Source organism: Typopeltis vanoorti, chromosome 17 (assembly GCF_054136105.1).
Source record: "Typopeltis vanoorti isolate ZY-2024b chromosome 17, IOZ_Tvanoo_1.0, whole genome shotgun sequence".
Lineage (NCBI taxonomy): Eukaryota > Metazoa > Arthropoda > Arachnida > Uropygi > Thelyphonidae > Typopeltis > Typopeltis vanoorti.
Window position 1 is genome coordinate 60,678,407 of NC_143565.1, and position 144,179 is coordinate 60,822,585.

At 35.5% G+C, this 144,179-nt stretch overlaps 1 protein-coding gene across 1 annotated transcript; it reads right to left on the minus strand.

Annotated features, from left to right (window-relative positions):
* Nucleotides 1–3,491: 3,491 nt before the first annotated feature.
* LOC150097437 (glucose-induced degradation protein 8 homolog) lies at nt 3,492–100,249 on the minus strand. Its single transcript, XM_090406795.1, has 5 exons — nt 100,088–100,249; nt 83,193–83,312; nt 52,423–52,619; nt 18,071–18,268; nt 3,492–4,936 (listed from the first exon to the last, which is right to left on the minus strand). The coding sequence occupies exons 1-5, from the start codon at nt 100,107–100,109 to the stop codon at nt 4,760–4,762; spliced, it is 714 nt and encodes a 237-aa protein (XP_090262921.1). The 5' UTR covers nt 100,110–100,249; the 3' UTR covers nt 3,492–4,759.
* Between the last annotated feature and the right edge of the window lie 43,930 nt (nt 100,250–144,179).

Sequence of the window (144,179 nt, forward strand, 5' to 3'; positions counted from 1 at the left end):
GTCTGCAGCAGAAGCAAGGGTCATCATCTAATCTGCAACTGGGTGATACCATTGTAAGAGCTTGGATAAACATCCCAGAGGAATGTTTTAGATGAATCAATGTCAGAGAACAGACCAATTTAAGGGAAAAGGGAGGTCCCACTCAGTGTAAGTTGTTTTTCAGGGACAGAGGATCTGTGAAAAAAAAAATAAAAAAATTAATAAATCCACTGATTTATCCCACCTAACTTTAGGAGACTATGAAGAAGTTCAATCTTCGCTGGTAGCAAATTGGAGATAGCTGGCTCATGACTCACTAATTACAAACGGCATCTCATGAAGTGAGTTGGCAGACAAGAGCTAACATCTCATGGTCCCTAACTGTGGCACAGTCTATTCCACAGTCGATTTTCTTGAGATTATGGGACAAAAAATCTGCTTGCTGTTCCCGAGATCGACTAACTCGTGAACCAGTCAAAGAAAGGGTTAGAAAAAGTCCCTCTAGTCAGTGACTACATTCAAACTGAGTTCTTCGGGTGGCCTAGCACTATGGATGCAAATGCCACTTCCACACGGCTTCATGGGTTGTCAAACAATAAGACAACGCATGAATGAGAGCTCTAAAGTGAGGAATAAATAGTACTGATTTCTTCTTTAAAAATACTGTTTTCATCTGAATTAGGACACAAAAGGCATTTACACTGTACATAGAAAGAATGGTCAGTAGTTGTTGGATACTAAATTTTTTGAAAACTGATTAGGGTTCGTTTGTCATCCAGTAGATATGTAACTTGTTTGAGATGTTTGGTCTCAGCACTCTTCTGATCAGTACAGCTGGAAAAAAGAAAGACAAAAGTTATGAATATGAAAATATTCAAGCAAATAACCTCAGTGTCAGAATTTTTTTTGAGAATTGGAGAAAGCAACATAATCGATGGCTTTAGGAGAGCAATATAGATAAAACTGAATTTGCTGGAATGGAATAGAGATTTTTATTCATTGAAGATGAAGAGATTCTAAGGGGAGGGGATGGGGGTTTGCTGGTTTGAAATCCATCACTGGCATGAATGTGTTGGTCTTAGGTGAGAGATGAGTTTCATCATTCAGTATGAGGTGGCTTTTTTCTTCTAAAAAGTTTTATCCCTCAAAACTAGGAAACCAACCCACTGAACAAGCTATCTACACAAAATATGTACCTGTAGAGGGATGAAGAAGAGGAATGGCAAGCCAGCTGCATTAAATTGCCTAAAACGACTAATTAGGGGACAGTCCATTTAAGGATGGATAATAATTGGAAGTGGAATGCAAAACTTATTGGCATTACAGGAGGTCTGAAGTCAGTGTAGGATTAATGCCTTGAGATAGAAATATGAGGGCCTACTTTTCAAAGAGATGTGCTGTGGTCAGTGTGTAGCATAGACAGTCTGCCTCACAGTGCAACTTAATAAGGGCACTCGTTCAGCCATATTGCGGTAGCCACCATCGCTACGCTTAGTGTAGCAAGTGAGGAAAGAAATTTTTCCAAGCTTAAACTGATTAAAAATTATTTGCGAACAGCAAAGAACCAAGAAAGATTGTTTGGTCTAGCAACTATATCGATAGAGGCGGACGTAGCTTATACACCATTTTATTGTGCACTATCCCTGTAGAGCAAACATTTAATTAATATTATGTAATTGTTTTGTATTAATGTTTCTGTTGTAATAAAAACAAAATAGCAACTGGAGATTTTTCTTATATTTTTGTCTTATAATCCATCAGGAGTGATATTTAATTGTTTGCCTCAGGGCACAATCTAATCTGGCGACAGCCCTGGCTGTGGTATTATGAACTGTTTTATAATAAGAAAATTATTATTTTTTTTTAAGTACCACTACACAAAAAAAAAAAAAAAGAAAAAAGAAAAGAACGGTAACATCAATATGTAAGAGTGACTGGGCATGCTTAATTCGCCGCTAATAAAACTACCAGAAGGTAGCCTGCATAATGTGTTGATATGGCAGGAGAGAAAGTTTTCAAATTTATGATAAAAATAAATCAGCGAAAAACATGCACATCAGAGATTGCAATGTTTCTCTGGAACTGAAACTGACATGGTGTAAAATTATAATTTGGGCCTCACAATTTTATGTAATGCTTAAAAATTATGAAGAAAAAATTATCAAGCACAAGTAGTATAAGACAAAAGTTCAGCCCCTAAAATCTTGATGCCTTAGTCAGCAAATCCAGCACTGAAGTGGCTTGAAAAATTTTTGGGTTTGGTCACTAAAATGACTATGAGCCTGGTATGATTGTTAGTTTCTGGATTACAATAAAATACAAAAAAAATATTAACTTCTTTGCCAGCTCATGTTCTAATGTACTCTGTATTTTACAACCTTCGTGAGTGGGAATTACACAATAATAATCCTTATGTGCATGTATTTATATATCCTCTGTATGTTGATATTCTTTTACAATATGGTTATACACCATAGCCAGCCTGTGTAGCTCAGTGGATAGCGTCTGCACATCACAGCACTTGGCCGCTTGAAGGAATACTTGATTTTGAGTCTAGTCGGTGAATTTTTCTAAGCATTTTTTTCAACCGGTTCCCGAGTTAGTCTATCTTTGGCATGAGCAAGCGGGTTTTTTCTCCCAGAAACTTTTCATCTCGTAAACTCAAAAAAATCGACAGTAGAACCCACACATTTCAGACATTAAATATATTGTGTTAGGGACCACGAGATGCCAGCACTTGTTGAGCCATCTCGTACTCCCTATACGGGAATAAAAAGGTGTTAGCAGATTTTTTTTATACACCATTATAGTGTAGTTGTGCAACCTTTATACATTTTTTGGATTCTACATTCCTTGTCGGTTATAATTTTTAAAAGTGTTAGAAAGTAATTTAAACTGAATTTTAAAAAAATATATATCTATCACCAAAAATTAAAACTATTTTACAGATTGAAAATGAGCATTAAGGTCAAAAATACATTGCATTCCAAAAGTAATGCTTGTCCATTCCCAGAGTGCAAGAGGCACTGAACCTCGTTAACTTCCATAAAGCAGTTTAGCATACAAAAAAAGCTTGTGCTGATGAAATTCACCATTGGTTACAAGGATACGACCAATCATAAGTGTTGATTCCCATGGGCAGAAATCTCATCTGATAATTAAGCAAAATCACCGAGTAAGTCAGACTGTTAGCACCAATCAATGGGATAGTGATTGCTGTCTAGTAAAATTGGATCTGAAGTTGTGGAACAGCATCTATGCATTGTTGATTTGGCTCCAGTAGAGATCTGTTTATTTCTTAAATTGAAGACATCTGAAGAGTATCCATTTCAAAAATGACAAGCAGTTCAAAGTGGAGGTGAAAAGTTAACTCCTTAAACAGCTGAAGTTTTACTACAATGGTTTTGACCTGAAAAACTTTTTTGGTGTAGAGAAAATGTATTGAAGAGAGGTAGGAACACTACATTTAATAATTATGTGGAAATAAAGTGGAGACTTCAAACAATTTTTTTTATAATTTTTTATTTCACTGATGTTTCTCTTTCAGGAGAAGAGCTACAACAATGGAGGAATTATCATGCATAAATACACTGCATCAATCACATCTACTTCTCATCTAAATAACTACATATTCTCTTCCTGAAGATACTAATTTTAATCCCATCCTGCTCACAAATGTAGGATGGTGCACTTGAAACCACCCTAAAAATTTTCACTTCAACTTCTCTCACAGATGCAATGTTTCTGCTGTTTCACAAGTACTTCCTGGTCACTAACCTTGCAACCATCATTCCTCCACTTTGTGTTGGACCTGTTAAAACAAACAGCTGCCCAGCATCCCTTTTCAGTAAGCTTAACCTGCTTCTCCTCTTCCTCTCTTATACCTTCTACCTCTGTTCTCAGGAACTGCTTCCTCATGAAGTATTCCAAAACAGTCACAACATGCAGTTCTTCAAGAAAAATATAAACTTCTTTACCAACCCTCACCTATACTGCATGCACAGCACTGATGTGTGCTTATAGGTTATTCTTCCTCTCGTGTGGGTTCAATAAAATAAACTAGTTTTCTCCCTCAGACAGTGTCTTAATAATGAACTAGAATTCAAGTATAAATAATATAAAACAAATTCTTCACAGTTCTCTTGTTAATAGTAACATTCTGGTGGGGACATGGGGCCAATAGTGTTGGAAGGGAAATTGTAATGACAATTTTTCTCATTTAATATGACAAAATCTGTTTGATATGAATACAAATACAATTCCCAGATGAATTCTGGATTAAATATTCTTATTACATTACTTAATTTCTGATTCAGCCATATACAACAAATATTTGAAATATTATTTAATCACAATTATTAAAATGTACACCTAATTTGTATGCCTACATTAAAATTCTCAAATGTAAGCTTTATTTTTAAGATCGCACAGCTATTTTGTTTTGTGTTGCATAGTTCACCAAGAAACAAAATAGCAAGATTTTAAAGTACTGTTTTGAAACAAATATACTGAAATCAAATATTGAATAACATTTACACATTTTTTTACATATATGAAAAACAATAAATTATGCCATTTTCTTTAAAAAATGAAGTGATTAATTGTCATTTCTGCACCATAAATGCCAACAAAAAATGTACTCCATGTGCAGTGAAAATGGCAACAAGAAGTTATAATCCTTATGAACTACACTACATAGAGGCACAAATGATGGTGGCACCAATGTTATGTTTTGAATTGTTTTCATGCATATCAGAAATAACTCATTTCACACAGATATTTATTTGGGATCTTCAAGAATACCATGGGCAAGATCTGTCATTTTAGGATATTTTACTTTTTTCTTATCAAGCTCATCCTGAGCCCAGAGCAACAGTTTTAATAAAATAGCCAGTTTAGGAGTTGTAGATTCCCTGTTTTCCATCTCTAAGATGGCAGCATTAACTTCACTAGCAATCTGTTATTTAAAAAAATGAAATAAATAAAAATTAATATAATTTGAAAGCTTATTTCTTAATAAATCTAAGCTAAAATTTGTTTTTCTGGTGTGATGACAATGTACATCAACACTTAAGAAAAATCACATTACCATTGTTTGCCATTTTTGTACTTTTGAAAAATGCAATGCACATAAATATAAAATGAACTCTGAAAATCACCAAAGAATAATGACGAAAAGGTACACGCAGGTGTTACTTCAGTTAGTACTACTGTTTTCAAGAGCTGATCAATCCTTGAAAATTAAGTCAGACCCATATCATGGAACAAAGCCAACATAAAACTTGTGCACTGACAAATACTATGTTTATGTTTCAGAAAGTACTTATGATGCACTGAATATGATCATGATATACATTTTTCAAGTCAAAAATAAAGTCTGACTTCAGAAATTTTGTGAATAAAGAAATGCCAAAGTTGCTGTCATTAATGATATCTGAGGTTGTAAAATACTCAACTCCTTTAAGATCTTTTCATGTAGTAGAAACGTTTGACTTCTGAAAGGAAGTACTTTCAAGGATATACAGCAATTTTTGGTACTATCCAAATATTAATTAACCGAGTATCTTACGTCATAAATTACAAATTTTAAAGCAGCCTATTTAATGTTTTGGCATCAGACATGCTATCACAGCTAATGTTATGAACATCATCAGTTGTGTTAGCATGTCTTTTTGTTTATTTTGTGTAAGTAGTTGTTTAAGAACACATACCTGCAACTCTTCACTTTTTTAATTTCCATCCCTGTAATAGAAGTGGTTCAGATTAACTATATTGCAATAAGTTCAAAGGTATGAAGGCTGAGGTGAAATATCTTCCATTTTGTTTACAATTTTGATATTAAATATAACAGCCATATTGTTGGTATGGTAACATTTTGTTTTGAAAATAAATTATGCAATATTGTGTCTTAAAAGTTACTACAAATCATGTTTATGTGCAAAAATCACTCACTACCTTAAAAAACAGAATGATGATGACACCTATTTACATCTTCTGAAAAATGTGTTTATGCCTATACTGCCAATCATAAAAGGCTTGTTTATTTAGTGTGCTGAAAAATAAAAGTTTCCATTAAGTGTTACTTTTATACACACACATATATATTATTATTATTATTTGTCACCTCCAAGGAGTCCAAAGACTCATCGAGGTAGGGCATCTACTCTACAACTCTGTCTCCACCACTCAAAACTCCAAAAACTGATTGCAACTACACCAACGCCATCTATCGCCGACTACCACCACTGGTATTTCCACGGACATATAAACATAAATCCATGGCCATGGCGGGATTCGAACCCCGCAGCCTTTTGGCTGGGGAGCAGATATGCTAACCACTCAGCCAGCCAGGCTGGCTGTGTGTGTTGTCTTCCCTTCACTTTTATTTATTAGTATAAGATTTCAATGTGAAATTAAACCTAACATAGCATTAAAAAAAAAAACTTAACAATGTATGTGCATACACAAAAGGAATAGCACACATCTATTAATAAACTTCTAGAACATCAGTCAAGATTTGATGCTCTATTGCACTTTTCTCTTAGTTGACAAATGCATGCAAGGAATGTAAGTTTTCTGTCAAAGATAAGTCCCAAAAACTTTGTTTCTGTTGCTACTAGAACAATAGTTTGTCCCATTCTTAATTCAGGATCTGAGTGAAGAGTGTGTTTTCCACAAAAGTGTACACAAAATTTTATCTGCTGAAAATCTGAATCAGTACAAAGGGTCCATAGAGAAAGACTATCACTTACTTACCAAAGTAACCCTCATGTTACAAAGGTGACACTATATTGTGAAGCCATCAACATATAGAGTATTCCCTACAGTGGGAGGAAGCTGTTCAGTGATGGACCCTATCATGCTTGAAAGCTATTAAGTTTATTATAAGACTATTACACTTTTTTTATAATCTTTGTCAAGTAGCTTTATTTTATCCTCCTACATGTTTTGCCAATCTTTTTCTATTGGCATTCAGGGAATACAAACTAGTAAGCTAAAATGAAGGTTACAGGCTAGGTTATAACTGATAATTCTAATTCATACAAAAATTGGTATTGTGCGTGACAATGTGCGTGTCTCGTTAACGTGATTTATTCGTTATGGCTCATTACGTAATTGTTATGAAAGTTCATTTCTTTGATGTTTAATGATCTGATAAAAGTTTTCCAAATTTCTGGTAAAATTAGACCTTGATTCTTGTTTAGGTTTTCAGTTTTACGGGCGACTGTAGCTGCTTCTTTAAAGGTTCTTGAATGGTAGTTATCTTCTATGTATGGCATAAGGCTCTTATCCCACTCAATATGATGGTTAGTAGAGGCAAAGTGGCATGAAAGGCCTGAAATGCCTTGTCTGTTATTTCTGACATATCCTATGTGTTCTTTCTTTCTTGTTTCAAAGCTTCTAGAGATCTGACCTACGTAACTAATACCACATGAGCAAGGTATATTATATACTCCAGAGTACTTGTAGAATGGGTGAGGATCTTTCGGTGATCTTAAAAATTTCCGAATAGTGTTGATTGGTTTGAATGCCACTCTGATCTTATGTGGTTTTAAAAGATTAGCTAATACAAAAGGAATTGTAATTGTACTGATGTATTGGACGTCATCACGTTGTTGATGTGGTATATCAGTAAAGAGAATCTTGTTATAGAGTCTTTTTGGGTAACCATTTAAAGAAAGTTCTCTGGATATTGTGGTTAATTCCGTTAGTAGGTCATCCTTGTCTGTCGTATACTGTATAGCTCTTTTCTTGAGACTATGGATAATGAAAAGTTTCTGAGCTATGTGATGAGCTGAGTTGAAATGGAGGTAATGTCCAGTATTTGTAGGTTTTCGGTATACAGATAGGTTGATACTATTATTGGATTGTTTCTTTATTAAAATGTCAAGGAATGGCAGTTTATCTTTTTCCATTTCTAATGTGAATTTGATGGTATTGTGGAAACTACTGATTTGGTTGAGGTAATTCATTAGTTCTTCTTTCGTATGATCCCATATGATAAAGATGTCATCTACATATCTGTACCAAGTTTTCGGTTTTGGAATGATCTGGGTTAATATTTTTTTCTCTGGATCTTCCATGAATAAGTCAGCACAAGCAAGTGATAGGGGGCTGCCCATAGCCAATCCAGTGAGTTGTTTGTAGATCGTTTTTTGCCAAATAAAATAGTTAGAAGTTAAACAGTGATTGAACAAAGTAGTGATGTTTTTTGGGAATAAGTTGTCTAAGATGTTGATGACGTCAAACACTGGAATGTTAGTAAACAGAGATGTGATGTCCAGGCTTGCTAGTATATCCTCTTCAAAAGTAGGGATGTTTTTTATTTTATCTATAAAATGTTTTGAGATTTTAATATAAGTATCAGAGACGTGAATGTGTTGTTGTAAAATCTTCGCAAGATACTTTGACAGTTGGAAAGTGGGAGAATAGATTCCATCAACTATTGGGCGTAATGGTATACCTTCTTTATGAATTTTTGGAAGGCCATACAATCTAGAAGTAAGTGGGTGCATAGATTTTAGTTTTTTTATAATTTCTATAGGCCAGTTATTCATTCCACGTAATAATTCATTGGTGTCATTATGGTTTTTAGTGGTAGGATCTCTACTGAGAACTTCATATACAGACCTGTCAGATAATAGATTTTTAATTTTTTCTTCATAATCTGAAGTATTTAAAATAACTGTATTATTACCTTTGTCGGCTTTGAGTATGATGATATCTTTATTATTCCTTAATTAGAGAAGCATTCTTCTTTCCATTTGGTTAGAGTTGGTGTTAGGAGATCTTGACTGAGCTGAAAGTAGCATTATGCCACTTTTTAATCGTAAGTCATTAGCTATTGGAACTGGTAGTAATGAGAAGGCTTTTTCTAAGTTGCAGATGAACTCTATTTTAGGAATAACAATCGGTTTTAAAGCAAAATTGAATCCTTTTTTGAGGATAGAGATCTCAGGTTTACTTAAAACGTGTTTAGATAGGTTATTTATCACTTGGTTATCTGGTAGAGACGGTTTGCAGTTGCTATGATTATCATACAGTATATTGAATTTATCAATTTGTGTCTTTTTGCTGTGATTAAATGTTTTGGTAAAACTGTTGCTAATCATATTGTCTAATAGTTGCCATGTCTCAGCGTTTATTTATATTTAATATGATATTGCCATTGATGCCATCTGTTCACGCCTATAATCTTTCTCAGGACTCTCATATCTGCGGTCTCTAGTCTTTGGTCAAGTGTTTTACTTCTGACCCAGCTCTCAGATCCATAAGTTAAAACTGGTTTGAACACTGTCTTGTATACAGCTAATTTAGTGTTTCGACTAATTTCTCTCTTATTCCATATGAATTTATTCAATTGACTTCCCACCATACCAGCTTTGCTGATTCTGTTGTCTATTTCTATATTTAATTTACCATCTTCAGTAAAAATCGTGCCTAAATAGCCGAAATGTTTTACTTGTCCCACAGGTTCTCCATTCACAACACAGTTGACATTTTCAATGATTCTGCCTATTTTCATTGTCTTTGTCTTTTTATTCCTGACCTTCATACCATATCTATTACAACAGCAATTCAATTTAGTCAGAGAATCTTGCAGACTTGTAGCGGATTTATTTAGAAGTATAACATCATCTGCATAAAGCAAAGAGCTGACATTAACATCTCCAATTTTGATATCATGTTTAATACCACTTTCCTTCATAATGTGATCCATATAGATTATGAATAACAGAGGGGATAATGTACATCCTTGTCTCACACCAGATTTAACATTAAACCATCTTCCTGTACTTCCTTCAATTCTAACTGCTGACTTACAACTCAAATAAAGACTAAGTATTGCTTGATATAATGCCCCATTGACACCATATAACTGCAGCGTATTGAATAGCTTCTCTCTTGGCACCTTGTCATATGCCTTTTCCAGATCGACAAAACTTAAATACAGATCTTTGTTATATTCCCATGCTTTCTCGACTATTTGTCGTAAAGTGAAGATCTGATCCTGACAGCCTCTATTGGCCTGAATCCAGCTTGTTCTTCACCAAGCTTTTCTTCCACAATTCTTCTCAACCGTTTCTCAAGTATACTTGCATAGATCTTGGCAGGAACACTCAGTAGGGAAATACCTCTGTAATTCTCACATGCAGTTTTATTTCCCTTTTTATATATGGGTACTATGAGAGCTCTACTCCAATCATCGGGAATTCGTCCCTCTGTCCAGGCTTTCTGAACTATGCAGTGCAGCCACTGTAAGACTCTCATACCACCATACTTCAGCATTTCTGGTCGAATATCATCTACTCCTGCTGCCTTTCCACATTTTAAGCTTTTGATGGCTTTTTCTACTTCAAGTATGGATATGTATTCCTGACTGCATGCCTGGTCAGTGTTTTTTACCACTGCTGTCATCACTGCTTGTTTCATTTAGCAGTTTTTCAAAGTAATTACTCCATACTTCAAGCATATATCTTTTTCTCCCATTTTCATGTCATCTCTAATTCCTTTTATAGCACTCTTTCCTCCATTCTTAAGCTTCTTCAACAACCTCCAGAATATTTTGCCACCTTCTTGATATTTATTTTCTATATTCTTGCCAAAGTCCTCCCATGACTTTTGTTTAGCTAGTTTTACACAGTGATTAGCATTCTTGCATTTGTCTCTATATTCTCTAAGAGCACAAGCTGACTTATTTGACAGGAACTTTTGGTATGCTTTCTTCTTTTCCTTCACTGCCTCTTTAACTTCCTGTGTCCACCAGGGAGTTCCGATTTTTTTATCCTTACAGACAACCTCACGACATGCCTCTCTGGCAGAATCAATCAATGTTTTCTTCAGAGTTTGCCACTGAATCTCCAAGGTTTGATTCATGTTCTCAAACTCTTTCATTTTTTCTTCAATAATCTTTGTGTATTTTAGTATACAGCTCACATCTGAGAGTTGCTCAACTTTTATTCGCTTTAAAACTTTCTTACATGTTATTCTTTTCAATATGAAATTCAATTTTATACTGCTCAAGACTAAATAGTGATCACTTCCAATTTCAAATCCTATGTACATCTGGTGTCCTGCACCAGGGAGAAAACATCACTATCAACAATAACATAGTCAATGAGACTTTTCTTATTCCTAGCCTCTTCTCTCCATGTGAATTTGTGCACATTTTTATGTTGGAACATGGTGTTAGTAATAACCAGTCCATGTCCTGAGCAGAAATCCAACAGATATTTGCCATTATTATTAGCTTTGCTCTTTTCTCCAAATTTTCCCAAAATATTTTTGTATGTCTTACAATCATTTCCTACTCTGCTATTTAGATCCCCAACAAGGACCAACTTTTCATTTTTCATTGTGTCAGTTGCTTTTTCTAAACCCTCAAAAAATTCCTCCACTTCTATCTTAGTAAAACCTTCTGTGGGACCATAGGCACAAATAAGTCTCATTGTCCAGTTCCCCATTCTCATATTTGCCCACATTACTCTACTTGAGACTGACTGCCATTCAAGAAGATTAGCCTCGTATTTTGTGTTGAATACTATGGCTACTCCTTTTCCTTGATTGTCATTGCCTGAATATAACATTTTGTATTTATTGCTCAGAAAGATCTCACCAGTTTTGGTCTTTTTTGTTTCAGTCACCCCTATTATGTCGATCTGGTACTTATCTAATTCCTCAGCTAGCTCCATTTCTTTGCCATTCAGGCTTCTTACGTTGATAGTACCGATCTTTAACTCTGGTGATGTTGAGTTGGGGTTTATTTTCAGATTTGTTCCAGTAGCTGACTTTTCGCTGTTTGCCCTGGTTCCCTGGCGAAAACAACGGGGGCCTTGTTTAACCGGGCGACGCCCCAGCCGGCATGAAATTTTGTCATGTTGTACCATCATTCAATGTTTTGGTTTAACCAATAAGAATACAATTTGGTCGGCTAAATCCCAAATTGCCAGCCCATCCTCGTCCGTTCAGTATCCAAGTAGATACCCAACAGGGTGCACCACGAGAAGGTGAGGATTGGACATTAGGTCAGAAGCCCTGGTCAGTTCTCCGCATTCCTTTAAAGGCTATGTGGAGGTCTCCTCTCAGTTATACAGCTTTGACCCTTAAGCACCCCATTGAAATACTCTGCTGTTATAAATGCTGAAGGCTTAGGTGTATCAAAAGTAAGGACGATATTCCTGGGGTAACATCCCAATGTATCAGGATGCACCTTCACACCTGTCATTCCCTGATCATTAAGCTCTAAACAATTATCCTTATCAAGAACATCAAATAGATCCCATTCTATATCACTACTCTACAAGAATTGATTTTATGAGGTATTACTGTGATTGGCATTCCAGTCCACACAGTTAGCCTAATGGCTATGCGCTTCGCAACCATATGCCTGTGGAAGGAGTATCCTAGGTTTTCGATTCCAGTCTACGACGCGAGGAGATTAAGGATCTTCCTCAGCCATAGCCAAGTTAGCCGGTCTTGGGCGTGGACAGCAGGGTCCTCCCCCCCAGTTTATCTGGGGGTTTCATCCCGCAAGCAAGCAAACCGGCCAACTTAGCTATGTCAAACAAAAAGTCGCATCAAAAATGTAACATGCGGACCCTGCATTGGAAGCGGGATAAATGCGTAGAGGAAGAAGACTGTGATTGGCATTCCACCCATTTTGAGGAACTGCTCTCAGCAGTTCCTCAAAATGACGCAGTATGATATTTCAATGCAGATATGATGTTTCCACAAAGACACAACATCACCATAACGTAGGTTTCTTAAAGTTCTAAACCCTTCTGATAAAGGGTGACATTTTCCCTATTGACTTTTCACCAGTTGCTTGGATGACCAGAAGTACTTTATACTGGTATCTTATATCTTTTGTTTCTTACTTTGTTAGTAAATGCTGTATCTATGGTATCAGTACTTGATTAGAATCTTGTTAGTGTCCCTGAAACATTTCAGGATAAAGAATTGATGCTCCAGAAGTTTTTGGTTTGGCATCAGAATTCCCCACAGAGCCAAACATAAGTGCCCACTGACTGGTAAGCAATGACTGTGTTCAAAAGTGGAATGCCAGAGCTACTCTGGACTATACCACCACCACAGCAAGCAATGGCTCCTGATCCCCAGACAATGGAGTAAGAGACTTACTATAACACTATTGACACTTGCAGGCAAGGCAGGACCATTTAGGACTTGTCAAAGCAGAGGACACAGTAGTGCAAGACTACTAGGAATACCCTGCCTGGATGTCCACAGTCATACCACACAGCAAACAGGGCTGTAGGACATTGGATCCCAGTGACAGTGGAGTGGAAGAAAGCACTTGTACTAGCTATTCTGCTGAGTTCAATGTTACTGTTGAGTCATCTTTCAGTGCTGCAATGTTTTTATCTTTTTTCATGTTTTTAAAACTTTCATTATATTTTTTAAGATTATTAGTAGGTTGTTGCTTGTAAAAGTATGGAGGCTGTTTGGATTTGAAGAAAACCTGCAGAAGTCTCAGAATCCTTTGAAGGGTTCTTTCTACACTTGCCATAATATCAAATTTTGGAATCTTATTAGGTAAGATTGCAAAATTGAAACTTCAGAAAAGACACACACACACTGGTTCCAAGAATATATGAAGTCCCTAAGTTACATAAACAGGACTTGCCATTGAGACATACTGTTGATGCAAGATGCTCTCTCAAATTCTTTGTTATCGAAATATCTAGCAAACCTACTTAGTCTTTACACCAGCCAAACATCCTGTTACGTAAAAATACAATATACTCATGAAAAACATCAAAGACATCACAATGGTTCCTACTTATATACTTGCAAGCTTGGCTTGGACACAGTAAATCTGTTCGCCAATGTACCAAGAGTAATATACCAAGAGTATATTACCAAGTATGTACCAAGAGTAATGTTCGCCAATGTACCAGAAGTAATATATATTAAGGATACCAAGAACAGACCATATAAATATTGCAAGACCTCTATCTACCAGACAGTGGATCTATTTAGCCACTGCATCAATAGCACATTTCTCAAATTCCAAGATGAATATTTTGAACAAAAGGACAGATTAGCAGTGGGCTTTCCTCTCTCCCTCATCAGGAAACTGGTCTTTACTGTTTTTGGATGCACTAGTTGAGCTATCTGAACAAAACACACTCAATTTCTCAGTCTATAAGAAACCAACACACACAACGTCATGTACGTGGCACCTCCATTCACCACCCAGCGCAAAAAAATAGGCATCATCTGTTTCTGACATGACAGGGTTTACAGGATTTCCACTAATATAGAAAAAAAGAACCAAAAGTTACAATATCTGAGTTCAATCGTACCATTTTTTGGTAGGAATGAACTCGGGTATTGTAACTTTCAGTACAGGAAAACCAAAACTAGAGGAGCAGTGATTCTCCTGTGTGTGTGTGTGTGAGAGAGAGAGAGAGAGAAGTTTTTTACCTTGGGGATAATATATATTAAGGATACCAAGTAATTTTAAATAAAAGGTTTAAATTTTAATAAAAGGTAGTACTTGGGAGAAGGAGTAAAAAAACCAAGTTTATAAAATGACTTGGTATTCTTAATATATATTATCCCCAAGGTAAAAAAACTTTTCACATCTTTATCTCATCCAGAGTTTCTTATTCAAAGTAAAAGCACCTTGTATAGGTAAAGTTGATAAGGTTCTGTATTACTAAAAACCTTGGTATTTCAGGGTCTAGCTACTCACTGAGGAGACCTCAAAAAAGGTTGAAACCGGTCTGGGTAGTGACCCCCCCCCACACCCATAATGTATAACAGTATACATCTCTTAGTGAGAATAGTGATCAGAGCTTTGCACTACCTTTAGACTTGAACTACATTCAGGCACAAACTTAACTGTTTTGCTTACCTAGGAGAAGGAGTAAAAAAAAAACCAAACCAAAACGAAATGATTCTGCCAAGTTCTTATAATTTTTTCAGTTGGGGGTGGCCCGAAATGCCTCTCTGCAGCCCTGTTTCCATGTTCTTTAGCACACCAATAACACGTAGCTTGTATGCAACATTGTAGCAATGCAGACGTTTTTCAGCCATAATTTGCCAAGAAATTTAGAGAAAATTTAACGGCAGAAATTTATCACCGTTCACAACAACCGCGACAACAAGTGGAAAGTTTAAACGAACAGGAACACAGCTGTGATCGTCGATGACAGCGCATGTGCATCCACTGAACTATACGTAACTAAAATGCTCTCACACACCGCAAGGAAGTAAGAAAGAAATCGCATAACTTGGAACAGAGAAAATTTCCAGAAATGAAAGTAATAAAAAACTGAGTATCGGCATATAGGATGCACCCTGTTTTTCAGACCTATTTTCAAAGATAAAAAGTGTGTCTTATATGCTGGCAAATACAGTATATCCCATGAAGGTAATGAGCTTTTATAAAAGCAGTGGTAAAAATATCTGTGGAGTACTAAGAAGAAAACATTGATTCAGCCAGAGAGGTATGTGGTGAGATAATCTGCAAGGATAGAAAAATCAGACTCAGGAAGTTAATGAGGCAGTCGAGGAAAAGAAGAAAACATATCAAAAGTTAGTGGCAAGTAAGTCAGGTTGTGTTCTTAGAGAATATGGAGAAAAATGTAAAAAAAGAGAAGCGATCTGTGAAGCTAGCTAAATAAGTCATGGGAAGGCTATATTTATAAACCCAGTACAAACCTACAAGATTACCTGACTAAATTGAATAACTTGTAATAAATTTTGTATGAACATTAACAATAAAAAAAACAGACACTGAAAATAGGCAGAAACATTAAAAACATCAGCCGTATTTATGGATGGAGAACATATATAACAAGTAAAACATTTCAGCTATTTAGACAATTTTTAGCGAAGATGGCAAATTAAATATCGAAATAGATGACAGAATTAGTAAAGCTGGCCTGGTGAGAAACCAGCTGAAATTTTTATATACAGTAAGAGAAAAATTAGTCAGAACAGTGAATTAGATGTATACAAGACTTTCTAACTTATGTATTTTAACTTACAGATCTGAGAGCTGGATTAGAAATAAAACACATGATCAAAGACTGGAGACCACAAATATGAGAGTTCCGAGAAAGATTAGAGGAATGAACAGATGGCATAAATGACAGTATAATATTAAAAATTAGGATATTGGGAAAGAATTTGCCATTGTTAACATTCAGGAATGTGTTAGCAAAGCTAATCTCAGGTGGTATGATCATGTATGCAAAATAGGAGAGGAAAGAATAGCAAAACAAGCATTCTTTGCCAGGCAGGCAGGAAAAATAAAAAAGATGTAGGCAGACTGATACAGAAAAAAAAGTATCTTGGAAGACAGAAATATAAGATCTGATAATGTTGGAGCCTTGACATATAACAGATTAATTTGGAGCAAAATTGTTGATCAGGAGTCGATTGGACTTCAGCAACACTATGGAGCATCCTTTCCACAAATGTACAACAACAATCAATCGGAATTTTGGACCATTCTTCTTGTAGACATGTAGTAAACTCCTGGACTGTTGTGGGGGGCAAATGTCCCTTGACCTCATCCAATGCTCCAGTTCATCTTACAGATGTTCAAATAAGGCAGAGATCAGGGTTCTGTGGAGCCCAGTCAAGTGTGATGTTCATGTCTACAAACCACAGTTACAGCAGCAGCCTTATGACATGGTGTCTTGCTGAAAGAGACAATGGCCAGTTCTGTTGAAACGCCACAAAGTAGGAAGCATTGCACTGTCCAGAGTGTTCAATATTCATGGCACCACAAACAGAGCTCAGAGGCCAAACCAATAAAATTAAGCACACCATCACATTGCTACCTCCAAATTTCATATTTGGGTTACACGCTCTGGTGAGAGATGTTCACCTGGCATCTGCCACATCCACATTCATCTATAGAGGGTATAGCATGATTTGTTGCACCATAACACAGCTTTTCAAAAGCTTCCACATCCCACTGTACACACTTTTTTGCACCACTGAAGACAATGCTGCATGGTGGTTCAGGTAACGTGCAGCTTGCATATTGCAGTCCTATCATGGAAACTCATGTTGTCAGATTCGGTTCTGAATGTTTTTGTGCATATTCATGTTCCAATCAATGGAACATGAATTCAGTGAACTCCAAATTCAGTGTGTTAGCAGATGAATGGCGGATTTTATATATACTATCCTTTGTAGCACCCTACAATTATGTTCGGTGAGTGTGGCAGATCATTCATTGCAGGTAGCACTTGGAGTTTGGCTCCCTGTGCTTCCATCTCAGTATGGTACTACTGATTGTTGATCAGGGATGGCCCAATTTGTCAACAATGTGCCAAACAGATAAGCCTGCAACATGGCATCTTATCACAATGCCTCTTTCAAACTCTGTCAGTTCCCTTCTTGTAGCCCTTTCACCTAGTTGCACTGATTTGGGAGCATCATATTCCTCCAATTTATAACTGCTACAAACAGCAAACATGTGACCCGTTACATGGCACAATGCACCCTGCCTATAGGAATGTCCATGACCATAGTGTATATATATATTTTATGTTAACCAACCTTTGGTATATACCTTTTGTTGCTTACTTGAATAGCTATATGATACTGGGAATGTGATATGTTACTCTGACAAGATAAAATAACCTATGATAAAGTTAATTTTTTGTGAGTAATTATATAACATGAATCATATATTTAATAACACTTGCATAATAAATGATTTTAATGATTTTATGTAGCTACCCTTTTCACTACCTATTGCCAGTCCCTTCTGGACATGGGACTGCAGTCCCCCCCCCCTTAATTCTCTGTGTTTCAATGAATTGAGATATATCCTTCCAACATTAATATTCTGTTTTTTATTAATAAAAAAAGAAAAGGTTTCAAAGAAAAATAAAAACAAGTGATTACTATTATTTTAATAATTTTTTTTTTTCTCTACGAAAGGGGGTCAAACAAAGACAAATTTAGCTTAACTATTTCTTATAAATTGAAATGAAGAAATCCATCAACTAGTACTCAAAAAGATTATAAAATTTGTTTACACACAGGGGTATGTAAACATATTAATGTCACTAAATGTTCTTAAAATCTATCTATTTACCTTTTGCCTATGCGAAAGATGCATTAAGTCACCAAACGGAGACTTCTCAGGTTCATCAAATGCCAGGAGAGCTAATGTCCTTTCCAGTTCAGATAAAACTTCTTGATTCTCTTCACCTCTTTCAGCTAGTTGCTCTTGGGCATATTTCAAGGCTTCTTCTGTATTTCTCTCTCTAATTAATTCTATTAAATGTTGTTGCTAGAAAGTAGAACAAACATTTCTCGATAATGCAAAGACATTATTCAATGTCCTGTAAAACTGAAATCGAATAAAAGTTTAGCTTAAAATAAAACATTGTATCTATAATTAATTCGAAGATGATCATCAATATCTCAGTTCAGCATATAAATAGTCTGAGTATAGTAATGGTCCACCTGTAAATTTACTTTCCAGAACCTTCTCAGAAATATGAACTTCAGATGTGAGAGAAGCTTACATTTTTGAGTCAAACAGAGAAAAATTTTTCAGAATATTTATGATAAAGTAATTCCTGTCCATGAAGTGCTTCATTAGCATGTTGAAACTCTCAGTAACTTAAAACTTCAAATACAAAAGATTGCATTTTGAATACTGCTATTTGATGCATATTGCATTTAAGTTGAACTGTTCATTTCACCTTTCAACTACGCATTTCTGTTATTTTCAACATATTTTAATCTAGATAGCAAACTTATAGTGGTAACAACACAGTATGTATGCGGAAATGGAAGCTTTCAAATATTGTTGAAACTTGCGTTTGCAAATCTTCAATACCAACAAAAGTTTCCTTTTGTTGGTATTTCCAAGTTGCACGGGAGATAGCATGATATACAGGTATAAAATTACTTTAAATATATTATTCATATTATAAAATGTGTTATTTAAATAATTCACTTAAGTTTTCTCAATAAATATTATGCAAAAGAAATAAATCCCTATCCCATCCATGATACTAATTTTAATATAGGTTTACAACTTTTCACGGTGGGAATCGCATTAAAAGGTCATTAATTTGCACTTAGAAGATGCAATAAATTTAGTTAATTTTAAATAAAAAAATTTGATGATCAAGTGATAAGAAATTTCAAATAAAATTATAAGCAAAATAATAATACAAATGACAGGATATCTGAATAAACAAAATTTTTTTATGATTTCAGATTTTCTTATGTCTGAGCTAAGATTTCTGTAGTTATGTTGAAATGCTTCCAAGTTCTGATATAAAGACCACAAAATTCTAAGAGAAAACTATTGGTTTCACACTTCTCTACTAGTTTCATACGTCTGTCTGTATACTACTTTGGGAGTGTTAGATATCAGTTAAACAATAAGAGACCTTTACTGTATAAAAGCTGGACTCGGTAGTTGAAAATTGGTTAAACAATGGATGCCTGATGGCATTTGTAGTAGCTGGAATTATAACATTTCAAAACAATGTGCATCATATCAAATGTCTATGTGCTTGATAATAATACCAGACTTGATAATGCCTTGGAGGATTTATTGCATTGAGTAGGTGTGCATAGAAATTGTAAAGCTTCCTTGAATTTTCTGACAAAGCAGTTATAGTCTATTATAGTTTTCTGCCATAGTAAGATAAGCTAACCCTAATTTGTATTTTCTCTTCTACATGTCTTTGGCACATCCTGACATGAATCTCTATCTCTGGATCATCCTATATATAAAACATGTACCACATGAATAGTAGATTTTACAACCTCTGGTTTTTTAAGGGGGTGCATGAAAATGATTTAGGAGGCAAAACTCTTGAATCATAGGAATTAAGCTACTTTTATGTCATGTTTTCAAAGTACTTCAGAAATTCTGAATTAAAACAACAAGGTCTCGTTATTTTAATGATCTCTAATAAATTGTGCCAGCTTGGTTAGCTGAGTAGTCAGTGTAGCTGCTCTTCATCCAAGAGGGTGTGGGTTCAAATCCAACTGTGGGCACAGATGTTTGTGAGTGAACTCCCACTAACTGTATGGAAAAGGCATCTGTAACCTTACCAAGTCTAGTGGAAGGCTTCATTTCCTCAAAACCCTATGAGGCATGGCAGTGACCATATGCCATCCAGTGATGTCAAATGAGAATAACTAATGAACTCTCCTAAAGAAGTGTATAAAAAAGTATATGAAACTAGAAGAGTAAAATTAACTAAGTTTTTTTCATAGAATTACGTGGTCTTAATAAGAGAATGTAAAAGAATTTCAATATAACCACAAATCTCAGAAGTTCATTACAAATCATGGAGTTTACATATAAAACAAAACATAAAAATATATATATATATATATATTAACAGACTTAATTTATACATAAGATGTAGGGACACGGATGTTATACCTAAGTTTTTAAAGCTAAAATGCAAGTTTCATTCTCTAAAAAAATAAAATCTACAAATGCACCGTTCAACACAGAATAGGATTTATACAAAAACCGACTTTTAAAAAAAAGAGTTTTCAAATTTTTACCAAAATATATATATAATTAAAGCATAAAAAAAATTATACTTATTTAAAAATTTTTCAGTTTATTTAATATTATGGAATTAAAAAAATATAACAAAATAAAACATAACATACATACAAAACCAAATAAAAATAACTAAAATCCATACAAAATATAAATTATAAATTTTTATTCCATTTAGTATTTTTCTTCAGGAAATATGATTTCAAAAAACATAAAATGCCAACTGAATGATTACTTACTCTTGTTCTTATTCTAGATACAAAATTGCCTGAAATAAAAAATACTCTTTCACTGGCTATTGAACCTTGGTTTTATCGTTTTCAGGGCATCAAACAATAAATCTAAATTCTTCATTCTTTTATTGGTTGCCTCAAATACTGAAAACCTCGACCTTCAGTGTCTTCGGATTTGATATTATTTCTTCAGGTTCCTCAAGAAACCTGTGAAATGATTTTTCCATGGCTTTTTTTTTTACAGCATTGCCTTGATGATTAGTTTCTCCATCTCTGATATATTCATCATCAGAATCTATTTCCATACAAGAATTTGGATATATTCTAGACAATATTTTTCCAGATAACTTAATAATATTGAGTTTTGAAGCTAGTGGAAATAGACTAGATTTTTTGTTGAAATGTTTTGTGGATTTTGCAAATATAGCAAAAGGGTTACCAGTCCAACTTGTCTTCTTTCTTGAATTCGTACTTCTAAAGCATTTAATAATTTGGAACTAATTTCAGTCTTTAAATTTTTTAGTTCATTTAACAGAAATTCAAATATGCCTTCACTTGTTAATAAATTGGCATCTTGCTGCCCTAAGGCCTCAGCTGCTAGACGTACTGGTCCCAACACTTTAAGAAGCTCCATGATTTTAGGATATTGAGCTTCATTCCACATATGAGAATCACCAATATCATTCAAAGCTAAAACAACACATTCCTTTAATGTTATAAATCTTTCAATCATGGCCTCTGAACTATTTCATCTCGTTTGGCAGTCAAGAATCAGACTTAATTCCTTTCCTTTCCGTGTTTTACATAATTCTGAAGGATGCTATCTCTTATGGGAGATTTTCTAAAAAATTTGCACATTTTTCTAGTTTGGGAAATTGATTGTTTGTAATTGTGAGACATAAGGAATCCCCAGTCATTATCTAGAGCGAGAGAATTTTAAAAAATCCTCGCCATAGTCATCTTCACACTCTATGTCATCTTCCGATTCCTCACTTGTAACATATACATCAGTTTCAGCAATTTCTTTATTTTTATATAACACATCAGTAACTGCATTTGCATGTCAAACATTCGCCTGACTGATGAAGATTAGTTTCACTACAATATGCTTGTGCCCAAGGCAACTTCAAGGAAAAAATTAGCGTTTTTAATTAAATAATTAATTTTTACATAATAATTCTACTATCTAAAATTGTTTTTTTTTTTAAATTTAAAATCCGGTTTTCAAATTTTACAAATTTATCCAATAAAACCGGTTTTTAAAAACAAACAAACCCTAATACAGAATATATTTGTGGAACAAGATTTGAATTACCCAAGAGTGAGTTCAGCATGTTTGCACCACTTTCACTCCTTTCTCAACTGATATCTGCACTTCCCACAAAGCTGTGGAACATCATGGGCAATCTACTAACAAAGTATTATCAACTCTAAAAAATAAAACTTAAATTCAGTGTAAATTCTTTTTTTTTACGTAACATGCTATAATGTGAAAAAGAAAACGTAAGACAAGCATGTACACTACAATAAAGTCATATTTAATCTTTTTTCCAGCCTGTAGAATTAATCCCAAAATGGACATACAGTTAACGTAGAAAAATGATCTTGAAGATTACCAAAAGCCTCACCATATCTAATCTATATTTAAACAGCAGCTGTATTACTAGAAGTCAGGCAAGTCAGAAATATTTCAGCAAGATGAGGCAGGGAGCCCCATCTTGCTGAAATTTTGTTATTTAAAAGATTTAATCTCTCTAGTTCAGGAATGAATAATGTTTGTAGCAAAATTGGTGTATCTTGCACCAATGACTGTTGACTTTTCAAACAAAAAAGAAAGGACCAAAAATCAAGACTTCCTGAGGGCAAACCATAAAAAATAAAATTATTAGTCTGAATTCACAAAACTAATGCATAAAAAATTCCAATAATTAAGCTTTCAAATTGTGTTTCCTGTAAGTTTGTAACATTTATATACATTTGTAACATCTAAAAATCTTGATCTTCCATAGTAGGATGGAAGTTATTTTTTATCATGTCAGAGTACTCCCAAAATTCCTTGTGAACTTATTAAAGTTTAAAACTGCACAAAGACAATTTGGAAGTACTCTGACATGATAGTAGCTTTCATCCTACTATGGAACATCAAGATTTTTATACTATGCAATATCTCAAGGTAAAAGTATTATTTATTAAATATACTGCCATATATTTCAGTCTAAAATTAACAGACCATCATTAGTGGCTTAAAAAACAGTTCTTACAAGGTAGAATGCAAACAATTCATTTATTCAAAACAGAATGAGCCATGTAATGGTAAATCACCAATAGTGCTATGCTTTAAATTGAATATATATAACTTATAATATCATAGCCGAGGCGTCGAGAACTGCAATCCGGGATCTCAATGAGAAATATGCTACAAGGACTCTCTACATATTTCAGCTAAACATCAACGTAACTCAAAAAAAGATGGAAGAACTTAAGAACGTTCGATACAAAAATAGCATGCTTACAAGAAACGAAACTAAATCAAAATCTGAAGCTTCAAATCAAAGACTATTCAACATTAAGGAAAGACAGACCGGATCGTTCTGGCAGAGGTCTAGCTATACTCCTACAGACCAAACACATCAAATATAAAGAAATCGTATCAACTACAAACAGCAGTATAAATAGTAAACAGAGGCTCAAACAGTCAAGTTATTTCTACCAAAACGCATTATTACAATAATCAATGCATTTTCACCCAGACAATACAGATATAAATACAGAACTACTCCAACAACTAAGTCAAACAACATCAGACGCAAAGATCCTTTTAGGAGATCTAAATGCCTAAAGCCCAACTTGGGGCTCCCCAAAACTATATCGGAAAGGAGCACAAATAGAAGACATAATCGATGATCTAAACCTTGAGATCATAAACAAGCAAAATACATATCTGTCAAAAATTTGACAGATATGTATTTTGTCAAAAAGTGGAAAATATTATTTTCCACTGGGAAAGACTCGCAGTTTCAAAATCTAGAAAACAGATCGACTTAGAGATCCAATGAAATAGGCAAAGAGCCATTCTTTTCCACTATTCCACCAAAAAAAACACAATGATAAACTTAAATCTCCTCAAACTTTGTTCAAAAAAAGATTCACAGCAAGAAAATAAAAGAAAAGGACTTGACACTATACATCACTTAAATAATCCAAACCATGCCATTGCCTACACCAGGGGTCAGAACCTTTTCAGACTCGAGGGCCACATTCAACTTTTATTTTTAATAATCGGGTCGCAAGCGTTTAATTAAGACAAAATAGTGAGGAGAAAAAAAAATACTTAAGTTATCAGTTTTTATGATATCAATCTTGAAAAACACAGAAACGTTTAAAGTAGGAGATATGAAACAAGCATGAAAATAAAACTCAATGAAAAATTATTATCACCTAAAAACAAAGTAAGATAGTTTATGCATCACAATATGTGTGTCTCCCTGATTAATGTGCCTTTTGTGATTGTTTTCCCTTAGCCAAATTATCTAGATCCACTTTATAACCTGAGGTGCAAATTCGAATCGAAGCATGCAAATATTCAGTCAGTCAGTCGACAAGAAAATTTATTTTTTCTATCATGGCAGAAAATGCTTGTTTGCAAATGTATGTGATTCCAAATGCGACTATCATCTTCTTTGTGAAACTGATTAATCCTTCAAATTTTTTTGCTAAGCATCAATAAAACTTTTGGACATTTTCTAACGAAAATGCATTCTTTAATGTTTCATTGTGTTGTAATTCCAAAACTTCCATCTGTAGTTGGTTTGGTACGTCATCAATGTCGACATTAAAAGGGTTCAAAAATAATCACATTTCGATGCCATTTTTATATGTAAATCTTCAATAGTACCAACAAAAAAATTTTCTTTTGTGTTTGCCATTCAACTGTAGATGCAAATTTGCAACAAATATATTGATGTAGATTTTCTTCCATCATATGTTTCTTCAACATACATAGTTTGCCTTCAAAAGCTTTTATGTCAGAAAACACTTCTGCTAGTAATTTACCTTGGCCCTGCAGGTTCAAATCAAGTTCATTAAGGTACTTTGTAATATCTACCATACATGCAAGAGACATAATCCATTTTTTATTCGATAGTTGTGGGACAGTATTTTCGTGTTCCATCATGAAAATATCTTTCTTCACATAAATTAAAAAATTCTTTTTAGTACAGCACCTCTACTTAACCATCTAACAGCTGAGTAATAGATAACGTCGTCATACTCCAATTCTATTTCTATCAAGAATTCTTGAAATTGGCGGTGTTTCAGAGCGTTGTGTCAGATGTAATTTACAGTTGATATCACAATGTCCATAATGTCTTTCATTGATAATAAAATTTTGCTACAAAGTGCTTCCTGATGAATGATGCAGTCGAACACCATTGGATTATCACAACCTAAATTCTGTAATTCTGTAAATCGGTTGTCACACTATATAATTTTTTTCCAGTCCAATTCTAAAGAATCAATAGTTTCTTTTACCTTTATGAACAAGTCATTGCGGGTTGTAGTACCTTTTAAACCACACAAACTGGCCGATTCTTCATGAACATCAAAGTCACTATCGATGCCCCGAATAAATATCATTAACTGCGCAGTGTCGGTTACTTTAGTACTTTCATCCATTGCCTGAGCGTAACACTCAAATGATTTTGCTTTAAATTTAAGCTGCTCAAATAAATTGATACCGATTTCTTCTACTCGCCTTGTACAAGTCCTGACAGATAACTAATATTTTGTAATAACGTCTTCTTTTCTGGGCATATTTGTTCATTTTCAGCTAATAAACATCGTTTAATAAATTCTGCATCTGTATAACACCTTCCTTCTTTCGCAACAAGTTCCCCTACAACATAACTAGTACGAACAATTGATTCATTAGGAATACTTTGCTTCTTAAATATGTTTTGCTGAGCAGTCAAAGAAGCTTGTAATTTATTAATTTGATTTTTTCCAAGTTCATGGTTCGAATTCGTGTATTAGCTTTCATGTTCATTCTCGTAATGACGTCTGATATTATATTCTTTCATAACAGCAACACTTTTATGACAAGTAAGACAAAGGGGCTTACCCCCATTTTCAATAAAGAAGTACTTGCTGTTCCATTCATCATTGAACCTTCTTCCTTCATCTGCAATTTTAGGTGTTCTTGAACCCATTTTTGAAATTATTTTTAACAAATATACATCCTCTGAAAATAATAGTTGATGTTATTGATTATTAAATTATATTAAAAGACAGACCAAGGAATGTGACTGCAAAAGTGCGCCAAAATCTCGGTTGTTGTCGTCGGATGAAGTCGCCTTTGTTATCCCCACTCCTGATGACTCATGCCAAGTTGCATGGCAATATCACGAAGTATAGGTATAAAATTATTTTAAATTTATTATTCATATTATAAAATGTATTATTTAAATAATTCAACATACAGGGCACGTGCTATGTAAGTATGGTCAACCTTTTATGGGCTGCCAAAAAATGCACGTTTGAGCCGCCGGTTGCTGAACCCTGGCCTACACTGATGGAGGTTCAGGGGGTTTTTCTAACTCTACCTGGAGGTGAGGAAATGCAAATCAAAACCACAGCTGGCAAAATAGCTTTAAACTTCACTTGTGAATTAATAGTCATACAAGCAGCTCTCAAGTTCTATCTCTCTAATCCAGTAATAAAGATTACAGAAGGAATAACCATCTACAGTGACTCAAAATCTGCATTAGAAGCATTAAAAAATGGAAAAACAAAACTCACACAGGAAATTCATGAACAACTAACAATTTGAAAAATAAGAACTGTACACTGCAACGGATACCAGCCCATGTAAATATTGAAGGAATGAGAGAGCAGAGAGACTAGCCAAAGAAGCAAGATACTTACCTCAAAAATTATACCCACTATTACTAACTGATGCTAACACTGTCACAAAAATAAGATTGGTAAAACAAACTATCAAACTATAAGCATGAAATCAGCAAATTAATTTATTAGAAGCATGTAATTAGCAAAAAAATTAATGAAAATAGAGATATAACCACAATCGTCACCAGACTAAGGATGGAACATTTTAAAGGCATGAAAATTCATCCAGACAGTAGTAGGAGCTATGAAACATGCAAAAACTGTCCAGGAGTTGAACTAACACCTGTTCATATTTAATCTTGTTCAGCAATTGCTGCTGCTCTACAAAAAATTGACAATAACCCTATAGAAAAGCTCTACTCCATCAAATTTCAACAGATTGCCAAAGCAGTTCTACACATCTATGGTCATATCTAGAAGCTCTTCAATGGACTCGACAACAACAACAACATCATACTCAACAGATCATCAGATAGATTTGGTATCTAGTTGGTTTCTTAAAACCTTATAAAATACCATTTTTGTAAACACTTTATAAAATACCATTCTTGGTTTTAATAGTAATTGGGGAAAAAACTTCAATGATGTGTTATTCTAATCAAACTTTCCCATATTTTTGATAAGGAGAGGCAGTCATTCCAATTCAAGATAGGGCAGTGAGGCATGGCTTCAGCACTCTCCTTAAATAAGTGTTTAAATTTGTACCAACATTTATGTAGAAGGTGTGTTTCAGACTTTAGACCAAAGAATGTTGTGGCCTGTCTCTATTCTGTGTTGGGCTAATCCAGATTTATTGGATTTTTTCTGGAAAATATGTGATTGATGTTCTGATATTATTTTTTTCCATTGAGCGTTAAGTTTGTCTAAAGTAGGAAAGATGGCAGTCAGATGGAACTTGGTATAAACCTGAAAGAGACATAGGAGAGCATTTATCTTCAATATGTTGAGAGTTCATTAATAGGAATAAAAGCAGATACTAAATCATTTATCTTCAATATGTTGAGAGTTCATTAATAGGAATAAAAGCAGATACTAAATCATATTTCTTCAGAATTCTGGAAATTGGTTCTGAAATGCTAGAAATGTATGGGATTGGAACTTGACGAACTGTTTCCTTGTTGTCTGGGTTAGGTTTGTAGGAGTCACAGATGTTGTGTAGTCCTATGGGAAGCCATTTAATGTCATATATCGTTCAATATTTGAGAGTTCAAGAGTTCTTCCTGTAATTGAGGAGTCGAACAATCAGTCTTAGCTCGCTGAATTAAACACTTTATGCTTCCTGTCTTTTGAGAAGGATGATGTGCAGATTGTAACGTCAGTGAAAGTGGGTTTCTATAAACTGATGATTAAATTACATGATGGTGAGCAGATGAGAAGAATGTCTAAAAACGTATGTCTCTAAAATTTCTTGTCTCTTTCAATTTCCATAGTGAATATGAGGATGTAAAGTATTTATAGCAGCTAAAAGCGTTGGTAAGGTATCTATATTGTGAGGCCACACTGCAAAAACATCTATATATCTAACCCAAAATGAAGGTTGAGGGTGTATAGATGAAAAAATGATTTAGAGCATTTAGAATGCTCTAAATAAAAGTTTGCTAAAGCAGGGAAGAGTTGACTTCCCATGGCAGTTCCTTCTCCTTGATTGTAGAATTTGTTTTGACAAATGTAGTATCCAGAATGCATCACGAATTCAACAGTTTTATTATATCTTGTGGGAATATTCCAGAAAGTAGTTGTAAAGTCTCTTTGAGAGGTACGTTTGTAAATTAGGATTCTACATCGAATCTCACCATAAGATCAGTAGGTTGTATGGAGACATTTTTTAACTTGTCTAAAAAATTCTGTCAAAAGACAGAAATTATAAAGTGTTTAATTCGACAAGCTAAAACTAATTTTTAAACTTCCCATCATTTACAGGAAGAACTCTCAAATATCAACAATATATAAAATTAAATGGCTTCTCAGAAAGGACTATACAACATCTGTTTGACTCTAAACTTAACCCAAAACAAGGGATCAATATGGCAAGTTCCAATCCCATATATCTCTGGCATTTCAGAACTGATTTCAAGAATTCTGAAGAAATGTGACTTAGTAGCAACTTTTATTCCTATTAATATACTCTCAAGATATTTCCCCCTCTTCTAAAGATAAACACTATGTCTCTTCCAGGTGTAAACCAAGTTCCATATGACTGCCATCTTTCCTACATCTGATGAGTTCCATTCAGATACACATTATTTTTTTTTTTAAATTATGTATTAAGCAGTGACAGAATGAAGTAGCTAGGATCACGAGTCTTCAGACAGGAGGAGACCTAGCAAGAAGAAGCATTAAGCAATCTTAACAGAACCGGAAAGAAGAAAGGATTAATAAAATTCAATTCTCCTCTCCCCCAATTTACTATGATGTAATAGTTCTGGTAATACTGTCGTGAAATTTAATTTAGTGTTATAATTAAATTCACTTGTGTTTGCCTCCATAAAGGGAATCAAATTTATGTTTTTTTTTTTTTTTTTTTTAATGTATGGCTAATTTTGGCAAAGTTATATAATGATTACAAATGACAAGCACATGGAGTTGGCAGTATACCTAGTTCAAGCACAGAGCTGCACTTTCAGCTAACAAATAAGTATGAAGCTGGAATGATTATGTGCAGAGAGAGAGAAATAGACAGCAAAGAAAGAACTTAGCAATGTAACAGGGTGGTTACAGTTAGCCATTTTTGACAGAAAGGGTTATATGAACATATTCGGAGACCAATGGATTTATCTGGAAGTAATGATTTCTTTCAGTGTAAGAACACCAGAAGATAATATAGAAAAAGGCCTCAAATATAGTTTTATTGTAAGGAATAACTGCACTCAAGTTTGGAGAAAGTTTCAACACGAGGTATGTCTATTGTTTATTTAGTGTGTGTATTACAGAATACACATTCGAATAGAAATAGAAGAATAGGAACTGTAGAGCAGACAGTTCACTCTAATTTTACAAGGGAAATTATGATGGAATGCAAGTATTTGATACTGTTCTAGATATGCTGAATGTATTTGAATATTTAATAGGTATTTTTTTATTTATTTTTATTCCTTCACATTGAAGGGAAAAAAAAAGTATTTATGAATGGCTTATCTGATAGAATGGAACTAATAGCTTCAATAATAATAGAAGTTGCTAAAAGTTTTAGAAAATCATTACCAGCAAATAGAACTTCTATAGAAAAACTTGCTTTACACATACTTGATCTAATCAAAAAAGGGGATTAATTAAGGAAAATGAGACACAGAAGTAACAAAGACAATACAGAATTCCTGGAAATGCAACAGTCAGAAAAGAAATTAAAAATAATACCAGAAAATATAATTCAAGTACAATTCAGAACATAACAGAAAACAACAAATTCTGAAAATTATCAGACAGGGGTTATATAAAAATAATAAATGGAATGCAAAATTGAAAAATAAGAAATGAATAGTATAATACAAAAGAGAAGAAATAATATAAATATATAGCTAGTTTTATAGAGACCTATATACTGGCAAGGAAACAGATATACAACCTCTACTATATTTAGATGAGGCTGATAAAGAACCACCAATCGTGATGGAAGAATTATGGAAGGTCCTGGAGATGATTACATACTAGCAGAGCACATAGAATCATGCGATTCACAGTTTCATATGGATATGTTCAATGATATTTTAACTACAGGAAAACTGCAGTGTCAAAAATCACTGATTATCTTATTACATAAAAAGCACAGCAGAGATGATATCAATAAATATAAACCAGTCAGTGTGCTTAGATCTATTATATTAAATAGAATCACAGTATTTTGGATGATGAACAGCCATATGAACAAGCAGGATTCATAGCAAGATTCTCTATGTTAGATCATATTCAGACTATTAACCAACTAATAGGGGAAAAATGAATGCAATCTTCCTGCATATTTAGTGTTTGTATATTTTGAAAATAATGGCAAATATCTGTTGGATTTCTGCTCAGGACATGGACTGGTTATTACTAACACCATGTTCCAACAACACAAATTCACAAGGAGAGAAGAGGCAAGGAATAAGAAAAGTCTCACTGACTATGTTATTGTTGATATTGATGTTATATCCATGGTGCAGAACACCAGAGTGTACAGAGGATTTGAAATTGGAAGCGATCACTATTTAGTCATGAGCAGGATAAAATTGAATTTCATATTGAAAAGAATAACATGTAAGAAAGTTTTAAAGCGAATAAAAGTTGAGCAGCTCTCAGATGTGAACTGTAGACTAAAATACACAAAGATTATTGAAGACAAAATGAAAGAGAGAACAGGAACCAAACCTTGGAGATTCAGTGGCAAGCCTTGAAGAAAACCCCGATTGATTCAGCTAGAGAGGCATGTGGTGAAGTTGCCTGCAAGGATAGAAAAATTAGAACTCCATGGTGGACACAGGAAGTTAAAGAGGCAGTGAAGGAAAAGAAGAAAGCATATCAAAAGTTCCAGGCAAATAAGTCAGCTTGTGCTCTTAGAGAATACAGAGACAAATGTAAGAAAGCTAAACACTGTGTAAAACTGGCTAAACAAAAGTCATGGGAGGACTTTGGCAAGAACATCAAAAATAAATATCAAGAAGGTGGCAAAATATTCTGGAGGTTTTTGAAGAAGATTAGGAATGGAGGAAAGAGTGCTGTAAAAGGAGTTAGAGATGATAAAGGTGACATGAAAATGGGAGAAAAAGATATCCTTGAAGTATGGAGTAATTACTTTGAAAAACTGCTAAATGAAACAAGCAGTGAAGACAGCACAGTGGTAAAACACTGACCAGGCACGCAGTCAGGAATACATATCCATACTTGAACTAGATAAAGTCATCAAAGGCTTGAAATGTGGAAAGGCAGCAGGAGTAGATGATATTCGACCAGAAATGCTGAAGTATGGTGGTATGAGAGTCTTACAGTGGCTGCACTGCATAGTTCAGAAAGCCTGGACAGAGGGACGAATTCCCGATGATTGGAGTAGAGCTCTCATAGTACCCATATATAAAAAGGGAAATAAAACTGCATGTGAGAATTACAGAGGTATTTCCCTACTGAGTGTTCCTGCCAAGATCTATGCAAGTATACTTGAGAAACGGTTGAGAAGAATTGTGGAAGAAAAGCTTGGTGAAGAACAAGCTGGATTCAGGCCAATAGAGGCTGTCAGGATCAGATCTTCACTTTACGACAAATAGTCGAGAAAGCATGGGAATATAACAAAGATCTGTATTTAAGTTTTGTCGATCTGGAAAAGGCATATGACAAGGTGCCAAGAGAGAAGCTATTCAATACGCTGCAGTTATATGGTGTCAATGGGGCATTATATCAAGCAATACTTAGTCTTTATTTGAGTTGTAAGTCAGCAGTTAGAATTGAAGGAAGTACAGGAAGATGGTTTAATGTTAAATCTGGTGTCAGACAAGGATGTACATTATCTCCTCTGTTATTCATTATCTATATGGATCACATTATGAAGGAAAGTGGTATTAAACATGATATCAAAATTGGAGATGTTAATGTCAGCTCTTTGCTTTATGCGGATGATTATACTTCTAAATAAATCCGCTACTAGTCTGCGAGATTCACTGACTAAATTGAATAACTGTTGTAATCGATATGGTATGAAGGTCAGCAATAAAAAGACAAAGACAATGAAAATAGGCAGAATCATTGAAAATGTCAACTGTGTTGTGAATGGAGAACCTGTGGAACAAGTAAAACATTTCAGCTACTTAGGCACGATTTTTACTGAAGATGGTAAATTACATATAGAAATAGACAACAGAATCAACAAAGCTGGTATGGTAGGAAGTCAATTGAATAAATTCATATGGAATAAGAGAGAAATTAGCTGTATACAAGACAGTGTTCAAACCAGTTTTTACTTATGGATCTTAGAAGTGGGTCAGTAGTAAAACAGTTGACCAAAGACTAGAGACCGCAGATATGAGATAATAAATTTAGTTTAAGTCTTTATCCAAGTGTGAGCAAACAAAGGATTAAACTAAATTTATTATACTCTAACCAAGTGAAAAATAAACTTCAACGCAGATATGAGAGTCCTGAGAAAGATTAGAGGCGTGAACAGATGGTATCAATGGCAATATCATTAAAAACAAGGATATTAGGAAAGAACTTGATATTGTCAGCATCCAGGAATGCATTAGCAGAGCTAATCTCAGGTGGTATGGCCACTTAAACAGAATGGGCGAGAAAAGATTAGCAAAACAAGTGTTCTCTGCCAGTTTGGCAGAGAACACTTGTTTTCTGCCAAACTGGCAGAAGAAGAAGACCCAGAAGACCCTTCTGATGCCAGATATTCAGCAACCTCCCTCCTCTCTTTAATCAAGCTAATAGGTCTGTGCTTATTGCAATCCATCATTCCTGTAGTCTTGGGAATAGGAACAAAAATAGATCTTACAAAGTCTTTAGATATCCTATCCTCCTCCAGGCTACTATTAAAAACAATGAATAGAAGTTTTATTCCTTCCTTTCCCAATGCCTTCAGCAGCTCCCATTGAATATCATCCACTCTCAGAGCTTTCCTATCCTTTATTCTTTTGATGGCCGCATCGGTTTCCCATTCCTTAATTTCTGGGGTACCATCATTATTTTCTATCTGATCAACATTCCTGATTATCTCCATCTCCATAAAGTTCTGTTACATAATTCTTCCACCTCATCATTTTCCCCCCAACAAGATCTTTCCTCTTTCATCCTTCCAAGTACTGCTTTTTGTACTTCTCTTCTTCCCTGAATTCAAGTTCAAGCTTCATAGACCTTTCTCATATCCTCTGCTGTATCATTTTCCTCTATTTCCTTGCAGACCTAATTGAGCCAGTCTTCCTTTGCCTTTTTAGCCAGAAATTTTACTTCTTTACTGATCTCTTTATATCTGACATGGGCTTCGTCGTCATTCTTATTCTTCCATTTTCTACTTTCATCCATTTTTTCTATCACTTCCTCAGTAATCCAAGGCTTTCTCCCTCTCCTCTCTGCCTCATCCAGAAGACCTTTAGAACATTCCTTAATTTTCTTTCTTAACACGTTCGCTGCCAATTACGAGTATACTCGTATGTCAATTTACCGACCTCCTATGCCAAACACGAGTTAACCCTTAGTATAATTACCTTAATTTGGACCCTTGGATTCTGAATAAAGTGGAGAGCACGTCTGGGGGCTTGATAGAAGGGAAATAATTTCAACTAAAATATAGTATATTATGTATGTGCTTCAGAAGCCAACTACGAATATACTCATATGTCGATTACCAACCTCCTATGCCAAGCGCGAGCTAATCCGTAGTATAACACGTAATTTGTACATCAATTTAAAACTGATAAAAATCAATAAAAATAATAAACTGAAATCAATAAAATAAAAATCAATTTATTCAAATTACGAATGATACACTTTAAAACAATTTTCCACACACAATGGTGATTTTTCCTGGCAAACAGGACAATAATAACAAGTTTCACGTCGTTGTTTGTTTTGTGTACATACTCGGCATGGCTTTGTCGGCGAATATTTTTTTCTGTAGGTGGTAAAATTTCCAAATAATGAATGAATGCATATTGCCAATTCTTTCGTAAGGGGGAATAATAAGAAAGCATTTGATCAAAAAGACCAAATTATAGTCCCTAACGATATTTGGTTTTAATTGAATTTTACCATTCCGATTTTTTGCTTCAACCATTTAAAATTTGTGCATATTTGAAATGGAAAGAACTTCCCTCTTATCCTTCCATTTGCAATGATGAATTCATTAAATTCATCATCGCTCATATTAGCATAAACTTCTAATTCTTTATCAGTAAGTTTTCTTTTACTGGTCATGGCGAAACTCAAGGTTTTTAGAGACTAGACACAATAAACACATTCGTCAGCGCATGTAATATATGGGTGGGGGTGATACGAGATTACTCGTAGTTGGCGTATATGAAACAAAATTCTGTCTGATAAGCCGGCTATGCGATTACTCGTAGTGACCTTGAAGACGCGAAAGCGCTTGGTGTGCGGGAACAACTATGCCTAAGGAGCGTGGCAGCGAACGTGTTAAATCAGTCCAGATTACTTCCAAGGGTCTATCAGTATCAATATTCCTGACCTTATTTTCTAGTTCAGCTTGATATTTCTCTTTGATATCTTTTCTTTTTAGTCCATCAATTCTTATTCTACTAGTTGCATTTTCTTGATTTATTTGTTTTAATCTGATCTTTTACTTTAATAGTGAGCAGGTTATGATCACTATTACAGTCTGCTCCAGGATAAGTTTATGCATTTTTTATTATATTTCTATATCTTGAGTTAATTAGTATATAATCAATCTGATTTTTCACTTCTTCACCTCTCTGTCTAGATGCTCTCCAAGTATAGTCTTCTCTCGTATTGAAGCCAGGTGTTAGTCACTATCAATTCGTGTCTTCTACAAACTCCACCAATCTGTCTCTCCCTTTCATTTCTATCTTCCAAGCCCCAAGGGCCCATCCTCTCTTCCTTTCCCGATCTTAGCATTCATATCTCCCATTACTATCAGTATATCTCTGTTAATTTTCAAATGTAAACATTCATATATTTGTTGGTAGATCTCTTCAACTGCTTCATCTATATGTAGGCAGGTATACTTGAATTATTAGGATATTTCTATGTTTGGCTTTTATTCTCAAAGCAATTATTCTTTCAGATCTCTGCCAATACCCCTCCACCATGTCAGTTATCCTTTTATCCAGCATTATTCCAACACCCCTTTGATGTTCTTTTCTTCCCGAGTAAATAAATCTAAATCCATCATCTGTTCTTATATCTCCTGTTCCTTTCCATCTAACCTCTGAGATTCCAAGAATTGATATCTTCATTCTTTTTATTTCTCTGATCACACTGGCCATCATCCCTGCTTGATACATCGAGTTAACAAGTCAGGTGCCCATGTCAATATTTTCCTTGAGGTTCATTCTCTTATGCTGTGTCCTTACATCTCTGGTAGCATACTGTACAAAGCCAGACCCAAGGGTCCCAATCTGTTCTTGTGTATAATTCATTCTTCTGTCTTGACTTGTTCATCATTACTTGGAGAAAGAGAAAAAGTATGCAAGATAGTTCCTCCGTTGCCTTCCATGCAGCTTGGTGGGTTGGAAATTTCCTTCCAACTAGATATAATGGCTATACTGCCATGACCCGGTATCTTCAGCTTGGGTACCCTGGGATCGCCAGTTCCTGTGCCCACTTAGGTGTGTCCCTAGGGTGGCATTCTGGATATTCTACGACCAAGTGGAAGGAACTGCCATGGGAAGACAACTCTCCCCTGCTCTAACCAGATCTTTTATTTAGAGTATCTAGAAAACATCCTCTTTTCATCCATACAACCTTAACCATCATTTTGGTTTCAGTATACTAGCATACTGATGACATTTTTGCAGTGTGGCCTCTCAATAAAGAAACTTTACCAATGTGTTTTGCTACTATAAATTCTTTACATCCTCATATTAAATTCACCATGGAAATTGAAAGACAAATTATCTTTTCTAGAAGTTCTTCTCGTGCACTCACCATCAGATGATTTAACCATATCGGTTTATCGAAAGCATACTTTCACTGGACGCTACACTCTTCAACAATCTGCACACCATCCTTTTCAAAAGAAAGGAATCATAAAGTCTTTAATTCAACAAGCTAAGACAAATTGTTCGACTCCTCAATTACAGGAAGAATTCTTGAACTCTCAAACATCGAACGATATATGCCATTAACTGGCTTCTCTTAGGAACTACACAACATCTGTGACTTCTACAAACCTAACCCAAACAAGAAGGAAACAGTTTACTGAGTTCCAATCCCATATATTTCTGGCATTTCAGAACCAATTTCCAGAATTCTAAAGAAATAAGATTTAGTAGCTACTTTTATACCCATCAATACACTCTCAACTTATCCCCCCCCCTCTTCAAATGATAAACGCTCTCTGATGTCTCTCCCAGGTGTATACCAAGTTCCTTGTGACTGCCATCTATACTACTTTGGACAAACTGGATGCTCAATAGAAAAGAGAATACAAGAACATCAATCATATATTTAGTACATAAAATCTGACAAATCTGGATTGGCTCAATGCACAATAGACACAGACCACAATATTCTTTGGTATGAAACACACCTACTACAATCACAGTCGATTCAAATTCGAACATTTATTTAAGGAGGGTGCTGAAGCCTTGTTTCACCACCCAAACTTGAATTGGAATGACTGCCTATGGTTATCAAAAAAATGAGAGTTTGATTAGAATAACTCATCATAATTTTTTTTTTTTTTTTTTAATACTTACTATTAAAACCAAGAATGGTATTTTATGTAGTCATAAGGTCTCAAGAAACTAACAAGATGGTGTATCTAACAGGTGATCTGTAGAGATCTCTAATTTTTTCTAAAAAAATTATATTATATGGATATTATTTCTGGGAAAACTCCCAAGTTACTCCTCTTAAACTATTATATTTACGGCTATCTTGCCGGCTTCTGTTTAGGAGTGCCTCTGTTTAAATGTCGTAGGCTTTTTACTCACTGATTCTTAGGGCCTTGTAGATGTATATTTACCAACAAATATATGTAACATAAAGGAAGAGAAATTTACACATACCTTTTTCCTGGGTGCTGTGGCTTGTATTCATTCTGTAGTGTGGCTTGTCTTCTTACTGCAGTTACGGCGTTTTGGAAGGAAGTGTGTGTGTGTGGGGGGGGGAATCTTAGGCAATGTCTGAGAATTAAAATAAAAAAAAAACCATTTTTTTGTATAATATATATATATACACATACATATTATATTATTAGGGATGGGTGGAGTGTTTTTTATATAGGGTGGGAAAGGGTGAAAGGGGTCGAAAACAACAACTGATTTTTAAGGGGGGAAAGGGGTTGATGGGGTTGCGATCCGTTTAGACTATGCTTGGTCATCGTCTGAACTCATGGAGGAAGTGGATGCTATGCTAGTGGTTTGGTGTTTCTGCCTTTGAAGTGTTTGTGTTTTCGCTTATTGGTCGGGGTTGTGACCTCAATTTTATGTTGTGAAGCTTCCAAACCTTGGAGATTATGTAGGGCCGGTGGACGTTGATAGAGTTCATGTCACATTTTATGGCTATTGTTTCAGATATTCTAAGCATTGTTTCATTGTCTTGTCTGTCTATTATGATGACCTTGTCGATTTGCAGGGCATATTTTTGTTCAAGGGCATGAACAGCTATTTCTGTTTTCCCTGAGCTTTGTATTCAATTTTTCTTTTTGATGTTGCATTTTTTAGTGTTTAAATGTTCTGGAATAGGGATGTTACAATCACGGAAGTGTTCTTGTAGTAGTCTTGCCCATAAAGACCTGATGGTGGAACCTGTGTAGGTGATATCACAGTCTCTTTGGCAGGCAAATTTATAGACTACGTTGTGGTGTTCAAATCTTTCTTTTTTGTGTGTGAGATTTAGTGGGTTTTAGGAGATTTGCCAATTTTTGGTTTGTGGTGAATACCAGTTTGTAGTCAGTATGTTTGAAGATGTATTTGTAGGCTTTGTATGTGTTCTGGGTGTATGGCAGTTTGATAATTTTTTGTGTATGGAAGTCGGGGTTGGGTTGTTTTGGCCGTCCTGTTTGCATAATTTATTAGTTGTGTGGGATAGTTGCGATTTTTGAAGGTCTGTGTTAGTTTTTTTATTTCTGTGTTCAGATTACTATGATCGGTTAAAAACTTTTAAGCATTTATGAATTGTGATAAGATGACCGATTTTTTAACAGAATATGGATGGTATGAGTGGAAATGGAGGTAGTTTCAAATATGCGAGGTTTTGTGGTATATTTTTGTGGCTATTTTGTTGTTAGTTCTGATTAATGTCAAGTCCTTAAACAGTTACAGCAACAGCCTAAAATTCACCAGAGAAACCGAACAGAACAAATCCGTCAATTCTTAAACTTGACATTAATCAGAATTAACAACAAAATAGCCACGAAAATGTACCACAAACCCTCGCAATATTGGAAACTACCTCCAATTCCACTCATACCATCCATATTCTGTTAAAAAAATCGGTCATCTTATCACAATTCATAAATGCTCACAAGTTTTCAACCAATCATAGTCATTTCAACACAGAAATAAAAAACTAACACAGATCTTCAAAAATCGCAACTATCCCACACAACTAATAAATTACGCAAACAGGATGGCCAAAACAACCCAAGTACCAAAACAAACTTTCCAACACAAAAAATTATCAAACTGCCATACACTCAGAACACATACAAAGCCTACAAATACATCTTCAAACATACTGACTACAAACTGGTATTCACCACAAACCAAAAACTGGCAAATCTCCTAAAACCCACTAAATCTCACACACAAAAAGAAAGGTTTGAACACCACAACATAGTCTATAAATTTCCCTGCCAAAAAGACTGTGATATCACCTACACAGGTTCCGCCATCTTTATGGGCAGGACTACAAGAACACTTCCGTGATTGTAACATCCCTATTCCAGAAAATTTAAACACTAAAAAACGCAGCATCAAAAAGAAAAATCTAATACAAAGCACAGGGAAAACAGAAATAGCTGTTCACGCTCTTGAACAAAAACATACCCTGCAAATCGACAAGGCCATCATTATAGACAGACAAGACAATGAAACAATGCTTAGAATGTTGAAAGTTCATTTTTCACTTGGTTAGACTATAATAAATTTAGTTTAATCCTTTATCCAAGTGTGATGTTGTGCCTGAAAATATCTTCAGGACTGAATATGGTGTTGTACTACCTTACTGGGGTAAGATAGTACAACACCGGCAACTCGTAGCAACGGTGGACCAAGCTAACAACCCTCCTATTCCAGTATCTCCCATAATGCAAAACACATCTCCTTGCGGATATGTATAATATTATGCATTAAGGCCCTCGCTATTGCTTCTGCCTGGTATCTCCACCTCTGGGCCAGACTACCACTGAAGAGACCTCAATAAAGGTCGAAACTAGTCCGGGTAGTGGCCAATCCCTTAATGCATAACATTATACATATCCACAAGGAGATGTGTTTTGCATTATGGGAGATACTGGGATAGGAGAGTTGTTAGCTTGGTCCACCTGTGCTACGAGTTGCCCGGTGTTGTACTACCTTACCCAGTAAGGTAGTACAACACCATATTCAGTCCTGAAGATATTTTCAGGTGCAAACTTTGTTTGCTCACACTTGGATAAAGGATTAAACTAAATTTATTATAATGCTTAGAATATCGGAAACAATAGCCATAAAATGTGATGCGAACTCTATCAACGTCCACCGGCCCTACATAATCTCCGAGGTTTGGAAGCTTCACAACGTAAAATTGATTTCACAACCTCGACCAATAGGCGATAACACAAACACTTCAAAGGCAGAAACACCAAACCGACCTGACATAGCATCCACTTCCTCCATGAGTTCAGACGACGCCCAAGCATAGTCGAAACGGATCGCACCCCCATCAACCCCCTTCCCCCCTCTAAAAATCAGTTGCTGTTTTCAACCCCTTTCACCCTTTCCCACCCTATATAAAAAATGCTCCGCCCATCCCTAATAAAATAATATATATGTATATATATATATATTACACAAAAAAAACGGGTTTTTTCTATTTTAATTCTCACACACTGCCTAAGATCCCCCCCCACATATACTTTCTTCCAAAACTCCATAACTGCAGTAGTTTGCACACCACAGAAAGAAGACAAGCCACAACACCCAGGAAAAAGGTATGTGTAAATTTCTCTTCCTTTATGCTACATATATTTGTTGGTAAACATAGATCTACAATGCCCTAAGAATCCGTGAGTAAAAAGCCAATGACAATTAAACAGGGGCACTCCTAAACAGAAACAAGCAAAATCGCCGTAAATATAATAATTATATTATCGTTTTTTTTAAATTTATTTTTTATATATTGTTATGATTAGACTTTTCCCTCAGTTAGAAGATAATGTTATTGGAAATATAACATCATGCGGCTTATTCTATTTAAAATAAATCCATTGTTTGCATTTTACTTTTATCAACTGCTTTTTGCCACTGAAGATGGTCTGTAATTTTCAGAATGAAATATATGACCTTATAATAAATTATTACCTTTACCTTTTGTTTATATGTAAATAATTCATAAAACTATGGCTCTAGTTTCTCTAAAAGAAATAAAAATGTTTTTCATGCACATGTGGGCTGGCAAAAATGAGAGGAAACATTACTCACAATGCATGAGTTGAGGTTGAGATTCGACCATGGAAGCATGCTATTTCTACAAAGAAAGAGACCCTAAAATCCATAACCAAGTGTCTTGAAATTACTAGTGCTCAGCACAGATAAAGCATGGACCATCAGTTTTGCTTTTGCATATGTTGGATTTTTCCTTTTGGGGGAAATGTGGATAGCCTCTAAAAAATATCCAATACGTTTTCAATGTGAATTCAGTCTAGAATAGTTGACATTTAAATAATTTGGATTATATTACTATGATTTCTCCACTATTTGTTGCAGAGTGAAAATCTGTTCTTGACTACTTCTATATGGCTAGAACCCAGCTTGTTCTTCTGAGTCTCTCTTCCACCATTTTTTTTTTTTTTTTTTTGCCTCTTAAATATGCTTGCATATATCTTACCTGGAACACTTAGTAGAGAAATTCCTCTGTAATTCGCACATTCAGCTTTATTCCCAATTTTACAGATTAGAACTATGACAGCTCAATTCTAGTCACCTGGAATTTGACTTTCTGACCCAGGTCCTATGAATTATGCAGTATAGCCATTGAAAAACTTTTATACCTTCATATTTGAGCATTTCTGGTTGAATGTTATTTACTTCAATTGTGTTTCCACATTTCAAGCTTTGGATAGCTTTTTATTCTTGAGTACAGATATGTACTTCGGTTTGCATTCTGGAATATTTTCCACTACTGTGATGTCACTGATTGTTTCGTTTAATAGACATTCAAAGTAATCGCTCCAGACATCTAGAATATTGTTATCTTTAATTTTCATGTCACCTTTATCATCTTTGATTGCTTTTGCACTTCTCTAAGCTTATTCAACAGCCTCCAGAATGTTTCTGCCACCTTACTGATATTTATCTTCTATATTGTTATCAAAGTAACAATTTAGCTATTATCTGTTACTTTCATGCATAGTTTTGTAATCCTACATTTTTTCTTTGCATTCTTTTATAGCATCTGCCAACCTTTTTGGTAAAACCTTTTGGTATGCTTTCTTCTTTTACAAGACTGTTTCTTTAACTTTTTGTGTCCACCAAAGTGTTCTTATTTTTCTATATTTGCACATGCCTCCCTAGCTGAACCAATCAATGTTTTCTTCAAAATTTGCTCCTGAGACTCAAAAGTTGAATTCTTGTTTTCAAACTGTTTTCTTTTTTCCTGAATAATGTTTGTATAGCTGAGTCTGCAGTTCAGCTGCAAAATCTGCTTAACTATAATTATTTTTAAAACTTTCTCACATATTGTTCTTTTCAATGTGATATTCATTTTTATCCTATTTAAAATTAACTAACAATTACTTCCAATTTCCAATCATTTGTATACTCTTGTGTCCTGAACCAGCATGAAGATATCACCATTAACAATACATACTGAAGTAAGTTTCATAGCTTACACATGCAACAAAAATTATATAGAATTTATTCAAAAATTCCAATATATTTCATCCAATGTTATGTGGATTGTCAGAGAGATAGACCATTAACTACATTCAAAAGATCGATCAAAATAATGAGTAATAAATCATGCTTACATTATCTCATGTCTTGGTTACAGTTTAAGTATACATTACACTATTAGAGTTCAAAGGAACAATTTAGTAGGTTGTGTAGATTAAAAAAATAACTTATAAACAATTAATAGTGATCACTTCCCAAAACTTGGTTACTGATCGGTTCAAACAATTTTTGGGAAGTGATCACTATTAATTGTTCATAAGTTCTTCGGAGTTTTTTTTTTTAAATTAATAATTATTCAATTTTTTTTTTTTTTTTTTTTTTTTTTTTTTTTTTTTTTTTTTTTTAAATCTATGCAACTTACTACAATTGTTCCTTTGAACTCAAAAGTGTGATTATCATGTACTTAGCTGTGATGGATACACGAGCTAATATACGCATGATGTGCGACTTTGATTCATCTTTTGAGTGTAATTAATGGTATATATTCTTGATAATATCCACATAACACTGAATGAAATATAATGGAATTTTTGAATAAATACTACATAATATTTGCAACATGTGTAAGCTATGAACTTTACTTTAATATCTCGATGAGTCTTTGGACTCCCTGGAGGTATCAAAATAATAATAATAATAATGTCTAGTGCATATTCTATTAAAGCTATTAACAATAACATAGTGAGACTTATTCTTGTATATTCTCTTCACAAACTTGTGCACATCTTTATGTTGGAACACAGTGTAATGACTAGTCCATATCCTGAGCAGAGATCTGGCATGTATATACCATTATTATTTGCCTTTTCCTTTTCTTCAAATTTTCCCAAAAACATTTCCATATGCCTCACAGGAATAATTTGCTACTCTGCTATTTAGATCTCCAACAAACCACTTTTTCTGTTTTCTTTATGTCAGATACCTACTAATGACTCAAAAAATTCCTCCACTTCTTTCTTAGAAGCGCCTCTATGATCTATCTGTAAAGAAACATGCTAACGAAGTAATATCCCAGAGAATGAGGTTAATTTACATTCAGCAGTATGCGAGTTATGATGTGTAGAGTGAAGTACTTTTTCTTTTTACTTTTCTTTGTAACTCCAATGAATTAAAGACAACAAGAAAAGTGGCCATCCCACATCGACTCGAACTCAAGAAAACTCTGCCACTGTTGCAGAGTTCATGAAGAACAAGCATTGATCACATCACAGATCATAGTGGAAGTGATCTTCACAGTCTGAGTTAAGATTTGGAGAAGAGGTAATTGTTTGCATGCTTTGTCCCACACGCTTTGACAGTTGAGCAAAAAGATCAAGTTAGATCTTGTCAGGACGTTATTGCGATGATGGATGTGGACGAAACTTTCTTTGACAAAAATCATTACAGGATAAATTTGGTGTTTTACATATGATCCCAAAACAAAGCGACAGAATTATGAATAGGTTGGTGAGACATCTCCCAGATTGAAGAAACTGAGATTGCAAAAGTCACACACTAAAATGTTGACAATTTTTCTTGACAAGCAAGGTGAAGGTGCACAAAGAAGTCATACTGGAGGGGAAAAGAATGAATACAGAATTTTATAAATAAGTTATGGATTGCCTCCTGAAATGCAGTTAATTCATCATGCTGCATTCCAGTCGCAAGATTTTTTTCCAGTTGCATAATAACACGCCTACTCACAAAGCTGCAAATGTGTGTCGCTTTTTGACACACAAAATTATCCCCCTCCTTTATCATACACCTTACTCATCAGATTTATCCTCTCTCAACTATTTTGAAAATGAAGCTGAAAGGATACCAATTTGCGAATGTTCCAGCTATCCAAAAAGATATAACTGATGAATTAAAGACAATCAAACAAGTGGAATTTTCTCCAGCTGTCCAAAAACTGTACAACCGCACTAAAGCCTGTATAAACACCAATGGATTGTATTTTGAATAACAAATGTGTTTTATGTTTCTCTCATTTGTTTTTGATTTTTTTATAATTTTTGTCCTAAAAACTTATGGAATGCAATGTAAGTTGCATTGTTCATATCCATATTTTGAAGTTTGTCCACATAACTAATTGAAATTGCCTTCAAATCAAGAAGTTTATCATCATGTTTGGTGTTGAATGCTATTGCTACTCCTTCCTTTCATTGACTGCCATTACCCAAATAAAATATTATATACTTATTTAGTAGTATCTCACCTTTTTTTTGTCTTTTGTCTCAGTAATGCCAATTATGTCCATGTAGTACTTTTCCAGTTCTTCTGCAAGTTCGGTTTCCTTTCCATTAATACTTTTTATGTTGATGGATCCCATCTTTAGTGCTTCTGACATTAGACATGTTCTTCATCTTCTAGATGACAAGTTGGAGTCAACGGGGCTGACAGCGAATCTCTACTTTGTAATGTGCAACATGGGTTAACTAAAGAAAGGTCATGTTTTAGCAACTTGCTTGCATTCTATAACAATGTTATCATTGAACTAGACAAGGGGAATACACCATGATACTTTTGGATTTTGCTAAGGCTTTTGACAGAATACAGCATGGTAGACTGTTGCATAAATTGGAGAATATGGGTTTGCATCACAGAATATTAGTGTGGATACGAGGATGGATGGCTGACTGACAGATATCAAAAAGTGTTATGGGGGATGTGAGTCTGCAAGGTTTAAGGTAACAAGTGGTGAACCACAAGGATCAGTGCTTGGTCCACTGTTATTCAATCTATACATTAATGATATCGGGAAGGATTTGACAAGCGACATACAGCTGTTTGCTGATGATGCAAAGATAGGTAGGGTAATCAGGAATGCTGCTGATATGCAGTCTTGCAGAATAATTTGAATAGGCTGGAACTGTGGGCATGGGAAAATGGATGTCAGTTCAATGTAATCTCATTCACTTCGGCATGATTAGATATCCAATGTCGTATTATATTGATGGGATTATGCTAGAAGAAAATGATGAGACTAGGGATCTTGGAGTGTTAGTAGATAGGAAGTTGAGGTTCAGGGGCCAGGTAGCAAAGATTGCAAATACAACTCAAGATAATTGCAATGCTGAAAAGAACGTTCACATGTAAAGGAACATTTTGCTTCAGGAACGTTAAAAAGCATAATTGATAAGGATGTCATTTTGCCCCTTTACAAGGCCTTGATATGACCTCACTTGGGCTATTGTGCACAGGTCTGGTCTCCTGGATTCTATTGTGATTCAGAGATACTGGAGAAAAGTGCAAAGCAGTGTGTTAAAAATGATATCAGGATTATGGAATACTGATTATGAAGACAGATTGAGAATTTGTAGACTGCAGGCACTAGCAAACAGGAGAAAGAGGAGTGATATGATCGAGACTTACAAACTTCTGAAAGAGTCATACACGATTTCAATTGATGGAATTTTTCAATTCATGGAAGGTGGGGAAAGGACAAGAGGGCATCCTTGGAAGCTAAGAAGGGGATGAGGGATAGATTTTTCTCTCACAGGGTGGGGCGTGATTGGAATAGATTATCATTGGATGTTGTGAGTGTAAGCAGTGTGAATGAATTGAAGAATAAGTATGATAACGGGGAATGTAGTATGTGGCCTCCCTCGATGAGTCCCTGACTCCATGGAGGTATCTCTTAATAATAATATAATTCTAAGCTTCATCAACAGCCTACAGAATATGCTGACACCTCGAGTTCTTTATTTTCTTACCTGAGCTATTGTGCACAGGTCTGGTCTCCTGGATTCTATTGTGATTCAGATATACTGGAGAAAAGTGCAAAGGAGAGTGTTAAAAATGATATCAGGATTATGGAATACTGATTATGAAGACAGATTGAGAATTTATAGACTGCAGACACCAGCAAACAGGAGAAGGAGGAGTGATATGATTAAGCCTTACAAACTTCTGAAAGGGTCATACACGATTTCAATTGATGGAATTTTTCAATTCATGGAAGGTGGGGAAAGGACTAGAGGGCATCCTTGGAAGCTAAGAAGGGGATGAGGGATAGATTTTTCTCTCACAGGGTGGTGTGGTGCATGATTGGAATAGATTGTCATTGGATGTTGTTAGTGTAAGCAGTGTGAATGAATTTAAGAATAAGTAGGATAGCTGGTGCGTGTAGTATGTGGCCTCCCTCGATGAGTCCCTGACTCCTGGGAGGTCTCTCTTAATAATAATAATATAATTCTAAGCTTCATCATCAGCCTACAGAATATGCTGACACCTCGAGTTCTTTATTTTCTTACCACTCTTCCCATGGCTTCTGATTAGTTACTTGTACATCATCATCACAAACCATGGACACAGTGCCCATAGGTGTCTGATGCCATGTTGACTACATTGTCCCAGTTAGGTCTGCTCATTGCGGCATGAGTTAATTCTTGAAGAGTTACTCCACACCAGTCTTTAATATTGTCGGCCCACTCACAATGAGGACTACCTCTGACATTTGCTCTACTCATTAGGCCAAACACCAACGACTAACTTTCTGTCATTTGAGATTCTACAAATATATCCAAGCTTCAATTTTCTTTGTGTGACTTTTTGAAAGGCTCTTTTAATTGTATCCTTCTGAACACTTCTTCATTTCTTATCTTCTGAGTCCATCCAATTCATAGAATTTTACGATAACGCTCTCTTTAAAAAGTCAGTATTCATTTCCCCAATTTCTTTGTCATTATCCAAGTTTCACAACCATACTAAAACGTACTGCTAAAGATGCAGGTTTCAAGAACGCTTAGTTTGGTTTTTAAGCTGATATTTCTACTCTTCCAAATTTTGTCCATGGATTTTAGTGCTGTTAAAGCCTTTGTAGGCCTAATTTTAATTTCTTTTTCACAGTTTAGATCATGTGTTATACAACTTCCAAGATAGGTAAACTGTTCCACATTCTCTTCAATCTTCCTTTCACCAGAAACTATTGCTTTTGTCTTTTCTATATTCATCTTCAATCCGTATCTTTTACCTTCTCTATTTAGATTATGAATCATTTGCTCAAGTTTCATTTAGTCTTCTTCAAGTAAAACAATGTCATCTGCAAAGCACAGGTGGTTGAGTCCTATTCCATTACTTGAGATTCCTCTGTCCTCATTTCTGATTCTGTCCAACAATCTCTCCAAGTATGAAATGATGATACTTTACATACATCTTTCTTATGTTTTTAACAGTATTCTCTCATACAGATACATACATGACATACACGCTGACTTGTTAAGAATGATGGGTCCACCATGAAGCTCTCATTTTTCTATCCTTGCAAACAACTTCACATCTTCCTAGCTGAATCAGTGTTCCCCACCCCAGAGTCTGTCGCTAACTCTCCAAGGTTTGATTCTTGTTTTCAAATGCTTTCATTCTTTCTTTATTAACATCTCTATAGCTACAGTTCACCTATGAAAGCTGCTCAACTTTAGTTTCTCAAAACTTTTGCATATATTTTTCTTTCTGATATGAAATTCATCTCTTACTTAATAATCTGACGAATTTCTGGAAACCTGAAATGGCTTGAAAAACCCTGTGTTTAGTCTCTAAAGCAGAATTTATATATTACACAAACAAAATATATAAAGTGAAAGTAAATAAAATAAAAATTAATTAAATTTAAAAAAAAACACGCATAGGTTTTTTTTTTTTTTTTTTTTTTTTTTTTTTTTTTTTTTTTTACACAACTATAGGTTTACACAACCTTTTGTATTTGAGAATTACATGAAAAAAATAAACAAATTAATTAATTAATAAAAATTCCTGAAGCAAAAAGCATAATTAAAATTACCAACAGTGAATAAGTTACCACATTACTTCTCACTCACACAGAATCTTATGGCAGCATGATATATAGCATAATTAGACAAAATACTTCATTTCTGTTTTAATGACTAGCAGATCTGACAAATGCTAAACTATATGAACAAAAAAAAAAATAGATGATTATGCTTTAGCAAATATTTTCCATTTCTGAGTGTATGATTTGTGATCTCCATTCATGTTAACTTGTAACTAAAAATTAGCAGCTGATTATTTTTTAAAAATACATATGAAAGAGTTCCACACATACTTGAACATTTTCAAAAATAAACATAACACAATATTTGATATAGAACTTAACATGCCAAAAACAGAGTGGAAATAACTTTGAAGGTAAAAAAATTCATGAACATAAAAATATACACCATACAGTAAGAATAAAACATGAATATGTCAAATTACAAAGACAATGAATTAAAAACTATCATCATCATCATCAAATTCCTGATATATATATCTTCTAAGGGTGTACAGGATATGATAGTACTACATGAAAAATTACATCATTACTAACATCCTATCTACAATTTTCCTCCAAATCACTCTGTTACCTGTCAAGACTCCAACGTTATCATATCTTATATTTCTATCTACTAAGGCACTTTTTACTGTATCAATCCACCTTTATCTTAGTCTTCCTCTGGGTCTTTTTCCTACCAACCTGGCAGAGAACACTTGTTTTGCTAATCTTTCTTCGCCCATTCTATTTAAGTGACCATACCACCTGAGATTAGCTCTGCTAACACATTCCTGGATGCTGACAATGTCAAGTTCTTTCCTAATATCCTAATTTTTAATATGATATTGCTATTGATACCATCTGTTCATGCCCCTAATCTTTCTCAGGACAATCATATCTGCAGTCTCTAGTCTGTTGCTGGCAATACTGCCAAAAATGGAGCATATCATTAAGATGAGATTTTGTGTTTTAAGGTAGTAGTTCAGAACGAGTAATGTAAATATTAATGAATTGTGTTAATACAGAGGATTCCTACTACAAGATTTCCTAAAATTCTCCAAAAAGTAGAAGAAAAAATACAAACAGGAAGACCTAGAAGGAAATGGAGAGTAAACATCAAAAGTACAAGTAGCCTGAACTCTTAAAGAAATTAGAAATATAAGATCTAATAATGTTGGAGTCTTGACAAGTAACAGACTGATTTGGAGGAAAATTGTAGATAGGAAGTTAGTAATGATGTAATTTTTTTCATGTAGTACTATCATATCCTGTACACCCCTTGAGGGTACATAGCAGGAATTTGATGATGATGATGGTTCTAGACAGATTAGACCAGAAAGTTACTGTTCAAGGTAATCTCATCCTTCCTTAGGTGGATGGGGAGGAGGTTGATTTATCTATTTTGTTCTGTTTCCTTGAACTGGTGTAAAAGTTTTAATTTTTTTTTTTTTATAATGTTGGAATGGGATCAATGATAAGTTTTTTTATTAACTATTTTATAAGTACTGGATCACTAACACCTAATATTTTATTATAGTAATCAGTTTTGTCAATAATGACAATAACATTGCTTTTATTTGCTTTGCTGATAATAATACTAATGCTATTTTATATTTAATGAAATGTTTTATAGTTTGTGAGAGATGGGGAGAAATGGTTTTGAAATTGTTTTGCTATTATTGATATCATTTACCTTTTTCAAAAACATCCTTTTGGGTCATTTTCTAGTTTGGTTTGTGCCTCAATGTATTCTTTTCTAGGGAAAATTTTAAGAGTAAACATCAAAATTGAATCCTTTGCTGATTAAGACTATTTCATCTGAAGAAAGTATATAGATGATAGATCGATTAATTATAACTAATTAATTATGCTATGTTTGTTAGCAGAGTGAAGCTTGGGAAGAACATCTCCATTGGTATTGCTAAATTTGCTAGATTAATTATAATTATATTATGATACTGTTATGCAGGAATTACTGTTAATTTAATGACTGGATCTGGTTAGAAAAATTCCTTGGAGCCTAAAAGATGTTTTATGCAATTTTTATTTCTAAGGATTTTTTTTTTTTTTGTGTTTCTTTTCTTTATGTTGTATCTGTTATTTAAAAATAGTTTCATTTTAATGTTACTGAGAAGAAATTGATTACCTTGCATCTTGGCAAACTTCAGAAAAACATTATGCATGTGATACTTTGCCTATTGCATTATGCAAGAGGCAAACTCATAGTCAGGTTTCACAAGAATAGTGAATAAGAGATATTTTTTAAAATAGCCTACAAGGAAGAGTTAAAATCTGCAAAAGAGTTGAAATCTGCAAAGAAAACAATATATTAAAATTTAGGATTTTCTGAAATCACATTTATGTAGTTCCTAAGATTAGATAAGAAAGCACAAATAGCAAAGCTTTATTGTAATGGAGCTCCCCCCTCTACAAAGAGATCTGGCAAATACCCACCTCGACTACTGCCTTAAACCAAGAAAACATATGCCTTAAAGATATCTTCCATTTTCAGCAATATCCTCCAAAAACTAATAGATTATACCATTCATACAGCCTAAAAGCGTGTGTTCTCATTCTAAACACAACATACCAAAAACTGAAAGTCTTAAAATTCTCCTATATTCAAAACATTAACAAATCCATCAAATGCATCTTCAAATACTCTAATTACAAAATTGTCTTCACCAACAGTAATAAGCTACAAACGTACTAAAACATAAAACCATAATAACGCAAACCGACATATTACCTATGGCATAATGTTCTTTATAAATTTAACTGCCAATCTGGATGCAATAACTCCTATATCAGATCCACTACTTGTTCCTCAAAGTTATGCTTAATTGAGCATCACTGGAATTGCAATATTCCTATACCAGACTATTTACATCCCACTACAAAGAAAAAAATATAAACAAAAGTAAATTAGCAATATCAACAAAAAATCCCATTACTGAAATAGTATTATTGTCATACAATTAACTCCCTCCCCAAGAAATCACGGTCACCATTACCGACTCCCAAGAAAATGAAAGCTGATTAATCAATCAACCAATATGAAATTAACATGCAAAGAACCTATGTAATCTCAGCCTGATGAAAATGACATAAGATAAACAACACCCTTTACTTTCAAATTAACTAAACTCCACTTAATACCTCACCTTGCAAATCATGGCAAGCTCATAACTAGTTTTCACTGTCTAAAATCTGATGAGTGCCACCACAGCACAACTGGAAAAATGATGGTATATTGCACTCTGTGATTGGAAAAGATCTGAGTTTGATTCTTGTCATGACGGGAGGAATCTTTATGTGGCCTTTTTTTTTTTCAATTGAAGGTGAATTAGCTGATCTCATATGGAGGTAGTAGTCCCCCCCCCCAAAAAAAAAAAAAACTCATGGGTTTTCATCCTGCATGCAGGCAAATCGTCCATGGGAACACACACAACTTGCAGACAAAATATACTACTGGTGGTGGTGAATGATAGATGGCTTTACCTGTTGATGGTAGTAGTGTCATATATAGCTGGAGGTTTAAGTAAAGGAGAGGGTGAGTTGTGTTCCTTCCCTGCCTCAATGAGTCCAAGGATTCCTTGGAGGTGTCATATAATAATAATAAAATTCAATAAAATGGAGCACAGTGTCATTTACATTGATGTCTGTCATGTATATAATTATACAGTTTTTTTTGTTGTTGTTATTGTTTTATCTAGTTCTTAACCTTTCCATAGTTTTATTCATTTTTTTATTTATTTATTTTTTAACTTTGGTGTCTTCATAATTTGCCTTTATTCACGTTTTCTGCTGTTTGATGTGCTCATTTATTGGTTCTTCATCTGCAACGTCTATTTCAAGTTCCATATTATTTTTGGTTCATTTATAAAGTTATTTATTGCACCGTTTTTATCTGGGAAAATATCCAGCTATCTAATTAGTACTCTTCCCAAAAAATTAATAAATAAACTATTAATTTTTAGTCTACAAGATGGCATACAGGAGAAGCTTCATTACCATAAAGCCTTGCTATTTTGACTTTATTATCTAATATTAAGGGTTACATGAAATGTGATTTCACACAATCCTAAATAACTATGTATATTATAATTACTGATAAATTCATTTCTTCAGTTTCAGCTCATTTAGGACACTGAAATGTGAAACTACTTCCAAAAAATTAATGCCATGCTTGGAATGGAAGATAATTATACTTATCTACAATAGCATTATATGAAACATCCTTACCTGTAAGTGGAAGAAAAGGTATCTATCATTATCCAACAATTCCGGATGAAGTCGATTTACCAGAGCTATGGCATCCTGTATTCTGCCATTCTGAATAGCATCTCTTATTTTAATTCGCTCATCTAACGTATCCAGTTCTACAGCAGGCTGGATCCCAGATTCTAATCTAAACTTTTCAGCAGCTTCCTTAAATCCTTCTAAAATTATAGAAATTGAGGTCAGCTGTATATAATTATAGTACACACTTTGGAGGCTTGTAGTAGATCCTTTGAATTTTCTAGAAATAAGTATCAACAAAGACATGCAAACTTGAAACATTATATTACAATAGATAAATGTTTTGACCATATCCAGAGTTGAAACTCAAAAAGACATCACTTACTACAAACAAAGAAACAGAAAATTAAGGTAGTCACGAATTCAGTGATTCTTATTGTCTAAAATTGTTATATTCCTCGGTGAAGCAACCTTAATGTATATTTTAACATGCCATAACAAGCTGATCTTCAAAATTTTTAAAATCAAATCATGTTAAGGTCTTTGCTATCTCTGTCATTTCCAGATATAACCTATGAGATCTGAATCTGGATGTGAAAAGTAGTTGGTCCTATAAGATTTAACAAAGTGATTATCAACAATAGCATGAAGAACTAAGCCAAATTTAAGCTTAAGTAAACAAATGCACTAGAGCAGGGTTTCCCAAAGCAGGCTCCACAAATCTTGTTTACAACCATTCACTTATTTTTTTTATTTTTTTTAATTAATGAATCAAATGTGATATTTGTTTGTTTTATAGCTATTTTTTTTTTAAGTCAGCAGACAACACAGGTAGTTGCCATTTGCCTCCATCACACATGATAAGTAAAATTTTATAGCAAGAGATTAGCCAGAGATTTTAGGGGCAGAGTTTAAGGCTTTTGATTTTCCCATTCATTTTACTGTACTTTGTATTTGTTCTACTGTGTTGCTGGTAGTGTCAATAGAAACCTTGAGTAATCATTTGTGAAAAATTCTAATTTATCTAGGAGGTATTCAGGAAAAGGTTTTATGAAAGATTCTAATCATTAGGAGCATGTTATAATTCTGCCATATTTGTTGGTGAATGAGTTCAAGGTTAGTTAGTTGGTCAAAAAACTTGTGTTTGTGGTTTCCCCTGATTATATATTTATTTCCATTATGTTTAAGTGTTTATTAGTACGTGAGCACCCAGGGGCAGCATTTAAGAAAATGAAATAATTCTACCCTTTAAAATGGATAAGTGGTTGAAAATTAACAAATGTAATGAGAGTTGAAGTAGTTAAAATGCAACGAGTGACAGTAATGCTCAACCTGTTGAAAACATGTCATCTTCTTTATCATCCATCAAAGCTCCAATAACACAATAAAAGAAGTACAGAAAGTACTAAGAAGAGAAAATATCATGATAGTTACTTGAGTTTTGGCTTCACTTGGGCTGGTAATGAGGAGGAACCAAACAGACTTTGTGTTGAATGCGAGACAATTCTAAATAACAGTAGTCTTTTTCCTATGAAACTTAAGCAACATTTAGAAACTAGGCACTCTCATGTAAAATCAAACTATTGATAATTTCAGAAGAATGTGTCAGGAACTAAAAGAAAGGAAAGCAATCTTGCGATCATTTGTAAGGATTAGAAATGTGCTCTTATTGTTTCCTATAAAATTAGTCTTCGAATAGCAAAACAAGATGAGGCCCATACAATTACTGAAAATGTAATCAAATCTTGTGCAAAAGATTTAGTGGAGTGTATGATAGGTGAAAAATTTGTTCAAAACATAAATAACTGTGTATCCTTTTCTAATAATACAATTTCTAGACGAATTGGTGACATGCCTGATAAAATAATTAGGAGAATAAAGTTGAGCCAAACTTTTTCCCTCCAAATGGATGAATCCACAGATGTTACAGATTTAGCCATATTATTTGTATTTGTTTGTTATATCCATGATTTTAGCATTGAGGAAGATTCGTTACTGTGCAAACTTTTAGAAACTCATACTAAATCGAATCTTTTATCGAGGAGCATAACATTTCATGGCAATACTGCTCAAGTGTATGTACTGATGGAGCTGCAGCCATGGTGGGCAAATATTCATATGCCGAAATCAGATATTGTCAGATATAAAAATTCAGATATTGTAAATGTCTACTGCTTTCTACATCGACATGCTCTTGCAACAAAGCAAATGTCATCTTATTTAACTGAAATAATTAATGATGTTACAAAAATTGTTAACTTTATCAAAGCCAGACCACTTAATTCTAGGATTTTTAGTTTATTATGAAGATATAAGAAGCATACATAAAACTTTATTATTACATACTGAATCTTGATGGCTCTCAAGGGAACAATAGGATAAAGTGAATAATCCAGCTATTAGTGAGATTTTGGGAGGATTGCAAGGTTTTATGAACTACATGAGGAAATTTATGTTTTTTTGTCTGAACTACAACACTATTTAGCCTTTAAATTAAAAGATAAATTTTAGTTGCAGAAATTGGCTTATCTCTCAGATATATTTGCTAATTTAAATGAAACAAATGTTTCATTGCAAGGCAGCATATTTCAAAGCTCAAGGTAAGATCAGTAAGATCAATGCAAACTAAAGCTTTGGAATGAATGAGGGAAAATATGAGTGCTTTGAACATCTCTGTGAATTTCTTCTCACCAACCAACTTTCCCTGCATGAAGATATAAAAGCCTCTATCTCTCTACATCTTTCTAAGTTAAGCAAATTAGTTGGCCAATATTTTGTTTCTAATATAAAGAATTTTCTTTGGATTCAAGATCCATTTGTTGATTTCACAAATACACTAGTCTTGTCTTGGAAGGAGAAACAGCAGCTAATAGAAATTTCAACTATGAACTGAATGCCAAATTTAAAGAAAGAGAACTTTCAACATTCTGGATTGACTTATATGAGAAATACTGTTGCTGTTCAAAATCGCTGTTCAAGCTTTGAAGTTTTTGATACATTTTCCCACAACATATCTCTGTGAAAAGACATTCTCACTATATGCAGCTACTAAAACTAAATATATAGAAGCAGGCTAAATGCAGAAAAGGATATGATGCTACAAGTTACATCCATCATACCAGACTTTGAAAACTCTGCAGTTCAAAACAACAACTGCACTGTAGTCATTAAAATGAACTTAATATTTTTTAATTTATGGAGCACTAAATTGTAAAATGGTGAGTGTTATTGATTTCTTCCTTTTTTTTTCATGTTTATTTTAAAGACTGAGTTGTGAGGGCTCTGCTAAAAAAAATTTTGCTTGCTTTAGGGCTCTACTTTAGTAAGAAGTTTGGGAAACCCTGCACTACAGGACACACAAAGGAAATTCTGCTGACATTTTATGTGGGCTTCTTTCTAATATAGGAATTTTATTTCAATTGTTCTGAGAAAACACTTTTCAAATATCCTTAATTTGTCACAAGCAAGCTAACATATGATTGGCTTCTAGGGTAACTTCCGGGATTCACTTCTAGCGTGGCTACTGTTTAAGCATTGTCTTCTTACCACTGTTGCTTTTACAGAGCACATCATTTAGTTTTGTAGATGCCAAGGTAGATGATTTTCATCTTTAAGGTTTTGCTTACCTGAGGCCTGAAAAACAAGTTTAAAACATATAATTTTCCCAAATCATCTAATGGTTATCCCATTTATGGTGCTAATACATTATGCAACCTTCCTATTCACAAAAGGTTGACAAAATTATTGTAAATGGAACTGTCAACACCTTTACTGCAGCAGATTTACAATTGTAAGACTACTAGTCAGGAATTGCAAACTGAAGTAGCCAGTGAACCAATTCATATAGGAAGCTCTAAGAGTCCTGGGATACAGCTAACAAAGGAAGAGTACAAAATTCTCAATGAGTGTTTACTTAAAATTGCAGGTATGCATACAAAAAAAAATTTATTTGGAATATTTTGAACTGATATTATTGCTGTAATCCTCTCTGATGTTCTGTTTAAGATTTCTTCAAATAATCTTTGAAATTCTCACTGCTATTATTATCTGAGACCTCCAGGGAGTCAAGGACTCATCGAGGGAGGCTATAAATCACCCAAACCAGCTATCATACCTTACCTTAAATTCATTTACACTAGATGCACTCACTACTCCTAAGGGCAAATTATTCTACTCACTCACTGCTCTCTAGGAGAAAAAATTAGCACTTACCCCTTTCTTGACTGTGAACAACCTTAACTTCCATGGATTCCCCAGTGTTCTCTCCCCACCTTCCATATAACGAAAAAGTTCATCAGTTGAAATGCTATAACACCCATTCAAAAGTTTATAGACCTCTATCATATCATCCCTCTTTTTCCTGTTAACCCAAGTCTGCAATCCACATACTCGCAATCTGTCCTCATAATCTAAATCCCATAATCCAAATATAATCTTTGTAACCCTTCTTTGCACCCTTTCCACAGCTACTTTATCCCCTTGGAACCCAGGAGACCAAATCTGCACACAATAATCCAGGTGTGGTCTTATCAAAGCCTTATAAAGAGGCAAAATGATTTCCTTATTCTTACATGTCAAGGTTTGTTTCAACATAAGCAATTAGCCTCTGAGTTGTATTTGCAACTTTTGCTATGTGACCTTTGAACTTTAAATTCTTATCCACCAATACACCAAGATCCCTTGCCTCTTCAGTTTCTTGTAGCATAACCCCGCTAATATAATATGCCTCTGGAACTCTAATCAAGCAAGCGCATAATTTTACACTTACTAACATTAAACTGACAGACATTTTCATTTGCCAGATTTCCAGTCTATTCAAATCGTTTTGTAATTGCTGAATATCGGTAGCATTCCTGATTGCCCTCCCTATCTTTTCATCATTGGCAAACAACTGCACATCTGATGATATTTGCACACCCTGCTTGATGTCGTTAATGTACTGAACAATAATGGCCCAAGGTCTGAACCCTGAGGTACACCACTGGTTACCTTAAATCTGGCAGATTCACATCCATTGTATACCACTTTTTCATATCTGTCTATCAATCCCCTTATCCAAGTCAAGAGATTATATTCCAATCCCATATTCTCCAGTTTATGCAACAGCCTTTCGTGTGGTATCCTATCAAATGCCTTATAAAAATCCAACATTATTATAGTGTGTCCATTCCCTTTATCCAACTCGGCTGTAATATTGTTATAAAATATGAGCAAATTGCTAAAACACGACCTTCCTTTAGTAAACCCATGCTGTTCCTTGCAGAATATGGCATGTTTGTCTGGGAATCTATGAAATATCCCCATGCTCAATCTCTATCTTTTTTTGGATGCTTGGCACTCTGGGTTCCACCAAGGCTTTGGATAGAGTGAAAATCAGGATGACGTTTTTGGAATTGCTGTGGCTGCTACATGGACAACACAATCTGTGACATGGTTCACTGATAGGTGTTTGCCGACTGCATCAGCATTAAGTTTTGTAAGTTGGGAAAATGTACTCCAGCCAGCCTGGTCGATTTTCCACATGGGCCTTTGTGTAGAACGACATGGTTCCTGTGAAAACATAGTGCTAATAATGGAAAAATTATTGCTTTTGTATCCAATGTCAGCAGTGAAAAAATGGTACAGGAGCAGATTGGATCAATTGCAGAAAAGAGCAGGTAGGCACGTGGAAGAAGGTATTTGCTCAGTTATTAATAAGGGAGAGGTCATGGCTGTCATTTGCATTTGCATTGGCATTTGCATACAACCTCATCTATTCATGTTGGCACTAGCCCACAGAGTGTTATGTACATTAAAGTCACCCATTAGGAGTATGGGCTGAGGCAGTTGCAATATGAGATTATCAAATTCCATTTCATTTAATTAATAACCCGGTGGTAAATATATTGAGCATATTGTGATAAGAAACTCCACAGATAGGCAAATCTCAGAGCATGATGGAAAGGAGTATGACTACCCACAAGGAGAGCTACTCATCAAAAACCATATCCAGTTCTGTCTTTGCATACAGTACAAGAGTGATATTCCTGAAGGTAGGGTCCTCATTGGATTTTAAATGTTTCCTGCAAACAGAAATAGAAAGATTTGTGTTTCTACAGTAGGTGCTTAACCACGCTACCGGCCAAGACGTCTATAGATGTCAAGGTTATCATGGATGCGAGGTGCATATTGAAATTGTAATACCATTGATATTACATCGAAATATATGATGGATACGAAGCGTATGATGATACGTATTTGATCCATAATGGCCGGTAAGGTGGTTAATAACATTGATATTCTGGTGAAACCTATGCCAGTTCCGTTGTGATGATTTATGTTTTTTTTAATGGCACAAGGACAGCAAAAGTTATACTGTGCCATATCAAAGATTATAGCAGTACACAAGGTAAGACAATCACAAACATCCATACCTACAGCAGGATTTGAATCCATGACCAGTTGGTTGGAGAGTGGGTAAGCTAACCACTCAGCCAACCAGGCAGGCAGTTTCATTGTATTGTTTAAGTTTTGTAGGCTTGTCTGATTTCTGTGAGAAAATGTCTGATTTCTGTGAGAAAAGATGACTGATGTCCATCTTTTCCTCTGGTAACATATCCAACACATCTTCAGATGTATCAGGATCACTGGATAAGTTCAAGTTACTTTTCAGTGGGACAGTCTGGTGGTTTGTCATCGAATGGAACCATTTCTGTAGTGGGACTATACATCATGCAATAGATGTGATCAACAGAGAAGCAGTCATGATCATAAAGTTCAGGTATGATGAAATTATCGAATGGTGGAATAGACATACAAGTGTGAGTAGCTGTGGACATTTTCTTAACTGCTACCTTCTCAGCATAAGAGGATCTCAGAATAGGTGTGGTAGTGGCTAACTTCCTTCATGCATTCTCATATGATATACTTTGTTCTGTTTTTATTTTTGTATTTCCTTTTCATCTTTCCACTTCTGACATGCACAAGAGTAAGCTGGATGATCACCCTGACAGTTGACACATTTAGCTTTTTTTGCAGAGCAAGATTTGTTATCATGCTCTTTACTATCACATCGGGCACAGGTTTGTAGAGCCACGACAGGCAGTTTGGGCATGCCCATATTTCTGACATTAAAGCTTCTTAGTGGATTAGGGATGTACAGGCTAGCAAGACAATTGAGATATCCTGCTTTACCAGATGAGGAAATTTAGGAGTACCAAAAGTAAGGATGATATTTTTGGTTGGAACCAGGTGATCATCCCTATGGATCAATATGCACCTCATACCTATCATCCCCTAATCTTTCAGTTTTGAACATATCTCATCATCAAGAACATCTAGGAAATCCCCTTCTGAGATCAGGAATTGAAGGTTTTATGGGATGTAACTGTGATTGGTAATCCACCTAGTGATGTTGCTCTGAGTAGTTGTTGACATGTTGTTTCTATGAGGATATTGCCAGATAGTTTCTTAACTGTTTTAGGAGAACCTGCCAGTCCTTCTAAACCCTTTTGAATGAAGAAGGGTGAAGTTTTCCCTATTGACTTTTCACCTGTTGTCAGATGATTGAAGAAACTGGTACATTTATATATTTGTTTCTTATTTCTGTAATTGAAAGATGTATCAATGGTATCAATACTTAGTTGGGACTTTGTTAGGGCTCCTGAAGGAACTGAAAATGAAGGATTCATGATCAACAGGTTTTTTTTGTTCAGCACTAGAGCTCCTCACCTACTACAGAACCACACATGGACACCCACTCACCAAAAGTAATGACTGGTAGAACACTAGGGTTACCCTGGATGCTATATGAGCAGCACAGCAAGCCTTGGGCCCTGTTCCCAGACCATGGGGATTACTGCAGCACTCTTGACCCTTCCAGGCAAACCCACTAGCCAAATGATCCTGTCTGGGCCATCCAGGGCTGCCCATCTTGCCAATGTAGAGGCCAACATAGTGCAAGACTAACGGAATCCCAAATGCCTATTTCCATATGTCCACGTCATGGCTAACATGGTGGCAAGGCGTTGGATCCCAGTGATGGTCTGGAAGATAGGATAGTAAATAAAACTCAGGAGAAGTAGAACAAAAAACGTGAAGAAAAGAAAACAATTAAAGGACCGGTACCATCACTCAGAGGTCCCATCCAACACAAACAGGTGCCTCACAAGGAGAGATCTACCAGTTCCACATTGTCATAGTGATAGTTGCAAACATATTTCTGTGTTCTCAAAGATATATCAACAGATTTATCTGTCTCTTTCTCTGATCACCATAAGCCAGTACAAAGCACTTCATACACTCACAGATGTGACAGAGGATGGAGTTTGATGAGAGATGTTATATTATATATAAGGTTTGAATATTGTGAGGATATTTTTAATTCAGTGCTGTCAGTAATGGGAACTGATCAATGATAGTCACGTTTCTTCCCACAGACATATCTGAATTATTCAACTTCACGGTACATGCTGGTTATTTCATATGGGAAGAAAAAATATGCAAACAACTGGATTGAAAAACAGTTTCCTCCTCAGTCTATCCATTTAGCCAATTTCTACAAAGAACATTTATGAGAACCAAATGCTGAAAGGCAGCTACACTCAAACTAAGGGTCTAGCCACATTATGTAGATGATATGATTTAAATTGCTAGTTGGCCCCCATTGCCTAAACAGGTTAGATGCATTTTCGGTGCATTTAAACAGCCAAATATTATCAAAGAGTGGTTTATGGAAGAGTTGATTCCAGGCAAAAAGTGACCGGTGGTGTAACATGAGCACTAATACTTGGCCCTCTGTTGTTTAACTTGTATATCAATTATACAGAAAATTATTTGACAGGAAATATTTGTTTCCTGGCGATGCTAAACTGGGAAGAGCAATGGTAAATGAAGGTGATGGGGAGATTCTGCAACAAGACAGACTAACAGTATGGCAAAGGTAAATGGCTACCAGTTTAATGTGGCTGAGTGGAGGTGATGCACTTTGAGAAGAGATCAGAAAGTGTGTACTATATTGATGGAACTGAACTGCAGGAATCTGATGAAGCTAGGGACTTGGGTGTGATTATGAACAAAGAGTTGGATGAAAGTTGAGTTGGTTTTACTTGGTTATAAATTAAATTAAAGATGCCAGTAATTATATTTAGAACCAAGTGAAAAAAACTTACAACAACTAGCTCTGATCCATGGTATTTTAATAATAAGCTATGGTACCTTTCCACTACTTGTATATGGGAAATATGACTTCTGCATTCCTTCAACCTTGGTATCACTTCTGGGTATGGTTACCACTGATGAGGCCTCAAAGGTCAAAACTGGTCTGGGTGGTAGCTGCTCCCATAATGCTTAGCATTATACATACCCAAAATGTGTGTGCTTTGCATTATGAGATACCAAAGCAATTAATGTGAAGTCATTAGTCATATACAGGTAACTTAATCATGAAGAAACTCATGTGCAAACTTTGTTTGCTTACTTGGATAAAGGATAAACCAAGAACATAATTTCTTGGCATCTTTAATTTAGATTACGTGCTTGTTGAAGAGCACACTAATAAGCAGGGATAAGGTAACATCGTAGATTACTGTGCATGATCAGGATTCCATGAGGATGAAGTTGTGGAGGATCCAGAGGCAACCAACAAAGATTGTGGCAAGTCTATGAAATGCTTCCTAAGATAATAGATTGATAGTCTGTAGGCTGCAAAAATTAACTGACGGGCAAAAAAAGAGGAGACATGATAGAAGCATTTACGTTATTAAAGGGATTTTATAGCATTGACACTGAAGAGTTTTTTCAGTCCATGGCAAGAAGTCAGAGAACAAGGGATCATCACTAGAAGTTGTGTAAGAGTGTGGTTAGCAAGGATGTTAGGACTAAATGTTTTGCTTGGAGAGTAGTGAATGGGTAGAATGGTTTGACAGAGGTAGTTGCAGGTGCTTCATCAGTGAATGAGGTTAAGGAGAGGTATGATAGGTGTTGTGCAAATAATGAATCTCCCAACACAAGTCTTCTGACTCGTGTCGGGAGACACCTATATAATAATAATATAATAAATCATCCTAAAATACACTTTGCAACAGAAAATGAATCAAATAACTGTCTGCTCTTTCTAGAAACATTAGTTACATGCATTTCAAAGGGTTCATTATCTTTTTCTCTTTACAGAAAGAAAACGCACACATATACACAAACTGGATATTTACAAAAGCAAAATCACATCAGCTTAACAATATAGTATCCAAAACACATTAACCACGGCCAACAGGACTGGATTCCACGAGGATGAATTTGTGGAGGATCCAGAGGCAACCAACAAAGATCGTGGCAGGTCTATGAAATGATTCCTAAGATAATAGATTGATAGCCTGTATTATATATCTAGATTGGCTATATGTTGTGGTTTTTTGGTAGCTGTTGCCAATGTTGCCAAAAATATCTATCCCTTTCGTCATGCTCACCAAATGTTTTTAGCCAATGGCTATAATCCCATACCATATAAAATACTCCCCCCCCCCAATCAACCTTCACAGGAAAGCCAAAATATAGGTCACAACGCACTTTAGACCCATTTGTATTTTGGTAGTCATATGAGAGTTGCCAGTTTATGTTGTTTAAATGTGGTCAAGAAATTACATTTATTTAGCATTTGAGCTATCTTTTTATATGCATATGCACCCTGGATATAGAGGATAGCACAGCTCTTGGCATAGAATTATGGATCTTGTCTTGTCAGGTGTCATCTCCTTCCAAGAGGTTGATTACTATGAGCTTCCACCATGTATGATTTTGTACTTCTCTCTCTTACATTCTTCTTAAGACAAAAAGGTCCCGTCCTTAATATTTCCCATCCAATCTGTTCTTCGTCTTCCTCTTCTTCCTGCATCATTCCTTCTAAAAGTGCTTTTTGTAGGGATTCATGGCTTAGTATGTCACAAGGTAGGTGGTTTTCCTTTTCTTAATAGTTTTCAACAGAGTCCTATCTTCTCCAGTCATCTCTAACATCAATATCTCTATCAAAAAATTAGTTTTTTTGGCAATCCACGGACTCTAAGGATTCTTCTGAGGATCCACATTTCAAAGACCTTCAGTTTATTTTCACAATATTTTGATATTGTCCAGGTTTCTGCTCCATATATCAGTGTTGACCATACATAGCATGTGAACAGCCTAATTTTTGTTTTTGTGTGAATTTCCCTAGAGGTCAGAATGTTTTTCATGCTAATGAAGGTTGATCTAGCAATATCTATCCTTCTTAATATATCCCTATCACTTTCCATTCTCTGAAATTAGTTGACCCAAATATATATAACTCTCTACTTGATATAAGGTATTTCCTCTGATCTTAATATTTATATCAGGTATTTTCCCCTTTTTTTCTTGTTACCAGCATAGTTTTGGTTTTATGAAGTTGAAATTAAGTCTATATTTTTCACTTAATTTCAGCATCTCTTCTAGCAGGTTTTGAAGAACTTTTAAATTTTCAGTCAGCAGTACCGTATCATCTGCATACTTAAGCTGTTTACATATCTGCCTCCTATGCTGACTCTTTTAAAGTCTGCTAATTACTAGAAGGTATGTTCAGTATGGAGGTTAAACAATATAGGGGAGGAACACAGTTTTGTCAGACAGCCTTCTTTACTGGGAATTCCTCCAAGGTTTCTCCTGATATTGAGGCAGTTTGCTCCCAATATATATTTATCAGTAATCTGGTATCTTTACCATCTACTCCTAAATTTTTGATGCATTCTATTAGTTGTTCATGTTCTATATTGTCAAAGGCAATATAGAACATTCGTGTAGTCAATAAAACATAAGTAGACTTCTTTCTGCTTCTCCGTATATCTTTTTATAATAGTTCTAATGTTGAAGGTCCTTCTCTAGTATCTTTATTTTCCTGAAAATCAGATTGTGTTTCATTAATTCCAATTTGATTTTATGTTTATTTCTTTCTAGGATGATATATACCATAGCTTTTGTCATATGAATGATTGTTCTGTACTAAAAAATCTAAGACTTCTGAATGTCTTAGATTTTTCAGGTATTGGTAGGAATATTGAGTGTTTAAAATCTTTTGGCAGGTGTCCAGTTTCATATATTTTTCAGTTTCATACATATGTCAGTCAGTGATCTTGTTGCCTTATCATTTAAAGCCTTTAGATATTCTGCCATAATTCCACCAGTTCCTGGAGCTTTTCCTGGTTTCAATTTCCTAATGGCCTTTGCTACTTCCCAGGTAAGAACAGTAGATCCCCTCCAATTTTCTTGCAATGGTTTATCTATTCTATCATGATTGTAGAGTTCCTTTGAATACTCTACCCATCTTGTCTTTTGTTTATTTTATTTTTATTTTGTCTTTCTCCATTAAGATGTTTCCACTGGCATCTTCAATGCAATGAGAGCCTACACTTTTCCAAGATTTGCTAGTTCGTTCCCTAACTTTTCATGAAGTTCTCTGGCTTTGTGTCCAAAAGCTCAATTTCTTTGCATTTGTTGTTGAGCCAAAATTCTTTTGCCATCCTAAATTCTTTTCTGATCTCCTTATTTAAGCTATTGTACTCAGGATGATTTTTGCATTTCTTTCCTACATCATTTTCAGTATCTTGTCATTCATCCAGGGTTTACTTATCTTCTCAAATTTGGGAATTGTTTGTTTTACTACTTTTTTTATGCCCTCTTTAAATTTCTGCCATCTATCATCTTTAGGGTAAGGATAATACTTTGTGGAATCAGGAACATTAAGAGCAGGATTGTGACAGTTCCTTTAAAATTATCTCTTATTTCTTGATTTTTAAGAAAGCCAAACTCATATTTTTCTATGTTTATAGGTTTCATTATTTTCTTTAATTATATTGCTGCTTTAATGACTAATGTGGTCTGATCCAATATCAGCCCCTGGGTATGTTTTGACTTGTAAGATGTTATTCCAGAATCTTTTTTTTTTTTAATCATTATATAGTCAATCTGGTTCCTATAGCTGTCACTGGGGATTTTCCATGTGTAGTCTTCTAGGAGGGTGGCTAAACAAAGTATTTGTTACTACCAGATTGTTTTCTCCAAAGAATTGTATTAATCTTTCTCCTCTTGGATTTCTATGTCCGACTTTGGTTTCCCATGCAGGAAGAGATCTTTTCTGATCCTACTTTGGCATTTAGATCTCCCATAACAATAGTTATGTCATCTGATTTTGCAATGTTAAATGCATTTTGAATGTCTTCATAAAAGTGTTCTACATCTTCATCTGAGTAATCAGAAGTAAGTGCATATATTTGGATGATAAAAATATTAAAAAGGTTGATCTGCAATTTTTAGTGCAATTACTGTCACTTATGGGCCAAAATCCAAGTAAGGATTGGGCAATCTTATTTTTTAATACAAATGCTACTCCATTCCTATGACCATCTCCACATGAGTATATAATTGAATGACTCTTTCTGTTTACTTTTCCACTATTAGTCCATTTGACTACTGATACCAACAAAGTCAATTTTTATTGCTTCAAGTTCTTAAATAAGATTATCTAACTTCCCAGCTTCATATAAGAACCTTACATTCCAAGTTGCAAGCCTTAAGAGAAAATTCTTGGTTTTCAGAATTACGGATACCACATCTTTAACCAGTGACTACAGCCTCTTACAACAGATAAAAGAGTATAATCTTCACCTCCTCTCTCTCTCCTTATAATGCAAAACTATTCCCAATACCCTATATATGGGGTTAGATCTAATAAGACCCCTCCCCATGAGGCACCTGTTCGTGGTGGAAAAGACATCCCAATAATAGTACTGGCCCTTTTCATTCTTCCTCTTTTTCTTTGCTTTTCTTCCCATATTATGCACTATACTTCTGAGCTTTTTTGCTATCATTTCCTCCAGACCCCCATTAAAAGGTCACTTTAATCTTGGTCTGAGGGGACACCTTCCTGTCTTTATTAAAAACTTTCTCCAGCCAAGTCGGAAGCATGTTACAGCCTATCATCAAGAAGGTGTTCCTCAAAACTGTCTTAAGTGTGACACTCTTTGCTATCAAAATTAATTCAATCACTAAACAATTTCTTCCTATAGTAAGCAATGCTCAATTATGTCAATGACTTCACAATTTACTGCTACTCTTACAATATGAAGGTAAGTGAAAGAACAATCAATTGATCATGTCTTTCCATGGACTCATAGTCATGAGTTCAGGTTATAGCAGAAAAAACTATCTGTGTACACTTCGGGGAAAAAAAAAAAAAACAGGACAAAGTATTCAATAGAATCAGATGATTGCATTCCATATATCCATTTGTCAATTTAGGGAAAAGTACAAAAAAGCATCGACTATCCTATCCTTTACAGCAGTGTTTCTCAAACTTCAGATATCCGTGTACACCTTCTTAAATTTTCATTATTACCAAGTATCCCCTAATTAATTAAAAAATAAATTCATTAATTAATTAAAAATAAATTAATTAAAAAAATATTTATTAAAATTAATACATTAATTTAAAATATTAATTAAAATTAAATATCTATTTTATTTGAATTTATATGTTCATGTAAACAAAAAATATGATTTATTTTTAAATTTTGGTTCTCTAGAGATGTCAGACAACACACTGTTATCAATTTCATTTGATCCAGATGCAATATCAACGTTTTCTTGTTGCTTACGCTACTTGTATTTGCTATATTGCTCTCTTTTGGGGGTTTTATAAATCCAATCTTTAACCAATGATCCATATGTAAGAAATTGAAAGCTAAAAAAAAAAATACTGTATTTACTCGAATATAACTCTAACTTTTTCCCCAAAATTAAAGCTAAAAAATCGTGTTGTGAGATACGTGCAGGAATTTTTGGAAACTAAAGTTTTCAGAAAAAAACTGAAAATGGTGCGACTTACCAAGAAGCTCCTAGTCGCTATCAATACTTTTGGCATTGAGAACAATTTCTTTGTGTGAATCGTCAGTCATCTACCCAAATAGCGTCATCTTCTTTCCCATTATTTCAAGCAAAAATTACCAGTAATTTACAAGACTGGAGATATGTAGAGCAGCGAAGAACTGCATACGATTGGTGCGGTATTAACAAAAGATCGCGTGAACCAAAGACAAATTAGCATTTCAACAGTTGAGTTGAAATGCTAATTCCGTTCAACCGAATTTCATAATATCTGAAACACATTCACTATATGTTTCTTAGTTTTAACACGTTAACAACGAGGGTGTCAAGTAGAACATATGGTGTCAAGCAAAACCATATGTTCTACTGGCAACATATGGGTTTGCTTGGTCTATACAGCAGTTTCTGTTGGAGAGGGGATGTGATCCATTAGTTAGTGCCATTTTATCCCGGTTGTCTCTAATTGCAGTTAGAGAAATATGTTTGTTGAAAAATATGACTCCTTTAATTATGCATAGCCGAAAATTGCCACGTATCCACTAATTACCTTTCGCGTACCCCCGGGGGTATGCGTACCACACTTTGAGAAACACTGCTCTACAGAATAGGATGCAGTTCAGTTTTCCTTGTTTGACCATTACTGTGCACGTGTATATTGAAAGCTTGATTATAGGTCCCAGGTTTACAGTTCTGCAATGGCATGCTCTGAGAGTTGGACCCTATCCATCATCAGGATACACAAATAGCTACTGATGCTTTTATAGTATCTTTTTGCAGGAAACTTAACATCATACACATCAGACTGCCATTCATCCCTATAGTATACATGTTAAAGAGATTATATAAGCTACTAGCATGAATGTTGACAACACCACCTGCACCAAACATAACAGCATTCCTCTACAGCAGGCATGAACTCCATCCATCAACCTCTCACTTTGTCAACTACAGAAATGTCATACTCCATCATGTCTACCTACAACTGTTTAATGCACACAGAGAAGCCCACCCTGATTTCTTGCCCATTTATATTAATAGTTCAAGATCCGAGACCTCTATTGGCTGTGCTACCTGACATTATTATCTCCAACCAGATCTCACTTGATTGCAGTAATTATACAGGATATTCGCATGCCATTCAACTTGCATTTGCACATATAAAAGAAAAACATTCTAATTTATAATCTCATCGAGTTCTTTATAGGCTATCTCCTCTCCTGTGTATAATCCACATCCAGTACTGTGTGAGGTGTTACACCTCTTGTACAAAATGAAGGTCTTTAACCTTGTTGTTGGGTTGTGCTGAATTCTCAACTACACTGGAATTAAGGGAAACAAGACTAGATCAACTCATACTGTTTTTCATGTACTGTTTGACAGTACTATGTACAGACTACAGGACAGATTATAAGATCAAAGTTTTGCATTAGGCCCAATGGCAAGAAGCAATGAGAAATGAACTGCATGAGATTAAGCCTAAAATTAAGCATTAGCAGTGTAGACAAGATAGAAACAGTAGAGAAGGTTATTTCTAGGCTCTGCATAGGTCACAGTCATCTTACACATTCTTATTTACTAGGGGCTGATGATCCAATGCAAAAAATGAACACACCTCTCACCATTTGCCATATTCCGGTGACATGCCAGCACATCAAAGAGAGGAATGAAACTTTTACTTACTGTCCAAGCCACATACACTCTGGTAAATGCTATCTGACTCAGACAAACTGCATGACTAACTTTTAACAAAGAATTAATTCATACACACACACACACACATTTGATTATAAATCCTATTTATATGTAATAATGTATTGCTCAATTTAATTTTTTTTGTATGTACATATTATTTACTATTTCATCTCTCTTTATTTATTAATACCTGTACTGCTGTAACCATCGATGCAAGTACTCCATTGTGATGCAGTATGGCCTTTGCTGTCCTTGTGCCAAAAAACCCATAATCTGTCAATCTTATACAGTAGCTGATAGTAAATAAATTTTATTTCCATAGCACTTTTAAACTATGCATCAAACTGGCAGTCCTCATCTATTCATTCAAGAACATATCCCATCTTCTAACACATTCCGAAGTGCACACAAGTGCTCAGTGCCTGAAACTTGGCCTACTGTGGAAAAACAGGAAAACGCCCACCTTGAAGAACAAATGCATTTGCTAGCATTATTATGGCAAGTCAGGACAGACACACACTAGCAAGATTAAATGAAAGAAAATTACAGTTCTATACAGAAGTTGTCCATACATCACAAATGAATGGGAATATTTTTGGAGCCAGAAGCAAGTACTCCAAAACCTTAACAAATATGACTGAATTAATTTACCAAAAATGGGAGAAACTTATAAAAACTAACTCAATTTAATAGCTGTAATATTTCCTTTAATTCTTTTAATCAAATCTTTGGAGGTAGTGTGACAATTCTGAATTACTTCAACAATTCAGGCAAGAGGAATGTTTAATGCCTTATGTAATGTAACAAGTTTTTGTGCTCTATTGAAATTTAGCAAAATATTAACAGCTTAATAAAACTTATTTTGTTGCTGTTGTGGTGATGGTGGTGGGTGTGGGTGTGTATGATAAAAAGTACTAGACTACAATAAAGATTTAAAGCCAATCAAAAAAAAAAAAGGTAAAAAAAATCAACTTTTACTCAAGAATTAAAAATAATCAACTTTTACTAAAGAAATAATAAAAGCTAGGATTTTAATTCTTAGGATAATAGTATTCATCTTATTCTATTAGTAGAATAGGCTGAACAGAATATATGGTTAACATATATTGAGTGAAAAATAAATGCCTTGAGTGAAAAATAAACTAAGAACAGGAACATTCTAAATATAGACACTTACATGTAAAGATGACCAGTTAATGGATGTTATGATGGAGATGAAATTAGATGTTTTGAGTGTGAAAAGGAAATACAGAATAGGTATTAGTTATGTGGACAAGTTTTTAACACAAGAGGTGGAATACCATCAGGACCAGATGCCTTGTTTTCGTTCAGGTTATTGAGGATTCTTCAAATTTCTTTCTAGCAGGTTCTGTGGTAAGTTTGTGGGTGAAGATACTTAACCCATAAACTTACCACAGATTCTGGCTAATTATGCTAGACAAAAATATCATTTCTTGTATATGTGTAAGTTTCCTATAAACGGAGAATGCCAGGGATCCATCAGGCTGGCATATAATCAATGTCTAGGAATAGGAAACTGTTGTTTTCCCTTTTCTAAAGTAAAATGGATCCTGGGGTATTGATTGTTTAGATCAGCGCTTCCCAAACTGTGGGCCACGGCCCCCTTGGGGAGCATAGGTTTTGTTGAAGGGGCTGTGAAATAATGAAAACAAATTTAAAATGTTTTAAGACTAAGTAGTTTTTTTTATTTTAAAAGAAACGTATTTAACTTTTATTATTTCTTTTTTGTTATTTTTTATATTTTAATGGAAAAATTCACACATTGGTGTTGGTTCACAAACTTTGCTTCCTGTGTATTTCGGCGCTTAATGAATATTAGTAAATATTGCTTATTCATATGTTTCATTTCAAAGCAGTGGTTAATTGTATTTACTTCGAATGCTCTCCAGGGAAGCTCCAAATCTTCCTGTCCCTTTCATCACGTGTTCGTAATCAGGGACTGTTGATATTGACTTTATATACATATCAAAACTCATTTTATATTATCACTGTCATCAGAGCTAGTTTTCGGTTACCAATAAAAGTTTCGCATATACTTCACACATGAAAAAAAGCTTAAACAAGTTCATGTGGGGAGATAGTAACTCGCTTGCAGTGGTAAACAACATGCCCTCCCTAACAGCCACTATACTGCAGAGGCAATAAAAACAAGTACTTTTATTATGCCAGTGAATAAGGTATGAGGAGTTTGTGTAATATATTTCTCAACAAATAGTGCAATTAGAGACAACTGGGATAAAAACACTAATTAATGAATCACATGTCCCCTCATACAGAAACTATGCTGTATAGACTGAAACAAAACCATGTTGCATGGGCAAACACAGTATCTAACTAAAAACTATTGCTATTAATTAGATGTGTGCGAGTTCGATTTCCCAAGGCAGCGATAAAATTCAACCGAACGTGTTAAAACTAAGTAATATATATATATAAACTATGTTATTGCAGTTTCATATATGAAATTCGGTTGAAGAGAGTTAGCATTTCAACTCAACTGTAAGTTATGCTTTTATCTTTCGGTTGCACGATCTTTTGTTAATACCGCACCAATCATATGTACGTTTTAATAACCTGTTTGCTGTCTGTTTCGCGTTAGGCTTAATTACCGTAAAGTGAGAAAAGTCACAAAAGAGAAAAATGTTCCTGGCTCAGGGATTCCCTTATTCAGGTAATATTCACTAATGTCATGTTATCCGTCTGTGGTGTGCCAGTATCAGTAAGTGGTGATATTATTTGATCTATTCTACATTAAAAAATTTAACCCCGAGATGGATAAGTGGCTGAGAAAAAATTCCCACGAACAATCAGAAGAAGCAGAAACAGACTCAAAAAAAAAAAGGACAGTATTTCATATTGTACCAAAACAGCCCGCATCGTCTTCAGAACCAAATGGTAAGAGGCAAAAAATGTAATATATGCATTTGATTTTTGCAATATTCGCTGTGTATGTTTTGTATTGAATATAAATACAATAAATATTATAACAACATATCTCTCTATTATGATTTTTTTCGAGGGGGGGGTGCCGTGAAAATTTTAATTTTTGCAAAGGAGGCCCTGACATCCAGAAGTTTGGGAAGCACTGGTTTAGATGTGTTAAGAAACTGTGGAACATATCCAGGCCATGTAGCCAAATGGAGAACACATCTGCATAGCATAACCAGATAGTGGGCTACATGGGGCAGAGTTTAAAGCTTTTTCTTCAAAAGTCTCCATGAAGAAGTTGGCCAGGGATGGAGAAAGTGGAGAACCCATTGCTGTCCCCTCCATCTGTTTATAGAATTTTCTTTGCCAAACAAAATAGCCTGAGTTCATTGTGAACTGAAGGGCTAAGATATCAGGAGGAAATATGGCTTGGATGTAGTCTAAGGCAGGGGAGGCCAATCTTTTACATTCCATGCACCAATTTTTTCACGCACAAGTTTAAATGCGTCATACAACTCTTGTACCCTTAAAAACTCCCTTAAAAATGTTAATATTGACATGATATATTGATTTAATATAAAAACAAGATAAATATTACTTACCTTAATGAGACTTTTGAGTCTGTTTTGATTTTGCCAAACTTTTAATATTTGGAATTAAATTAGTTACTGAGAGTAGCAGAGAATTCTTCAAATTTGAATCAGTCAATCACGACCTCATTTTGTTTTTAATCAGTTTCATGGCTGAAAATGCTTGTTCACATATGTACATCATTCCAAATTGTCAGATATAACTCTGGGTAAATTTTCTTAATTCTGGAAAATGCTCAGAGGGTAATGATCACCAGAAATTAATCATGGCAGAAGCATTTGTAACTGAGGTAAGCTCATCAAATTTCATGTTCAGTAGCGAATTTGTTTTCAAGTCAATAAGTACCATTTGTATGTTATTAGGCATCTTCATAATTTTTTGTTCACTAAGTCCTCTTCTTTAGCAAAATCATGAAAACAACTTTCAGCTGACTCTTGCAATAACTGATTTTTTTCGATATATTTTGTAAAATTGCCATTATCTTCAGCATATTCACTTTGCTCTTTTACATGCAGAAAGTAGCTCAAATCCTAATTTTCTAACTGAAAGGTAAACATTTTAACTTCATGTTGAACACACTGATATCATTTACTATGCTAGGAAATAATTTGTTCTTGCCCAGCAGTTTCAAATTTAGATCAACGAGAATGTCTGGTAACATCAACTAAAAATGCTAAATCAAACAGCCAACTGTTTGTGATTTAGCATTTTTAGGGTTCTTTAGGGTACCACATAAAAGGGTTCTTTCCTCAAGCAGCTCATTTTTCTCTTCTAGAAAATTATGAATAGTATTTTTCAGTATCCAAAATCTACTCAGAACCTGTCCTCTAGAAAGCCAGCACACCTCACAATGAAGAACGAGATTGCCGTATTCCAAATCTAACATTTCACAATATTCTCTGAATTCTCTTGTTTAATCCTCTTGCTCTAATTTTATTCACATATTTCACAACCAGTAATGTAACATGTAGCAAATTTAATGCTTTTCCACACAGTAACTCTTGGTGTATAAATGCAGTGATATTTTAATAAAGGATGACAAGAAAAGTTTTCAAGCAAAATTGTACCAGTGGCTTTACCTGATGAACTTACTAGAATCTACTTGTAGATTTTTCTAACATGATTTCACTTTCTCAAATATGTCTGTCCTCTTATTTTCTTGATCATAAATTAGTATAATAATAATATTCGGTTGCAGATTTCGCCACACTTTAACTGTTGGCATCTTCAGGGTACATTATAAGTTTAAACAATCTCACAATTATGCGTAACTGCAAAACTAGGAATTATGCAGTTATCTCGGCAACGTTTTAGAAAAGTGAGATGGTTTATTAACCTTGCCTTTTTACATTTTAGGATTTCAAAATAGCGTACCTTGATTTCCGTATCACCATTGATTCTATTCATATTTTCTTAATCATAAATTAGTATAATAATAATATTTGGTTGCAGATTTCTCCACACTTTAACTGTTGGCATCTTCGTGTCTGTCCTCTTGTTTTCCTATGAAGTGATTCAAGGCCAATAAGTTCTTCAAAAATGTAAAAATTATCAATTCATCTTATAAAAATGCTTAACTGGGCTACATCACATATGTCAGTAGATATAACCAAAGCTAAAGAAAACAAAGTACAAGCACGGACAAGGTCTTTCAGTTGCTCAGGTACATCATGAGAGAATTCTTCAGTGCATCTTGTAACTGTTTGCTTTGACAGAGCAATTTCATCTACTTTCCTTTCAATACTTTTATTACCAAGACATCTTGCAAATATTTGGAGACAAGGCTTAACAATTTCTTCTCCATCAGAGAAAGACTTCTGTTTTTTGGCAAATGCTAAAGCAATTTTGTAGGATGCTTCTGTCATCACCAACTTTTATAACTTCTTTTAACAAACATATTTTGTCTTCTTTTGATTTCTTCCTTTTTCTTAATCTCATTCACTCCATAACTCAGACCCAAGCACTAACTTCAGTTTTCCTTCTACTTCAGTCTGATGTTTTGTTTTATAGCGTCTATTAAAATCATGTCTTTTAATTACGTGAGAAAGTGTTTTCGCAAACAATACACAAGTTTTCCTGACGGATTCACCACAAATAAGAACTTATTTTCCTACTGTTCATTGAATTCACGCTTATCTTCTGTTTTTCTTTTGCTCATTTTGAACATAAAAACAAGGCTTAACATTCAAAAAAGTATAAATCTGCAAACGTTCACAAAGGACGAACAAAGCACAACTGTGAAGCACACACAAGTATCAGTTGTAAACTGACTGACATAAACCTGCAATGCATCGCTATTGCTAACACTTGGTGCCTCAGGATAAAAGAAGTGAACGTGCAAAAGATATGCATGAAAAAATAAAATCGCTAAAATGTTTTCAGCTTTTTTTCTACAAATTGATTTTTGGTTAATATTTTTTTGCATGAATAGGCTTACTTTTTATTACTTAAATTAAGGGGATATTAAATCCCACATAGTTTTAAAACCGAATAAGAAACTCAAAGATTGGAATCAGAGAGTTTCTTGCCGAATATAGTAAACTATAAAGTATCGGCGACACTAGCGTTAGCCAATGCAAGTGATCCTAGTACGTAGTACAATACCGGACAACTCGTTGCAAAGGTGGGGGAAGTTCAGATCGCTATTCTTAGGTATTTTCCATAATGTAAAAACACATTTCGTAGGAAATGTATGCTGTTATTACATTATGGAGGGAGGTCACTACCCAGACCGGTTTCAGCCTTTTTTGAGGCTTCATCAGTGAGTAGCTAGACCTAATGCCAAAGTGTATAGTATAGTTTTCCTGTTTGGAAAACTCGTTCGCAGAGTATATAAGTTCTTTTCGCTATACACTTTGGCATTAGGTCTAGCTACTCACTGATGAAGCCTCAAAAAAGGCTGAAACCGGTCTGGGTAGTGACCTCCCTCCATAATGTAATAACAGCATACATTTCCCAGGAAATGTGTTTTTACATTATGGAAAATACCTAAGAATAGCGATCTGAACTTCCCCCACCTTTGCAACGAGTCGTCCGGTATTGTACTATGTACTAGGATCACTTGCATTGGATAACGCTAGTGTCGCCGATACTTTATAGTTTACTATATTCGGCAAGAAACTCTCTGATTCCAATCTTTGAGTTTCTTATTCGGTTTTAAAACTATGTGGGATTTAATATCCCCTTAATTTAAGTAATGTTTTCATTGCCGAAATGAAGCTTATTAGCACTTTATATTTAAGTAACTTAATGGCTGCACCTGTTTGGAAAACTCGTTCGCAGAGTATATAAGTTCTTTTCGCTATACACTTTGGCATTAGGTCTAGCTACTCACTGATGAAGCCTTAAAAAAGGCTGAAACCGGTCTGGGTAGTGACCTCCCTCCATAATGTAATAACAGCATACATTTCCTAGGAAATGTGTTTTTACATTATGGAAAATACCTAAGAATAGCGATCTGAACTTCCCCCACCTTTACAACGAGTCGTCCGGTATTGTACTACGTACTAAGATCACTTGCATTGGCTAATGCTAGTGTCGCCGATACTTTATAGTTTACTATATTCGGCAAGAAACTCTCTGATTCCAATCTTTGAGTTTCTTATTCGGTTTTAAAACTATGTGGGATTTAATATCCCCTTAATTTAAGTAATGTTTTCATTGCCGAAATGAAGCTTATTAGCTCTTTATACTTAAGTTACTTTTTATTATTATCTTTGGGATCCAATGTCCCACTTTTGAAGCATGAACCATAGGTTGGCCACTCTTGGTCTAAGATATCTTCAAGTGAGATATTAGTGAATAAAGAGGAGACATCAAAACTGACAATTATGTCAGTGTCTTGGAGTGCGAGATTTTTTTAGTCTGCTCTACCCACTATCTGGCTACGCTATGTGGATGTGTTCTCCATTTGGCCACATAGCCTGGATATGCTCCACGAATTAACATATCTAAGCAATCAACACCCCAGGATTCAGTTTACCTTACAAAAGGAAAACAACGCATTCCTAGACACTCTGATTACACATTAACTTTGATGGATCACTGGCATTCTCTGTTTACAGAAAACCTACACATACAGATAGATACATTCACCAGCAGCACCACCACTCTCCCTCCCAGCAATATGGGATTATAAAAACTCTTATATAACAGGGCAATATTAATTAGTTCTGATAACAGTGTCCTAACTACTGAAATTGACCATATTCTCAACACTTTCTTAGACAAAGGCTACAATCCCAAAAAAATATTAAAATCCTGTAACCACAACTCCTCCCCCCTCCTTCAGAGCAGAGATTACTCAAGATCTATCACCATTCCATATATCCAGGGCATATACAAAAAAGTGACAAAAATCCTAAGGAAATACAACATTATAACCAGACAACATAAAAAATTGGCATCCCCTATCTGCTCCACCAAAGACCAGCCACCTTCCCTAGACTTAACTGTTCCCCTGCAGTTGCAAACTGTTCTACTATGGCCAAACAGGTATACAATATCTTCTCTGTGTAGAATCATCAATCTAACAGATAAGCTTAGGTGTTGATGGTTATTCATGACTTATTTTTTAACGGTACAAATAACACTACACAATTTTATCAAAGAGATGTTTTATTAACTGCTTATATTTCGCTGGATTAGGCAGAGTAATGGGACTATGTAGTATTTTATCTATTTTGTAGGGATGGGATTATAGTCATTGGGAAGGAACATATGGTGCAGATATTTGAGTTCTGTGGTCAGAGCTGTATCGTTAGAACAAATGGTTCTGGCCATTTAGCCAAGTCGCTTGCTCCCCTTACTGGCAACTCCTCTACTTTAGTAAATAATTCGGTCCATTTCAAAACATGAGTTAAAAATCTTATCCTAAAAAATTCAGACAATGGTTAGTTTTGATATCACCTCTTTATTTACCAATGTACCACTTATAGACACTCTTGATTTAATCAAGTCTAAATTCCCCCCCCCCTGATATTTTTGAATTATTTAAATTTACTATGAATGCAGGTTACTTTACATGGGGAAGAAAATTCTACAAACAGATTAATGGTACTGCTATGGGTCCCTCTGCACCCGTTAGCAAATTTTTACATGAAACACTTTAAAAACAAAATACTTACCACAGCTACATACAAGCCACTAGTGTGGTTACACTATGTACGAGATGATGTGTTTGCCATCTGGCCCTATGGACAAGACACTTTGGATGTGTTTGTCACTTACCTAAACAGCCAACACCCCAAATTCCACTTCACAGTAGAAAAAGAATCGAATAACTGTTTACCATTTCTTGACACATTAATCACCTGCCTTTCAGATGGATCACTATCTTTTTCCATTTACAGAAAGCCTACACACAAGAAGATACCTACATAAACAATCACATCATCATCATCCAGTCCAACAGTATGGCATTTTAAAAACACTCACACAGAGCCAGAGCCATCTGTTCTAAATTCTGTTTGTTTGTTTTTTAAACTTTATTTAATTTTATTTTTTCTTTTCTCACTAGAGGTCAGGCTAGATAAAAGATTAATAAGTCCTATTTATCGCACCCTTTAATGTTGGAAAAAAATAAATAAATAAAAATCATTACTGCTATGTAGGAGTTGCTCTTAGGATGACAGTCTCCCAAATTTTTGGCAAATTAATGCAACCATACTTGTTCAGGTTAGGAGAATTCTTCAAAGCCATTGCTGACTCAAAAAAATAATCTTCAGATCTGTAACAACTCCTAAATAGCACATTTGTTTTCTTCCATCTAATCCTGTGTGGAGTATACAAAGCATGGTCTGCCAGTCCTCAATTGCCATAGTAATAGTAGCCAATGTATTTTTTATGTTCTTCCAGGCAGATGTTAACTGATCTTCCTGTTTGTCCATAGTAGGCAAAGTCAGTCACAGTTACAGGGAACTTCATACACTCCTGGGTGTGCTAAAGGGTGAAGTTTATCCTTTGGTGAGCAGATCAGAGTTGCTAGTTTTTATATCCTGTTTGAAAGTAGTGCAAAGGCCATGTTTCATTAGTACTTTGGCTATCTTTTCTGATGTACCTCTGACATATGGAATAGAGATGGTCATGTTGTGTTCCTGTGTATTAGGGGGACGGAAGAGTAATGGGGCCGTGTAGTATTTTATCTGTTTTGTAGGGATTATAGCCGTTGGCTAAGAATGTCTGGCGTTCTTAGCTTTTCCATTAGTTCCATTACTCTTCCCTCCCCAAATACACAGGGAACCCCCCCCCCTCCGAGTTCCAGACTGGTAGGCCGGTTCTCCTTGAATTATGATCACTCGAATTTTGAAGATATGAAAGGGGGTTTCACGCCATAGGCGTGGAATCCCCCAAGTTCTGGACTGGTAGGCTGGTTTTTCTTGAATTCTGATGACTCGAATTTTGAAGACTCGACACTCAGGGTAGCCCGAGTTTCAAAATGTTTCAAATAGTGAAATATTTGAAAAACGTGACATTAAAAGGCTTATCATTTTATATCTATAGGGTAGATATATATATATATATATATATATATATAATAACAGGGGGTCAAGTCAAGGATGCCCAATGTCACCACTTTTATTTCATATCTGTAATGGTGAAATAGTGGAGAAATGGAAGAAAAATGTAAAACCACATTTAAAGTGGATCACTGAACTATACTTAATATCCTTTTGTTTGCAGATGACCAGATAATCATAGCAAGAAGTGAAGATGAACTCCAAAGATCAATATGTTTCTCAAATATAACTGCTAAAAAATTTGGAATGTAAATTATTATTATTATTAACATCAGACCACTATGGAGAGATAGAGACTCTTCACGGGAGGTATTGCACACAATGCTCATCCAACTGTACCTTAAAATGATTCAATGTGTCTACATTCACAACATACTCGGGCAATGTATTCCACTCACCAACCACTCTCCATGCAAAGAACTTGCTCCTCACTCCTCTGCTCACACCCTCTTTATACAGTTTCTAGCAATGGCCTCTTGTTCTACCCACCCTCTCTCTCATTCTATTATGAAAAATCTCTTTCAAGTCAATCTGATAATAACCCCTGACTAGCTTATATGTCTCAAACATATCCTCCTCCTCCTCCTATTCATGAGGCTTTGCAATTTACATTCTCTCAATCTGTCCTCATACTTCACATTTCAAAGACCACTGACAACCTTTGTGAATCTTCTCTGAATCCTTTCCAACATATCCTCATCACCATGAAAACTTTATGACCAGATCTTTATACAGATCTTACCAAATTGCAAAACTTTGCACTTTGTAACATTGACCTGACAGTTATACTTGCCTGCCCATTCATGGAAACTATTCAAGTCCTCCTGCATCTGCTTGACTCTGCATTGCTCTCCCCAATTTTGCATTGTCTGCAAACAGCTGCATATCACTAATTAAACATAATTAAACACACATCTCCATATCATTAACAAACAACAATTGTCCCAAAACTGAACCCTGAAAATTTTATTTCTCAAGTCTGTTATCCAGTCCCATCTGTTTCAATTTATTTAATAGTTTGTCGTGTGGGAGCCTATCAAAAGCTTTTGCAAAATCCAAGTACACCACTGTATATGCATCTCCCCTGTCCCAAGATATTTGTCACCTTGTATCAACAGACAAAACAAAAATCGTGGCTTTTAAAGGAAGATATAAAGTTAGAAGTAAAATCAGGATTGAAAATAAAATTTTAGAACAAATTAACTGCTTCAGATACCTTGGATGTGCTGTATCACATAAAAAAGAAGCTAACATTGATATCAAAATTTCAAACTTTCTAAAGTTAACAGGAATGATCAATAATATTTTCAAACCTAATCAAGTTCAAAAGCATACAAGAATACAAGTTTATAAAGTTTTGGCAAAACCTTCTCCACTGCAGAAGAAAAAAAATAGAAGCTACTATTGACAGAAAAGAGCAGAATCACTAACATACTATGTTGTTGCCATCCGTTCGACAGTGCTACCAATTGTTGTGATAAAAAAAATCTCATTACTTTTCTGCTAGACCTCATATTCCCTGGTGTGTAATAACATCACACTAAATATCTTAGTCTTATATATGTCCATCTCACACCATATACTCTCAAAGCCATTACAGTTATTTCTCCTGAGATTCTCCCCTGAAAGAGGATACAATTCACCTCTTATCATGAATAACACTCCACCACATTTACTTTCCATATCATTATTATTACTTGACACGTCCAAGGAGTCCAAAGACTCATCGAGGGAGGTACCCTTGTTCAAGGGTACCTACTCTGCAACTTTCCGTCTCCACCACTCAATCCACCAACTACAGCAAATCACATCTACACCAATGCCATGCCTTTGCCACTAGTTTTCACAGACAATCAGAAACATCCATACCCACAGTGGGATTCAAACTCACAGCCTTTTGGTTAGAGAGTGGATGAGCTAACCACTCATCCAACCAGGCTGGCAATATCATGCTGAAATATGCTGTATCATTCAATTGCTGTCCCTATTAGAACATCTTTCTCAGCCAAGTTTAACTGATACTGATAATCTTTGGGGGAGATGAGTAACTCAATGCCACAAACTCATTCCCTTTATTCCTAATGCTCCTAGCATTTTTATACAGGAAAAAAAAAAAACAGTGCACTGCCAGTATTCTTATAGCCATTATTATTCTCAGCATACTCCACTAGACTCTGCAATATAGTATACACCCTCTCATTTCTCAAGCCACTATCCCAAATGAGGCCATCCCTGCTATGTTCCATCCTTGCAATTCTAGTTTCCCAGAAAACAACAGTCTCTCCAAATGCCTGCATTAAAATATAATACATCTCTTTCATTCTCAAACGTACTACACACATCCACATATTCCAGACTCTCTTCCTCATATTCTAAACACACTTGCTATCATCTCATCCAATATTCCTGCTTTTCTCTATTCCACATTATCATACCAGAGCAACACACACACACACACACACACACACACACACACACACACACACACACACACACACACACTATTATTATATAACTGATATATAATATATATATATATCAATACCTGAGGAAATAAAAGATATCAAAAGCCTGAAATGCAGAAAGAGCTGGCCTAGATATCTGACAATGACTGGGCTACATAACTAATAATACCTGGTCAGAGGCTGAATTCCAGATGACTGGAGTAGAACTCTCAACATAGTTCACATCTGTAAAAATAAAGGAAACTAGAACGAATTAGAATTTCCTCACTGAGTGCTCCAGGTAAAATTTATGCAAGCATAACTAAGAAGAGGCTAAGAAAATTGTGTAAGAGAAACTTGAAGAACAATTTGGTTCAGGTCAAATAGTTTGAACCAAACAGTTGAGAAATCATGGGAATAAAATGATCAGTATTTAAGTTTTCAAGAAATGGAAAATGTGCATGACAATGTGCCAAAAGAACAGCTGATTAAAATGCTACAACTGTACAGTGTAAATCAGCCATTACACAAATGTATAAGGCAAGTCTGTGACTGAGTTGTAAATCAGAAGGTAGAATGGTCAAGGAAATACAGGAAGGTGATTTCATTCATCCATATGAATCATATTATGAAAGAACGGTATTAAACTTGATATCAGAACGGGAGATATCAAAATTTATCTTTGTTCCTAAACAAATCCCTTGCAGTTTCTGGTATTCTTTAAATGAATTGAAGCTGTAACAAATTTGGCATGAAAATTAGCAATAAAAAGACCTAAACTGTGAAAATATTCAGGCACATGGAGAACTTCAACTACATTCTCAAATTCAGAACCTATACAACCAGCAAAATAGTACAGCTATTTAGGCACAATTTTCAGTGAAAATGGCAAATTAAATATGAAAATAGGCAACAGAATAAGCAAAGCTGGTGGTGGAGAGTCAAATAAATTTATATGAAATAAGAGAGAGAGAGAGAAAGAGAGAGAAATTAGTCCAAATAATAAACTAGCTGTTTACAGGACATTGCCCAAACCAATTTTATTAACCTACAATTCTAAGAAATATATTAGAAATAAAATAGCTGATCAAAGACTAGAGACCTCAGATATGAGAACTTGAAAATTTAGGGAAGAGAACAGATAGTATCAATTTTTAATTTGATTCCACTGCTACATAACATACATACCAGAAAGGAACATGACACATTTATGAACGTGTAAACAGAACTAAGGTAGTATATGGTCACTTAAACAGATTGGTAGTGGAAAGGTTAGTATACTAATGTTTGATGCCAGGATGGCAGAAAAAGACCAAGAGGGAGATAAAGATCTAGGTAGACTGATATAGTTGGAAGTGCCTTAAAAGACATATATAATATCTGACAATACTGAAATGCTAACAAGTGACAGAATAAATTTGCAAAAACACTGCTAACAATAGATTAGTAATAACGTAAACTTAATGATATAGTACTGTCATGGTATCCTGTAAGCCTTTTGAGGGTACATATTGGGAAATCGATAACTTGCCAACAGGCAATGCAATAAATAACTAAAAAATAAAGTACTGAAGAAAATAATACTTGTAAAGCAAGTACAGCTACCAAAGTAACATTATAGTCTACTGAAAACCAAATTCTTGACTAAACTTTAAATTGTTTGGAGTTAATATTCTTCACACCTAATTTAAAACCTACATAAGACACAAAACCGTACCTGTTACCAAATAATTCATAATTAGACGATTTGTGTCCATCCTCTGAATGTGCAAATCCTGAAGTTTTTCTAGCCATTCTTCTTTTGTAATCTCATCCTGCTTTTCTCCTGCCCCTGATCCTGAAAGAAGGCAGTTTTATTAAGAATGCAACTTATTTGGTAAGTCCAAAAACATATGGTTAAATAGAAACAGCAAATTCCCACACACTTCAAAAATTTACAACTGTAATTAGCAATGTAGATATTAGCAATTTATCATCACGAAACATCTGATAACGTTCTTATAAATAAGATGTATAACTATTTGCCACACTTAAATGAAGTAATGTGATTTCCTGATAGGTTCCAAAAGTTTCCGGCCTGACATATAAAATTCACGCCAATTTTAAAATGCCACATGTGACAGATAGAACCATCTATGGGGAGCTTAGTGTACCAGTTTCAACTCGCTACCTGCATCATTCAGTTGGAGGCACTCATTTGACTAACACATGGTGCACTAAGTGGCTGTAATGTTAAAAATTGAGTACCACACTGTGATAAAGTTTTCACCAAAGAAGAGCTTTCTCCAAGTGCTATCAAACAGTGATTGAATGGTGTTTATGGGGAAGCGTCTCCTTCATATTCCACCATGAAGAAATGGGATAAACAGTTTCGCCCAGGAAAAGAGAGCATCGAAGATGATCCTCGTAATAATAGGCCTGTGGAAGTGATGACTGAGGAATATGCTTCTCTCTTGTTGAGGAGGAACTGGTCAATGACAGACAGCTGAAGCTCAAAGAAATCTCAGCAAGATTGGGACTTTCATAACAATCATCATTCATAAGAAGCTTCACATGATAAATGTCAGTGCAAAGTGGGCACCACGACCACTCTCTTCAATCCAGGAGTATCATGTAACATGTTCTCGCAAGTTTTAAAAGCTCTGCCAAGGGAATCAGAAAGAAGTGCTGAAATCCACCGTAACCTGGGATAAAACCATGGTCCTTTCTTATGATCCTCTTTCCAAAACGGGAATCCATGGGGTGGTGCAAAGCACTGCCGAGAAAAGCCAAGGTTACTTGGATCGCCAAGAAGATCATGGCAACAATCTTTTGGGATTGCCAGGGAATTCTCTTGACTGACTTCAAGGAAAGGCCATACCAACTTAGATTAGCTCGTGAATGCAGAATAGTATGCTTCACTCCTGTCATTGTTCAGGATAATATGACAGCACTACGTGATTAAGTTTACATTATCATTAATCTCCTATCAACAATTTTCCTCTAAATCAATCTATTACTTGTGAGAGCTCCAATATTGTCATAAAAGTCACTTCTGACTGAATCAATCAACCTACACATTGGTCTTCCAATGGGTATATTTCCACTCATCATGGCATCAAACACTTGTTTTGCTAACATTTCTTCACCCATTCTATTTAAGTGGCCATACGGCCACTTAAATAGAATGGGTGAAGATACTCCTGGATTCAAAAATATTCAGAAACACCTTAGAATAGCTCTGCTTACATATTCTTTAATGCTAACAATGTCAAGTTCCTTTCTAATATCTTCATTTTTAACCTGATTCTACCATTTATAATGGTATCATTATATCAGGATAACTGATGGCATCATCATTGATGCCATTAGTTCACCCCCCCCCCCTCAATATTCTCAGAACCCTCATATTTGTGGTCTCTAGTCTTTGATCACGCGCTTTATTTCTAACCCAACTCTGAGATCCACAACTTAAAACTGGTTTGACCACTGTCTTGTATACTGCTAGTTTGGTGTTTTGGCTAATTTCTCTCTTATTCCATATAAATTTATTCAGCTGGCTACCTACTATACTAGCTTTGCTTATTCTAGATTTAACTTGCCATCTTCACTAAAAACTGTGTCTAAATAGCTGAAATATTTTACTTGTTCTATAGGATCTCCACTCAGAAGTTTTCTATGCTCCTGCCTATTTTCATAGTTTTGGTCTTTTGATTGCTGATTTTCATAGCAGATTTGTTACAACTATTATTCAATTTAGTTAGTGAATTCTGGAGATTACAATACTTCAGTAGATGAGTTTAGTGGCACATCATCTGCATAAAGCAAAGAAGTTTGACATATCCAATTCTAATATCACACCTAATGCCACTTTTTTTCATAATATTTCATCACCCATACAGGTGATGAATAAAAATGGAGATAATGTGCATCCTTGTCTTACCCCTGATTTTAATTAAATCAGACCATCTGCCTATATTTCCTTCAATTCTAACTGCTGATCGTCAACTTAAATATAGGCTATATATTGCTCCGTATAATGTTCCATTCACCCCCATATAATTGTAGTGTTTTAAAAAACTTTTCTCTGAGCACCTTATCATATTCCCACAATTTCTCAACTATTTGTCTTAAACTGAAAATTTGATCTTGACAACTCTATTTGGCATGAACCCAGCTTGTTCTTCTCCAAGTTTCTCTTCCACGATCTTTCTCAAACTCTTTAAAGTATGCCTACATAAATCTAACCAGGAACACTCAGTACAGAAATTCCTCTGTAATTCTCACATTCAGTTTTATTCTCTTTGTTACAGATAGGTACTATGAGAGCTCTACTCCAATTACTGGGAAATCAACTTCTGACTAGGCCCTCTAAATTATGTAGTGTAGCCACTGCATTTTCCATGTGAACTTGTGCACATCTTTATGTTGAAACATGGTGTTAGTAATGACTAGTCCAAGTCCTAAGCAGAAGTACAGTAAATACCATTATTATTAGCTTTTTCCTTTTCTCCAAATTTCTGCCCACATAAACTCTACTTTAGAAGTGTATCTTCAATATTTGGTGTTGAATTCCATTGCTACAACTTCCTTTCCTTGATCATTATTGCCTGAAAATAACATCCTGTACTATAACATCCTGAAAATAACATTTAATAAGATCTTACCTGTTTGTATCTTCTTTGTCTCAGTAATGCCAATTATGTCCACATTGTACTTTTCCAATTCTTCTGCACGTTTGATTTCATTTACATTAATATTCCTTATATTGATGGTTCGTATCTTCAGTTCTTCTAATGTTGGGTTTATTCTTCTTCTAGATGTTAAGTTGGAGCCTGTTCCAGTAGCTGACTTTTCAATGTTCGCCCAGGTTCTCTGATAAAAACAGCAGGGGACTTGTTTAACCATGCAATGCTCCAGCTGGAATGAAATCTCATTATGTTGTACTCTCTATTGCTAAGTCCCAAATTGCCAGCCCATCCTTGTTCGTTCATTACCCAATAGATACCTACTAACAGGGCGAACCACGTGAAGGTGAGGATTGGACATAGGTCAGAAGCCCCAGTCAGTTCTCCACATTCCTGAAAGGCGCTGTGGAGGTCTCATCCCAGTTATTTAGCTTTGGCCCTTAAGTGACTCTTAGGAGATTAATGATAATGTAAACTTAATCATGTAGTGCTGATAATGTTCTTGGAAATAAAATGTATAACTTTTTGCCATTCCTAAATAAAGTGATGTGATTTTCTAATATAATCATGGTATAATATTTTTGCAATTGACTACAGCTGATTATAAAATGATTTTAAAACTGTTTTATAAATCAACTAGAATCCCAAATCCCTCTATCATAATTTTGGATTTTTTTTTTTTTTTTACTTTTTATTTCTTTATTTATTTTTAAATAATCTTGGTGATTGAGATGTAAAATTTTCAGCTAGAGTGTGTACCAGTGGATAAAATCAACAAGTTTCACTCCCGTCGTTATTATATAAACTCTAAGTGCTAATCCAAACCTAGAAGGATTGCTAACCGAGTTTTGTTATTTGAAGATCATTAAAAAATTTTATAACAATCGTATAAAAATTTCTAAATACTTCTTGTTGAACCTTTCACTGAATGGACCAAGAATAATGTGAGGGAATTGCTGTTCCAATGCTAATTGTACAACATTACTAGCAATACCATATATCATACAATACAAACTTCGATCCAAAGTTTGAACTGTATCTAGAGTTTGTATTGAACTATAATCGAAATAGAATGAATATTTAATAAGCAGTTCATAAAGGTATTTCATCCTTGTAAATGCGACATCATGGAGAGTAGTGGATGACGAGGAGGAAGAAGTATATCAGGAATAGCAAACTTTATATTAATAAGGTTGTGGACTTGATGATATATCAATGCAACCTTGACATATTTGTTTAACAAGGATACCGACAAAGACATGTATAGATGTAAAGGTTATCATGGATGTGAAGTGCATATTGAAATTGTAATACCATTGATATTAAATTGAAATATATGATGGATACAAAGAGTATGAATGCATATTTGATCCATAATGGCCGGTTAGGTGATTAATATGAGTCTGACATAAAGGAGGTGACAGAAGTCAAGCATTAAATTATAGGACAATCTGTGATGTCAAGTGTTGTAGCTCAAGTGTTGAAAAGACTGGTGAGAATTGGGTTAATAACAATTGTATTACCCTTGATGGACAGCATGGATTTACTAAAGGGAGCTCATATTTCAGTAATCTACTTACTTATTACAATAAAATGACAGCAGCATTGGATGAGAGAGATGGATACACAGTAGTATACTCAGACTTTGCAAAGGCTTTTGAAAGATTACCACATGACGAGTTGATAGTCAAACTAGAGTGAATGAGGTTGGATATTAGAATAGTGCACTGGATTGGAGATTGGACTGTCGATAGATATCAACAAGTTGTGCATGGGGAAGCAATATCCCAGAAGAGGAAAGTCGCTAGTGATGAAGGGGTCTGCTTAAGGGCCTTTGCCCGCATCCAATTTAATAATACTGGGGAAGATTTGAATGCAGATATTCAGTTGTTTGTAGATGATGTAAAGTTGGGATGAACTATGAGGAGTTGAGCAGATGTTGTGGCCTTACAAGAAGACTTGAATAGACTGAATGAAGGACATGGGAGTGGGTATGCCAGTTCAATGTTGCAAAATGTAAAATCTAAAATTTGGGAAACAAAGATGGGATGTAGATTTATGCTTGGTGGGGATATTGTTGGAGGTGGAGGAAATAAGAAATCTTGGGCTATTAGTGGATAAGGATCTGAAATTTAGAGGACATATTGCCAAAACTGTGAGGACAACACGACTTCTGGGAATGATGCAGAGGACACTGACTTGTAGAAGTAGGAGGTTCCGGTTCAATTGTATAAGGCTCTGATTAGGCCACATATGGACTACTGTGCACAGATTTGATCACCTGGTGAAGAGATATTGGAGAGGGTCCAGAGGCAATTAACCAAAATAATTTCTGATCTCTGGAATGTTGAATATGAAGAAAGATTGAGACAATGCAATTTGAAGTCTGGTGGATAGGAAGAGGAGTGATATGATAGAAACATACAGGTTGGTAAAGGGTTGTTATAGGATTAACACTGAAGAGGTTTTTCATAAAATGGTGGGAGATTGGGGAGAGAACAAGAGGTCATCCCTGGAAGTTATATAAGGAAGGCGTGAACAGGGAAGTGAGAAGTAGGTTTTTTGCATGGAGAGTTATGAATGATTGAAATGCATTGCCTGAGAGCATGATGTCCGCAGAGAATTTGAATGTGTTTTTAACGCATGGTATGATGAGCTCTCTGTGTCTGTGAGAGAGAGAGGGAGACAAAAGGGACCTCCTAGATAAGTCTGTGACTCCATGAGGTCTTGGAATAATAATAATAATAACAAAATAGGGTGTCCACATTGGATCTCCATAGTTTCGAAGAATGGTAAAAAATCGAAATGCAGAAATATGTAAGGTTTGGGGTGTTCAAATATTCCAGAGACTACAAGTTTCAACCAGAATTTTTTTTTTACGAAATCTTGGTGAGTGTTCCTTCTCATCTGTACAATTTCAACACCGTGGCCCACACACTTAAGTAGTAGTAGTAACACCTTGAAACTAGGGAGGTCCAACATGGACACCCTGTATAATCAAAATATTTATAAGCATATTTTGGTCTTCCAGTGACCAAAACATTAGTGTACTACTTGCAGAAATTTTCCTTGCCTACAGTGAATCACCTTTTCTCCCACTCTTTCCCCAGAGAAATTTTTTATTAGGATAGATATGTTGATGATGTCCTATGTGCTGTTAATAACGGATCCATACTAAAACTGTCTTCACACCTTTAACCAAAGATTATAATTCACTATCAAATATGAGAGCGAGAAAAATTATCAATTTTCTAAATTTCACCCTAATAAGATCAGGTAATCACGAATACAAAAAAGTATAGCACAAGCTAACAGACGTTTGAAATTACCTGCAATTTTGATCTTAATCATCCTTACTATATTAAAAAAAAAAAAATGAATGTATTAAACAATTTATTAATGCTGACAAATATTCATCATCAACCACTGCATGGAACCAAGAAATTAGATACCATAAAGACATCTAGTGTTGGCCATCAATAACCACTTATATACTATACTCTCTAAAAAATATATTAAAATATAAGTGAACCTTAGTTGACTGAGGATGATATACTGTCAGGACAGAAATGGAAGGATATAGAGTGGAAGTGGAAAACAGTAGTATGTGTGAAGATTTTGAAGCTATTTTGTGTAAAGTTGAGATCAACAGAATAGCATATCTACTAAGACAGTTATAGGCCAGGGAATGTGGAGAGCACCGATTGTGAAATGTTTAAACAAATTAGTTATGCAAGTAAAAGGAAGATGATCCTAATGGAAGATTTTAATTATAGGAATGTGGATTGGAAAGAAGGGAGCATGTATGGTAATAAGGGGAGTGAATTTGTCAAGTTTTTTCAGGATAACTATCTTAACACTTTGAGTCCTATCGATGTAAATATTCATCGATCACACGTGAACTCAGAATCCCATCAATGTATATTTACATCGCAAAATTAAAAATTCTAAAAACAATAATAATATGCTTGAAATTCATTATCAGACTGTACTGTAGTGAAATCTGAACCTTCAGCTTCATTATCCATGAGGATGGTTGACTTTTATCAATAAAAAAGGGAATTTATATTGGTACAGGTATCCCTCAATTAACGCGGTTAATTAATCCCTCGATGTTACCGTGCATATCAAAATCGCATTAATCAAATCTAATAATCAATGGTAAAAAGTACAATTCATCCCTGATTGATTACTGTACTAATAGTTCATTTTATATGGTACTCTTTTAGGAAAGATAAAAAATGAATGCAAAGTAAATGTTTAATAAATACTTGTACCTACATTAGTTATTGCAATTTTTTTTAATCAAAAGTTATAAAGAGTCGTTTGAACAGTTTTAGTTTTTTTCTTATCAGCATAAATTCTACAACAACATGCAAATTGACTCTCCAGACCTCGGCAAACAAGCATTCTTCGATTAACATCTGGATCCATATCCAATACTTGCTGCTTAAGCGATTCTAAACTGCGAAATATTCCATCCAGTTCTTTGATTGTTATTTCCTTTGGAACCTCATCTTCACATTCCATTTGTTTGTTGTCTTCATATGTGCATTGTTCAATTTCAAGAAGATCGTTGTCACTGAAATCTTTTGAATTTGAATCCAATAATTCTTTGACATCTTCTGCATCAACACCATCAAAACCGAGGTCATCACCAATTGCAACGATTTCTTTGACCACGTTGTTCACAGGATTTTGAAAACAACCTAAGTCATTAGCACATTCTGGTAGAAGGTTTTTCCAAACAGCTTTCATGCAACTAGAAGAAACTTGCTCCCCCGAGTCACGAATGTTCTCAGTTGCGTGTTTAATGTTAAATTTTTTCCAAAATTCATGAAGCGCAATCGCATTTTCTCCCGTTGTTGTTTCTACTACCTTTGATAATGTCTTTTTAAGAAAATAGGCTTTGAAAGTTGCAATGACGCTCATGTCCATAGGTTGTAACAATGATGTTGTATTTGGTGGGAAAAATAAAACTTTCACATTCTCACACAGATCATTAAGAGAATTTGGATGACTACGAGGCTAGCAGCCTCATAGCTTGAGCATGATTTTGCGTGGTAAATTTAAAGGTGCGTTAATCAAAACTCTTGCCATGTATATCAAGGGATTGCCGCAATTAATTTCACCGCGATAATCAAATCTGCGTTAAGCAAGGGATACCTGTATATCATAACGCCTGCCAAATGGCTGATTGCACGTGTTCATGTTAATATTACATCACACCATCACAACTCTGACTGCTCCAATCTAAACAATATAAGGGATGCACGACTCTCTTCTTGTGACGTGAGAGATCAGTTTGAATTTCTCTGTCACCATGGACAGACCAAGACCCACTGGTGCTCAAAGCAGGGGTGTAAAACGGTTCTTGAGTGAACGCAAATTAAAACAAATGCTTGAGGAAATACTCGACATATACTGTCACTGTCTACCCACTCATCTGAATTAGATGAGTGGGCAGACAGTGATCCAGAACAAGAGGAAGTAGATCTCCCCACAAATGTGAGTTCCGAGTCAAGTGACAGTGAAACAGAACTTCGAACAAGGGGGGGGGGGGTGACCAAATTCGAGGCCGTCCAGCGATTTGTGTTTGAGATCACACGCAAGGTCATGGCGTATGAGTATTGGGGAGAAGGGGCAGTCGGCAACCAAATAATGCACAGTTGAACTGAAAAAATGAGGGCACTATGTACCTGGTGTATCTCGTGCATCCAACATCAATGAAAATTTATCCCCTTTTCAGGTTGTGAAACATTTGTAAATAACAATATTATATCTGATATGAAAACTGAAACCAACAGATATGCTGCACAACAACTTGCAGCAGAAAAAAGGAAAGGGCCATTATCTAAACATTCAGTCTTCTCAAGATGAAAACCTGTTACCATATCAGAAATGAAACATTTTCTGGCAATTATTTTGCACATGGGCCTTGTTAGGAAACCCACGATTAGGGATTATTGGTCTACCAAACCCGTTTATGATTCAAAATTTGCCACTTCCCTCGAGATATCTTCTTTTCTATTCTGACCTTCCTTCATCTCAATAACAATGACAATGATTCCTTGGGGAATCCTGGACATGACCCTCTGTACAAACTTCGTCCAGTGTTCAATAAACTTCTCAACGATTTACAAACTTTCCACACTCCAGATGAAGAACTAACAGTTGATGAAAGGATTTGTAGCTTCAGAGGAAGTACATTTCAGAGTATTCATAAAGGAAAACCAGAGAAATATGGCATGAAACCTTTTCAGCTGTGCGAGACAAAATCTGGATATGTGTGTACAGGTGAAGTCTATACAGGGAGCACTGATAAGGAAGATTTCAATTCTGCTTTCAATGTTGTGGACAGACTCGCAACTCCATATTATTACAACAGAGGCTAAACAGATAGATTGTTTTCAAGTCCAAACCTCTTTGATCATTTATGGCAAAATGGTACCAAAGCTGTTGGGACAGTTATGCCAAATAGATGTGAAATGCCATAACAGGGTTTCCAACAAAAACTGAAGAATGGAGAGTGAGTATCAAGACGACGAGAACACCTACTAGCAGTGAAATGGAGGGATGTTCAAAATGTCTACATTCTATCCACCAAACATACTGATGAGATGGTGGAGACTAATGTGAGATGTCAACACAGAAGACAAAACCAGCTGCTGTTGCTGACTACAATAAATTCAAAGTTAGAGTAGATTGTAGTGATCAGTTGTGGTCATATTACTCCATCCATCGCTGTCAACTGAAATGGTGGAAGAAACTGTTCATCCACATCCTGGATCTCACAATAGTGAACTCATATATATTATATAATAAAACCCACAGAAATATCAGACCACAACAATATGTTGAAGCAGTAGTTGAAGGTCTTGTGATATCAGCTGGGCTAGACACTGATGCTGATCAACCTGCAGTTCCTCAGAAAAGTGGACATCTTATTGGAAGAAATCATTTTCCATATGTAATTCCCATCACTCCAGGATGTAAGGGAAGAAGAGGATAGAGGAAATGCAAAGTGCATGCAGAAAAAGTAAAATGAACATCTCGAGGACAGGACAGAAAGTACATAACTATACTGCAAGCAGTGTGATATCCCACTTTGTCTAGGAGTGTGTTTTGAAGATTTCCACACTAAAGAAAGACACTTGACTGACTCGCAACTGGCACATGCACTGATGTATAAAACAGCCCATATTTCATTATTTTACTACATATTTCTAGTAATTTTTGTGATCTAATCATCTGCATTATCAACATTGATAACATTGATATTCCAATTTTTATTTGCTATAACAGTATCGTGCTTATATACTGGACAACCCTGGTTGCATACTGTGGGATACTAAAAGGTAACTGAATATCACCCAAAATGTACATAGGCTGTTCAATAAGTTATAAGACTATTTTTATACAGAAAACAGATTACCTTTAATCATCATCATTTACATGGTCTTTTTCGAAGTAACTACCGTGAGACGCGATGCATTTGTCCCAACATTGCGTCCACTTCTTAAACACATGTGAAAGTCCGTTTTTTGAGAGTTCTTTCAAAACCGCCTCCGCAGCTTTTACACATGCTTTGTTGCTTTCGAAATGGCGGCCTCTTAGTGGTTTCTTGAGCTGAGGAAACAGCCAGAAATCGCACGGTGCGAGATCAGGACTGTATGGAGGGTGTGGTAGGATATCTATGTTGTTGTTCTGCAAAACGTCCACTACACAACCAGCAATATGTGGCCTTGCATTATCGTTGTGCAATAAGAAGCCATTCTTCAGCAATGGACGCTTCCTTTTGACGTGCTGTACCATTGTCCGTAAAACATCCGCATAGTATGAGCCGTCTACAGTATTCCCAGGTTTTACAGCGTGTTGGTAAACAATGCCTTCGTAATCAAAAAACATTATGGTCATAACTTTACCAGCCGATTTTACAGTTTTTGCTTTCTTGGGGGGGGGAGGCGAAGACGGATACTTCCATTCATTGCTTTGTTGTTTCATTGTAGGGTCATAGTGATACAACCAAGCTTCATCTGCTGTAATGATGCGTTTTAAGAAGTTGTAGCCTTCTTGTTCCAGTCTTTCTTTCCATTCTGTGCACACATCCACTCGATGCTGCATTTGCTCCGGTGTCAAGAGTTTGGGAATCCATCGGGCGCAAACACGTTTCCGTCCCAAATGTTCAGCCATGATTGAGTGAACACTTCCCACAGAAATATTCAGGACAACATGTAGCTGGCGTACTGTAATTCTGCGATCCTCCTTGATGATAATCACTGCTATGTTGATCATTGTCTCTGTGATGGACGTTCAAGATCTTCCACATTTTGCCTTAATTCCTTAAAAGTTTTATGCCAGCGAAAAACACTTGCCCTCGACACTGCTTCATCGTGGAAAGCTTCGCGTATCATGTTAAAAGTGTCCAATGCTGATTTATGCAAACGCACACAAAATTTAATCGCATAACGCTGTTCGAAGGACAATTCCATTTCGACAACTGGTCACGGCTCATAGGCACGGCGAAACAAGCTTGCGGTTAGTCGCGTGACACTCTGGCACATCAGCCCGTATATGCCATCTATCAACCTCTTTTAATTCAGACAGCAACATTTCTTTATTCCACAGAAATTAATATTGTGATGAGTGGTTTCGCGACAGTAAAATTAGTCTTATTACTTATTGAACAGCCCTCATATATGTAAAATGTTATGCAATATGCCTTGCATTTCAAAAATTGAATGGCCTAATTCAATAATTTACTACTCAACTTTTGTGGCCAATAGTGGATAATTATAGTGATGTACACCCCTATGTAAAATGAAATTTTCATCATAATAACACACAAATTTTATTTATAATTTTCATTATTTATGTAACATCTAAGCAATATTTTGACTGAATTTGTTGAATTTTGAACACTAAAGAAGTAAATATAATTATAAGTTAATAAAAAATTAACTTTATATTTTTTTTTCAAAAACTTTGATTTCTTGCAACCCATACCACATGTACAACTAAAATTTTTGTTCCAATTAACTGTCAAAGATGATAACTAAAAGACAAAAAATAATTATTTGGATATTCCATAGAAATACTGCACAGCGATTTTTTAAACAGAGCTAAAAATGGTTAGGACGCAGGATTCTTTAAGTCCCAGTAGGTCTATGACTCAAAGTTTTAAGCAGCATGTAATGGAAGCAACACAAGATTTATTGGTGTTGGATTTTGTGATATCCTTGCAGGATGTGGCTGAAAATGAGGTATTAGCACTGCCCTGTTGGTAAGAGTGATCATGAGAAAATCATTTGGAAATTAGTCAAGCAGGAAAGCGTTATCAAGAGGGGTGGTGAAACTCTGTAGTCAACTAGATTCAATACATTGGGTTGATGAATTGTGCATAAAAGATGTTGACAGTGCATGGGAAATGCATACCAAGAGTTAAGTGAATAGAGTAGCAGTGAGATTTTTGTGAGAGCAATGGATTTGTTAGGGAGATGTCATGCTTTGGTAACTTTGTTACATTTTATAATAGGATGACTAACATATTGGATGGGAGAGATGCTTATACAGTGACTTACTTGGATTTTGCTAAAGAATTTGATGGAGTACCACATAACAAACTACTGCTGAAATTGGGCAAGATGGAGCAAGATGTCACCAAGCTATCATTTGGTAGCTTGGTGACAAGACTGAAGCCACTGTAGGTTCCAGTCAGCGACATGAGGAACCTTTATCTGGTCTCTTTCGACGAAGGATGAGTTAGCTTGTCTCATGGAGGTGGGGGGCTTTTTCACCCAGAAACTTGGATTTTTCATCCCCCCTGAACAGGCAAACTGGTCCCATGAACACACATCTACACACACACACACACACACACACGGGGAAGCATAGGCCTAACCCCCTTATCCTCGATACGATTGTGGTTGCAAAGTCTAAGAATAACCTTAACATCATAAAAGGTAGAAGTAAAGTAAGGTTACAAGACTGGTTGACTAATAAGAGAAAGCGCTGTGTATGGGGGGTGCAGTGTCCCAAAAAAGAAAGGTGCCAGGGTTCTCTTCTGGGATTACTGCTGTTTAACTTGTATATCAATGATATATAGTTCACATTGTGAAAGGAGATGTTTGCTGAAGATGCTAAATTATTATCATCATCCCTAGATCCTATGGAGTCAAAGACTCTAGGAGGTCCTTTTGTCATACACACAGCTCGTCATACCGTGCCTTATACAGACTCAAATTCTCTGCAGACACCGCACTCTCAGACAAGGCATTCCAACCATTCACAACTCTGCATGCAAAAAACCTGCTCCTTGCTACCCTGCTCACACACCCTCCTTATACAGCTTCCAGGGATGTCCTCTGGTTCTCCCCTGATCTCCCACTGTTTGCTGTAAAACCTCTCCAACACTGATCATATAACAACCCCTTACTAACTTGTAGGTCTCTATGATATCACTCCCTCTTCCTCCTATCCACTAGATTCTATAAATTGCATCTTCTCAACCATTCCTCATATTTGACATTCCAGAGATCAGAAACTACCTTAGTAAGTTGTCTCTGGACCCTTTCCAGCATCTCTTCGTCCTTTTGAAAACCAGGTGACCAAATCTGCACAAAGAAGTCCATGTATGGCCTAATCAAAGCCTTATACAATGGAAAAAGAATCTCCTTACTTCTACAAGTCAGTGTCCTCTGCATCATTCCCAGAATTCTTTGTGTTGTCCTCACAATTTTGGCAAGGTCCCCAACCAAGCATAAATTCTACATTCCATCTTCATTTCCCAAATTTTAAAACCTTACATTTTGTAATATTGAACTTGAATCCCCCATTTCCGTGCTCATTCACTCAATTTATTCAAGTCTTCTTGTAAGGCCACAACATCTTCTCTACTCTTCATAGTTCGTCCCAACTTTGCATCATCTGAAAATTACTGAATATCCCCATCCAAATCTTCGCCAATATCATTAACATACAGGTTAAACAGCAATGGCCCTAAAACCCCCATGAGGCACACCACTAGTCCCTTTCCTCTTCCTGGATATTGCGCCCCAATATAAAACTTGCTGATAATTATCAGATAGGTAGTCTCTGATCCAACGAAGTAATCTAATATCCAACTCCATTCGCTAGTTTGACTATCAACTTATCATGCGGTAATCTATCAAAAGCCTTTGTGAAATCTAAGTGTGCTACTGTGTATCCCTCTCCTCTCTGTCCAAGGAAGCTGTCACCTTATTGTAATTAGGAATATTAATATTAATTAATATAATAAAAATTAGGAATAGTAATATCAGAAAATTCTGATATGTTGTTGTTACAAGAGAATTTGAATAAGTTGGTGCTTTGGGCTGAAGAATGCAGATGTCATTTCAGTGTTGCTATGGGTAAAGTTATGCACTTTGTCCAGAAAAGATGGAATGAGATTTACCATAGTGGAGAAATTATGCTTGGAGGTGAAGGAGGCATGGGATCTGGGCATCTTGGTAGATAGGGAACTGGAGTCCTGGGGATACATTGAAAATGTTGTAAGGATTACCCCAAAAAAAATTGTTGTTATAATGCCAAGAATGCTAACATGTAAAGAGGTGGTGATAGTTCCACTCTACAAGGTGCTAATTAGGCTTCATTTGGATTTTTGCAAAGATCTGGTCACCTGGTAATATCTGTGATAAGGAAACATTTGGGAGAGTGTAAAGATGAATAACTAAGACTGTCTCAGGACTCTGTAATATTGATTATGAGGAGAGATTAGGGAATGTGGTCTTCAGAACCTTGGCAGATAGGAGGAGGAGTGATATGATTGAGACATAAGCTGGTGAGAGGAGCCTATGAAATAGATACAGGAAAATTACTGCATTGAATAATACTGATATAAGAATTACAGTCATTCCTGGCAGCTGTAAAAGGGTTATGTGAATAAAATAAATCTGAAACTGCCTATAATTCCTTTATAGGGAGTAGGCAAAAAACCGTTTAGCCCTGGCTTCATTTTGGAGAGTGAAGGAGCAGTTCAGTCTCCACCACTAACTAATCACAGATAGCTGGCCCAAGACCAGTGGACATACTTATACACAGGTACATGAGGCTCTAGCTGGAAGCCCAAAACAATGAGGCAGCACCCAGGAGCACTCCAGTGGCTCAGGCCCTACCTGCCTTAGGAAAAGTGTAAGTACGGCCCTGCCAAGACCATCACTAATTATAAACAGCATCTAGTGAAGAGATAGTTGGCAAATGCCACCATCCTGTGGTCCCTAATTTTAACACTATATATTTATTGTCTGAGACAGTGCAGGTTCTACGGTCAATTTTCTTAAGTTTAAGGGACAAAAAACCTGCTTGCCCGTTCCAGAGACCAACAAACTCAGCAAACAGTCAAAGAAAGGCTTCAAAAATGTTCCTTTAGTTGGTGATAGAAATGAACCCAGGTTTTTTTTTTTTTAGGGTGAAAAAGTTTGTGGAGTGAAAAAGATTTTTTGCTTGGTAGGTGGTGAATGAGTAGAATACATTGCTGGAATGGGTGGTGAATGTTCCAATACTGAATGTGTTAAAAGCAAGGTAAGATAGTTATTGTGGTCTGTAGTATTTGACCTCCCACAATGAGTCTCTGTACTCCATGGAGGTTTGGAAGTAACATTAATAATAATATATGTGTGTATGCGTGCACATATATATAGTATATACATTGAAGTTAATTGATGTCAAGTTGAAATAACTACAGTATGATAGTTGTCTCCATAATTTTATTATACTGAATATATCCGTATTGTTATTTTTATAACTCCATAAGACATATAATGTTTGCTCAGCAGTGAACTGCATTGTTGAAATGATAAATCTACCAAGAAACATGTCAAGACTTACTTAGCAGTGCTGGTTCTCATCAACCACAATGCCACAAACTTAGTTTTCACAAGTGAAATTTTGATCAGTACATAAATAAACAATGAAGAAAAGTAAAAAAAAAGACCTTCAACCTGGCACTGGAAAATATTTAAAATAACAGGTTATTATTTTCAACTTGTTCAGAGTTTGATCTTAATTCAAGTTCTGATGCTGGAATGGGGCTTACAATGTTTTTGACGTGTTTTCCTTAAATTTCCATGCTAAGTTCTAATTATTCCCAACAACCAAGGATAAACTGACTTTTGACAAGTTTAGCCGAGCACAAAGTCAAAAACTTCTTCAACTTATACATAGTGGCATTATCTTTCCAAAAGAGAATAGAGTATGCAAAAACACCCATTGGTGGATCTCAAATTATAAGATTTTACATTTAGTTGCATTATAATGATATCCCTATTCATTCACCCACCATTCCACCTTATTCCAATCCTCCTGAAGAATCCAACACCAAAACTATCACTAAAAACCCTTCCAAGCTACAGATCACCAAAAATTGACACAGGCTAAAGAGAAAGGATCCCAATACTGAGTCTGAAACAGCACTTGTGAACCTCCCTTTCTGATGATACTGCTCTTCCCCATACACAACTCTTTGACACCTCTATATGACAACCACTTTCACTAACTTGATATCTAAACCGGTAGGATGCAACTTAACATGCTGCATTGTATTGATGCATCAGATCATGTGGCATTCTGTCAAATGAGGGCGACAAGTTTATAATAATTATTATTATTTTGATTTCGGATATATTGAAGGATTAAATTTATTTAGCTATTCTCTTATTTCGAATAACTGCAAAGACACGAACATGAATTAAACCTGCCTTATGTAATTAGTGTAAATGACGGCTTTATTAAAAATTTGTTCTTAAACAGTTGAAATTTCTAAAATCAGATTACTAATATTATTATTAATGTTAATCAGATGTCTCCATGGATTTCAATGACTCATTGCGCACATTAAATTAAAAATAACTTGCTATAATAAACTTAATATACAAATTTCAACAATACAGCATAATAATAAACTTACGAGATTTAATATGCTGCGTCATTGCCAGTAATTTTGTAGTCTTGTTAATTCTGACTGACTAAATGTCACTAATAGTGGAAATATTTTCACAATCATACAAATTTCAATATAAAATTATAACCTATACACACCACAAACACCGCACAAACTTCGCATAAATGAATAAAATATCAAAACATCAGACACATTTCTAACAATCATCGCTAGAGGACGTCAGCATGTAAGCTCTAAACGAAACTTTAAAATAACAAACTTAGTACAGTATTTGTAGGGATTTTACTAATGATAGCAAAGAAATTAAGGCCAACAAGAGTATAAATACAACCGGGTGACAGTGATTCAGAGAAGCGGTTAATTTGAGGCTATCCGGTGTGAGATATAGGCTAACAGGGCTAGGAACTCACGACAATACCCCAATCTACTTGTCCGAGTACTTAACACCATATTTAGAAAAAAAAAATTATCAGAAACTAATCTACCATACAAGGAAAGTAAAAACAGAAAAAATCTACCATTTTATGTGGATAAGAGACAGCAAAATATTGCTTATAAAGACACAAGATTCAAAGCCAATCCAAATAAAATCCGTAGAAGATCTCAACAGGCTACCACATTAAAAGGACCACTGATGAGTCTTAAAGTAGGAAACAACATACCAACCTACTTGAACGATCTAATTACTCCGTAACACGACAGCTGCTCGATAACTGAATGGAAACAAGTGACTACCCCTCAAAAAAGGACTATCTGTTCTTCCTATCAACATTAGGAGCATTCAAAAATATCTAAAGAAAGATATAGACAACAATGATATTTTAGTATTACAGAAGTTTCCATAACAAACGAAGAGACAACCATTTACCAAACGTCAAATTTTCGACAACACAAACATTGCAGATAAACTAAACCAGCCAGTGGTATAATAATATTTAGCAAGTATAAATTAGAAATAAACTATAAATTAGAATATGAGGAAATATATGCATTGAAGTTAAAATTATCAAACAAGAGAACAACTTGATATTAAACGCAATATACAGTCCACCAATTTAAGTACCACAAAATGTCTTGATATATTAAACAGATGGCTCTCCCATAGAAGAAGGCGCCTCAGAATATATGCTAATAATAGGTGACATAAATATAAATATTATTAACATAGAGCCTGTGTAGCTCAGTGGATGTGGCGTTTGCATACCACGGCGCTTGGCCGCACGAAGGAAGACTTGGTTTCGAGTCTAGTCGGCGATTAGAGGAAATTTTTTTTCTAAGCCTTTTTTCGACCGGTTTCCGAGAAAGTCGATCTCTGGCACGGGCAACCGGGTTTTTCGTCCCGTAAACTCAAGAAAATCGACCGTAGAACCCACATTATTTCAGACATTAAATACGAGTGTTACGGTGAGGGACCACGAGATGGCGGCACCTGTAGAGCCGTCTCTCTTCACTGCGTGCCGCTTAATTAGTGATAGCCTTGGGCCATCTATCTCTGATTGGATAACAGTGGAGATTGAACTGCCCACTCAGTCTCCAAAAGTTAGATAGGACTTAGAACGGCCTCGCCTACTCCCTATATATACGGGAATAAAACGGCTTTAGCTGATTTTTTTTGTTTAAAGTAATATAATATCTTCCAGTACGCAGGCAACACGGCCATAATATCCATTCACAACAATGCTAACATAACTTACACAAATATGCATCATTACATCAATCTGATCACTAACCGGCTAACTGAAATCGGCATATATGCACCAACACAGAACAATACCAAGACCTGCTATCAGCATATAACATAACGCACGCCATTCATACAGTCGTATATAGGAGCAGAGATATTCAAAAATATAATCACCTCATCCTGTATTGACCAAATAATCATACGGGTTCTTCCAAACAGCTACACATCACCCGTCATGACGTGTAAACTGGCAGACCATTATTTTTGTGCACATTCCGTAATGATTAATATCCAGCCATGTGAATCAAAGAAATTGCATGAAACAGATCCTTAAATCACACTGAGACTACAAAAAAGTATAATAGCATCATAAACTATAGTAAATAACGAAATCAAAAATTACAAATGACCACTGGATGCAGATAGCACCATCAGGTTCCGTCGACGCTGTATACACATTTAATAAAATATATAGCGAAGAATTACCAAAAATAAAAATATGCTCCCAATCCAGACGGAATTCATGGATAACAGAAAACATATTAATAGATATACAAAGAAACGATGCCAATGGAAATAACTTAAGAAGTCATCTACCAATACAGCTTTACAAGTTGAATACAAAAGAACGTGGAATTAGTTGGAAACACAGAAATGCTGAGAAAAACAGTGCGATGCCTCAGAAACAATAAAATGCTGCTTTGCTTGTGAGCCCAAAACCCTCAAACTCAAACAGTTGCTTGCCAAACAACTTCAATCAGCATTTCTTAAACACTGTCCAAAAACTGCAGTAAACATTCCCTCCTCACACAAAGAAATATTCTCCACTAGGACCAGGAGCAACCCATTCACTGCGGTTCCCCACAGTAACAAACAAAGAAATACCACTTGCAACTCATCAAACTGACCTTAACAAGTGACAAGCAGTGACCCGACCAAAAGATATCAGAAAACACTCAACTAACCTATATCTAGTTATACAAAAACTGTTAAATAAAATCTTCTATATGGAGGCAAATACCAAATGGTTCCAAGAATACGATATTGGTTTTTAAAAAAATAAAGGAACAGCAACACTCCTGAAGATTTCACAGACCTAATAAACGCTGTTAGATAAAAATAGAAGTGCATTAGTTGTTTTTATTGATCTAACAAAAGCGTTTGCCACATTAACACATAGAATCTTGTTGAACAAACTACCACATCTCGGAACCACTGGAGTAGACGACCTCCGATTAAAAAGTCGTCTACTACAGTGGTTCAAAGCATACATGGCAAACAGAAGCACTTCACACATACAGGATCAGGTAAAGCAAAGAGATACCGATTAACCTGTAGAGTACCAAAAGGAGCTATTTTTTCTAAAATTCTGTTTAGCATATACACACACGATATTAGCGATCTTCCCCTAAAAAGTAATACCTTTCAATACGCAGATGACACCGCCATAGAATCCATTCACAAAAACACAACCATATCTTACACAAATATTATTATTATTATTATTATTATTATTATTATTATTATTATGTGAGACCTCCAGGGAGTCCAAGAACTCGTCGTAGGAGGGCACACTACTTCGCCAAATACATCTCATCCTCTCCACTACTACTTTATTTTCCAACTAAGTATATATATATATATATATATATGTTAAAGATACCAAGCAATTTTATAAACTTGGTTATAATCCTTTTTACCAAGTATATACATTACCTCAGTCCAACCTACGGAGTAACCAGAACAACATATCAGATAATAAGGCCATAGTCAACAAATTACATAACTTATAAGTATGATAATCACTACTGAAAAGACAACCGAAGCGTCTACATACCTGACATGATCAACAAACTGCCATTCGACTAAAGATACCCAGGGACTTACTGTGAGCTGAAACAGGCGCTGTATAGATATTATAGAGATACTGAAAATTAGAGGGAAATCACACACACACACACACACTAACCTACTATAATGTATTTCTCTCAAGCACTAAACAACGACAAAAACACACCATATCTAAATCCATCCCCCCATCTCTTCAAAAAGGTTAAACTATGCTCATGCATTGGTAGTCGGTGGGAGCGTGTACTCGCCTCTACACGTTAACCAGAAAATATGATTTTATATACGAGGTGTGACAATTTAGGTGTTCCCATTTTTGGAAACAAGCCGGGAACCCTTTTTCCAGAATACTCTTGAGTTCCTTAAAGTGATAAAGGAAAGCGATGTCAGAAAATATTTGACCTTTTAGCGCAGTCTTTAATATTGGAAACATCGAGAAATCAAAGGGAGCTAAGTCGAGTGAATAAGCAGGATGAACTAATTCGGTAATCGGCTTTTTGAATAGACACTCTCACACGATGAGCACACTTTGGCTTGCCGCATTGTAGAGATGGATGATCCGGGGCACAACTTCACAGAAATCTTTCGCATATACAATTCTTCAGTTAAAATTGCCCTGAATGTTTCTGGATTCATTTACAATTAATCGCATACTTAATCGTCTACCAGACCGTACCAAATCTGACACTCTATTCACATTTGCGTCCGTCATTTTTGATTTAGGCTGCCCACTTCTGGGGTCTTCGTTCATCGCCCACCTTCGAATCTCTTAAAGATACTTGACTTTTTTAGAGCATCCATACCATATCCAACTTTCAACAGCTCCAACGTTTCAGTAGCAGTTTTGTCGATTTTCACACAAAATTTGATGTTAACACGCTGCTCCAAATTCCGATCACATTATTTTAGGCCAAATACACGCAGAAAGGATATATCCAACTAGCCAATGGCTCTATCGGCTTGAGGTTTACGCTCATTAGTTAAAACGTGTACAAAGACGATTACTCACGTGACTCCAACCAAACCACCACACGGGCGTCAATACGCAGTCGTTCCGGGAATTAAATTGTCAGGGTGTGCTAAGTGTGCGGTGATCATCCATTCAATACAATATCACCGAAATTATATTTTTGCATTTATTCTTCTTAAAGGCTCCCCTAATTCTTCTCAGACTTCGCGTGATTCCTAAAAGTAAACACAGTATACTAATGCTTCATTAATAGAACACTTTTCGATGCATAAATATTGTATCGCATTCGCATTAATAACCCCGGTGTGGGTTCAAAATACATACACCTTTGAACAGATCGACAGATTGCAGAGTGGATCGAATTCTTAGCGTTATAGAAGTTTTAAAACGCTCTGAAGGCGAAGTAGTGTGAGCCTTATGACAATAGCATCTATAGGCTATGATTGGTTATTATGTCAACCAATCCAATTGAACGCAGTTATTTGTTATTTGTTTTCTGAGTTTCGTCTGTTTTATCTGCGTGAAGAGTGAAATGACGTGGTAGGTAAATTTTCATATATAATATGAACAAGCTTTAATAAATCCAAAAAAAACAAAAATCAGCTAACGCCGTTTTATTCCCGTATATAGGGAGTAGTCGAGGCCTACTTTAATAAATAATTTTGATAAATTTATAACTTTTTTGCCCATATTTACAATGGGGAACAGTATTGTATAAGAAAGAGGTAATTGAGAAAGTATTCAAAGTTATCCTACAATTGATTGGCATTTGACCAATTAAGATGAGCACTGATGTGCTATACACTCTCAAAACTTTCGTACATCGATAAAAATGCAATCATACAGTTAAACTGATGCACACAATGAAAAGATCACCACGTGACGCCACTGATATTTGTGTGTGTGTGTGTGTGTGTGTGTGTGTGTGTGTGTGTGTGTGTGTGTGTGTGTGTGTGTGTGTGTGTGTGTGTGTGTGTGTGTGTGTGTGTGTGTGTGTGTGTGTGTGTGTGTGTGTGTGTGTGTGTGTGTGTGTGTGTGTGTGTGTGTGTGTGTGTGTGTGTGTGTGTGTGTGTGTGTGTGTGTCCAAGCACATACGAGGGTGGCCTGAAAAGTTCTCAGCATTGACTATAGATGGCAAGACTATCAGCAAGATGTTTTTTTTTCCTAAGTTGATACCTCTATCATAAGCATCCATATGAAATTGCAAGTCATTCTATCAAGTAGTTTCTTTATAGAGCTGTCTGAAGCAAAAGTATTATCTCTATCCCTTGCAATGGATAAAAATGAGTATCACGCAGTTAACAAATTCTCTGTAAAAGAAGGTTTAACGCCAAAAGAAATTAATTGGAAATTCATAAAAGTTTATGGGCACCCTTCTCTGTCGTTTTTTGAAATTAAGAAATGGGCTGCCGAGTTGAAACGTGGCCGTACCAGCCTTGAAGATGATCCACGTGAAGGACGTCCAAAAAGTGTAACAACACTAGAAATCATTGATGAGTGCACGATATGGTATTGGATGACCCCTGAGTCAAAGTGAGTGAAATTGTTGAGACTATAGGAATTTCAAAAGAACGGGTAGGATATATTTTGCATGAAGAACTGCAAATGAAAAAGCTTTGCGCAAGATGGCTAAGGCGCTTGCTCACAGCAGATCAAAAACGCACTCCCATGAAAATCTCTGAACAATGCTTGGAACGTTTTAACAAGAATAACACTTATTTTGTGCGTCGATTTATTACCATGGAGGAGAACTGGATTCACCATTACACACCAGAATCCGAACAGTGGACAGAAGTGCCAAAGAAGACAAAGTCGGTGCCTATGCCATGACCTTTCCATCAGCATGAAAGGTCATGGCATAGAGATGCTGAAGTCATTTTGTTTATTAATTATCTTAAAAAGGGTAAAACTATAATCGAGGAATATTATTCCGATCTTTTAGTCATACGAGATGAAAAAATTCGTGAGAGAAGACCTGGTTTTCAGAATTAAAAAATCATCTTTCATCAGGACAATGCACTTGCCCACAAAGGAGTTTTGGTAATGGGAAAATTAAGGGATCTATGAATTGTTGGAACATCCACCCTATTCCACAGATTTGGCTCCCTCTGTCTCTTCCCAAAACTAAAACTTTTTCTCGCTGTCCACTGTGCTTCTTCAAATCAAGAGGTGATTGCAGCTGCAGAGGGATATTTTGCAGATCTTACTGAGAACTACTACAGGGTGGGGGGAAATAGCGCTGGAGCATTGCTGGAATACATGTAACGTAAAATATCTTTTCAACATAATCTTAAGGAAGATTATGTTGAAAAATAAAAATAATTTTGATATTAAAATTCGTTTTTCATTGTAAGGCCGAGAACATTTCAGACCACCCTCGTACATATAAACAGTTAAATCTTCACCTGCATGGTGACGGGCACACAAAGAAGAATGCTCAGTTACTTTTAGTCTGAATTTTTGATATGAAAAAAATACTTTAATTGTATATATTCAGAGACGATGTATACTAACTGGCTTTGATATTGATATCGACTTATTATTACTATCATTATTATTAAATTATATGTTGTAAAATATCTGTACAAAATACAGAAAGTATCAAAAAATATTGAAATAAAAATACAAAAAATTATGTGACACCTCTAGGGAGCCAAAAGACTCATTCAGGGAGAGCGTACCAACAGCATCGAAGGATAGTAACCCTTCCAACTACTAACCGCGCTTAAACTTGCTTAAATTTTTTTTTGTGAGCCATTAGTAGTAGAGGCTTTACCAATCGACCAACCCTTGCTGGCCAACCTTTCATATTTATATAAAATTATTCCAATATTATTATTGCTGTTGAATTACATGTGAATTGTTTATTAATGCATTGTATCATGAATTGTATACACATTCATGCGAATCCATATGCAAAAACGATGTTAAATATTTAGCTAATTTAAAAAATGTATAAGGATATTTATAAAAAATTTAAGTACTCTGCATTTTGCACTGAATCTTTTTTTTTTTTTTTAAATAATAATAATGAATATTTATTGCACTTCTTTTAATAATTTCCAACAGGTTATTATTATTATTATTATTATTATTATTATTATTATTATTATTATTATTATTATTATTATTATTATTATTATTTTAACGGTGTCTCCATGGAGTCAAAAGACTCATCGCGGGAGACCCGACATTGACACACTAACCATTATTTACACAATACCTGTCATACCTCTCCTTAAATTCATTCACAGTTGAAGCATTCACAACCAGTTCTGGCAAAGCATTCCACCCATTCACAACCCTCCAAGTAAAAAATCTAGTCCTAACACCCTTGTTAACCACACTCTTACACAATCTCCAGGGATGGCCCCTCGTTCTCTCACATTCTGCATTGGTCTTAAGAATATCATCAGTATCAATCCTGTAAAATCCCTTTAACAATTTAAATACCTCTATCATATCTCCTCTCCTACGTCTATCAGATAGTTTTTGGAGCCCACAGATCATCAATCTATCCTCATAGGGAACATCCCACAGACCTGCAACAATCTTTGTAACCCGCCTCTGAATCCTCTCTAACACTTCCGCATCACCAAGAAATTCTGGCGACCAGATCTGTGCACAATAGTCCAAATGCGGCCTTATTAATGCCTTACAGAGTGGAATAATAACTTCCCTATCCCTGCTTGTTAGTGTGTTCCTCAACAACCATGTAATTTGATGTGATGTTTTGGCAATCTTAGCAATATGCCCTTTAAACTTAAGTTCTCTGTCCACAATAACTCCCAAGTCTCTTGACTCATCAACTTCCTGCAGTTCAGTTCCGTTAATATAGTAAACAGCATGCGATGTCATCCTCCCGAAGTGCATCACCTTACACTTAGCCACGTTGAACTGACAGCCATTTACCTCAGCCCATAGCGTCAGCCTATTTAAGTCATCCTGTAAAATATCCACATCATTTGAATTGATTATCGCTCTTCCCAATTTTGCATCATCAGCAAACAAGTGGATATTTCCATTCAAGGTATTTCCAATATCATTGATGTACAAATTAAACAATAGAGGACCAAGAACTGAGCCCTGAGGTACACCACTAGTCACTTGCCTTTTCCTGGACTCAGCTCCTCCGTAAACCACTCTTTGATATCTGTCCGCCAGCCATCCTTTAATCCAAATCACCATCTTCGGATCCAAACCCATTTGCTCTAATTTATGTAACAGAGTTCCATTCGGAATCCTGTCAAAAGCCTTCGCAAAGTCAAGCAGTATCACTGAGTAAGGATTTCCTTTATCCAACTCCACTGTTACTTTATTATAGAACGTAAGAAAATTACTTAGGCAAGACCTACCTTTCACAAAACCATGTTGCCCCTTATAAAGTATCATATTGCTGTCCACCCAGTCCTGAATTCTAATTTTAACTAATTTCTCCAAAATCTTAACCAGCACTCCAGATATATTGATTGGTCTGTAATTTGCAACATCAGTCTTAGAGCCTCCCTTGTGCAATGGAACTATTTTCCCCTCTTTCCACTCTATTGGCACTTTACCAGAACTGAGGCTTAAATTAAACATCCTGGTTAGAGGAGTTGCTAATTCTCTTGCACATTCTCGTAACACATGGGCCGATATGCCATCTAACCCAATGGCAGTGTTAGCATTAAGGTTCTTTAATATATTAAGCACCTCAATTTCATCTATCTCTATACTCTCATCAGTCAATGGCACATCTGACACTGCACTATCACTACGAAGACGGTACACTTTTGCGAAATGATCACTAAGCAACTCAACTATTTGATTAGCTTCAGTAATTTTCTTACCATCAACACTTTTTAAAGTAATCTTTCCATGGATATTCTTCCTTTTACTAGCCACATAGCGAAAGAACTCTTTAGGGTTTCTTTTGGATTCATCAGCTAGCTTCCTCTCATAATTAGCTTTGGCTTTCCTTACCATACAGGTTACTCTCTTTGCCTTTACCTTATATTGCTCATTGGAACGTCACCTTTTTCTTTATATGTCTTCCACAACCTTTTCTTTATCTGCAACTCTTGTTTAATAGTATTAGTCATCCATTTTACTCCTACTTGATTTCTCCTTCTGACTCTGGGAATACAGTCTGATACAGCTTTCTTCAAATACTCCTTGAGAATCTCCCACGCACCATCAACATCTCTCCCCTTGAATTTCTCATGCCATAATACAGCTGAAAGCTGACTTCTCAGCTTGCCATAATCACTAGCCTTGTAATTCCACATATACCCATTCTTAATAGAACATTCAGTACGTCTTTCAATCTCCCAGGTCACGACCACATGATCGCTTTCCCCAAGTGGAGACATTGTAACTAAATTACTTATTGATATGTTCTCCGATGTTATGACCAGATCTAACACTCTAGAATCTCTTGTCCCTTCCATCACATGCTGTCTCAGGTAATTATCTCTTAACAATTGTATAAACTCCATTTGCTTTGTTCCTTGTGACCATTCCTTCCCCCAATCTATGTCCCCAAAGTTAAAATCCCCCATAATAATTACTTGACCTTTACTCATCGTGCTAATTTGCCAATGCATGCTATCTACATTCTCCCTTATTCCCCTTGGATTATAGCAACAACCAATTACATATTTCGCCTTGTTAATCTCTATCTCACACCAAACAGCCTCTAATGAACTGCCCTCTACATACCTGTCACAGTGAGGTACTTCTATCTTTTTTGGCTTTAATATTTCGTCTATCATTAATAAAACCCCTCCCCCCATTCTGTCATCTCTGTCCTGCCTGAAAATACTCTACCCCTTACATTCAATCCCAATAACTATATCATTCTTGGTTAACCAAGTTTCGCTAATTCCTATAATTTTTGGCCATGTTGTACTAAGTAATGACAAAAATTCTTCGCACTTATTCCTAATACTTCGAGCATTGGTATACATAAACTGCAATACACCCTTCCTCCCATAATATCCCTGTGTGCGAATTACCCCACTCTGTCTACTGTTAACATTCTGCGAACAATTAATCCCAGTTTCACAACGATTAATGACCTTAGTACTATTTACAGCTAACTCTATCACCTGCCTCCCTAGCAAATCCCATTTCCCTGTTTATGACCCTTTACTCTGTCCTTTATCAATAAATGTTCTAAATGCCAAACTCCTAATCAATTTAAGTGCAAACCATCTCTCTTAAAATACTCCTTCCTTTTATCAAACTCATCCCAGACATTCATAAAATGAATATTCAGTTTCATTTCTTTGCAAAACCTTTTACACAATCTGGACACCATTCCATTTACTATAATTGCTCTTCTGTTCATTTCATCACAATCAAATCGTGGTAGCACACTCATGATCTTTCCACTCTCACTCTTTGCATTCATTGCAATCATTAAATTCTTCAAATCCCGTCTTACAGAAAATCTTTCGCTACGTAGATCATTCGTCCCTATAACTGCAATAATCTCACTCACTCTATCTTTCTGCAATTTCACAGCCCTAGTTATATCCTTAATCTTTGACCCTGGATAACACGCTTTAATTACTCTACCATCCTTCACACCCTTAATTATAGAATTCCCATACAGCACAACATCTTTTTTGCTTCTTCTTAACTTGACATCGTTTACTCCCACTGATGCTTGTTTTTGTTCCTGAACCTTTCTCACATTCTTTAGTATATCACTCAGCAATATGTGTGTATCTATTTCTGCACTATTTATTCCATGCACATATTCACTTCTGTCATTCTCATACTTTGTCATTCTTAATCCCCCCATACTTTCTATTCCATAAAAAATATTAGAACATATTGGAATTCTAAAAGATAGATTATACAATTTGGTCTGATCAAAATTATAAAATATATTACAGTCATTTAAAAATGTCCGTTCATTTGTTTCAGGAGAACTTGCACAACACAGTCTACTCCACATGCTTCTATTCGATACATTGGGATATGGCTGTATAAGACATGTATGTTCCCTATGTGACTGATGGTAGCTAACTGCGAAGTCTTGATGATCACTTAAACTTGGGATATTAGTCAAACCAGATGTATCATCATATATTACATTAAAACTTCTGCGATTATACGAGTCACTTAATACAGGCAAAACATTTGATATATTAGAAGATGTGGAATGGACCGCACAGTCTTTCGTTTCTACTTTGATATCAGATTCAAGAGGGGATACTATAGAAACACAAGATGTTAAGTAATCTGGATTGACATCACCAGCAACCACAGAAGAAATGGCTGACTCAGATGACATAACCAAGTTTGTGACTGGCAGGTGAGAATCAACCATAGCATCAGAAACTGACAACACACTGCCATGCACACATTCACCTGAATTGATGAAAGGACCATCATCACCGCTAAAAACCGTGACTGCAGCATCAGAAACCGACAACTGACCGTTATGCACACATTCACCTGAATTGATGAAAGGACTGTTGTCATCACTACCCAAGGTTGTGACTGTTAGGTGAGAATCAACTGTAGCATCAGACACTGAACAAGACAATACACCCGTATGCACACTTTCACCTGACAGTTGACCCTCAGCAACCAAGTGAACAATGATCGGTTTCCCTGCTTCGTGACGATCATAATCTAAAGCGCTCTGCTGTATGCCTTCCACAGAATCATTGTACTTATTAGCAACTTCCAAAAAATCTTTCATTTTTAGGAACTCTGCAGATTTTAACAATGATGGAAGCATATCCCATGAAATATTAATTTCACCATGGTACATATATTGGATCATCAACTTTAAGTCGTTGAACTTCATGTCATTTAATGTCACAACAGGATGACTACTTGGGTTCTCTAAAAATAAGCTGTATAGAAGAGTGCTGCTTGCAGATAGTACTATTTTGTGAGCCTTAAGGGTCATTCCTTCACACAACAATGTTACATCCACCAAACTTTCACTAGCAAGTAATTTATTAAAAACAGATAATATATTAGGTGTGTGATTGTGCCCTTTCAAACAAATTGTCTGTGATCTTGTTATCATATTGAGTTCTGAACTAAGTTTAAAATAAAATACTCATATTAAACAACATTAAACAATACCTAACAAAATTTACATACGTTGCTTGAAATAAGTATCTGAGTATTATACACTTATAATCAATAGATTTAATTTAACATCCAGTATATATGCTCAGAGAATGGCAGTATTAGGCTTAACAACAAGAACGCGATCACTATAACATATCATTCTCAAAATGTTTCATCAAACACGTCATTATATGAATAACCAAAAATATCTAACACAAGGATTTACATACGTAGCTACAAAGAAGATTTAGCTGTCACCATAGCGAGATTAGGCTTAGCTGCAACGATGCTTTAATCATACAATCTGATACCAAATACAAACCATTATGTCAAATGCAAAAATACTCGACACAAAATAAACACGCTTGACTTGAAAGAAGCACCTAACTGAGAAATACACAGCCATAAAATATAATTTTTTTTTTAATTTAAAGATGTGCACATTAGAAACGAGCCTCAATTGTACAATAAGTTGGTATATACTTAAATATACTTTGTACTGTATATACTTAAATTGTATATATGCAGATACGCTGTATACTAACAGGCTTTGATATTGATATAGACCTATTATTACTATTATTATTAAATTATATGTTGTAAAATATCTGTAAAATATCTTTTTTTTTTTCTAGTAGAAGTGGCGTTTGCACTCTACAGCGCTTGACCGCACGAAGAAAGGGTTTGGTGGTTCAAATCTAGTCGCCGACTAGAGGAAATTTTTCCAAGCCTTTTTTCGACCGGTTCCTGAGTTAGTCGATCTCTGGCACGGGCAAGCGGGTTTTTCCTCCCGGGAACTCGGGTTTTTCGTCCCGTAAACTCAAGAAAATCGACCGTAGAACCCACATTATTTTCAGACATTAAATATATTGTGTTAAGGTTAGGGACCACGAGATGGCGGCACATTTGAGCCGTCTCTCTTCACTGTGTAGATTGAACTGCCCACTCAGTCTCCAAAAAGTTAGATAGGGCTAAATGGCCTCGCCTACTCCCGTATATGGGAATAAAAAGGCGTTAGCTGATTTTTTTATATATATACATATATATATTATAGCTTCTATTCACTCGGCTTGTAGACATTTTAAAAAATAATAATTATACTGACTAGGAACACCGATAAAGGTCTGATAAATACTTTAATCAATCACGACTAGTTTCGTCGGAACGCCTACTTCTTCGATTAATATGCTAGAACTACAACTCGGACACCAGTTCAAATTTGACTGTTACTATTCCCAATTTGTTTAATATGAGAAATCCATGTTTTTTAACTTGTTATTTTTTCCAGTTCTTTTGTAGTTATTTACACACCTGAAGAAGTCGGCGTTCCGACGAAACTAGTCCTGTTTGATTAAAGTTTTTATCATACCTTTCTCGGTGTTCCTAGTCGGTATAATTATTATTTAATATATATATATATATATATATATATACCTTATTGTCATCATTATCAGCAGCATTATTATTACAATTAATTAATGTCATTTATTCCATTGTAAAGAGTAGGCAAGGCCTTTTAATCCTATCTAAGTTTTGGAGACTGGGTGAGCAGTGCAATCTCCACTGGTAGCGCCACTCAGAGATAACTGGCCCATGAATGTCACTAATTATATGCGGCCACTGATGAAGAGACAGACAAGCAAGCCATCTCTTGGTGCCTAACCTGACTAGTTATGCTACAGTCTGAAATAATGTGAGTTCTGCGGTCGATTTTCATGAGTTTACGGGACGAAAAACTCGAGTATCCCAAAGCAAAAATCCCCTTGCCCATGTCAGAGATTGACTAACTCTGGAACCGTTGAAGATACACTTAGAAAAAGTTCCTCCAGTCGGCTACTGGAGTAGAATTGAACTGAAGTCTATCTTATGGAGACCTAGTGCAGAGGATCCAAACGCCACTTCTACTGAACCTCAAAGGCTCCCAATTAATTTTATTATATGTATGTAATTTATCTGAGGCATATTAAAGTTTTAAAAAATTACTTTGGAGCCTTTGGAGCTCAGTGGAAGTGTCGTTTGCACTACATAGCGCTTGACAGCCTGAAGGAAGGCTCAGTTTCAAATGTACTCGCTGACTACAGAAACATTTTCTTAGCCTTTCTGCAACCAGTTCTCAAGTTAATCAATCTGTTATAAGCCAGCAGATTTGGTCACCCAAAAACCTGGTTTTTTCATCCCGTAAACTGAAAAATATCGACCGTAGCACACACATTATCTCAGGTAATGAACTTTTCAGCAGCCTCTCTTCACCAGGTGCCAGATATTATTAGTGATTTTCTTGTGTCAGTTATACTCTAATTAGCCTGGCGGAAACTTGACATCCCCCTCATTATCCAATAAGTAACATAGGGCTAAAATGGCTCAGCTACACGGTGTGAAGGAATTAACAGTGTTAGCGGTGGCGGTTTATTATTATTATTTATATGTGCACTAAATGGAGTAAAGAGGCTTATCGCAAGAAACCCAGCTATGCATTAACACGATACCTATCATACATCTTAAACCTATTCGCAGTTGGGACTCTCTCAACCACCTCTGGTTGTGAGAGTCCCCAGTCTACGCACCCTTACCAACGACATTCGTAGACAGCTTCCAAGTGTATTCCCCTTCTTTTCACTCTACACCCGATGTATTGAAAAATTTCTTCTGTGTCAATCTTATAGTATTCCTTTAGTAAATTATAACTTTGTATCATATATTCTCTCCTCCACTTTTCAGCTAAACTCCAATCCACACAACCTCAATTTATCATCGTAGAGAATATTACACACACTTAGCACAAGTTTGTACCTCATCTCTGAATCCTCCCGACATTCTTCCAATCCGCAAGAAACACAGGTGAACAAATCTGTGCACAGTAGTCAACATGTAACATAATCATCGCCTTCTAAACAGAGATTAAAATGTTCCCTATCTTTACTTGTCAAAATGTTTTGCAGCATCCAAGTAATCCTCTGAGCTCTTTTGCCAACTCTTACATTTCCTCTGAAATACAAATCTCTAGCCACTATTATCATTAGATAGCTTGTCTCGTTAATTTCCTAGACTAGTACCGTCAATATGATACAAAATATGTAATCTGTTCATCCCGAAGTGCATTACCATATAATTTACAACATTAAATTGATAAACACTGTCCTTTGCTGACATCACCAATTTATTTGATTCATTCTGTAAGATATCTAAATCGTCTTTATCAATTATTTCTCTCCCTAATTTTAAATCAGCGAACAACTGAATATCTCTCCCTCTAATCTAATGCTATATCATTAATGTACACATTAGAGGGTAGTGGCCCTAGTAAAAAGAACTCTGGTGCATCCACGAGTCATCCTCATTTGGCTCGATTCTACTCCACCACATACCATTCTCTGATAGCTGTCTATCAGCTACCCTATATCTATATCACAAATATTATATCCATTCCCATTGGCTCCAATTTATTTAATAGTTTTCCATATGGTATTCTATCATCAAATCCCTTTGAAAAATCCAGCATTGTCGTGGCATTTCCTTTAAAAGGAATATATATATATAATTGGTTTCTGCTATACTTCGGTGGATTATAAGGGAGAATGTAGATGCCATGCACTGGCAAAGTACCATGATTTCAACTATGGGGGGGGACTCATGTTAGGAAGAGAAATGGTCACTGATAAAGATGAAAATGCAATTTATGCAGCTTCTGAGAGATAATAATTTGTGTAACATGCAATTGGTCAGGTGAATCAGGAGTGCTGGATCTGCTCATTTAATCAGACAGCTTAGCATTAACAAATCTACCTAATTCTTCTGCTTTTTCGGAAGCCACCATGTAGTCTTTTCCTAAGAGACTGCCACACAAGCAGAATTTTCTATTAAGTATGGATGTAAGCGGAATTACAAAACAAGTGATTATTACATGGTGAGAAGTCAGCTTTCAGCTGTGACATGGAAAACAATTTGCAAAGGATATATTTTGATAATTCATGGGCGGTAGTTAAGGAAGTTTTGAAGAAAAGGGGTTATCAGACTAGATACCGACATTAAGAAGGATAACTCAGGTAGGAATTAAATGGATGACCAGCTACTTAAAGCAGGAGTTGCACGAAAACAAAAGGTTGTGGAGGGATTATGAAGAAAAAAGATTATAAGAAAGCCCATGAGCACTGTAACTCACAGGAAGAAGGCTGACCTGTATGGTAAGGAAGGCCAAAGCTAATTATGGGAGAAAGCTAGCCCATCAGGGAAAAATCCAAAAGAGTTCTTTCGCAATTTGGCACGCAAACCGGAATGAATATCAAAGGAATACTTTGAAACGTTCTGTTGGTGGGGAGGAAACAGAACCAAACCAGATAATTAAATTACTGAGTGAGCATTTGTCAGGGATATATCATCTAGGTCAGTGGTGGCGAACCTTTTTATGTGCACATGCCAAAAGTTTACAAATCGAGTTGCTGACATGCCGTGCAGTTTTTAATAGGAAATTAATTAATTAATTTATTTATAATATATATATATATGTATGTATGTATGTATATATATATATATATATATATATATATATATGTAGAAAGTATTTTACCTTGGGTATAATAAATGTTAAGAATACTAAGCAATTTTTAAACCTGGATTTACTCCATTTCCCAAGTAAGCAAACAGACAGATAATAAGTCAAGTTTGCGACTGCAAGTGATGCAAGTCTAGCTGATCCTACAGGTAGTGCAAGACCAGCGCAACTCGTGGTAAAGGTGGCATGAGTTCTGATCACTAATCTTGATATTTACCCTTAATGCCAAAACACATCTCCAAGAAGGAGATGCATGATGTTTTGTATTAAAGGCAAGAGGCCACTACCCAGACCGGTTTCGACCTTTATTGAGGTCTCATCAGTGGGAGCTAGGCTAGAAATACCAAGATTTAGTAATTCAGAGCTCATAAGTATTTTACCAGAACAAGTTGCCATAAGGTGTTTTAACCTTATTAAATAAAAATCTCTGGAGGAGATATAAATGTAGAAAGTATTTTACCTTGGGTATAATAAATGTTAAGAATACCAAGCAATTTTTAAACCTGGTTTTACTCCATTTTGCCAAGTAAGCAAACAGACAGATAAGTCAAGTTTGCGCCTGCAAGTGATGCAAGTCTAGCTGATCCTACAGGTAGTGCAAGACCAGGGCAACTCGTGGTAAAGGTGGCATGAGTTCTGATCACTAATCTTTATATTTACCCTTAATGCCAAAACACATCTCCAAGAAGGAGATGCATGATGTTTTGTATTAAAGGCAAGAGGCCACTACCCAGACCGGTTTGGACCTTTATTGAGGTCTAGCCTAGCTCCCACTGATGAGACCTCAATAAAGGTCGAAACCGGTCTGGGTAGTGGCCTCTTGCCTTTAATACAAAACATCATACATCTCCTTCTTGGAGATGTGTTTTGGCATTAAGGGTAAATATAAAGATTAGTGATCAGAGCTCATGCCACCTTTACCACGAGTTGGCCTGGTCTTGCACTACCTGTAGGATCAGCTAGACTTGCATCACTTGCAGGCGCAAACTTGACTTATCTGTCTGTTTGCTTACTTGGGAAATGGAGTAAAACCAGGTTTAAAAATTGCTTGGTATTCTTAACATTTATTATACCCAAGGTAAAATTCTTTCTACATTTATATCTCCTCCAGAGATTTTTATTTAATAAGGTTAAAACACCTTATGGCAACTTGTTCTGGTAAAATACTTATGAGCTCTGTATTACTAAATCTTGGTATTTCTAGCCTAGCTCCCACTGATGAGACCCCGAGAGAAAGCTCCATGTTCCAGCTCTGCAGTGAGAGTATCCCAGACTTGGATTCCAGTTTCCAGACCCCGAGAGAAAGCTTTATGTTCCAGCTCTGCAGTGAAAGTATCCCAGCCTTGGATTCCAGTTTCCAGACCCCGAGAGAGAGCTCCTATTACAGTCCTGCTGCATTGGTAAGAACCCTTTGTCTTTTTTTTCTTCTTTGGTTCTTTGTGTTCCCCCTGTACCTAAGTTTAACAGGTTTTTCTTATCTGCAAACAGGGAAAGCTTGGCCTTTTCTACAGGTCTGTCCTTTTGTGGACTTGGATCGTACAAGGGTCTACTCTTCCCTTTTTTTGAAGTATGTCTTCGGCTCTACCGAGAGTAAGAACCCTCGGGTTCGAAATCGACGCAAGTGTACACAAGAGGACGTTTGCGAAAGCGCTAATTGACTGCGTAGGGGCAGATAATATTTCTGGCTTTACCCCCTATGGGGGTGGCAGATATCAAGTAGTTTGTAAAAATACAACAACAAGGGAGAAACTACTCAAAGGGGTTGAGTGTCAAGGGAAACTTTGCTATCCTTTTGTCGTTGGTAGCATCTCTAAAAAGATGAGAATAGAGCGATTCCCTCTGGAATACCTAGAAGGAGGGAACGACATAATTAATCAAGTCTTTTCGAAATGGGGAACCGTACGAGATGTCCAAGTAGGCAAAGACGCTGACTACCCTGAATGGATGTCGGGGGAAGTCACGTTCTCGTTAACGATGAAAACAGAAGTTCCGAATTTTGTAATGATCGGATCGGCCAGGGTAATGGTGAGTTACCCGGGAGTAAAGAGGCAATGTTTTAAATGTGGAGCCCTGACTCATCTCGGGGCTCAGTGCCCGAAGTTAAAGTGTAAGAACTGCCTAACAGCGGGTCATACACTAGCACAGTGCCAATCGGCATGCCTAAAATGCAGCATTAACAGCCATAAAATAGACACCTGTCCGGACAGAAATCTGGCCGAAAAATTGGGAGGCACTATTACGTCCAACAAGGAAACAACAGCCCAAAAGTTTATCGGCGCAGAACCGAATGATTTCCCCCACCCTGAAGGCCGCGCATGAAGGAACAACAAAGAATCATGCCGCCACCTCCGAAACACTGCCAAGTACACCAGTGGAGAAGCCTGCAACCAGGAGAGATGAAGGGCAGGAGGAACTGGCCACCGATCAAACCGCCACTACAGACGTAGCAACCGAAAATAACCAGCAGCACCAACAAAACGGAACTATCACTGCAGTCACAATAGACGAGGACACGGAGGCAGTAGATATGGAAATCAACAATGCAGAAACCACACAAAAGAGGCCAGCCAGCCCTGAAGAAGTAAATATTAAAAAATCGAAACAAGGAAGTCCGGCACAAGTTGGAAATATAAAGTCAACTTCAGAACCCACAAAGTTCCCTCATGCAAAGGCCAATGCACCTATATTGCATCTCTTAAAAGATTTCCCCGAGGAGGCGGCGAGACTACGAAAAGCAATAGAAACATTCGGAGACATTCAACTGATACTCACAGGACAAAACGGGCCAAGAGTCGTCAGTGCAGAATGGAACGACGTGTTTGTCGATAATATAGATGAAATCACTCCTGAAAAGATCATTGGTCTTATCGATGCAGAGGACGACGTGGGACTAGCACTGCACAGAGGCCTCTACATGCTAAACCACGTCCGTGGAGACAAATTAGCAGATCTCATCATTAAAACCCACAACAATAGACAGCAGGAGGATTTAAACCTCGCCTAACAAGTCAGTCGACTCCTAGTATGGATCTGCCAGAGAGAAAAAAAAAAAAAAAATTCTGGTTTGTTTTTTCTTCTTTTTGTCCTCTTTCAGATTAGAATTTTTGTTGTAAAAAAAGGTCTATGTCTATTCCACACAGGAGGGGGTATCCTGAGAACCTGGGCTGCGAAGGCTTACACCGAGGCGGTGCAGCTCCTTGTGGGCTGCATCACCCAGGCCAGGCTCTGCCCCCGCTCTTCTCAGTATTAAACTGGTCATTCAGGTTGAAATTTCAGAATTTACCTAGTTTCTAACAAATTGTCATATGTTATTTACTAGTTCCTCTTTTTCATGTGGTGCTTCTTTCATTTGTTTTTCCCCACCTTCCTCGGGCAGACACCTGAAGAGGTGACTGACCGGGGAAAGCTGAAAAGAACGGATGGAGGGAGATAATGTCGGAGATCTGCTTGGTGCTGACATTTAAGTCAGGCCAAGTAGATCGACTGAGGCCTCTTTTAACTATCTACTACTATCCACTCTATCTTTTCTCCTCCTCTCTCACTATCAAGCTGACTCTCAGCACAACTTTTTTTTAAATCTAAAGAGGCCAGTGATGAAAGGCATGAACTCCCATTCTACCTCAATAAAGGTCGAAACCGGTCTGGGTAGTGGCCTCTTGCCTTTAATACAAAACATCATGCATCTCCTTCTTGGAGATGTGTTTTGGCATTAAGGGTAAATATAAAGATTAGTGATCAGAGCTCATGCCACCTTTACCACGAGTTGCCTTGGTCGTGCACTACCTGTAGGATCAGCTAGACTTGCATCACTTGCAGGCACAAACTTGACTTATTTGTCTGTTTGCTTACTTGGGAAATGGAGTAAAACCAGGTTTAAAAATTGCTTGGTATTCTTAACATATATATATATATATATGTGTGTGTGTGTGTGTGTGTGTGTGTGTGTGTGTGTGTGTGTAATTATATGCTTCAACTCGGTTGTTGTGATACATTTTTAAAAATAGATTTAATGACTTAAAAACCGAGATTACTTATAAAGATTTAATAAGATTAATACAACCTAGTTTCGGCTTATAATAGCCTATAATAGAAGGCTATTATAGGCCGAAACTAGTTATATTAATCTTATTAAATCTTTATAAGTAATCACGGTTTTTAAGTCATTAAATCTATTTTTAAAAATGTATGAAGGCTATTATAAGCCGAAACTAGTTGTATTAATCTTATTAAATCTTTATAAGTAATCTCGGTTTTTAAGTCATTAAATCTATTTAAAAAAAAATGTATATATATATATAATATTTTATAATTTAATTATTTATAATTTTATAAATAATATTTTCTTTATTTATAATATTTATTTATATATAAATTTATAATATTATTCAGTGGATTATAAGGGAGAATGTAGATACCATGCACTGGCAAAGTACCATGATGAATACTGGTCGAGCAATTATTATGTAGGATTTCAACTATGGGGGGGGGGGGGACTCATGTTAGGAAGATGAATGGTCACTGATAAAGATGAAAATGCAATTTATGCAGCTTCTGAGAGATAATAATTTGTGTAACATGCAATTGGTCAGGTGAATCAGGATAATTCATGGGCGGTAGTCAAGGAATTTTTGAAGAAAAGGGGCTATCAGACTAGATACCGACATTAAGAAGGATAACTCAGGTAGGAATTAGATGGATGACCAGCTACTGAAAGCAGAAATTGCACGAAAACAAAAAGGTTGTGAGGGATTATGAAGAAAAAAGCGTCTTGTAAATTAATGTTAATTTTTGATTGGAATAATGGGAAGGAAGATTTCACTGTTTGGGTTTCTGAAAATCTCTGCATATATCTTGCGCTACAAATATTTAGCTTTAATTATGGGAAAAAAGTGAGAATTATATTTGAATGAATGACAGTAGTGGCGAACCTTTTTATGTGCGCGTGCCAAAAGTTTACAAATCGAGTTACTGACGTGCCATGCAGTTTTTAATAGAAAATTAATTAGTTAATTTATTTATAATATTTTATAATTTAATGATTTACAATTTAAAAAAAAATCAGCTAAAGACTTTTTATTACCGTATACGGGAATAGGCGAGGCCATTTAGCTCTATCTAACTTTTGGAGACTGAGTGGGCAGTTCAATCTCCACTGTTAGCCAATCAGAGATAGATGGCCCAAGGCTATCACTAATTAGGCGGCATGCAGTGAAGAGAGACGGCTCAAATATGCCGCCATCTCGTGGTCCCTAACATTCGTATTTAATGTCTGAAATAATGTGGGTTCTACGGTCGATTTTCTTGAGTTTACAGGACGAAAAACCCGAGTTTCCGGATGAAAAACCCGGTTGCCCGTGCCAGAGATCGACTAACTCGGGAACCGGTCGAAAAAAGGCTTAGAAAAATTTCCTCTAGTCGCCGACTAGACTCGAAACCAAGTCTTCCTTCGTGCGGCCAAGCGCCGTGGTATGCAAACGCCACATCCACTGAGCTATACAGGCTCTTTTCTTTTTTTTTTAATAAAATTACAATTTTATAAATAATATTTTCTTTATTTATAATATTTATTTATATATAAATTTATTATATTATTCAGTACGCCTGTGTAGCTCAGTGGATGTGGCGTTTGCACATTCCACGGTGCTTGGCCGCACGAAGGAAGACTTGGTTTCGAGTCTAGTCGGCGATTAGAGGAAAATCGGGTTTTTCGTCCCGTAAGCTCAAGAAAATCGACCGTAGAACCCGCATTATTTCAGACATTAAATATGAGTGTTAGGGTTAGGGATCACGAGATGGCGGCACATGTAGAGCCGTCTCTCTTCACTGCGTGCCGCTTAATTAGTGATTGCCTTGGGCCAGCTATCTCTGATTGGGTAACAGTGGAGATTGAACTTCCCACTGAGTCTCCACAAAGTTAGATAGCGCTAAAAACGCCCTCGTCTGCTCCCTGTATATACGGGAATAAAAAGCAGTTAGCTGATTTTTTTTAAATATTATTCAGTGTAAAATTGATTATTGTATAAGTAAATTGATTTTAATGATTTTGTTTCAAAAAGAAAAAAAAAACAGTAGTGAGGAAAAATATTTATGTATGTTAACTCACCATAGACATCAGCTGAGCAGGCAAGCAGCAGAAGGATGTCAACTTGTCGGCGAAACTCTTACCGTATTTACTCGAATATAACTTGCCCTCGCACCCCTGATCTTATTTTACGAAAGAAGATACTAAAACCTTTTGCATATACCTCTCACACGAAAAATGTTTTAACATGATCACGTGGAGACGATAGTAACTAACTCGCTCCTCGCGGTAACAACACGACTTCTAGAGGTTCTTAACATCAGCTGTAGTTTTCAGCTGCTGGGCCTTGTTCCTACAGTAGGCTTTCTGTTTGTTAAATAAAACAAAATTTTGTTAAATTAAATCAAATTAAATTTTGTTAAATAAAACAAAATTTAATTTGAACGTATTGTAACAAGTTAAAAAAAAAGTTGAATAATTTATAAACATATAAATGGATATCACCTGTAAATCGTTGACGTGCCAGTAAAATTCTCGGACGTGCCACCTCTGGCACACGTGCCATAGATTCGCCATCAATAACCTAGTTCAGTGTTTCTCAAACTTCAGATATCCGCGGACCTTCTTAAATTTTCATTATTACGAAGTACCCCTAATTAATTTAGTAAAAAAATAAATAAATTAATTAAAATAAATAAATTAATTAATTGAAAATACATAAAATAATTAAAAACATAAATTAATTAATTAAAATAACTTACTTAATTAATTAAAACGAATAAATTAATTAAATTTACTAAATTAATTTAAAATATTAAAAAATTAAATATCTATTTTATTTGAATTTATATGTTCATGTAAACAAGAAATATGATTTATTTTTAATAGAACAAACTTTATAAAGATACTATCAAGTTTTACTTACTTGAAATAATTTATTATCAATGAGAGGAATTAAATTGCTTATGGTGAGATAAAATTTCAGCAAAATTTGGCTCTATAGTTGTTAATTTCAATCTCAGATGCGGTTCGACATCTATAATGCGATTCCTCTTCTTCGTCTTAATATCTACAAGGGCCGAAAATCCAACTTCGCACAGATATGAATTGGAAATGGAAAAATGAACTTTACAACTTTATCTGTTAATTCAGGAAATTCATTCTGTATTTGTAGCCAAAATGATGATAACGTATTCTCGCTGTATTTATTTTTTTAGGAAACCATCAGAAGCTAGTTCTAAAAGTTGTTCTTCTTCTATTGACGATATAGAAGAAGAACAACTTTGGCATAAATTTGTTTTTATTGAAAGGGTATCTTATCCACTCAATATTAATGTCCAATTCAGGGAAATACTTTTCTAGATTCATTTGTAAGCTTTTTAAATGCTGCATGATAGTAATTTTCACATCATCATCAATTTGTTCATTTGAACTTGCGAACAATTCATGAAGCGATGGAAACGGGTCAAATTCTTCACTACCAACCCGCTTTTGACATAACTTCATTTTTGCCAACGTGGTGTTCACTTTATCTTGGACATGAATTATAGAAATTTTCTTGCCTTGTAAAGATAAATTAAGACTATTTAATACAGTAAATATATCTGCCAGGTATGCTACTTGAATGAGCCATTTCCAATTATGTAAATACTTTTTTAATTCAAACTTTTCATCAAGAAACACTTGTAGTTCATTCCGAAGTTCAAATAAACGAGTAAGGACTTTTCCACGAGAAAGTCAACGAACATCGGTATGGAAAAGAAGAATCCTTGAAACAAGCCCTTCTTTTAGATCCGACCACGGATTTCGCTCCGTCGTTGCTTAGTCCAACACTACTTTTCCAATCAAGCTTGTTTTGATGCATAAAGGTATTTATACTGTTGAATATTTCTTCTCCTGTTGTATGTTCTGGCAAGGGTTGGCAATATAAAAGGTCGTCATCAATTTTTTTATTTTTTTTCGTACTTAACGATCACTAGAAGATTTGCAAAATTTGTAATGTCGGCGGAATCATCTACCTGCAACGCATAATAACGACTGTTACGTATATCGGATAACAATGTTTATTTTATATTTTCAGCCATTTCAGTGATTCGAAGAACGGTACTATTTGAAAGGCAAATCCGATCAAAATATCTTTTTGCATTATCTCAGATCATAATTTCCGCTATTATTTTTGCTGCAGGCTTAACCAAAGTTTCACCAATGGTTTCCGCTGGACCACTTTTTGCTACTAATAGAGAGACACGATATGACGCTTCTAAAGCCTTCATGTTTTCACTTCCTGACACGATCGACGTCACTTTTTGAGATTCTTTTAAATTTTTTAGTTTATTTTGAAAACACTCGACAGGTTTGTCCTTGCGTTCATTATGTTTCGATTCCAAATGGCGATTTAAATTACATGGTTTCATGCCTTCATTTTTTAAAGTTTCACCGCAAATTACACATAATGGAATAGGTTCCTCTTCATTTCCTGTCGATGAAAATCCACAATTCAAGTAATTTATATCGTACTTACGAAGTTTTCTTATCTTCTTCCTTATTGGTTCTTTAGGGATGTCAGATGACACAAACTTATCGATTTCACTTGATCCAGATACAATATCAACATTTTTCTTGTATCTACTATGTTCCTCTCTTTTGCGCATTTTAAAATTCCAGTCTTTAACCAGTGATTCATACTTAAGAATTTGAAAGCTAAAAAAAATTACCGAATTTAAAGAACAGTCCTTCAACAAATGGCTAGTGAAAGCAGAACTCGAAACAGACAGCAATAGCAGGCCAGTAGAGATAAAGCAGCTATGAAGACGTTCACATGATTGGTGCGGTATTAACAAAAGATCGCGCTACTAATTGACAAAGACAAGCCCAGAGTTCAGTTGAAATGCTAATTCACTTCAACCGAATTCCATAACATCTGAAACACATTCACTATATATTTCTTAGTTTTAACACGTTCACTCAAACAAAACCATATGTTGCCGGTGCACCATATGGTTTTGATTGTCTACTATACAGCATTTTATGTGGGAGAGGTCATGCGATTCATTAGTTCCGTTTTTATCCCAGTTGTTTCTAATTGCAATGTTTGTTGAGAAACATATTACGCAGCTAGCAGATGTCTCTGTACCTTATTCAATGATACAATAGGAACGTTTTACGATCTCAAACTTAAATATTATTCCATGCGTTAATGATGCATAGCCGAAAATTGCCACGGACCCCATGAAGACCTTTCGCGGACAAAAACAAAATTGCCATGGTAATCTTTATTGATCTAATTAAAGCATTTGATACACTCACACATCAAACCTTATTAGAAAGGCTGAGCCATGTTGAAATATTTGGGCGTCTGCACAGGAGGTATATAAGCTACCTTCAAAATAGAAAGCATATCACACGTATCGGATCAAACCGAATTAGAGAGCTACCAGTAACCTGTGGAGTGCCACAGGGAGCTGTACTCTCCCCAACTCTATTCGACATTTATACTCACAAAATTAATCAGCCACCTCTCAAAGGTAAGATCTTCCAATATGCAGACGATACAGCTATAATATCCATCCATAATAACGCAAGCATTGCCCAAACAAATATGCAAGATGGCATAAATCTGTTCATGGATTGGCTCACCAAAAACTCTATACACCTAAACAGAGATAAGTCAAAATTAATGATATTCAGAAATCCACTGACTCGACCAGTTAATAACAAATATATAGCCATCCAACATCCACTCTCCAACATAAAAAACACACAGAACAGCGAAACTACTACAATCACTGAGGTTGAAACAATACGATACCTTGGAATTTCCTTCGATGCAGATATGAACTGGAATAGACACATAAACCATCTACACAACAAACTCCGAACAATAACTGGCAAACTCTACAGGTTAAAAGGCATACCGGTACTTCCCACACGACTAAAAACACTAATATACAAAACACTATACTAATATACGCTATAACAACGTATGCTTTCTGTGCACCCTACAAACTAAATAGAATAATGTCGTTGCAGTACAAAATGATAAAACTAATCTTTTGGGAACAAAGAGACAATATCGACTTTATATACACTGCAATATCAGAACACAAAATACTGACAGCAAAATAAACAGACAAAAAATACTAGCTGTAGTGGTGGTGGGTAGTAGATGTCGCCGATGTTGTCGATTGGTAGTAGAAGTTCGGTGTAGTGGAGAGATGGACAGTTGTACAATAGGTGTCCTCCCGCGATGAGTCTTCGGACTCCTTGGAGGTGTCACGAATAATAATAATAATAATAATAATAATAATAATAATAATAATAATAATAATAATAATAATAATAATAATAAAAACACTTATGTCACTATGCGGCTTTGCTAAAACATTATTTCGATGCCAACTACAGGACAGTTAGAAATACAGTACATACCGTATAACAAATCCTCAGACAACTAATTATATCACATATAAATACAATAATCACTACAAAAAGGCGACACGAAACTTCTACATCTCAGACATGATAAACAAATTACCTTTTGAATACAGAAACCTTACAAACTACAATAGCTTGAAAAGACCTCTAAGGACATGCTATGAACATGAAACACGCACCCTAAATACCATACAAACTTAATGAAACACAATATATTCGATGAGGCATCCAGTTCAGTGACGCATCAAGACATTCCAAGTTATAGTGTGTGTGTGTGTGTGTGTGCGCGCGCGCGCGCGCGAATTTCTCAATCCACGGCTGCAGTGGAAATCAAACCTATTAAACAGCAGTCTACTTCCCAACACAGCAAACAAATAAATCAATAAGTAATAATAATAAGCAACTGGTGTCATCCTCTTGGGGGAGACCACACTCCTACCAGGCGCGTCGCCCGGGTGGCGGATGGGGGAAACCCAAATTCGTTGCTCTGAATAAAGAATAACGAACTGTTGACCAAAGGATGTAGCAGAGGCATTGGAAGCTGGCTACATTATTATGCCAGTAACTTCCATGAGCTGGAGAAAGTCTACAAACCGAGATAGTGCTACTGCATATGGGACAGCCGACGAGCCTACTCGAAGACCACATAGAGTAGGTGAGAAACCAGCAATATAGTCAGCCAAGGACATGAAACACGTAGCCACCCTCAACATAAGATCATTATACCGACCTAGAAAATTGCAATAAGTCCAGTAAAATTTAAAAAGTCTGAAATTGAGTATTTTAGGTTTATCAGACACACATTGGTGTGCAGATGGATTCATGGATTTACCAGAAAAAAGAATATTCTTCTCAGGAAGAAAAGATAACATACACAGAGAACGAGTTGCATTATTAATTTAGAAAAAACTTACACACTCAGTAATTGAAATAAAACCAAATCACAGTCAAACTACTAGTAAAAGAAAAAGGTCAAACAATTAAAATAATCCAAATATATGCAGCAGACAATAATCATTCACAGGAAGAAATAGAAAATTTCTATGAAGAACTACAACAGGAAATAGATATTTCCAAGAATTGAGAACTCATATAGTGATGGTGGATTTTAACGCTAAAATAGGACAGTTCACAGCAGATAAAAAAGATGTGATGGCGAAATTTGGACACGGAGAGCTTAACGACAGAGGAGAACAATTACTCCACTTCTGTAAAGCAAACGATCTAATGACTGCAATCACATTTTTCGATCAACTCCCTAATAATAAATATACATGAACATCCCCCCAGGTGATAATATAAAAAACTGCATAGACTATATCGTCATAAACAAACAATGGAAAAGATCAGTAAATAATGTACGAACATTAAGAAGCTTTGATTTCGACACTGACAACGAAATATTAACTGCCAAAGTGAAGATAAAATTCAACAGGAAAAACGATATAAGAAAAGAAGAAAACATCAACCTATCAAAGCTAAAAAATGGCTCAAGCAGAAGTCGATTTTTAGAACAGATACTGATGACATTTTTAAGACCATCGCAGGAAGAGAGAGAACGAGGGGCCATCCCTGGAGATTATGTGAGAGTGTGGTTAAAATCTTGTCACCTGGATTTCTTGGTAATGAGGAAATGGTGGAGAGAATTCAGAGGCGAGTTACAAAGATTGTCGCAAGTCAGTGAGATGTTCCCTGTGAGGATAGGGAACATCTCACAGATGTTCTCTGTGGTCTCCAAAAACTGGCTGATAGACATAGGAGAGGAGATATGATAGAGGCATGTAAATTAATATAAGGATTTTATAGGATTGATACTGATGACATTTTTAAGACCAGTGCAGAAAGATAGAGAACGAGGGGCCATCCCAGGCGATTATGTAAGAATGTGATTAACATGGCTGTTAGGACTACATTTTTTACTTTGAGAGTTGTGAATGGCTGGAATGCGTGGCAAGAGGTGATTGTGAATGCGTCGTCCATGAATGAATTTAAGGAGCAGTAGGATAGGTATTGTGTAAATAATCGTTAGTAGTATGTCAATGTAGGGTCTCCTGTGATGAGTCTTTTTACTCCATGGACAAACCGTTACAATAATAATAATAATAATAATAATAATAATAATAATAATAATAATAATAATATGCATACTCATAGATGTGACTTATAGCTTTAGGTTGGATTGATCATTTACAAAATGATTGAAAAGTCATTTCGATAGGATTTCCCATCGCGAAATTGCACAATTAATCTCATTTCTGTTGATATAGGTACGAATTCTTTCTTTCTTCCTTTCTTTTTTGTAATGTTGTTTCTCTTAGTAGAAAGGGTGGCACTAGTGACCAGATCAAGATCAAGTTAACATAAGGAATCGTGACGTCATTGGTTGACGTCATTGTGGGCATGACTTCAAGGGCTTGGAATGTTAGGAATTTCCCTGTGGGCATATGTGTCAATGGCTTCAGTTCTTGTGTTTTGGTTCGCGTATGGAATTATGGGTGATGGTAGAGATAAGGATTCGTGTTGTGATTGGTGGTGCTCTTCTGACAAGATCAAGATCAAGATAAGATAAGGAATCGTGACTTGGGTGTGTGTTGTTATGAGATGTAAAGGGTGTCCCAAAATTCACGCAAGATTTAAATTTAGCGCCATTTGTGCGGTAAAGTGTTGCCAACGAGAAAAAAAAAAAGACAGTGTCACAGCTGACAGTTCAGGGTTATTAAAAATGAAGCGCTACACGAAAGACATCGCATTTTCATTGTTGAGCAATATTTTAAAAATAATGAAGGTTTCGCAGCTACAGTTCGCAATTTTCGTACAAAATATGGTCGAAACAGTGAATTAACTTCATCAACTGTGAAAAGATTAATTAAAAAATTCAAGGAAACTGGATCAATTAGTGATCATATACACTCTGGCCGTCCTTCAACAAGTCGTTCAACAGAAAACACCGAAGCAGTTCGTGAGAGTGTTGCTGAGAGTCCAGGAACATCAATCCGGCACCGTGGTCTTGAATTGGGCATTTCGAGAAGCTCTCTACATCGTATTCTCACGAAAGATTTGCATCTTTATGCTTACAAAGTTCAATTGACTCAAGAACTGAAGCCTACTGATCACACATAGCGAAGAGAGTTCGTTGAATGGATTATGGAACAACAACAACAAGTGGATGCTTATTTTTCGAACAAAATCATCTTCAGCGATGAGGCTCATTTTCATCTTGATGGCTTCGTTAATAGACAAAATTGTCGCATTTGGGGTTCAGAAAATCCAAGAGTGATTGTTGAGAAACAAACGCATCCACAACGTGTCACTGTTTGGTGCGGATTTTGGCATGGAGGCATCATCGGTCCATTCTTCTTCGAAAATGTGGCTGGTAAGGCAATAACAGTTAATGGTGCTCGCTATCGCGTCATGATAATCCAGTTTTTTGTACCTAAATTGCAAGATATGGATGTGGACGACATGTGGTTTCAACCAGACGGTGCCACATGCCATACAGCTCGAGAATTTTTAATTAAAAACCTGTGTTTTCTATCAAAATTACTTCTTGCGTGAATTTTGGGGCATCCTGTAGATAAGTGACGTCATTTGTTAGTTGTAAATAAGTGAGGTTATTGTTTTGAATGGAAATGGGAGATATATTAGTGGATTAGGAATCGTGTCGTGATTGGTGGGACACATCTGACAAGATCAAGATCAAGATAAGATAAGGAATCATGACGTGGATGTTTGTTATTAAAATTTCGAATTTTGCTGTTCTCTTATTGCATTGTGGGTGATATTTAGAGATTAGAATCGTGACGTTATGTGTTTGGAAATTTCTGGGGAACATATGTCTCTTTGTGATATCACATGGTGTTTTGGTTTGGCTATGGAATTGTGGGCGATGGTTTTGAGATATGATATATTGGAATTTTCCCAAGGTGACACACATCCGTCATGTTTTGTTTGGTTGTCTATAGATGACTGTACTAATTTCCAATACATTATGGGGTATTTATTCCTGTTAAAGGCTTAGAGTAGAGTAGAGTCGTGATGGCGGCACTGTTTCGAGTTTTTCTGAATAATTTAATTATAGCCTAATGTCACTCAAACATACATTTTTTATCTTCTATAGATCGATGTACTAATTTTCCAATACATTTTGGGGTATTTCTTTCCTGTTAAAGGGTGAGAATTCTTAGAGTAGCATAGAGTCTAGTGGCTGCTGTGTTTCGAGCTTTTCTGAATAATTTAATTATAAGCTGGTGTCCCTCAAACACACATACACATTAGACATGAAAACACGCTAATGTATCCATGTTGATACTCTATGTCCCTATGATTATTCTTACATAAAAAAAAACTATTCAGTATTAGAATTACGCTTACTGAAACATACGAGCATTGATTATTGAAATTACAATTATCAATTGTTATGTTTAAGTAAAAAAAAAATCAAATTACATTTCTTTCCAGATTGGGCACATCTTAGTACTATGCTTTTCTGAATAATTTAATTATATGCTGGTGTCTCAACGCTATTTAAAATAAATAAATTAAAATAAACGGACAGTTAAATGGATTACAAAACCTTTTGTATGTATTCAAGAAATTCTAATGATAATTTAAAATTACTTACGGCTTTCCAGAATGGCTCTTCTAAATACGAACATTCCAAAAAAAAAAAAAATATTCCAAAATAGTTGAATTTTATATCCACACCACAACACAAACACACAAAGAACGAAATTTCTGTAAATACTGTAACCTGATATAGTTCAGTTCTTCATCCTTTAGATTTCAACCCGTAGATGCTATGTTAACATCATGAGCAATATCCCCCAGCAAGCGGTTTTCTTCAAAGGGGTCTTTCATGAAGATGACATAAATCACATCCGTAAATTGCGGTATTGTTCAAAAGGTTGCATGTTTTCAAGTTTGGATATTTCTGAAATACTAACATATGACTAAGTGATTAGCATTCACAAGATTGTGATGACACGTATCCAAAAATTATTCATTCTTTGTTCCTGTGGGAAATAATTGGTGTAGTAAATTAATGTTTACATTTAATTTTTAAAACCGATATTGACTATTAATTTTACCTCCAATTCCTTGTGCTCTTAACCTATTTCTGTAACTGAAATTTATTTATTTTTTCTCTTTAGCATTAGTAATTTTAAGTAACGGATATTTGCGACAATCAAGGTTTTGAACTCGCCCTTGCGTATTCTTTTAGAAATTTCTTTTGCAAGCACAACAAATAAATAGTTATTTCTTTTTATTTCAATGAATATCAGCTCTGTAATATATACTCTGTTAATTTCTATGTTACCTTTATTTGACTGTAATATTATTAACAACTGGCTCTGTAAAATAGCTAAATTCTTATAGTATTGCTTCCATTATTTGACAGTTTCTTGAAATATTTGAGGGCTTGCATGGACAAATAAGACTTTTAATTCAATGAATCAAAAAAAGTGTCTGGTTACTTTGTGGCATGAAATTTCACAAGGGGAAAAAAATGTTATTCCCCTTCTTAAATTTGTATAACACATCAATGACACCCAATTTGTTCATTTAAATTTACACATTTTATTTGAATGAAATATTAAATGAAATAAAATTTTAATGAAATAAAAAAACGCATTTTTTTTATTTTTTTCCAAAAAAAAGTTATAATAAAAAACGCGTTTTTTTCCAAAAAAGTTATCAGTATCAGTTGGAGGTCACTAAACGATATCCACAAATGATGAGCTCGCACATCTCCACGAGGCTGAGCAGACATCTTCTGGAGGAGAGGGGGTGAGGGGGGAGTTTTGCAGGGAAGACCTCTGTCACCCTCTTGACTACCCTTTCACTTCCACCACCTAATGCTATTTTTTTCCTCCAAAGTTATCAGTATCAGTTGGAGGTGACATCACTAAAAGATATCTGCAAAAGATGAGCTCACTCATCTCCACTAGGCTGAGCAGACATCTTCTGGAGGAGAGAGGGGGGAGAATAGGGAGTGATGGGGTTAGGTGTCTTCCCTGTATTGCAGGAAAGACATCTGTCACCCTCTTGACGACCTTTTCACTTCCACCACCTAAAGCTATTTTTTTTCCTATCCCAACAATTTTGGACATATGAGTGAGAGAAATAGTCACATGGTCTAACATCAAAAACTTAACATAATAAGGACAAATAATCTAGAATACCCTTCGAGACACAGAGATAAGATTTGCCCTATGATGTGTCAAAGTAAAATAATCTCACATCAACATTATATCCAACAGCATGTAGAAACATGTATGTGAATCATCTGCATGAAAGTTTTATTTCGGAAGGAACGGTCAGGGTTTAGGGTCAGCTAAACAGTACTATAAGGAAAAACAAACGAGTCAAGTGTCTTTGCAGTGACGGCAATTCGTTCATCCTGTGCAGCTATCATATTGTGTTGTGGTGATTGGTATCCAGGAAAGTAAAGTAAAATAATGGGTAAGCCACAAAAGTCATTGAAATTTTCTTTCTTCAGGAAAATAGCATGAGACAAAACTTCATGGGTTTGGAATGTTAGGAATTACCCTGGGGCATATGTGTCAATGGCTTCAGTTCTTATGTTTTGGTTCGCATGTGGCATTTTGGGTGATGGTAGAGATAAGGATTCATGTTGTGATTGGTGGGACACTTCTGACCAGATGAAGATCAAGATAAGATAAGGAATCATGATGTGAATGTTTGTTGTTATAGAGAATGGAATGTTAGGAATTTCCCTGGGGGTATATGGGTCAATGGCTTCAGTTCTTGTGTTTTGGTTTGCGTATGAAATTATGATTGATGGTTGAGATAAGGATTCATGTTGTGATTGGTGGACACTTCTGACCAGATGAAGATCAAGATAAGATAAGGAATCGTGATGTGAATGTTTGTTGTTATGAGATGTAGATAAGTGACATCATTTGTTAGTTGTAAATAAGTGACGTTATTGTTTTGAATGAAAAAGGGAGATATATTAGTGGATTAGGAATCGTGACGTGAATGTTTGTTGTTATTGAGTTTGGAATGTTTGGAATTTCGCTGGGGCCCTCGTCTGTTGAAGACAACACCTGGTGTGTTTGGTGATATTTAGAGATAAGAATCGTGACGTTATGTGTTTGGAAATTCACCATTTCGAGGGGTTTTCTGAATGATTTAATTATATGCTATGTCACTCAAACATATAGTTTTTTTTTCTTCTATAGATGGTTGCACTAATTTTCCAATACATTTTGGGGTAATTCTTTACTTTAAAGGGTGAAAATTCTTAGAGTATGTCGTGATGGCGGGTGTGATTAGGTTTTTTGAATAATTTAATTATATATAATACTAATGTAACTCAAACACACTTTTTTTTTCTTCTATAGATGGTTGTACTAATTTTCCAATACATTTTGGGGTATTTCTTTACTGTTAAAGGGTGAGAATTCTTAGAGTATGTCTTGATGGTGGGTGTGATTAGGTTTTCTGAATACTTTAATTATAATGGTATCCTTAAACACACACACGCACACACACACACACATACACATTAGACATGAAAAGTCCTTAATGTATTCATTTTGATACTCTAATATGTATTCTATGATTATTTTTATGGAAAAAAAACTATTCAGTATTAGAATTACGCTTACCAAAACATACGATCAGTGATTATTGAAATTACAGTTATCAACTGTTATGTTTAAGTTAAAATTACTTACAGCTTTCCCGAATGGCTCATCTAAATACGAATATTCCAAAATAGTTGAATTTTATATCCATGCCACAACACAAACACAAAAACCACAAAAAACGAAATTTCTGTAAATACTGTAACCTGAAATAGTTGAGTACTTATTCCTTTAGATTACAGACCATAGATGCTAAGTTATCATCATGAGCAATATCCCCCAGTGAGCGGTTTTCTTCAAAGGGTCTTTCATGAAGATGACATGAGCCACATCCGTAAATTGCGGTATTGTTCAAAAGGTAGCATTTCCTCAAGTTTGAATATTTCTCAAATACTTACATATGACTAAGGGATTATAGCATTCACATGATAGCGATGATACATATCCTAAAATTATTCATTCTTCGTTACCGTCGGAATTTATTCATGTAGTAAATTAATGCTTACATTTAATTTTTTAAAACCAATATTGACTATTAATTTTACCTCGATTCCTTGTGCTCTTAAACTATTTCTGTAACTGAAATTTATTTTATTTTATTTTTTTCTTTAGCATTAGTAAATTTAAGTAACGGATATTTGCGAGAAACTAGCCCTTGCGTTTTCTTTTAGAAATTTCTTTTGCCAGCACAACAAATAAATAATTATTTCTTATTATTTCAAATGAATATTAGCTCTGTAATATATACTTTGTTAATTTCTATGTTACCTTTTATTTGACTGTAATATTATTAACAACTGGCTCTGTAAAATAAAATAGCCAAATTCTTACAGTATTGTAACTTTTCAGGTGAAATCTTCTCAACTAAAATTCTGGCTATAAATTTAATACCCGGTTATTCCTTTTGCTTCCAAGATTTGACAGTTTCTTGAAATATTTGAGGGCTTGCATGAACAAATAAGACTTTTAATTCAATGAATCAAAAAAAAGTCTCTGGTTACTTTGTGGCATGAAATTTCACAAGGAAAAAATGTTATTCTCCTTCTTAAATTTGTATAACACATCAACAACACCCAATTATTCGTTTAAATTTACACATTTTATTTGAATAAAATATTATTTACAAATTGTATTTACTGAATCTAACAATACAGAAAATAAATAAATTGAAAAATACATCAACGGTTTTTCCATGCTTGTGGAATTGCCATCATATGGTTTTTGACAATGTGGTTCTCATCTGAAAGTGAATTTTTCATTTGGTGTTTGTTGGGAATTTATTACTGTAGTAAAATTAAGGGTTGTATATTTATTTCTTTGAAACGAATACATATACTTCTGAGAATTATTAAAAGCACAGAATCTTTCGTTATGTTTCCAAAAGCATTTAAAAGTACACATTATGTTTTCACGTTTTGGGAATCCAATTTCATTTAAATCAAGAACAGGCCTTCCTATTAACCTCGTTAATGTTTTTGATTTTTCTCTTCCTTTGGCAAGTAATATATGATATTTGCATGTTGATTCTATCATCCAATTTCTTAGTTTGTCCAAAGATAGTGAACCAATTTCCCACTTCAGCTGATGGTTATATTTTATTAACCAGGAATTCTGTTTTTAAACTCTTTCAGGTAATTCTTTCCAACTACAAGGTGATTTTGTCAATGCATATCTTATACTAATTCCATCAGAAATAAAACTTTCTTTAGGAAATAAATTTGAACTCTTATTCAAAAGAAATTAGCAATCAATTATCCAAATGATAACTGAAAATTCATATTTTTCAACCACTGTCGATTTTTCATAATCGGTTTCCTTCATTCTTCTTCTTCTTAGATTACTTCATATGGCACCACAAATAAATAGTTATTTATTATTATTATTATTATTATTATTATTATTATTATTATTATTATTATTATTTCACTGATTATTAGCTCTGATCGTATAATTTATGGTAACTTTCTGTTACAAAATTCTAAACAATTAGAACTTTTCATAAAGAAACTTTCAAAGAATTTGTGGCTCACCCATTATTTTTACATTACCAAACACAAAACACCATAACGCAAAACAGCAGCTGCAGTGGATGAACAATTACCTTCAGTCCAAAGTCACTGGACTCTATGGTATTTTCGTATAGTTCTCTTTACACTTACCATGCCCTACCCTGACCGTTCCTTCACAAATGAACGTTTTGTGCAGATGACTCAACAAAATGTTTTCACATGGTGCTGGATATACTGTTGGTGTGTTTTTATCTTACTTTGTGTGGGGAAAGGTAAAATTTGTATGTGTGTTATCTGGAGAGTACAAACATTTTTTCTATACCAAACTTTAAGAGTTTAAGTCACGTTTTGGGTTAATTAGCTGCTCTCTCTCTCTCTCTCTCTCTCTCTCTCTGTAAAACAACCAAATTCTAACAGTTCAGATTTTCTATTATGTGAACGAATTGTTTTCAGATAACTCAAATAATGTCAATAGGTAGCATTAGACAATTTCTAAAATAATCAATACACGGATATTAGTTTTCACCACTTTTTTTAAACAGAATTGCATTAAGATATAACGTTGTGGATTTAAGTATCAAGTTCTAATCAAAATAACTGAGTTAAAAATTCACTTTGGAAAAACACAATAACAAAAGCACACATCTTTGTTCATTTAAGTTTACAAATGCACATTTTATTTTGCTGAAATACTATTTACAAGTATATTCACTGAAAAAAATTCGAAATATGTAATTACCTAAAAATATTTCATAATATTTAGTTTAGACTCAACATTTTCCAAAGACTTCAATGAATAAATTTTTGTTACTCACTATTTCTTGGTTACATTACATCAAAATAGCTGGTCATACAAAAGAATTTTTAAATCAGATACCATGGTAACCACACTTCCATACATTTGATATTGTTTCAGTCTGGAAATGACACCATGCCTCCATAAACATTCTGTGTATTCTTTTGTCAGCAAATATACACAAACAGTGTTTCTAAAATGTTCGTAAATTTCCCAAAATAAAGAATCTTTATCGAATTGGATAAAATCTTGAAAGTCTAATTTTACCATTGATGATTAGCGATAATTTTCCCCATGATACGAACAGATGGTAATTCAGTTTCCAAAAATAGTAAATGATTATCAATGTCAAACATTTTTGGTGAATATCTCTCAGCTTCTTCACAACTAATAGAAAAAACTTTACTTCCATCAGCTCCTGTATCATCAAGTATTAGTTCCCCATCCTGGCATTTCAGAAGCAGAATATAACACTCACCGAGGTCCATTTCGTAGTCAACTCTTCTTGCAAGTAGCCGAAGATATCAGACCACTTCCTGTGTAACTTTTCCCAAGTGGTCCTGGATAAATACATCGCAATGTATGTGTCTTCTAAAATAATAATCAGTTCCATCCTTTTAGAGCTAGGTGAAGAGTTTTGTCTCATGCTATTTTCCTGAAGAAAGAAAATTTCAATGACTTTTGTGGCTTACTTATTATTTTACTTTACTTTCCTGGATACCAATCACCACAACACAATATGATAGCTGCACAGGATGAACGAATTGCCGTCACTGCAAAGACACTTGACTCGTTTGTTTTTCCTTATAGTACTGTTTAGCTGACCCTAAACCCTGACCGTTCCTTCCGAAATAAAACTTTCATGCAGATGATTCACATACATGTTTCTACATGCTGTTGGATATAATGTTGATGTGAGATTATTTTACTTTGACACATCATAGGGCAAATCTTATCTCTGTGTCTCGAAGGGTATTCTAGATTATTTGTCCTTATTATGTTAAGTTTTTGATGTTAGACCATGTGACTATTTCTCTCACTCATATGTCCAAAATTGTTGGGATAGGAAAAAAAATAGCTTTAGGTGGTGGAAGTGAAAAGGTCGTCAAGAGGGTGACAGATGTCTTTCCTGCAATACAGGGAAGACACCTAACCCCATCACTCCCTATTCTCCCCCCTCTCTCCTCCAGAAGATGTCTGCTCAGCCTAGTGGAGATGAGTGAGCTCATCTTTTGCAGATATCTTTTAGTGATGTCACCTCCAACTGATACTGATAACTTTGGAGGAAAAAAATAGCATTAGGTGGTGGAAGTGAAAGGGTAGTCAAGAGGGTGACAGAGGTCTTCCCTGCAAAACTCCCCCCTCACCCCCTCTCCTCCAGAAGATGTCTGCTCAGCCTCGTGGAGATGTGCGAGCTCATCATTTGTGGATATCGTTTAGTGACCTCCAACTGATACTGATAACTTTTTTGGAAAAAAACGCGTTTTTTATTATAACTTTTTTTTGGAAAAAAATAAAAAAAATGCGTTTTTTTATTTCATTAAAATTTTATTTCATTTAATATTTCATTCAAATAAAATGTGTAAATTTAAATGAACAAATTGGGTGTCATTGATGTGTTATACAAATTTAAGAAGAGGAATAACATTTTTTCCCCTTGTGAAATTTCATGCCACAAAGTAACCAGACACTTTTTTTGATTCATTGAATTAAAAGTCTTATTTGTCCATGCAAGCCCTCAAATATTTCAAGAAACTGTCAAATAATGGAAGCAATACTATAAGAATTTAGCTATTTTACAGAGCCAGTTGTTAATAATATTACAGTCAAATAAAGGTAACATAGAAATTAACAGAGTATATATTACAGAGCTGATATTCATTGAAATAAAAAGAAATAACTATTTATTTGTTGTGCTTGCAAAAGAAATTTCTAAAAGAATACGCAAGGGCGAGTTCAAAACCTTGATTGTCGCAAATATCCGTTACTTAAAATTACTAATGCTAAAGAGAAAAAAAAAATAAATTTCAGTTACAGAAATAGGTTAAGAGCACAAGGAATCGGAGGTAAAATTAATAGTCAATATCGGTTTTAAAAATTAAATGTAAACATTAATTTACTACACCAATTATTTCCCACAGGAACAAAGAATGAATAATTTTTGGATACGTGTCATCACAATCTTGTGAATGCTAATCACTTAGTCATATGTTAGTATTTCAGAAATATCCAAACTTGAAAACATGCAACCTTTTGAACAATACCGCAATTTACGGATGTGATTTATGTCATCTTCATGAAAGACCCCTTTGAAGAAAACCGCTTGCTGGGGGATATTGCTCATGATGTTAACATAGCATCTACGGGTTGAAATCTAAAGGATGAAGAACTGAACTATATCAGGTTACAGTATTTACAGAAATTTCGTTCTTTGTGTGTTTGTGTTGTGGTGTGGATATAAAATTCAACTATTTTGGAATATTTTTTTTTTTTTTTGGAATGTTCGTATTTAGAAGAGCCATTCTGGAAAGCCGTAAGTAATTTTAAATTATCATTAGAATTTCTTGAATACATACAAAAGGTTTTGTAATCCATTTAACTGTCCGTTTATTTTAATTTATTTATTTTAAATAGCGTTGAGACACCAGCATATAATTAAATTATTCAGAAAAGCATAGTACTAAGATGTGCCCAATCTGGAAAGAAATGTAATTTGATTTTTTTTTTACTTAAACATAACAATTGATAATTGTAATTTCAATAATCAATGCTCGTATGTTTCAGTAAGCGTAATTCTAATACTGAATAGTTTTTTTTTATGTAAGAATAATCATAGGGACATAGAGTATCAACATGGATACATTAGCGTGTTTTCATGTCTAATGTGTATGTGTGTTTGAGGGACACCAGCTTATAATTAAATTATTCAGAAAAGCTCGAAACACAGCAGCCACTAGACTCTATGCTACTCTAAGAATTCTCACCCTTTAACAGGAAAGAAATACCCCAAAATGTATTGGAAAATTAGTACATCGATCTATAGAAGATAAAAAATGTATGTTTGAGTGACATTAGGCTATAATTAAATTATTCAGAAAAACTCGAAACAGTGCCGCCATCACGACTCTACTCTACTCTAAGCCTTTAACAGGAATAAATACCCCATAATGTATTGGAAATTAGTACAGTCATCTATAGACAACCAAACAAAACATGACGGATGTGTGTCACCTTGGGAAAATTCCAATATATCATATCTCAAAACCATCGCCCACAATTCCATAGCCAAACCAAAACACCATGTGATATCACAAAGAGACATATGTTCCCCAGAAATTTCCAAACACATAACGTCACGATTCTAATCTCTAAATATCACCCACAATGCAATAAGAGAACAGCAAAATTCGAAATTTTAATAACAAACATCCACGTCATGATTCCTTATCTTATCTTGATCTTGATCTTGTCAGATGTGTCCCACCAATCACGACACGATTCCTAATCCACTAATATATCTCCCATTTCCATTCAAAACAATAACCTCACTTATTTACAACTAACAAATGACGTCACTTATCTACAGGATGCCCCAAAATTCACGCAAGAAGTAATTTTGATAGAAAACACAGGTTTTTAATTAAAAATTCTCGAGCTGTATGGCATGTGGCACCGTCTGGTTGAAACCACATGTCGTCCACATCCATATCTTGCAATTTAGGTACAAAAAACTGGATTATCATGACGCGATAGCGAGCACCATTAACTGTTATTGCCTTACCAGCCACATTTTCGAAGAAGAATGGACCGATGATGCCTCCATGCCAAAATCCGCACCAAACAGTGACACGTTGTGGATGCGTTTGTTTCTCAACAATCACTCTTGGATTTTCTGAACCCCAAATGCGACAATTTTGTCTATTAACGAAGCCATCAAGATGAAAATGAGCCTCATCGCTGAAGATGATTTTGTTCGAAAAATAAGCATCCACTTGTTGTTGTTGTTCCATAATCCATTCAACGAACTCTCTTCGCTATGTGTGATCAGTAGGCTTCAGTTCTTGAGTCAATTGAACTTTGTAAGCATAAAGATGCAAATCTTTCGTGAGAATACGATGTAGAGAGCTTCTCGAAATGCCCAATTCAAGACCACGGTGCCGGATTGATGTTCCTGGACTCTCAGCAACACTCTCACGAACTGCTTCGGTGTTTTCTGTTGAACGACTTGTTGAAGGACGGCCAGAGTGTATATGATCACTAATTGATCCAGTTTCCTTGAATTTTTTAATTAATCTTTTCACAGTTGATGAAGTTAATTCACTGTTTCGACCACATTTTGTACGAAAATTGCGAACTGTAGCTGCGAAACCTTCATTATTTTTAAAATATTGCTCAACAATGAAAATGCGATGTCTTTCGTGTAGCGCTTCATTTTTAATAACCCTGAACTGTCAGCTGTGACACTGTCTTTTTTTTTTTCTCGTTGGCAACACTTTACCGCACAAATGGCGCTAAATTTAAATCTTGCGTGAATTTTGGGACACCCTTTACATCTCATAACAACACACACCCAAGTCACGATTCCTTATCTTATCTTGATCTTGATCTTGTCAGAAGAGCACCACCAATCACAACACGAATCCTTATCTCTACCATCACCCATAATTCCATACGCGAACCAAAACACAAGAACTGAAGCCATTGACACATATGCCCACAGGGAAATTCCTAACATTCCAAGCCCTTGAAGTCATGCCCACAATGACGTCAACCAATGACGTCACGATTCCTTATGTTATCTTGATCTTGATCTGGTCACTAGTGCCACCCCTTTTACTTTTCTTTTTTCAAAAAGAGATTGAACCGGTTGGTGATTTTTCCTCTTATGGCTCCACTTCGATGTTTATATATATACAGTATACACACACACACACACACACACACACACACACACACACACACACACACACACACACACACACACACACACACACACACACACACACACACACACACACACACACACACACACACACACACACACACACACACACACACACACACACACTATTGTAACGAATGAGGTCTAATGCGTCATTATAGACTGGGGTTTTAACTCTTTATTCTGATTAGCAGTGCGCTTTTGCTTGTGTAGCCTTTCTTACTTATTGAATTGCATACTATGTTTATCCACCTTTCGTATTTTCTAGTCGTATGCCTATGAACACTGGAAAATTTATTTGTTAAAACTGCACCAGCAGTATTTCTATATTGGCATAAGACTCAAAATACGTCCGGTAGATCTCTCTCTCTCTCTCTCTCTCTCTTACTAGCATAAATTCCTGCAATAAAGCAGTCGTGGTTCTGAAGTACTTAAACTACACTTTTAATGCCTTAGTTGTTTCCCGCTCACAAGTCAGTGTTTATAGAGGAACAGTGCTTTATAAATTAACAGATCAGGCGACAATCTATTGACATACAAAAAAAAAACATATTTATTTACATTAATACCAAAGTACATTAATTAATCAAAGGGCCGGCCCTACCGAAGGTGCAAGATGTGCATTTGCACAGGGCGACAAAGTTGGCATAAACTATACGAAAAATAAGAAAGCAGGAGCGGCAAAATATGCTACACTGGGCGACTATACGAAAAATAAGGGAGAAGGGGTGGCAAATTATGCTACTGCATGGGGCGGCAAAATTCCTATAGGCTGCCCCGATTAAACGATAGGGAGGTTACTCTCTACGTATCCGTTAGATGTTTAGCATAAAGAAACAAACTTTCCCTTTTCTAAATAAGTATACAATATAATTACTCAATTACTTCTCTGCTTATTAAATCAAATTATTGAAACAAATTTACTCACAAATGGTTAGCTAGCTATACCAAGCTATCTCACAAATTATATTCCAATTAATAACAAATCCGAGGACCCTCTTATAGACACTTCAATTTTCTGGTACTCGTAAAGCTCAGGCGAGAAGTTTCACAATACGGGCAAATTCTCTGGCGCTTGAAGGTCGCTCTGCTGCTTTTGGCTTCGGTTGACCTCCCGTTACAAAAAGACATCCGACTGACACTGCCTCG

Bases quoted from the DNA above. Each gene is read 5' to 3' on its own strand.
- LOC150097437 (XM_090406795.1), bottom strand. From the start codon at position 100,109: ATGACGCAGCATATTAAATCTC. The intron at 83,313-100,087 runs GTAAGTTTATTA...GCCTTCTTTCAG, and splicing joins GACGCAGCATATTAAATCTC to GATCAGGGGCAGGAGAAAAG. The intron at 18,269-52,422 runs GTAAGGATGTTT...TCTACTTTCTAG, and splicing joins ACCTTTTCTTCCACTTACAG to CAACAACATTTAATAGAATT.